The sequence below is a fragment of the Blennius ocellaris genome (genome assembly GCF_963422515.1).
Source record: "Blennius ocellaris genome assembly, chromosome: 20".
NCBI lineage: Eukaryota > Metazoa > Chordata > Actinopteri > Blenniiformes > Blenniidae > Blennius > Blennius ocellaris.
Genome location: NC_137669.1, coordinates 19,576,396 through 19,703,744, shown reverse-complemented (window position 1 = coordinate 19,703,744; position 127,349 = coordinate 19,576,396). Strand labels below are relative to the sequence as shown.

General features: G+C 41.9%; 8 protein-coding genes across 9 annotated transcripts; 5 read left to right on the top strand and 3 right to left on the bottom strand.

Moving 5' to 3' along the window:
- The first annotated feature begins 31,444 nt into the window (after positions 1-31,444).
- Positions 31,445-39,235, top strand: LOC308144595 (serine/threonine-protein kinase SBK1). The gene is made up of 5 exons (XM_080515751.1): positions 31,445-31,745; positions 36,025-36,169; positions 36,247-36,449; positions 36,547-36,708; positions 37,333-39,235. The coding sequence occupies exons 1-5, from the start codon at positions 31,740-31,742 to the stop codon at positions 37,945-37,947; spliced, it is 1,131 nt and encodes a 376-aa protein (XP_080371877.1). The 5' UTR covers positions 31,445-31,739; the 3' UTR covers positions 37,948-39,235.
- Positions 39,236-46,380: 7,145 nt separating this feature from the next.
- Positions 46,381-50,402, bottom strand: LOC308144671 (adaptin ear-binding coat-associated protein 1-like; the record flags this gene model as incomplete). Its single annotated transcript, XM_080515851.1, has 7 exons — positions 50,283-50,402; positions 48,865-48,965; positions 48,295-48,553; positions 47,857-47,965; positions 47,212-47,359; positions 46,650-46,743; positions 46,381-46,435 (listed from the first exon to the last, which is right to left on the bottom strand). Exons 1-7 carry the CDS (start codon positions 50,375-50,377, stop codon positions 46,381-46,383), a joined length of 861 nt encoding a protein of 286 aa, XP_080371977.1. The 5' UTR covers positions 50,378-50,402.
- A 1,724-nt stretch (positions 50,403-52,126) lies between these two features.
- On the top strand, positions 52,127-58,296 carry LOC308144670 (uncharacterized protein; the record flags this gene model as incomplete). Its single annotated transcript, XM_080515850.1, has 10 exons — positions 52,127-52,212; positions 52,499-52,606; positions 53,214-53,369; positions 53,985-54,113; positions 54,583-54,703; positions 54,818-54,993; positions 55,179-56,565; positions 56,806-56,952; positions 57,340-57,504; positions 58,142-58,296. Exons 2-10 carry the CDS (start codon positions 52,538-52,540, stop codon positions 58,294-58,296), a joined length of 2,505 nt encoding a protein of 834 aa, XP_080371976.1. The 5' UTR covers positions 52,127-52,212; positions 52,499-52,537.
- A 7,538-nt stretch (positions 58,297-65,834) lies between these two features.
- LOC308144594 (germ cell-specific gene 1-like protein) lies at positions 65,835-70,756 on the top strand (the record flags this gene model as incomplete). The annotated part of the gene is made up of 6 exons (XM_080515750.1): positions 65,835-66,030; positions 66,787-66,981; positions 68,063-68,122; positions 68,247-68,405; positions 68,967-69,078; positions 70,087-70,756. 6 exons carry the CDS (start codon positions 65,835-65,837, stop codon positions 70,754-70,756), a joined length of 1,392 nt encoding a protein of 463 aa, XP_080371876.1.
- A 4,877-nt stretch (positions 70,757-75,633) lies between these two features.
- LOC308144598 (recoverin-like) lies at positions 75,634-77,875 on the bottom strand (the record flags this gene model as incomplete). The annotated part of the gene is made up of 3 exons (XM_080515754.1): positions 75,634-75,719; positions 76,046-76,157; positions 77,498-77,875. The coding sequence occupies 3 exons, from the start codon at positions 77,873-77,875 to the stop codon at positions 75,634-75,636; spliced, it is 576 nt and encodes a 191-aa protein (XP_080371880.1).
- An 8,027-nt stretch (positions 77,876-85,902) lies between these two features.
- On the bottom strand, positions 85,903-87,694 carry tmem238a (transmembrane protein 238a). The gene is made up of 3 exons (XM_080515755.1): positions 87,657-87,694; positions 86,846-87,003; positions 85,903-86,174 (listed from the first exon to the last, which is right to left on the bottom strand). The coding sequence occupies exons 2-3, from the start codon at positions 86,994-86,996 to the stop codon at positions 86,011-86,013; spliced, it is 315 nt and encodes a 104-aa protein (XP_080371881.1). The 5' UTR covers positions 86,997-87,003; positions 87,657-87,694; the 3' UTR covers positions 85,903-86,010.
- Positions 87,695-88,633: 939 nt separating this feature from the next.
- LOC308144669 (coiled-coil domain-containing protein 106-like) lies at positions 88,634-92,298 on the top strand (the record flags this gene model as incomplete). Its single annotated transcript, XM_080515849.1, has 7 exons — positions 88,634-88,673; positions 89,686-89,874; positions 90,326-90,517; positions 90,604-90,741; positions 90,837-91,046; positions 91,315-91,475; positions 92,143-92,298. The coding sequence occupies 7 exons, from the start codon at positions 88,634-88,636 to the stop codon at positions 92,296-92,298; spliced, it is 1,086 nt and encodes a 361-aa protein (XP_080371975.1).
- A 2,654-nt stretch (positions 92,299-94,952) lies between these two features.
- On the top strand, positions 94,953-120,141 carry LOC308144589 (CCR4-NOT transcription complex subunit 3-like). 2 transcript variants are annotated; one of them, XM_080515742.1, is made up of 20 exons: positions 94,953-95,088; positions 98,701-98,763; positions 102,088-102,155; positions 103,392-103,466; positions 104,671-104,760; positions 106,026-106,154; positions 107,323-107,418; positions 110,168-110,296; positions 110,416-110,506; positions 110,667-110,800; positions 112,597-112,653; positions 112,930-113,935; positions 114,636-114,741; positions 114,885-115,032; positions 115,922-116,018; positions 116,291-116,492; positions 116,881-116,922; positions 118,556-118,688; positions 119,369-119,494; positions 120,004-120,141. In XM_080515742.1, exons 2-20 carry the CDS (start codon positions 98,739-98,741, stop codon positions 120,100-120,102), a joined length of 2,853 nt encoding a protein of 950 aa, XP_080371868.1. In that variant the 5' UTR covers positions 94,953-95,088; positions 98,701-98,738; the 3' UTR covers positions 120,103-120,141. The 2 variants fall into 2 exon arrangements, with proteins under 2 accessions (XP_080371868.1, XP_080371869.1); XM_080515743.1 differs by lacking the exon at positions 116,881-116,922.
- The last annotated feature ends 7,208 nt before the right edge of the window (positions 120,142-127,349 follow it).

Sequence of the window (127,349 nt, the reverse complement as noted above, 5' to 3'; positions counted from 1 at the left end):
CAGTGTTTCCTTTACCCAGTTCCACAAACATATGTTTTCGTTATATTGTGTTGTGTATTTGTGTATGCAGTGGCACAAATTCAATCCTACAATCTACAAATTACAACCAATTAACCAAATGAGCAGGTTTCTCTATAGACGCTGGCCGTCCTGAAAAAGACCTCCTGAGATTACAAGTCACTTCAATGCACAAGGTTTACATTATTGTGCAACGCTGTTAATGATGCATACCGATGCACAGTGCTGCAGTGAATACTGCAAAAAACATGGTGACGTTGGTCATCTTCCTGCAGTTGTCTCATATTTGTTTTTTATAGTTTGCTTCTATTCCAATCATGTTTCCCATCTTTGTGTTGAAACTGCAGAATTCCTCTCACTATGTGTTGTAGTGAATGAAAACAGTGAATAAGTGTTTCACATTAAATTGCAGGATGTATAAGAAGACATTTCCAACACCCAAAACTGAATGTTGGTGTTTTTCTTTTTCCTCTTTTTGTGGCTGTCACGTGGTTTAACACACCAGGAGACATTTTTTTTTATTGTATTTGCTTTCTTTTTCTCTTTTAATTTTTTTTTTTACCTTTGCTTGTGACGTTAAGACTCAGATATGCATGTGTGAAGACAGCTGCAGAACAATTGCAGTCAAATAGAATGTGCTTTGCAAATACAGGTTTTTCTAAAGATTGTTCCAGTTGTTTTGGGTTAAAAAAAAAACAAACAAAAAAATAAAATAAAATAAAAAACAAAATAGAAAAACCTTTCAAAACTGTTTTTTTTTTCATTTGTAGAACATGCTCAGGCTCGTTTCTTAGCTTTTCTGTGCGGAATTTACATTTCCCTTTGCACCTTTTGCATTTTTGCATTACCTGATATTCCCTGTAATAACATAACCATGTAATGTAATAACAATGTCAGCTGAAGTTTCCACCCTATCCATAAACATTTGAAGAAATGAGAATAAATATGGATGAAAAAAAATGACGTTTTTCTAACATCAGATTATTTAACCAGTTATGTACTCACAAATTAAAGATAATTTCTGGAAAGTAAAGTTGGAAATGATTATCCCAGAAACACACTGTGGTGACATTTCCATGTATGAGAATAAGAATAAGAATAAGGATAAGGATAAGAATAAGAATAAGGATAAGGATAAGGATAAGGATAAGGATAAGGATAAGGATAAGGATAAGAATGTTAAGAATAAACAAAACGGTTTGATCATTCCTGTTTGATTTTGCACTAAAACAAACAAACAAACAAAAACAAACAAACACCTGTCTTGTAAAAAGTGACTCTTACCCTTTATCGCTGATATCAGAGCGCTGAGGTGGACGGTTTCAGTCTCAGTGGTCAGAAGCGGACGTGAAGTTGCATCCTCTCTTGTTCCTCTGTGTTTCTGTTACTTCAGGCTGTTTTATGAAGAGTCGTGTGTGTCAGTGTCCCTCCTCTCTCTATCGCACACTTCCTCTCTCTCTTTGTGTCATGTGTCGGGCTCCGTCTTCCTTTCTGCAAAACCGCTTCTCCTTTTCTCACCCAGCAACATCCATATTCTTACTCTCACAAAACCAAACACACTGCGCAGATGTTTGTTTGTTGTTTTTCAATACATTTTTTTTAAATATTAGACTTCAAAGTTATTAATTTCCTCCTCATCCTCATCAGCCATCCAGCTTCTTCTTCTTCTTTTTCTTTTTTTTTTTTTACCAGAAGAGGCCGTTGACCTTGTGTTATCGCAGTAAAAAGCTTGATAAACCCACCGGGGACTGTACAAGGAAAACATGTTCGTCTGTGTTGAACAAAGCCAGTCTCATCCGTTTATTTTTCCCAGGAAACACAGGAAACACTTTGAACATTTTCTGAAGTCGCATTGTCTGTTTCATCATTTAGCACAGCATCACTGGTGTTTCAGTCAAACGGAATCTTCCGTGGTTCCAAATTAGAATCCAGGAATAGAAAGTAAAAACAAACAACAGCAAAAATCAGAACTGTGTCAGAGCTGTGGTGAAACACGCTCACTCTTCTGTAGATAAATAGTAAAGGTCTGTTAAAATTGTGTACGCCCATAAAAAAACAAACCAGTTTCATTATCACTATTTAAAGAGGAAGATCATTTTTGAACCATAAAACCATAAAATCTTCCACTTGTGAGCTACAATTGCACATTATTACCATATAGTCAGAGTGCAGCCAACAAAAAAACGGATGAATAGAATTTGATGGAAATTACTGAGTTTCAAAAGAAAACAAAAACAAAACAAAAACAAAAACAAAAGAGAAGAGAAGAGAAGAGAAGAGAAGAGAAGAGAAGAGAAGAGAATAAAATAAAATAAAATAAAATAAAATAAAATAAAATAAAATAAAATAAAACAAAACAAAACAAAACAAAACAAAACAAAACAAAACAAAACAAAAAAATAATAAAAAATAAATAAATAAAACACACAGGACCACAAAGAAAGAGTTGAGGAAAGACAACCATCCTTGATTTCTAATTTCTTAATTTAATAAGTCAATACATTGTGAGAATAGATATATCACCAAAGTTCACCCACATTCAGTCCAGTTTATTCTGATCTAAATAATCACCCATACAGTAGCTGAGCTAATTCACGTTTTATAGGTCATGAATTGTTGCTTCCGTCTTAATTTTTCTCATGGCCTTTAAGGAATGTTAGTGTCACTTCCTCATTTTTCTGCCCCCCTCGGGGTAATAAGGTCACTCCGAACACGGACGGTGATGTTGTAAAAGGTTAAATAGGAACGTAATCATCATGGAAAGTTGCTTAATTCATGACTGGTTCAGGCAAAGTTCATTTCTATGTTCATTTCTTCTTCACACACAAACTGGCGAGCACGTTCCGGTCGTGTTGATGAGTCAAAAGCGAGTATTAAGGTCACTATCCACTAAAGCACGTTTTAATGGTGATGAGAAATCAAATGTTTACACATGCAGACTGAACAGCCTCAACATGATTGCCACATTTAGGTTCTCGTATTCACTCTAAAAGCCTCGGTCAGCCTTCAACCTGCACTGGTTCCACTTTTTTCTGTCCACTTTTACGAGCGTACATGCAAACCTGCCTTTTGAAATATGTATGGAATTATTTTGTACTCTGCTGTACCTTGGAACTTTATCAAGAATCTAAAGGGAGTTTTCATGTCTACTCTGTAATTATTGTTATCGACTTTGCTTTCAGTCGGATCAAAGTACATTTTTACCTGAGGTGACAGCAGTTATTGAAAACAGGCGTTTCGCTCCGTTCCACCCTGATGAGGAAGTATTTGATCGAGGCACAGAAATCAAGCGAGGTGAGCAGGAATTCACAACGAAATGAGCCACGACATCCACCCCTGAAAATGTGTGCAAAAAGAACTGCAACTCACATTTGATGTGGACCTTTGAACTACGATCTCCAAAAATACATTTATTTAGTTTTTTATATGTTGTTTTTGTTTAATTGACCTTATTTGACCTTTTTTTTTTTTTTTTTACTGGGTAAGTTCATTGAGAACTGGTTCTCATCTTCTATAGCGACCTGGTGGAGGTAGAGGCACCAGACACTTGCACATGCTGCACATGCACCTTCAGGCCTTGTGACAGAGGATTTGGTCACAATCAATTTATTTAATCGAGGAGGCACTTTATCATTGATGACATATTGTTCTTGGTGATGTTGTAACGACCTTCACGACCTCAGCCAGACAACCAGAACATCAGCTGCTCTGTTTACCTCGCTCTGCCAAAAGGGGGCAGCACCAACCTGTGAGTAGCGACACGAGGCTGCTGGCCGTTATAATATTTTATGCCAAAGTTGGATTGAGTGGTCTCACTGGTTTTCAAATAAGCAAAATAAGATGAAAAAATAAATACATTGAGCCAGAAACAGTGAAGACAATTGAAAGAAACAAAAAGGTATATTGAGAAAAAAAATGGGATTCGTATTCATGAAACACTGTTTTCTTTATTGTTATTTTTCATTAAACACTGTGAATTTTGAACATAGAGTGTAATCTCACCCTTAGAATGGTGTTAGATTGAAGCAGCTACTCTTAAAGTCTTAAAGGCCAAAACGAACACTTTAGTGTGGTTGTCAACTGCTGCAAATTTATTTTGTAATTTCTATACATTTGGTTGTTTTTTTTAAATTCTTCTTCTTCTCATCTTCAGTGTAAAAACAAAGATTGATCACCTGTCGTGCTGATGAATGTGCCAGACAGTGAAACATAGTCTGTGAACACTCCACCTGTTGTAACACGACTCTTTGGGGTGAATTTGAGAGGATTTTCTCATACAAATGGATGTTTTGTTTTTTTGTTTTTTTTCAGTCCATGTTTGAAAACCTGAACTTGTTTTAACTTGGTGCTACAGGAAGTGAAGCGAGACTGCTCAGAATACTATTACTACTTATGAATATGTTTTCCTGGTTGGACCTGTGTCAGCAGATGCAAAAATATGAACACAACTCAGCTTTGTGGTCTGTACATTCTCATACATTAACAATATTTAAATATAATGATACATGTTGCATGATTCAGGAATCAAACCTTTGATATTTCCCCCTGAATATTAATCTCATTTACTTACACAAACAGTTTCAGTTCATTTCACAGGTTTCAAAGGTGTAAAAGTCTAATCCTGGAACAACACCTGTTTGTTTCAAGTGTCTCACTCATATAACATAACTTGATCTAAGCTGCTGATTGGAATCAAGTGTATCAGGATTCAAAATCAAACATTTTTCTGCCTGTTGGGTCTCAAGAGGGAGAAAAATGGAATGAATAGTCAGACTAAAGCATGAATTTGTGTTTGTAAACTTTGTGATGCGGACAGTCTCGTATATTTAACGGATCCTGATCTGTGAGCCGTTACACCTGGAACAGCTATTAGGTGGATATTTAGCACAATAACCACTAAAGGTGATTGCTGTGCCCTTCTGTTGTTAAAGTAAAAGCTCCAGTGATGAAAAACAGTCCTACACATGGTTGTTTCTCTAAATTCAGTGAGTTTAAAATAAAACTAAACAAAAGTTAGCTCTGAACTCCATCTGAGATGTTTTTGGGATGAAGTGGATGAGCTCTGAGCTGCATGTCATCATGTATATTTGACGTCTGCGCTTCACCAATGCTGCTCCTGTGGCATTTTGAGTTGAGATGCTCAGCAAACGCACATGGAAATCACATGTTTTGTTCATATATCCATGTGGGTATGCAGGATATTGAACTTTTGGCCTCTCGTCCAGCTTTTAGTTTATCTGTAGGTTTCAATTTGAACCATTTTCCCGTCGTCACAGTGAGCTGTTGGTGATATTTGTCGTCTAAGCCTGTGTCTCTGCAGGTCGACAACAGGTAGACTATAAAAGCCTTTCTTTTTAAATCCACAACCAAAAAATGTGGTCATGGGTGTCTAGACTAAAGTGTTGGGGACGTGCTGCAGGTCATGACTTGTGATTGAGAAACAGTCAATCTTCAGTCAATGTTGATTCATTTGTGGAAGAAATCCAGTGGAATTGATGATGATTCACCAATGCTGATAAAGGAGTCCACCGTATTACAGACACGCCTGCAGACTGCGTGTGACGCAATAAATTGAAGAAGACTGTTTAGGTCAGTGGAGTCAAACACAAACGGCCCAATTTCATCTGGAGTGGGACAGACTGAGATAATAGTGACATAATAACCTCAAAATGCTAACTACTGTACCTTTATACATGCCTGTAATAGACCAACAACGGCTTTAATTTCCCTTTATGTTTCCATGCAGTCGTCTCTGTCTGTGCACTGTGTAGTACTGCTGTTCTGTTATATTTTTACAGTATATAGAGCAGTGGTTAGCAGCCGCACCTCAAAAAAGTGAGCGAACTACTGTTTTATTCTGGGTCATGACCTTTCTGCGTGCGGCGTTCGTGTTCTTGTTCTGCGTGAGCCGCCTTTCCTGTTTTCTCTGCTTTGATTGATTGTTGACTCTATATTTGTCGTCAGATTGAGACTGACTGAGTGACTGTCTGTCTATGTGACAGACAAACAACCGGTACAGTTTGTACTTTGGTTTTCGTCCAGTAGCTGGGCGCCTGCTGCCCACGGCTCGCTGACGCTTTATAAGTTGTTTTCTCTGTTTTAGCCTGCATGTTATCACGCAGTATGTTATATGTGGACTGGTGCTTGTCCTGTACATGCTCACTGTATAAAAATACCAAAGAATCATCATATCATTGAACATATATAATCCATATCCCTTTTCTTAGTTTCCCTTTTTGTCTTTCATCTTCCATCATGAGGTTATTTCAGCCAGTGTCGAAAAGCGTGAAAAGAACTTGCTTCAACGACGCTTCTTTGTTTGGTTAAAAAGGTTTAATGTCGAATCAGGTGCCATCAAAAATCACAGACTGATGGTATGAAACAGGGTGAGAGACGCGGTGTCCAATGTGCAACTCTGACAAACAAAGAAAACTTAGCCTGAACATTTACCTAATCAGCATAATATAATAATGATTTCTGATGTCAGCATCTGGTCTTAATTAGCGCCTCTTTCAATCTTCAGCCTCTTCTGGGCAGGATATGCTGTGACCTATCCCATGACCCTTTGGAGCCAGCTTGCATACCACAAAGCAGAATGATATGATAGCAAAATAAGGAATAAACATATATGAGAAGATATAAGAAAATACACTTAAATAACTACCATGTATTTATGAGAAGCTCTGCAATTTTATCTTTATCGTCAGTTTTCGACGCCGTTCACTGCTCTGCCAAATACAGAAACTCTCCTTTGTATTTCTTCTCCCATGAGGCTGAAGGTAAGAAGATGCTATTTCTCTCTCCCATCATAAACCTAAAGGCTGCTGGACAACAGTCAACATGGAAAATGAGCCAAATACAGACAATCTGATAAGGTGCTTGACATCCTCAACACGTAACAACACAGTCATGGTCCCGTCTCACATCTTCATGTATTTCTTCAACTGCCGGAAATCAGGCTGATTTATACGGAATTTGTTCTCAAGTATCAAGTTCATGTTTCATAGCCACATTTAAAAATATGTGATGAATATACTGCACATGCTCCGTGAATGATAAGCGAGACGAGCAGTTTTCTTAAGAAAGAGTGTTTTTCTAGGAAAGGATCTCTTGCAGGAAACAAGATAAGAAACACAAGAACGTTAAAACATAACGTGGGCGGAAGGATTCATATTCAGCTTAGATCCGTGATGTGCTGTGCGCATTTCATTTTATATGACAGCAAACTGGAGGTGGTCTGATGTGAAGTTTTGTTGTCATAAAACAAAATGGTGTTTTCAAGCTTATTCTTCTTTCCCTTTTTGATGAAATGAGAGAAACGCTCTGAGTAAGTAACCAGATGGTGGCTTTGCTCCAGAGTTCGAAACCGTTATTTTCCTTTTTGTTTATGCCGTCTTGTTTCATGCATCACTGGGCAGATTTCAACAATGGTCGCATGTCACTGAGATAGAAGCACCAGAATGCATCCCTTCTCCATACATGAAAAATATAGTAGAGTGACATGTAGATATAACTCCTGTGAAAGATGTTCAGAGTATAACAGTAATAAAAATGTCACTGTGAAATTCAGTTATATCTACACTGGAGATTGTCAAAAACATTTCCTTTTAAACATTTCCATTCCCTGTTGCTGTAGAAAATCACATTACTGGTACTGTGGAAGATCACAATAATATAGACGTATATCATTTATTTTGAACAAAATTGGCAAGAAAGTATTAATATTTTTAATAATTCAGTTCAGTGCTCATGATTTCACAGCATTCAAATTAAGTCCAAGTATATTGTCCCATTCAGCATTAATCGATAGTAACTATTTACTGAAGGCCTCATTGAAGCATTTTTATCAAACTTGTTGCTCAATCTATTCCTGATGAGGACAAGATTTGGTACGATTTTGCGGGCATTTATAAAAGTACTTTTATTTATAACTTTTCCCAGCAGGTTGAGCTGAACGGTCAATATGCCCACACTGACCTGAGGACTCTGCGGTGCAAAGGTCGACATTACTGGCCCACTGAGAGGAAGCAGGAAGGAAATGGCTGATTTTGACAGATTTCCATCTGGGTTTTTTTGTTTTTGATGTTCGGACAAGTTGAAACATGTCCGAACACATGCAAACCGGCTACGGTACATGTAACGACGTGAAACACTTTGGGGGGGGTCTTGTTTAAAACCTCTCTGAATGGTGTGCAGGGATTATAACCTGTTGCGAAGCAGATATCTATCTATCTATCTATCTATCTATCTATCTATCTATCTATCTATCTATCTATCTATCTATCTATCTATCTATCTATCTATCTATCTATCTATCTATCTATCTATCTATCTATCTATCTAGACCAACAGCATTTAAGTGTTGCTGCACAATTGCTTTTTGGAAAGTTGTTTTTCAGGAACATCTTTAGGTAATTTCCCCCTGAAACAGTCGTCAAGTTGCCGGAAGAAAAGCGTCCCAGGCACATGGCACACGGAGCCAGCAGCTTTGTTTCGGTTCACGCTACCAGAAAGATAAAGGGCTGACTCATTGCCGATCCATCGGTTCTCCAAAAGATCTGAGCGCGGATTCATTCATTGTGACACAAGAATCACCATCGCTTGCTGGAAGCAGTGGAATTACCCAAAGTTATTGAATTGAAAGCTTTATTCTGTGAGTCCCTGACGCAGTGCTTCAGGTGACCTTCCCCCGGAACCTTCACCAAGTTTCCGCTTTCCAACGCAGCGTCAGCCGATCGAGCCACTTCAAAACTGCTGCTACGCGCAAAACGTGTTGTCCTCATTCATTTTCTCTGAAATTAAAAGCAAAGAGTCATTTGACCTGCGAGGCGACAACAATTTGTATGGGAATTCATTGGTGAGCATGATGATTAGCGGAAAGTTTGAGACCCTGCGCAGCAGCCCGAGCGTTCACAAGCAGTCAGCACAAACGCTGCGGATGGATCACGAAGCCTTGGTGCACTGATTCATTTCAGCTGTTCCTGACCTACATGAAATGTGCAACTGATCAACTGATGTCAGGAAAACAGAACGATTAAGCTTGCACTTATGACCAATTCACAAGTACGACCTTTGAATATGCAGTGATGCACGATGAAAAGTATTTCTACGCTTGCAGAAAGTATCCCTAATGTTTTGGTGTCAAATTGCCTTGTGTGTGTGTTTGCAAACCCCCCCCCCAAAACAAAAAATATATATAGATCTTTAGGCCACGATACTTACACATTGTTGCAGGAATAAACCTAAAACACGTCTAGCCCATGCAAAGATTTGGCAAAAGAACATACATTGCGAAAAGAGGCAACAGATGAGCGAAATTTGTGACACGTTAAGATATATGTGGCAACACTTGGAACCAAACGCAAGACGCTTCACATCCGCAGGACCAAAAACAACAAGTTGCTTTTGGCAGCTGAAGCTGCGGTTTTATGGCTATTTTTCATACAAGGAAAGGAAGTTTCAGAAAAGCCACCTTTGTAACTTTCTGCAGAGGTTTTTAATTAAGCACAGATTTTGCAAAGTCAACGCAAAGCCAACACAACAAGTAACTTCCCCTTTCACCTGTTACCCGAGTTAGAAAACAGTGTGGAGGATGACACATTACAGTAATGTACTATAAAGCCACAACTTCCACAACTTTTACCAGTAATGCGCTACTAACTGATTACTGTTATAACATTAAAGATGCAGTTACAATTACTGAAGTTTCCGTAAGCCCATTATTGTACATGGAAACAGCTGTGGAGCAACATCTGCCTCTCTCTCGCGTTCTCTAAATAGCATCAGCATTATTGTTGCATTAGGCGCCTTACATAAAAGCTAAACTACCTTCTGAGCACTGTCGGCATGTTGGGAGTTGATTCAGCTGTATTGTTGCTGCTGTATTTTTCTTGTCTTTAGTTCAAAGATACGTTTCTTTTGACGAGAATCCAGATTATGGAGCATCTTCCTTCAACCGGGCAACATAACTCATACAGATAAACCTTGTGAGGGAATTAGTCAAAATCACCACTGACTGGACTAATGTATCACATAACATCACAATAATGGTGGAAGAGTTACTTCACAAAATAACTTTTTATTACTAAGAAGTGATTGTCTGCATGCCTCAAACAAAAGTTAATCTGTTTAGTCTGAGTCTGGGCTGTTTGGTGTTGCACAAGAGGCCCTTTAAAAAACAATCATTCTCATTTACCACCATTTTAGTACTTCACAGCATAAATGAACTTAAACGACAGCGAAACAACTGTGGGCGTTTCAGCGTTGATGCTTTACAGTAACAAAAGATAAAGAATGAAATCTGAATGGAATCCACAGTTGATGAGAGCTCTTCAATTGCATCAGTTTGAAGGGAAGCACTTGACATCTGGACCTGATGTTTCTTAATGTCAATTTTTTTTTAAACACGGAATGTTTTACTGGCTCCGTTATGTTGACATCAGGGTCTCGTGGGGGTCGTTTAACTCCCAACCATGCTGGATTCATCACTTGTGTCTAAAGATAGTTTTCCATGACTGCGATTCTTGGCTATTTTTGACCTGTTTGGTCAAATATGTTTATTCAACCGTTAAAATTCTTTAATAAGCAGAAGCAGAGAAGACAGACGAAGAGCTTTTGTACATTTTTGTGCTGTGAAACAGACTAAACATGAATGAAAATGTAACATACTTCATTCTAATCTGGAAAATGTAAACTGTGCACCATATGTGTTTCCCATGAGAGATTTTCGAAATAGACCTTAAAAATGAGATCAGAACATTTTTGGGGTTGCAGACTGGAAATCTTTTTTTTTTTTTTTTCAACCGATGCACAGACGTACTTGTTATTTGAATCATTGCTTTGATGTGAAACTTTAGAAATGGTCTATAGGAACATCGGGGTGTTGCCAGGTTGTCGTGCTAAATTCCTGCATAATGTAATAGTTTATATTTAGTTCTAGTTCACTTTGGGGGAAGAAACTGTTCTGGACAGTTTAAACCTGAAAATCTGTCAGTCGGTGCAACACGTTGGTGTTGGCGTCAGATCATTTTCCTAATGTGCAATAGTGATTCTAGAAATACATTTAATCTCAAAATGTTGGCGTGTTTTTGAAACTTTGTTTGTGGTCTTGTGAGGTTGACTTGGCCACGAAAAATAATTTGGGGGTAGTAATAGAAAATATGATTAACAAGGTTCACAGAATTGTATTAAAATGCTATGATGGGAGAAAGAGATAATTTATTAACTTACCCTGCCAAGCCTGGAATGATGAATTAATAAATTCCTGCTTTATCTCCAAGTTTACAAGTCAGTAAGTTTACAGAGTGCTTTGTGTCCAAATCAATCCGACAGGATGCGAAATAAACCAAATATGAACACTATCAGCACTGAATGTTTACTTTGAAATAAAAGAAAAAAATCTAAACAAATATTAATAAGGAGATAGGATGAATTCATCATTAACTGAACAAATATATATGATGATATCACCCGAAAACATGTTGATAAAAGTTCGATTTTAATACTTATTTAGAAGCTCTGAGTGATTCTGAAGAACTGGAAGTGGAGACATAGAACCATGAAGTCGTTCACTGTCAGGCCCAGGACTCAGCTTGTGTCTGAACATGTTTTGTTGTTGTTATAAGTAATGAATCCACCAGCACACCTCAAGTGTGTTTTCGCCGTGTGGTTTTGAGAGAGAAAGACCTGTCAGTGATTTGCATGCCGCCTCCCCCACTCGCCCGTTCACGGCTGCATTCCTCACATTCCTTCATTCAGCAGAGGTCACAAAGGAGCGAGAGAGAGAGAGCGAGAGAGCGAGAGAGAGAGAGAGGCGGGAGCTACAAAGTCGGAGATATCCGGAGCGTGGGTGGTTGGGGAAGTGATGAAACAAGAGGGCCTGACTGTGAAAACCGCTAATGTGGATTACCCCCCCCCCCCCTCCCCCCAATCCCAATAGAAACACACACACTGAAACACACCGCCCTGCAACTTCCCCATATGGCATTTTCTGTGATGACACAAAGAGAGAGACAGCGAGTCAGCCTGCAACCGTTATGACGAGCTTCCCTCGCTCTCCGTGCATCACTTTCACTGGCACCCAGTTCATCAGGTCAGCACTTGATGAAAAGCACCATCTGTAATCTGATGCAATAACATGTACAGTACATATCTTTGCAAGGCAAAAAAAAAAAAAAAAAGCAACAGGATTTCAGTACTCAAGTTTCTTTACTCTGCGATCAAATGTTCTGTGATGAGATTTAAGAATCGACTAAATTTCTGAGGAAGCAGGAAACATAGTGGCTTCTTGGAAGCTCTGCGTCGTCATTCTTCAGACATGGTCATGACGAGACAGTTTTGACATGAGCCAAAAGACGTTTTAATGAACAAACGTGCCAATAAGGCTTCCAATTCCTCCAAATTTGGGGTATTTCTGCTGACACTTTGTTCCACGATGACTTCACCTGAGTGAGTAAGTCATAATTTATTGAGCAGAAGTTTGACCAGCAGCCACTTTCCCATCCCCTGAATATTTCATTCTCAATACAACATGAAACCACTAATGCACGTGTTCATAAAATATAGAAAAACGCTATCAAATGTCACTGTATTCCTTATTTAATTATCCGTCATTGCGGATGAAGAATACATTGTGAAATATAATTAATTTAGCTAGATCAAGGATTATTTGATAACTTAATGTATTTTAGTGTTTCCTAAAGTCTAAATATTACAAATTAAACGTGCATTTGAGGTTGGCGACTCTTCACCCCCAGTCAGTTTGAGGTATGGTTAAATCACCAAATGATCATGATGAGGAGAAAAACATCTCTCTCATATAGCTGTGTTATCAACGTCATGGTCGCCGGGGCTGGAGAATACCCCAGCCAATGTTGACGTTAGCTTGGCGAGTCCGTGTTTGGCTAGAAGAAAACTCACCCAGTCCAAGTTTGAACATGCAAACTCTGCACAGAGGCCTGAGCCGGGATTCAAGAAAGTCTGGGCTTGTTCTTCTCACAGCGACGGTGAACTCTAATTGAAAAATCATAAAATCTGAAGGATGCACATCACAAGAGCGAAGTGGTGAGCGATTGGCTTGGTCTGGATCCAGTCGGCCTCAGCTCTACCTTCAGGGGAGTGAAGTGAACAAAAACCAAAAAGCCCCAGGATGTCTTGTTGATGCAGAGGAACTGAAAGCCCCGCTGAGCGAAACACGTAGGAAACTTGCACCACAGACACGTATTACAGAAATTGGTTTACTCCGTGTTCAGATATTGCAAAACTGTTTGTACAACCCGGGAAATGAACCCAAGAATTACAAGTGGGATGACGCAGAGTCGTCCACGTCATTATCAATGTCAGCAGACTTCATTTGATATGCAGAGTTAAGCCAGAGTTAAAAAACACACAGTGAGTCCATACGTCCATCTTCAAAACCACATTGCAAGGAGGCTCTGCTGCCTCCACGGACACAATATGGCGTCATCTGTGTACAACGTGTGTTTACAGTTTGACTGCTGTGATGAAAAATGGATTTGGTGAAATCAGTGCTTGTTTTTATGATTTGCATTATATTTCACCGCCACATTCAGGAGGAGCTCCACTTCTTTGTCGGTCTAAATAAACAAACCATGTGCCATTATCGCTGAACAGGAAATCACTGTCGTGATTGGTGACGTGTTTTTTTTCTTCCAGGATTTTAATTGGCAAGCACTGCTTCATGCTTCTCGTTACACTGCCCTCTACAGGTTTGGCATGCTCATGGCGGCTCTGAACCAGGTATTTATGTGGGGATGTGTAAATATATATATATTTTTTGCAAGCGATCAGGTGTAAATGAAGACTTTTTGGTAAACATAGAGGGGAAATACATTTTTTTTGTAAAAACCCGATACGTGTAAACGTGGCCTGGAAGCACTGGGAGGCAGATATCCAACGTGGCACAGACATAGGACATATGGGACCCGTTTACACCTGGCGTTAATGTTTCGGGTGATCAGATCAACAGTGTCCAGTCCTAAAAACAAGTGTTAAACAGGAACAAAAGCGCTTTCACTCAAACCACTTCCCGAGGTTGTCTGGAGCACATCGGCCCACAAAGGCTTTGTCGTGTGAACAGTCAGACGCTGTGGATGCGTCCTGGGCGTCGCAGTAGAACACGACATATGAAACGTCATCAGTGCGTGTCAAGTTTTATTTGACAACATCTGACGTAGCTCCAGAAACGTCTCTGTTGTTCTCAGCTCATGGAGATAAAACCCAAACCTGGCATTTGTCTGGAGACAGAACAACTTGCATCGCCGGCCCTCTGACCTTTAAGCAGAAGTGACGTTGAGGAGGTCTTGCCTCGATACAGTCAGGGCTCACCGCACGTGATCTGATCACCTGAAACGTTACCGCCAGATGGAAACGGTCCCACGGAGACAGACGGAGTTTCCACAACAAGACCCAGAATCATTCGCTATGAACACGAACCAAGAAACAAGAACCAGAACCACGGCAAACATGGCCTCACTGGAAACGCAGCAAACACAAGTTAAACGCACAGTAAACAACTCACTGAGTCACAGTCTAAAGCATAACACCAAGAAACTTTTCGGCTACAGTTAAACAAGAACTCTGGCGGATGTTTTTCGTCATGGCTCTGATGAACTGATTTCACCCTAAAGACGCGTCGCACAAAACTTCTGGGGATAGTAAACCACACGAGTGGAAATTAAAATTCAAAGAAAAGCACTTGCGTTTTTCCTCTTTCTCAGTTTCTTTTTCTTCCAGATTCAATGATACAAAGCAAAGTTGTTGAAAAGCATCAAAAGGAGAAGTGAGATTTCATTTTGTTTGATGTTTATTTTCTAACCTCAGTTTTCTAATTTGTGGTTTATGTATTATTTGTGTTCACTACTACTGTTGTCACTACATTTGCAGGGTTGCTGTTAACATCCCCCCCCCGTTACAACAGTTTTCTTTAAAAGGTGTTTTTCTGCACATATGGACACATGACCTACAGAAAATGTTGAGAAAAAGACACATTCGAAGATTCTTAGTGTCCAAAAGCTTATTTGCCATTTGATTCAGTTAAGTTTCCGCTCTTTTTGCTACTTTTCCCCTTGTTGACTTTTCATTTAAATCATCGAAATCCTGGCATCTCTCTTCAAGGGAGTTGTATTTGCTAAACAAACTTGGTGAAGCAAAGTGAGGTGATGGCATAAGACTGGAGAGGGAGGAGAGGAGAGGAGAGGAGAGGAGGAAGGAAGAAGGAAAATTGCATAATCTAGTATTTTCTAACACTTCTTTTTTATTATTTATGATTTCCTTCATGCAGATTCACCTCAACAAACAAAGACATTTCAAGCTTTTTCTTTTTCTTTCTTTTTTTTTCCAGATAAGGGGTGGGTTGAAGAGCAGGGTGGAGGGGTGAGGGGGGGGGGGGGGGGGGGGGGTACGGCTGGGCAGCGTGGGCGTTGATGCTTGAATGGCGACGATGGCTGATGACTCAGGTGATGTGTCATACGCTGAGTTATAAAAGGGAACTTTTACATTTTGTCCACACAAACACAATCACACACACGGCGTGGACTCGGTAGGAGGTTTGTTTACTACGGCAGCAGCAGAACGATGAAATGTAAGTTTGTTTGTGCTTCTTTTTTTACAAGTAGATGGGAGATGTGTGTGTGTGTGTATGAGTGTATGTGTGTGAGTGTATGTGTGTGTGTGTGTGTTGGGGGGGCGTGTTTGTGTATGTGGAGGAGGGGGACTTAACTCCACGTGCTCCTTATTTTTACTTTTAGCCTGAGAGAGTAAGTGAGTGAATGAATGAATGAATGAATGAATGAATGAGTCACAAATTTCAAACTTGGTGTTTGTAACAGTTTATCCATCTTTTCCAAAATTTCTATAAGTAGCACAGTGCTTGGTCCTGAGTTGCGTTGAGTGGTGATTGGCTGGTTTTGTGTGTGTGTGTGTGTGTGTGTGTGTGTGTGTGTGTGTGTGTGTGTGTGTGTGTGTGTGTGTGTGTGTGTGTGTGTGTGTGTGTGTGTGTGTGTGTGTGTGTGTGTGTGTGTGTGTGTGTGTGTGCACGTGGTCGGGGTTTCCCCGGGTAGTTTAAAGTAGAAGAACAATGAAAGTAGCACTTTAATGTAAAAAAAAAAAAAAAAGGAAAGAAAAAAATGCTCTTGTATTTGTCAAAGTATAAAACCATTTTTGTGCAACTTAAAATATGTCAAAAAGATTTTGTGTGAAACAGTCTTTTGTGTTGGATAGCTTTAAAGTTTTTAGTTGAACACTTTTAACTGCTGTCATTAAACTGCTTTCCATACGATAAAGTTTAACATGTAAGGATGATGCTCCCAATAAGAGAAAGAAGGTGAGAGCAAGAGAGCCATAAACTGCAACGCTAACCTCTGATTATTGACAGTTTCTGTTAATAATTGCAGAAAGGCAAACAACAAATGTAATAGAGTAGTAGTATGAGGTTGCATCATTGAATCATTCTCAGCTTTTAAGAACTGCTGTATAACCTCTGCCTGGCATCCGATATCCCGCTTGTATCAACATCTTGCGCTACTTGAGTTATTGTGTCTTTTGTGGAATTTTCTAAGTAATGGTCATGTAAATGTGGGCACGTACAAGCTCTGGCGTGCGGATCTCACTGCTCCTGTTAGTCACTGTGTCATTTAGAGGTCGGAAAGTCATAGATTCTTGGTTGTTTCCTGGCTGATAGTCAGCGGCAGACTGAACGTTACACTTCCTTCCTCCACTTGACCGCACACGGCAGTGAATGGTTGCGTTAGCACTGCGCGCTTTTTATGAATGAACCTGTGAGGCTGGCTACTGAAGGTGGGCTCTTCATCCACGCAGCTGGCAAATGTGTGGAGGAAAAGCCCACCTTCATAGTTTATAGTTGTGTAGTAACGGGATGAAAACGTCACAACAGAGTTAAAACATTGAATTCAGCTTCACGTTCTTGTGACTGACGATCACTTTCAGACATTAATGGGGGGGGCGGGGGGGGGGGGGTGTTCCTGTGCAGATCACATTAGATAATTAATCACTAATACAACAAGAGATGAGTCGTAAGAAAAAGGACGAGTCATAAACAACCAGGTGTGTGTTTGCCTGAGGTGAAATATGCCGGTCGGATCAGCAGACGGCGATGCCGTCATATCACATCACCACTTACTGCGCTTACTGTAATGTGATCTGCACACTCACTGTATGAGGACACGTCAGTGATGTATTGGGAGATGGAGCGAGTCAGCAATCATGTCATTCTCATCCAGCGGCCAAATACGGCATTGCACTGTATTTTCATCATCTAAAAAGCAATTTCACCTTATTATCAGTGAACGTCCACAATTGGAGTTACAAACAAAATCCAGTATTAGTCATACTGCTGTAGCTGTGTAGGATTAACCCACGGTCGATTAATGTTTGCTGAAGATCCCCGGAGCCTTGAAAAATGAAGTGGGTCTGACGTCGTCTCAGTCCAGCATTGGGGCTCATGGAAGAAAACGTCTGACGTCGTGTTTAATTCCAGGGAATAAAGTGGAGGGAATGAGGCAACATCCCCCCCGGGGAAACGGCAACATGTGTAACTCCACACACTGCAACAGAACTTATCAGACAGACGCTACAGTTGATTAAACTTCAGCACGTCTTCTTTTCCTGATATTTTCACAGCCTCGAATCTGACAAGAAGAAGTTGTTGTCTCGAGGATAAACATGAGATTTGCTTTTGAATTATCTGATATCCTGCATGCGAGCTTTGTCTGGTGTCTTCTCACTGTCCAAAAGCATGTGTTGAGGTTAAATGGCGACAATGAGTGTCAGTGTGAATGAGCGTGATTGGCTTTCTGCGTGGGCTTGAGGAAGCTGGAGTAAAAGGTGAAAAAACAAACAGACAATGCAAACAAAATTAAAACAAGGAAACAAACTCAAGTCAATCTTTGTATCAGGCAACAGGGCAAACAACTAAATGCACATTCCAACAAGCCACAAATTATATCCGAGTGTCAGGATAAACCTCGTATTAACTTTCCAGGTATCTTCCATTGATCTGGCGCTCATTCACAACGAGGAAAATCCAACATTTATTTTCTTTTTGCTCCAGTTTTGGGTCTGCTGTGTCTCCTTGAGCTGTAAAGTTAACAAAAACACACTTTAGCTGTAAAACAGTGAATTTTAAAGGGATTTAAAGTGTCTTACAGTTGAGGTTGTATAATGACGCGATCATGTGCTTGAGGTTTCTCGCTCTTGCCGTCGCCTCACACTTGGCACATCATCGTTTGTTTGCGGTCAATATAATATTTATGTAAGCCTGTAGTGATTCATACAGTTGAGCTTTTCTAGCATTCTGCGGGGAACAGAAGAATTACCAACAAAATAACCCAAATTAGACAATCCTGCAACAAGTACGTGGAAGTCGGACTTTACGCGTACGGTTCACCAAGTCCTCCAGACTTCACATTTTCTTGGTTTTCTTGGAGGATTTTGGAGCAGGATGACAGAGCCGCTTGATGCCGGACAGACTTCGCACCTGCTCAGTTCACTTGAAGTTCCTTCGGAGTTAAAGTCGGCGGCGCAGGGGGAATAAGGCGCTCACTGTGTCAGAGGCAAAACACAGGAAACTCCAGCGTTTGTTTGCTTGGCTCAGCTAAAAAGGGCCACGAACTCCCAACGGAAACTGTGGAAGTGTGTGATTATGTGAGACCTTGCCCATGTGTGTGTGTGTGTGTGTGTGTGTGTGTGTGTGTGTGTGTGTGTGTGTGTGTGTGTGTGTGTGTGTGTGTGTGTGTGTGTGCGTGTGTGTGTGTGTGTGTGGTGTTTCAACGAACGCGTGCTGACAAAATGAGCTGCTAAATACATCAAAGAAGGCCCATTCACTCTGCTTCTTAAGCAACTTTGTTCCGAGCCATAACGCTGTCACAGCTGTTTACTCAGCCAAATACATGACTGTACGCTTCACTGCTGGAGCGTATTTTTTTGGGCTTTGACAGAAGATTTTCGCTGATGTCTCCTTTAGTAAATTTCCAGCTGCCAAATGAAGCTCCTCCAAAGTTTCCAGCTTGTGTCCTCACTTGACTGAAAGGCAGTCCGGTATGAATGGTGTGTGAGACCACGATGCAGCAGCTGATAACAGCGTGCTGGGAATGTTGTTGTTGTTTTTTTGGTTTTTTTTAACGAGCCACTTTTGAAATGAGCTGTCAGTGGACATCTGTTTGCTGTCATTTGAAAATTGCTCCATGTTTAATGCAGTAAGCACTTTCTTGGTGCAGAAAAAACAACAGTTTTTATGTTATCTGGCCAGAAATCAGGAGAGGTGGTGGATTTCACTTCAAGATGTCACTGCTCCAAAGCTGAGCCCAACCCAGCTGTCTGCCCCCTTGGAATAACTCCATCAGACAGACTTCTGTCTGGAAGTCAGTGTGTGACCAGACACAGCAATAGCTGACATTTCTTTCTATAAGGGAATCTTTGACTCAAACAACACTCGCAGCTGTTCTGTCTTTCCTGTCTCCCTTCACAGTTTGTGTTTTGGGGCACTTCCTCTAGTCTTCAGCGCAGAATACAACATATAATATACGATCACAAGCTGACAAGTCTTTCGCAGACAATTAGATTCAAAAGGCTTCATGTGACAGCTTGTCAGTAAAAAGTACCTCACACTGAGAGCTATGCACTGCGATAATTCAACTTCCTGTTTATAAAGGAATCCTCGATTCATGCAATAATACCCCCAATAGGACCTGGACTGGCAATACGTTGGTGTAAAGTGACATGGTACAGTACTTTCACTATGTTTTCATTGTACATGAAAACAGCTCTGCTCTGCTCAGGAACACTACGATGAAACTGACTTGTATTAACCCAGTTGTCACACATGACCGAGGTCTGATCGAGTGATACAATCAAAAGTAATACAAATAGTTAGACAGATATATATATATTTATTCTGTCAGTTCCCATTTTTAGAAAAAGAGAAATATGCATATTGCTTCACACCAGAACGTTTGAGTGATGAGTGAGTTCAACCCCTGCCGGCTCAGATGTTTAACAAGGAGCCCCCCCTGTGTTCTGGGTCTATTAACACCTACATTATTTTATTGCGCGCAACATGTAGGACTTGCACTCAGTAGTTTCCTGATGGTGAGCGATCATAGCGAAAAGCATGTGGCACATTCTTGACCAAAACACTGTAACTGTTCCTACAAAACTAATGTTAGAAATGAACTCCAGTGTTACATGACAGGACTGCAAACGACACTATCAAAGACGCGTAAATAATACATTAATAAATGTCATGATAAATGTTGGAATTAAAGAGCCTTAATGTAGTTCTGCAATATTTGTGGAAAATACATTAGAGTAACCACATTTAAGAGTGTATGATGCGCACGGTAAGTTGCTTCCTTGTATTGAGAGTGACCGTTAAACTCCAAACCTGAATCAAGTTTGAGAAAATATAATTAAAAAAAATCAGCCTTTTACTTTACTATTAAATGCTGAGTCACTGCTGAGTCACTGCTCAATTATCCACAACAGCTATTCTGGCAGGCAATCGTCTCCCGGACATGAAACCTGATACGAAACCGGACTCCTGGTGGGGTGACCGCATCCCTTCAAGTCACTGATAAACCAGGCCAAGGTTGAAACTTTTTTAAGTGGCAATGAATGTATGAATGGAAAGAAGCACGTCACTACACAGTCGCATAGTCAAAGATGCAACCGTTTTGAATGCAATATGAATGAGGGTTCATTTAAGAAAAAGGTATAGTTTAAAATGGTTTTCATGAGATGTCATCTGATCGAAACTCTGACCTTGTCCTTGAAAACGAGAAGAAAAAAAAAGCCTTTTTTTTTAACATTAACTTATTAAATGCTTCGTCACAGTTCAGCGGACTTTCCCGGCCTGTTGTCTTCCGGATACGAAACCTGAAAGGAAACCTGACACACGCTGCAGCTTACTGAAAAACTCGGCTGAAACGAGGTTGAAACTTAAGATGATGGCTTATTTTGGTGGCAACAATGTGAAAGCGTTCCAGCAGCTCCTTGTATTTCAATAAGACAAACTGTATCAAGATATGTAAATACCAAGAACATTTCTGTGATTTTGTCATTCTTTCAAAGGCATGTTTGGAAAGCCGATTAAACACAATGTAATTGAAAAATAATAGGTGTTTTCATGTAATTTGTCATAACTAAAACTGCTTCAAGTGTCTTCGCTTCAGATATTGAACCTGCATTTCACCATTCCTTGACCCTCACCGTTTAAAATTCCATAAAGTATGCAGCCGTTATTGTCTGAGTGGCAGTAAAAGTGATTTAGGCGCCGGCTCTCGGGACAAAGTGGATGTTTTCTCTGTCTCTCTGTCTGCCTCTGATGTCACCACAAAGAGATTAATCTGAGTCAGAGCGCTCCTCCACCAGATCCCCATCCACCCCAGGAGGCTCAAAGCTGGCGGGGGGTGGGGGGGTGGGTGGGTAAAACCCACAGCAGCATACCTCTCATTCCTTATCGCTGATCTAACACTAACGGACAGTTCATTTCTTTGTTGCTCTGGGTTATGGGATTTTTGGAGTTGCATAAACTCGCAGTCAATTTACAGGCATGAAGTAATCTTGATTGAAGTGTTGTTTCCTTGAACAGAGATCAGTAGTGATTTAGGAAGCTTAAGAGACCAAGACCAAACACCGTGGGGAGGATCTGGGGGAATTATTTAAAGTGTTTTGGATCAGAAACACAAACAAAAGACAGCTGGATGATCCTTCTTTGTGTGGTTACACTCAACTTGATTTTGCATCCTCACACTTTTTTTTTTCTTCTTCTTTGACGAACAAAAAGTCAAATGTTCATACCCAAACAGGGGCATAAAAGTCAAATGAATGTTTAAATAGTGAACCTGTGAAGGTTTTTTTATGACTTCCACTCACAGAAGCAACAAACCCACAAGGAATGATAATTAAACTCTGTAGTTCCCCTCAGTTTTATGGAGCTTTCAGCGTATTGTTTGGGTTTTACAGCCCACAGGTTCTGCTTCATTAACCTCATTCCAGTCAGTGAAAAAAAACAAAAAAACAGAGATTAACCGCTGTACACAACATGAACATGCACGGAAGGCTAACAGCTAATCGGTGAGCATCCTATATGAAAAATCCTCCCTGAAGATTTCATACAATTCGAGTTAATATTTTTTGCAAAAAGTTGGTAATATACATACATACATACATACATACATACATACATACATACAAACCAATAAATAAATACACAGACAAAAACCGAATCTCTCTTTCGTTGGCAAAGTTAAAAAGTACCAAAACTTCAGCACTTGTATCGGTGATATTAGTTTCATTATTGCTGTTCATGATGTTTGTGCTGAATTCAACTTCTGCTGCTTTTTTTATCTATTGGTTCTCAAACTTTTATGAAGTTTGTCTGATCACGACAGACAAAGGCACTCTTGTTCTTGATGTGAGGAGGTCACCATCATGTTTCGAGAGCAGATGCGCGCAGTAGCGTGTACAAGTCAGCTGTTTATCGTTTGTTTCTGCAGCTGTCATCGGGCCAGTGCAGAGGTTGTGTTGTTAGTGTTGTCTCAACTGTTTATCCCGCTGCCCCGAGGTGCTCGACAACGCAAACAGTGTGTCTAAGCCTGTTTAGATCTCGGTGAATCAATGATGAGTGTTCAGGCCCGACAGGACTGAGCTGGGTGGCAGTCTGCTCTCACACCAGGAAGGTTTGCAGTTCCAGTCCAGGTTGTGCTTCTGGGTGTTTTTGTTTGGAGTTTGTATGCTTTCCCTGTGCATGCATGGCCGCTCTCTGGATTCCGCCCAGAGTCTAAAAACATGTGTTTGAGGTTAAATGGTGACTGTGAACTGCCCCGCGGTGAGAGTGTCCGTCTGTGTTTGCCCTTTGATGGCGACCCGAAGAGATTGTGATCGATTCGCGTGCAACGTGAACCTGAGTAAGGACACAGAGGCGTAAAATTGGGCGAACCGATCGGAGCTACGACAGGTCACAAACCGAAGTACACCCTAGATGTCACTAAACTTTTACTAGACCGACATGGCTACCACTTCAGTTAACAAGCCAACCATTAAACCTTTAAGCAGAGAATATCATCTATGGGAAGAACATGCAAACCCCACACAGTAAAACCCGGCCTCACATTCAAAACTTGGCAAAACTGCTCAGCACTATTCCACCAGCAGCTGATGGCACTGAAATTAAAGGCCCACAATTCCACATGTGTAGACACGGAGAACAATGTGTAAGAAATTCTTCATTTTGACAGATTAAAAGGAGTAAAAACAATCTAAATAGACAAAAAAAACAAAAACTTGTGCCACACATTTAGTATTCACCATCGATTCCGATATGGCATCCTCAGACAGCTGGTGTCCAGACGCTGAGAGAACCGGAGGTACATTTGAGTTTCATGAAATAACATAACGATAACCAGCTCAGTGATACCGACACAGTCTGTGTTGCACGGTATAATCTGCCCCGTTAAACTTGCCTTCACGTTTCCCAGAAATGCAGAAATGTGTCTGCTTGTTTCTTCCTCTCAGACGCCCACGCTCATCCAGTTGCTAAAAATGCGAACAGTAAATCAGGCCTCTGACCTATTTGGTGTCTGAACCTTTCTTCCACACCAAAGACCGTCTTTACTTTCACATCTGCAGATCAGCTCTTATCGGATTTTTTTTAAATGTTCATGTCTGGGTCACAGGATGTAACTTATGTCTATCTGATGTCTGTTTTAACAGAGCGAATCTTGTAATGTGTGCACAGCAGCGTTAATGTAAAGCTTTTGAAACTCACTTGCGAGTGCTTGGATGAATGATGGTATCTTCCCAAATACACAAATTAGGGTTTTTTGTGTTTCTTTGATGCAGGTGTTAATCTGTTGTTTTGTGTAAATGCATCACTGGCACAGGCACCACCAATTATGTCAATTAGTTCAGATAACTGGTTTCCTTTTACTGTCGTGACAAACACAGACCGAAGCATTCGCTGCGTCAAAATACAGCTGCCTCAGGATTAATCTCCCGGCTCATGTGCTTTAGATTTGGGTTGGAAATGAAAACAACTTTTCTTGCACTCTTGTGGTTTTCTGTCTGATCTAAGTGTGTGTGTGTGTGTGTGTGTGTGTGAGTGTGCAGCTCAGTTTCTCAGCTGCATCGTTAATTTTGTAATAATGTGGATCTGAAGCCGCAACCGAAATACCAGGCATTTTTCCATGTATTTATTTGGATTTTCACCACAAGAACACAGCCAATCGAAAGGATTGTGAGTGAACATTTGGCCCTTCTGTCTTTACAGTAATTCACGAGTCCACCTCCTGTCTTCTCCACCTGCTGCTGTTGGCCGAGCTGTTTGTTCAATCTTCATCTCGTCCCACCCTCAGCCCCCCCCTCTGCAGCACATTCGGATCAATGATCCATCACGTGGACACGCTGATGAACTCATCCAAAAAAATCCACGACTTGGTGAGACTCACGTCATACCTCCTCCACTGACTTCCTCAAAACAACCATAACTCTTAACATGTATTGACATCAGACCACTGAAACTTAGAAACTTAAAATGCTTAGTTTGCCTGAGCATAGGCTGCAATTGAAAACAAATTTCAGTTTATTTCAGGTAATTAATCAAGATCAGCTTTGTAATACCAGCGTTTTTAAAATTTGATGAATTCAGATATATAATACAGTTTCTCAATCTGAATTCAGCTCCGCTTCACATGATTACATGCAGACATTTCTACAATACAGGCACGTCTAAAGTAATTAAACTTTAATTAAAGTGCCCATTAGCTTCAGGAAGATTACCCAAACGTCTTAAAGAGAACTTCAATAAACAGGATTGAAACGATTTGAATGAATAACATTTAACTTCAGTTGTAACTGTTGAATCATCCCAGCTGAAAGTTATTACCTGAAAACTCACAGATCAGTAAGTATTGTAGTAAAAATGTCCAGGTAAACTAATTACTAAACTGTATTTACAATTTAAATTGACTTTAGCGATACTCAATGTGCTCTAATCACATTCCCTGCTCGCGCTAACAGGAGTAAGCTTTGGATTGAAAAACAGTCCACTTCAGAGATTTATATTTAAATTGAAGGATTCAACCACGCAGGATTCCTACTCTATAGAAACACAAAACAGTTCATATGGATTATGTAATTAATATATGTAGTTCAAGGGAACTGAAGCTGTACAGAATAAGGTGTTTTTATATTTCTATTTGTCTGATTGTCCTCTGACCTTCATCTCTCATCATGTTTCCACCAGACAGAAGATGAAGTGGAAAACTTTGACACCATCGATCACAGGCTGGACACTCTTCCTCACATACATCACAACTTCGCTCACATCAGGTCACAGCAGGTAAACACCCATTTTGAGAGTCTGGGTCGTGACTGGGGTTTTTTCCCCAGAAGCACCGTGCTCAGTGACATCATCAGTCAGTAATTCGGTGTGTCTGATTTCCCTGCAGGTAAACAAGTCGCTGTCTCAGCTGTACGCAGACACCCAGTCCTTCAAGCTGCACATGGACTGGCTGAAAACTGCCAAAGAAAACGTCAGTGTTTCCTCCGAGTCAGTGGAGGGCGCCAGCAATCACCTCCAGAGGCTGTCCAACCTCCTCAAAGCGTCACTTCAGCAGGTGAGACAAGAATGAAGCTGAGACACAAAACCTTGTTATTCATTCACAATTGCTGAAATTATGATTTTAATTGCATACAAAATATGTAAAAAAACAAAATCTGCAAATTGTGATTATTCTTCCTCTCACGGAATAAAATAAACAAGTGAGAGAAAAGATGAGTTTCAGTAAAGAATAAGTTCTTGTGATTATGTGTCATGTATGAAAACTCCAAACAGTAGAGATTAAGTTCAGGTGTGAATTTCACCAGTCATACGAACCACATGTGCAAATCAGTCCGTCATAGTTCTCAATAGTGCGTCATTGAACAACCAGTCACCAGTAAATAAGTTACTTGTGCATCCTCATGACTCACAGTCGTCTTGTTTGTCTTCAGATGGATGAGGAGGTGCCTCAGGTCCCGCCTCCCTCCCTCCCCGCCGTCTCCACAGCCTTCGACGCGCTCCTGTTTTCTGTGGAAATGTCGGACCGGCTACACGTCTTCTGTAACTGGTCCAAACGAGTCTTGCGGCATCTCCAGAGACAGTCCTGCAGTCGCAGACATTAAGCCGTCAGGAGGAGGAGCTCACGCAAGCCTTCAAAACCACTGCTAACATGAATATTTTTGTAATTTTGGAGCAAAGATTGGAGCACAGGACAGTCAGTCAGTCTACAACTTTCCAACTATTGGAGTGATGACCGTTAGAATGAAGACCGAAGCCCCGAGGACACACCTGCTGCTCTTCCTGTGGCACCACCTGTAGGTCAACTTGACCTGGAATCATTTTGGTTGCCTTAACGCACTGAAACACGCGAGGTTTTGCGAGTAATATCTCACAAACTGTGGGTTGATTTGCTTTGAAATTTAATGCATTTGAGTCACTCCAACAACGTTCAGTCATAAGATGTTCAGTTTGTCCACAACTATATTTATGTTCCAATAGCTGCACGACTGACATTTCTTTTTTAAAGGATTAACCGTTGAACTTATCGGGATAATCAGCCAGTGTTAACATGCTAAAACAAGACAGTGAAGTCTGTCACAGCTTAAATTATTATTGTTGGCATTTGTAGCGTCATTGTTGATGCAGCAGGTTCAGTCTATTGAAGCGTATCGATGATGTGCAGTCTGATCTGACACACGCAGCGTCAAGAACAAACAGATCTGATTAAAAGGAAGAAATCAACAGATGAGTAATCGTGTCGACGCAGAGTTGATGCATTATATGAGCACTTTGGTGCTTTGTTTACACAATATTTCTCTCTGCCCAGGTTGCATTACTGACATCTGCATAGCAGACATGCTAGAATGTAAGTTTCTCCCTCATGTGTTTAAGAAATGACGCCACATTAACGTGTAGCCTTTTAAAATGCTTTGTGGTACTAACGCACTGTGCTGAGGGGCTCATGCCGTCACCGGTGACCTTCGCTCCTCTCAGACTGTTTACACTCACAGTGCCTGCTAAACGTTGAACTGAATCACAAGAAAACATTGTGGGATGATTCATATTTTTTTATTCTATTTGTAATTTTTTCCCCTTCTATATTTAGGATGCTATTTATTAGCTTTTTTTTTTTTACATTATGTATTTAACAGTGTTTAGTTTGAGATGCAGGCATCTCACTTTTTCATTGTTTATCGTATTGTATGTAATATTTAATAATGTATTTTAAGGTATTGTCATCCTATAGTGACAGTTACTGTACTATTTATATATTTTGTACATTTTGTTTGTTTTACATGTTTTAAATACTTATTAAACTTTTCCATTAAAACAGAAATGTGACTGCTGTGCACTTTGGAGTAATGAGGCCACATTTGGTGTAACAAGTTAGTGGTGAATTATGATTTCACTGTTTCTGCTTGATAAGAGGTGTAGGCCTGCTGTCTCTCACTGCTCTGCTCAGCGAGCCGACTAAAAGTTTAAACATCAACATCATCCAAAGCTGTTGTGTAATAAATAGCAGCTCTGTGACTGTTACAGGTAACTCCTGTTTTCTGGATATTTGCCTCATTAGTTCTGAACAAACCAAGCAACACAAAATATTATCACTGAAATTAGCATTAGCGTGCTTCAAATTTGCATCATTAAATGTTAGTTTAATGTAAAATTCAAATTCATCCATCTCAAGCAGCCTGTTTGTTCGTAGTTTTATCAGCTGTTTTGTTTTTGCTTTCTCTTGTTGTATATCAATCATAAATACATTTACTTCATGACCCGCCAACGTCCAGAATGAAGAGAATCTTCCTCCAATGAGACCGTTATAACTTCAGTTGGACTTTATTAATGTCTCAGAAGTTAGTGTGAATAAATCATATATAACATGGCCAAACCATGACCAGGTTTATTGTCTTGTTCACACTAACTATGGGAGTTACATACTTTTCCTTGAAAATTAATTCCAATGTATAAAATGCCTGAAGTTTCTTATTAAAAAAAGATTTCTCTGTAGAAGAGGGGACATTAAGGTATTTACACACTTCTTAGAGTCCATCTGTGCATTAAAACACACATTTCCCAGAAAGCAACCCCACCAGAGAGAGGTGAGCGATATTGCAACTAATTCATCCTCAAGCCTCTACATAGGAAGAATATGTCAGTAAATGATCTCGTTTGAACTAAATGCAACTTTTTCTTAATGTTTTCTTTGAAGAAAGTCATGCAACTTTACAACTTAATGTTTCACTTCGAATTAAGCAACGGAGTCATGAACGGAAAAATATTTGTCACAGTCCGTGTGTGGGGGTTAGGTGGACTCAATGGATGCCAGACATTGGCGTGGAATGAAAAACTCTTATTTAAACAAACTAAAAGCACAGAAAAACTCAAAAATCCTGCATTCAGGGAAGCAAAAGCCAAAGGCACGGGGAGGCTGAAGCTCGAGGGAGACGACCACAAAGACATGAAAGCTGCAGCACATGAGGGCAAAGACGCAGCAACACAGGAGCTCTCACACACAAAAACAGATGAACCCACAACCCGAGCACACAAGGCAAGTTCCTTATATACTAAAAGCACCAGGTGCAGCTAATCACACTCAGGTGAGAGACATCAGGGCGGGGAACAGCAATCAGAGGTGAGGGGAAACCAAGGAGTTAGACATGCACAAAAACACCAGAACAAACATGAACCATGACAATATTTCTGCTACTACTAATGTTTCAAGTTTGTTTTTGTTTTTTAAACTTGGGTCACATTTATGCATCAAGGAACTTTGACCGATACGAATTCCATGCTGTTGTGGCTGGTTGCAACTTAGAAAAGGATAATAAAGTAGTTTTATGTTCACTTTTACTGCAAATGCAGTTGGCTAAATGACAGCCTGCATCATCGTAATAGGAAGTTTTCAGTTTGACAAGAGGGAGTTACAAAAACAAGGAATCAGTAAAACAGAGTGTAGTTTCCATATTCATGATACTACTGTTGAACTAGCTGAACTAATGACCATATATCTGCTTTCAAACGCTTCCAAATCAGTCTTCCAATAACATGTTTGTCATTCTCCGTCCAAATGAATAATTTTCCTTCCAGACATGCTGTAATCCGGAGGCCCGGCCTCCTTTGAAGCACACTGACATGCTCTGTGTCAAAATGTTGCTGCATAAATAAACTCTCAGTAATACTGAAACTCCACATCTGTCACTGAAATCCAAACACTCGTAAAGTGCTGAGGATAAAAGTGTCCCCAGAAGGCTGGCTGACACATCAGGGGAATGTACAGACCGCTGCTGTTCAGCCACAGACTGGCACAAGTAAACCGGAGCGACACAGAGCGGCTTGCATAATGTCAGCGCGTTGACGCGTTGCCACGGACGGATCACCTCACACACAGACAGACTTCGCTGTAAGCTAGCGCTGGCCTTCAGGGTACAACTACGGCTGTACAGTATGTGTGGACTGCGGTCACCGGGAGCAGCTGAGAGCGGGATTTGCAAATCACAGGGGGTCTCGGTGTTAGAAGAAAGTCCTCTGACAGGAATCAGAATGAGAGGAAAAAAGACGTGTGTGTGTATGCAAGAGAGAGAGAGAGAGACAGAGAGAGAGAGAGAGAGAAAGAAGGAAAGAGAGGTAGAGAACGTGTCAAATCATAATTTATTGACGGGGGGATCAACGCCTTAATGCTGTCTGGAGGTCACAACAGGACAGAGAGATCAACATTTTTCAGGCTGTTTCGCTGGGACCCAAACAACCCGTCATGCAATCCAATGTATTCAGTTTCATTTTTCAATTCTCCCCTCGACTTACAAGTAGCGGGTTGCTGCAGGCGGTTCTATCGTCTATCTCGCCTGTTCCATATGCTAAAGTGTCCTTGAGTAAGCTGAGCTTGAGTTAAGCTGTTCACAGCAGTTTCCAGTAAGACAACAGCAAAGTTAGTGCAAATTCTCAAAACAGGAAAAAGAAAATGACTCTTTTTTTTTAACGGCGTACGTTCGTGTCTCTGCCCGGAGGGCTCGCGCTGAGAGAAGGACACTCATGTACACTCATATCTTCAAACAATTCACCTTAGCATTTATTTGGATTGTGGATGGACGCCAGAGTGCTTGAAGAAAACAAAGGCATACGCAAGAAAAACATTCAAATTCAAAATCCACTAAAGTGCCGTCCACTAAACCACAGCACAGCCACCGCTTAAACATGTGGGCGAAGGTTTTTGCAGCAGGAGCAGTTTTACAGCAGTTTCTATTATTGTCAGATGTCATAATGTCTGAAGACACAAATCCTCATGAAATGCACATGTTTTGAACAGTTTTCATCATTCAAACATACCAATACCATCACAGTGATTGATTCTCACTTTGTGGTCTAACGATTCACACGGGAAAATTGTGGTTTCTAACCTTTATGTCATATTGAGGAAAATACCTGCTGTGTTGCTTATAATCTTGGTTTTAGTACTTTCTCTTCACAAACCAGGAGAGTTTATATTGCTGAAGTCCATTATATGTATGATATTGTGAAAACAGAAGTGGATGGTTGTTGACCATGGGCGTTTGTTGATGTTTGTGGACGGTGTCGTTGTTAATAAAGTCGAGCTGATTAGTGAATATTTGTCTTGTCAGAGCTTTACTATACTGAGAATCTGGGTGGCACGGTGGTGCAGGGGTTCGCTTGTCACAATCTAGAGCTGACATTTGTATGAGGAATTGGAACTTTCTTCATGTGCTTCCTTGTTTTCCCTGCATGTTTTGGCTTTGTCCCATTTTCCATATTGCTGACTCTAAGTTGGCAGTCGGTCTTAAAACCAACTGGTTGTGTCTCTGTTAGCCCTGTGACGGTGACCTTTCGTGCCTTTTCCCCCACAATCCAAAGACTGGCTTTGCACGGTTCTATTGATTGTGTGATTTATGTGATGATTTCATTGGTTCCAGCTTCTGCAGATTGGACACTTCACTGGAAAATCAGAATACTGTGCGGCAGTATTTTGAATAACACTCACTTGTTCTGATTTAAATCTTATAATTCCACTTCAAAATACAAACATTCTGAATATTTAGGATGTTTTGTGGTTTTGGACAAATATTTTATTTCCCATTCCAATTATTTCTAATATAATTCATGAACATTATCATGCTGGTATTCATTGGAATACTTAAATGTGTGCATTTTAAGATAAAACGGCAACTGAAAACCTATCGAGTGGGACCATTTTCATCAAAACCATTTAGTCGGACTGAATCCAAATGCACAGGCTGCAACACACATACTCTCTTGTACACAGACACAGACATGCATGACACTTCTCAGGATCCTCCCTGCAGTGCAGCAGCAGCAGCAGAGGGAGGTGGGGGGGAGGAGGGGTGGAGGTGAAGACAGATCACTTTGGGATAAAAGTTGCAGCAGCAGCAGCAACAGAAGCTGGATGACACTGAATGAGCCTACAGATCAGTTTAAAATGCTTTTCTAACAACCAGACCTCGTCTGCAGCAGAGCGAGTCGCCCACGGTCCAGAGCTGTAGGTGGAGACGGGTTTCAGAGCGGAGGATTTCCTGACAGGTGCACCTGCCAGACGGAGACGAAGACATAAATTCATCTGGAACGAGTTTTTAACTGGGGATCAACTGCTGTTGAACCGAACCAGAGCAGCAGAATGACAGTAAGTTAAGTTGGTGCAGGATTTGCTTCATAACTAATATGAGCCATTTCATGGGGGAAAATAACATAGAGCTTGTTGAATTGATCGTGCATGAAGTATATTTTCACTCACATTAATTGAATAAATGTCATCTTCTAAAAATAGTGTCCTTCATAAAATCTAATCAAAGTGGATTCAGTGGATGAATAGTGCAATAGAAAATGTCAGACAAATGTATGCATCACCAAATAAAAACCACCAATATGCAAAGACACTTGAAATACATGATGCATAATACTGCTCTTTCCGTGCAAATCCAATCCTATCAGCATTTCATCAACTGTCAATAAAGAATATCTGACTATATACATCCAAGACAAATGTGATGAACTGTGTGGTGCAGCAGCAGCAGCTGCAGGTTATCTATCAAGTAACTGTGTTCAGTTGTTTTGCAGCATTGTGCTTATTCCCTATTAATTTAGCATGACTGCTCATCAACGACTCACGATTACTGTCACTATTAACGTGAATGATTTAAAGTGTGCTAGAAAAGAATGAATGTGCACAGCATTGTGAGATGGTGATTGACATGCTGACACTGAGATTCTGTTGGAGTTGTTTCGTCTGAACCAAGCATGTCAGCAATGTTACTCTCTGAATGTCTTCTTAATCCTTAATCCTGTAAAAATGTGAATGGCTTTGTATTACATTCCCTCTGCTGGCAAACTCTGGATATTTCCACTGAACATGGAATAGGTACTTTCACAATAGAACTGTTCAATCTGCTAAATCAAACAATAAGCATGAATCAGCCTTATTAATGTCTGCTTTGTGCTCCCCCCCCCCCCCCCCCCCCCCATCTCCATTTACTATTAACTTAACACTTAAATCAGCCGTATAAGCCTCCACATGTATTCATGGCTCTTTGTCATTATTGTCTCCAGTATAGTTAACTTGGATCATCTTTTTAACCAAGCAAAATCTAATTTATTGGTACTTTTTATGTATGAAGCAGCTCCTGTATATCCATATCGAACTGTTACTTATTTAGTCTTCTTTATTATTAGTATTAATATCAATTAATGAGCACTGTCAATGTAAATTAATGAAATAAAAGTATATTAAACAAAGTTGATTTAGGCAAGACATATTTATAATTTGGTTGCAAAAAGAAATTAATTATCAGAAATTAGTTTAAATTGTTGGCAAATTCTGACTTCACGAACTCAGTTTGTGTTAGGCTCCTCAGAATGACAGTGTTTCAGTAATAATATAATTATAACAGTTTGAAATACTACTGAGATGTTTGGAGGTCATTTTGCTCTCAGGCTACTTGCTCTAAATTTGTATTCACACATGATTGTGGAGGATTAGTGTGTCACCCATATTGCATAACGAAGTGTTCCTCGATCCTCGTCCTGGAGGACGTCTGCCCTGTCATCAGGCTCTGCAGAAGAACCATAACAAGTCATTTGTTTCAGTGGAATGTGCTGGTGCAAGGAAACATCTGAAACATGCAGCACAGATGATGAGAGGTGAGAAAGTCCTGGACCAGGATTAAGAAACGCTGATTTAAAAGACTTCAGCACTGCTGGAAACATTACATTTTCTTATTAAATTAGTGGAACAAGATTAAACTACATGTAGTAAACATTGTATTTGTATACTATGAGGTTAATAATATAAACTCACTATATTGTAACATCCAGTTGTTTGAGTCAAATGAACTTCCAGCCCATTAACGTTTCAGTCAACACACACATCACACAGCAAGCTCCTCTAAACAGTGTACAATTTCACATGATATCATGTCTATTAATATTTGAAAAGATATTTTACCAAGATTATCCAGTAATCCCTTTGGGGAAATACAATCTTGGAAAACAAGATGGATTTTAACTACCAGAATAATCTGCAGGGTTCATCATAAAATCTGTCCTCTTTAGTGAGTCATTTTCTTCTTGGGTGTCCGCGTGAACAAAGCTTCGGAGCTCCAAAGTGTCTGTGTGTGGCGCATTCACGGCGCCAAACGGTTTACTAATGAGCTGTAATGAGCTGCCCCGCATTTGGATCTATAGAGTGACACTAAATCCCAGTCTGGGCCATGAGGGTGCCAGCTGCAGTGGAAACATCCACGCTGCCCCAGACAAAACACAAATCTGTGTGTGTGTGTGTGTGTGTGTGTGTGTGTGTGTGTGTGTGTGTGTGTGTGTGTGTGTGTGTGTGTGTGTGTGTGTGTGTGTGTGTGTGTGTGTGTGTGTGTACACACTACATTCCTATCTTTATGAGAACCCTAGACAGGTTTTTTCAAAACGTTTTTCATACATTTAGACAACGTAGAAACAAAGGTCCCCGCAAAGAACTGTCAAAACATTGTCCCCACAAACCCTATAAACCTGTATGTGTGTATTTGTCTGCGCGTGAATCCCCTTTTATTTCCCCTTTTAGTTTCTCATAGTGCAGTCTGACACCTGTGAAAACTAAAATGTTTTATCCTCTCAGGATTGTACATGTTTTTTAGATTTCAATATGGGATTTTAAGGCCGAAGGTTAGAATGACCTACAATATGTTCAGGTTTAGAGTGAAGTTTGAGATGGTGAAAGGCAGCATTTGTGTGTCTGTACACTTGTTTTCCTCTTCCTGGGGAATTTATAATGTGAGAGTGCGGATGGGATGAGAGCACACTCCACTTGTGGAGCCCCGACCCACGTTGTTGGAGCTGAAATGTTGGATCCAGTGGTGTCGGGCAAAGCATCGTGCCAGTCACTCAGCACATGTTACGCTGTCGAAAAGTGTGTGTATGCGCGTGTGTGTGGATTTCATGAGGCTATTAACAGACATGTTTATAGCTGTAACTCAGTGTTGTCAGCATCACCATAACAACAATCATCACAGCTATGGTTGTGTTATATTTCAAAGGGCTTTAAGGGATTTATTTCAGAAAACACAGCCTTAATCAATGCATGTGATATCAGCAACCCGGGTTTGAGTCTTGTGACTATTCTGTGGACACATGAAACACGAGGAGCCTGTTTACAGAAATATCTGCATGGAGGATATCTACTTCATACCTTTTTGAATAATTGAGGTGCACATTCTTATTGATCTGTATGGAAAGGAGATGTGAGCACTAATCCATTTGCTTTTCATAAAATACTTCGAAACAGCGTGACTACTGTGCACCGACGTGCAGAGAAAAAGTTCATACACAAACCATGACATGAGAGCTTGGCATGAACTATATTGTAAACTAAAAAAGGATTCAAGCTAAAGCTGTCTGCTAAGTTTAGATTTGGAGGTTACATTTGATCCACTGTCTACAAAAACATGATATGAAATCTGGACCCATACCAATCACAGCTAATAATTTATTTTGAGTGACATCCAGATGCAACATTATCTTGCCCAATAGTTTTAAAATGTATTTGATTCCATCGTGGTAATAAATAACTATGTGTTACTTTCAGAGATACATTTATTTGCGTTCAAAATAGCTGGTAAACGTAGAAGCATTGATTGAATTCCTCCATTAACCTTTTATAGAGCACTCGTCAAAATACTCAAAAATTATTCAGGGAGTTCAGAGATAGTGTAAACATGTACGTATGAGTAGATGACGTGGTACTTACAAGTAATAAAATCGAAGATCAAAATCCACATTTCACCACTTCAAGATGAAACTACTCACGGAATTTCTGTTATTGAATGTCTATACACTATTGAGCTCTACTGCCAGACCATACGATGTAATATCAACAAATACTGTAACTACAGCATAAAAAAGGGCCTATATATCCAAGAAAAGTCATATTGTGATATTCATAATTCTGGAACTAATAATAAATTCTAAATAACCGGGGAGAAGGGGTCAATTACCAAAGCAAGGGATAAACCATCACAGTTTCACCTATATCCTTAAATGTATAATATTCTATTCTTACGAATTTAAAGTCAACACTTGTACTGAAAGAAACAATAACAAAGTGAGAACTTGCCAAATGCAGTTAAATTTTAAATAAAGGGTTACTTAATGGACAGTCGCTCAAAAATATTCCTAAACATAAAGTAATAGTAGTCATCTTTAATGGACACTTGTAAAGTTGTCTCTTTCTTGAGGAAACACCTTCACATGTTTCTCTGAGTGTAGGGAAACGTGTCACTCATCATTTGTGTGGACGGGATGATTGTGACGGAGCGGGCAAAAGCATCTTAAGACTGCCGGAGCATTAAAGACGCCCTGCAAACAAGAAGTACAGTATATTTACCATTCACTGCAGTCATCTGTGACTGTGTGTGCAGGCTGCCATAAAGCTTCTGGATGAAATGTGCCATCTGACGGCCCAGTCTCTGATACCAATGGACACATCAGAGCACTTCAAGGTTTTAAAACTTCTGGGTGAAGGCTCGTATGGGAAGGTCATGTTGGCTTTACACAGAAAGCGAGGTGAGTGATCGTTATTGCTGCAAGTCATCAAAAACACAGATCTACTGTACATCGACGCTTTCCCTCTGATTCTGCAGGCATGCCGATGGCGCTGAAGTTTTTCCCTCGTGAGTCCACGTCTCTTTTCTCCTTCCTGAGAGAGTATAACCTATCTCTGTCATTCTGCACACACCCGTGCCTGACAAGAGCTCTGGGAATCGCCTACTCCACGCCGTCACACTACGTGTTTGCTCAACAGGCCAGCCTCTTTGGCGATCTCTACGACGTGATCCTGCCTGAGGTACATTGACATATCTCCTGAGTAACACAACACATATTGAACCCACTGAATATGTCTTGGTAAGAATCAATCATCCCCTCTCTGGTGTGCTCTCCAGGTGGGTGTGGAGGAGGCCTGCTGTCAGCGGGTGGTGGCGCAGCTTTGCGGCGCGCTGTCCCACCTGCACTCGCTCGGTTTTGTCCACAGAGATGTCAAGCCGGAAAACGTCTTCCTCTGCGATTCTGCCTGCCGTTGGGTCAAACTGGGAGACTTTGGCATGGTCAGTACGAGATATTAGCAGGTTGAAAAGACACAGCCGCTCTTGCTTTGTTAGTGCAGCTTAGATATGCACTAATCCAAGTGACCAGCAGGACCTGAGGAGCGCAGTGTCCCTCCTGATGAACTAGAGATGCTCATGACAAGTAAAGCAGCATAGATTGTTGAGGGTAAGGGGTAAATTATTGTCTGCTATTAATTTAACAAGTGTATGTCAGTCCTTACTGAATCAGTGACTTCCAGTCTGTTGATATCCAAGTTTATTAGGATTCACTTGTGGTATTGTGGTAAGTATTACTGCATGCTGACATGGGCTTTTCTGCGTGTCGTTTGAATCTTCTTCCTGTAGCTGTATGTGTTTCATGTAACTGATGACTAAATTGAGAGTATGAGGTGTGCATTTGTCACCTCAAATTCAAATTTAGTTAGTTAGTTATTTTCATTGTACAGCCAACAGTTTTTGACATTAATTGAAATACATTAGTTTAATGGTGAAAGAAATAGTAATGTGAATGCAAATCTTAAATTGAGAAGATTAATCTACTCAAACAATTCCATTTGTGCCACATTAAAATATGTTGAGCACACGACGCCAATCAAGTGTCAATTCAGTGTTTATTTCCTCCAGGTCAAGGCAACAGGGACCAGAGTCCCGGAGGTGTGGTACAGCTCTCCTTACTGCTCCCCGGAGGCTGAGATTGCTCGAGGAAACCAGGACAGCTGGAGCAGCACAAATGACGAGGACGGAGGCTTTAAGAAGAATGACGAAAAGAAGAAGGCCAGAGCCTGGGGGTCCGTGGAGCCCAGCACAGACAGCTGGGCACTGGGCATCCTGACGTATGCCATGCTGACCGGCAGCCACCCTTGGGCTGAAACGGCAAGCAACTGCCGAGCATACCTGAAATACAATGAGTGGTTTGACAGATGTAAAGGCGCCGACGATGAACTCGACATGTGGGAAGAGCCAGAAGCCGATTCAAACCAAGCAAGACCGAATCAGAAGGAGCGCCTCCCCGCAGCGCCACAGTTTGCATGTTTCACTCCGCTGGCTTGTTCCTTCTTCCAGTCGCTGCTCGACCCGAGGCCCACGCTACGCAGGCGACCCGAGGACGCGATGCGTTTCCTCGGAGGGGATTGGATAATAGAGAACGAGAGGCTGAGGCTGGAGCAGGAGAGGAAGAAAGGTAGAGTGAAAGGTGCCATCAGAAATATGAGAGACATGGAAGGAAGAGGACAGCGATAAGTAAATACAACATAAAAGGAGAAAAAAAAGTGGTGGATCAACTATGTTTAAATATTGATATTCTTTTATTTTTGCAAACATTATAGAAGTTCAGATTTGTAGTTTGCTGAGGAAACCTGAAATATTAGTAAGACTGGAGCAAGCCTTTATTTCTATATTCTATGCCATTATAATTGAGCTATATTGTCATTTAGGGGCAGTGGGCATGATAACAAGACATCGGAGTCGTAATTTAAATGTCACTGTTTTCACCTGAAAGTGGTAAACCTTTACATGCCCACTATGAGTGGATCATCAACAATAATAATGGTGGATTGAATGCAGCACTTGTAAATTTAACAGTTCTTATTGAAAGAAATGTCAATTTTGTTGCCATGATTCTTTATAACATCAAACATGAGTTTGACATCAGGGTTTACCCAATAATACTAAGTTGTATCTCGAATGAACAAAGATTTAGAAGAGAAATAAAGCAGTGATGGCAGGTGGTGGATGGAGGGGAATAAAAAAGTCACGTCCCACATGTTTAACCTCTTCAAACATTAGGAAAACAGCTTTGTGAAAAAAATCCCCCTTGTTAAATGGAAACGACACGGTTTATGGGAAATCGGTCTTTTGGGAAACTCTTGTGCTGTGGGAGGTCAGGAGCTGCTCCGGTTTCTTAAAACAAAATGAAAGTGTTTACAAAACAAATCCTTAATATCAGATTAAAATGAACTTGGGGAAAAGGTGGATCAGCAGCTGTGGTGTTGGTGATTATCAGTGTTGAGCGCTGCAGTGCTGGCGTGTCCTTGTAAAAGATACTGTCTTGAGCACACGGTCTCTAAATTTGGCTCTACGCTCTACAGTGCATAATACGTAATCGCGGGCTATGAACTGGATATAGACTGCAGTAGTGCCTCGTCATAAACCTGTCTGAGGTCAAGTTTAAAAAGACCACACTGGGGGTTTTCTGACTTAGCTTTAAAGGGGAAAGAAAATCCTATGTAAAGTGGTTTTTTAAAGCCTTTTGGTCTCAGTCTGCATCTACAAATTAAAGACGTTTAAGTAACACGTATGCTTTACTGAGGTAGAAGGAATGAGCATGTCAGTTTTATCAGATGTGATGAATTACAAATGTTAACTTTTTCTATCCAACTACAAACTACATATTATTTTGTATTGTTTGTTTCTTATAAGCAATAAAACCTTTAAGACTTACTTTGGTATGTATGAAGCCGTATCAATTGCACTGATATTTCATGCATCCGAAGTAAACTTTTAATATAATAAAATAACTTTTTGTCTGGATTGTCTGTTTTTCATGAATGATTCGGTGGAAAACAACCTCAGCGAAACATGTTCTGTTTGAATCTCCTGTTAGTCACATCCTTGTAAGGCCATACACCAATGTAAATAGATTAGACACGCGCACAGACACACCGAGGGCAGACCATTTGGAATGCATTGCCAGGTGTTTTCAAAAATAGACTTCTTGTCATATATTTGATTCTACAACCTTTCAGCACCAGGTGTGTGCCACCAGTCAAGCCTCATCTTCACTGCCCCGCCAAGTCACACTCCGAGTACATTTACTCCAGCACGTACTGGAGGCCGAGGGACATTTGTTACACTTTTCACATTTCTGGATCAATATCTTAAACCTCTTTTAAGCTCTTGACGACAAATTTGATACCGAAAAGTTACATGTTTCTGCTATTAAATGTCCGAGCTGTTGTCGCTGCAACACAAGTAAGATAAATGGAAGGAAGCGAGCATTATCTGTGTGTCTTGTGTGTGAAGTAAGGGCTGAGGAGGTTCACAGGTGAACTTGTTCAGAGATATACAACAGTTTCCAGCCTCGCCCACAGTGGATACTCGGTGACTCATCTCACAATTCATCTCACTGGCACTGAACATCAATCAATAACTGACGCTGCCTGACAAACTTCAAAAAAAGCTGCTTCACTGGTCGCATTATATCTGCTATGGGATAATCCATCCACCTTCAATGGCTCCTTCATCTGCACATTTTCATTCCAGCACCAGAAGACACTCTCTCAATATACGCGGTACATATTTATTTCATTTGCAGGCCTCCTGTTCAGGTTCCTTCATTCATACTTTAGTTTCTGGTCTCTGTTTCTCAGACTGAGAGGGTTTGAGAGCTGGCTACTGTATGGCTTGTTTGCCAATAAGTATTTGATCTCTGACACTTCCGTGGAAAAGGGAAAGTCAGCAGCATTTAAAGGGTGAGAGGGAGGTGAAGTCAGAGAGAGAGCAGGAGCTGCGGTCGACCACAGAGAGCTGAACCACTGCCCAGGCTAATAAAAACTGCAGTCGTAAATAACAGGTAGAGGTGAAAACAAAAACAAAAACAGAAAAAAGCTGCTGCAGGTTAGGTTTAGACTATCTAGGTATGAAAAAAAACAACTTCTGAACTCAGATCATTTTTTTCTTGGACTTGTCCGGGACATACCCGATCTTTCACCCAGCGTCGGTCCAAACTTCAATAATATCTGTAAACAGGAGGGATGGATGGACTTTCAGTGTATGACAAAAAGGCAAACATGTGTTTAGCAAGTGCAAAATAAATTAATAAAAAATATTATATTATCTGTAAAGTGTAAGAAACATTTATAAATATTTAGCATTGCATAGCAAAAAAGAAATACAAAGTCACTAATCAGTGATGGATGGCTGGATAAGCCTGACTGAAAGTTTATTGTATGGAAAGTGATATTTTATGTTTTAAAGAATAAATCTACTAATGAATAGCTAGAATTCTGCAGCTAGAATAGAAAATTAACTGTTGAAAGATGAGGACTTGTTTATGCCAGTTGTTCCTCTTCCTGAGGCCTCACTGGCCACTCTGCATATTTATTCTACTCACACCTATTCTGTTTCATCAAATGATATCCTATAAATCCATTTTTAGTCACTAATCTGACAGTGGTTTGCTTGTGAAATCCTTTCCCAGTCACCTGGGGTAACGCATGTCTGTAAAAGCTAAAAGCAGAGCTGGTTTCCTCAGTTCCTGGAAAGCAGGCATAATGAAATATATAATATATATCAATGTGTGTTCTGTATTGGCTGGCAGGAGGGGAGATGCAGGTTTGACAGAAAACTACTGGCATATTTACACAATTTCCAACTGGTACACACACTAACCCACTACCTTATAAAGTAACTCCTCTAAGACTCTCCTTAACATTTCACCTAAAAAAAAAGTTGATGTTTAGTCATTATAACCTTTGACCTTTTGCCTCTCTGTCACCTCACCAGCTCTTAAATTATCTTAACATCCAGTGACATGTTAATCTAGTGTCTACCAATATCCACTTTATGCACAAATAAAGATTGTTAGTCAGACAAAGAGTTCGTCTTTGTGAGGATGAGCACCTTCGAGGCATCTCAGGAATCCTCTTTGTGCCAAAACCAATGAATTAACAAGCTCGTTAGAAGGGAGACAGTTTGATTAGAGTTTCACACTTGCGAAGTCCGAGGGGCTTGAGGACTCTGGCCGGTGGTCTGTAAACTATTTCCCATCCAAGCGTCTCTCATGACATTTCACCTGATATCCTGCACTAAAGCTATGTGTCTTCAGTATGCTCGGATTGTGCAACACCGAGTGTCACCATGTATATTTGGCTGACAAGCTAACAAATGGGTGCTTCACAAATGTTTCATGTAATCCAGAGGAAGTAATTAAAAAAAAAAAAAATTGAAACAGATTCCAGTAAAATCTGGTGATCAAATTGGTGATAAAATGTTCCACAAATTAAAATAGATTATAGCTGTTATTGCAAGTATAGTGCTGCTGCCTTCAAGGTGCCTGGAAATGCTGGAAATTGATTTTACAATGTATTTAATAGCCAAATCTTGATGAGACACCCAACTGAGGTATTTCTTCTATATTTTAACTTGTGTTATAAACACCATAAGATGCAAATCGTATCAAAGGCAGATTGCTTAGTTGTTGCTGTTTTTACATACTAAAAAACCTGTGAGCAGAAGTGAATCACATAATCATAATATACATACATTTTATTTTCTGTCATCTAGGGTAAATTCCCTTCAATTATTTTGTTGTTTCAGAAATTGTTTGTATCTTAGTTATTAGACAATAACAAGACCTAAATTGTTCCACCTGGATTTCTTGGTTTCTTTCTTGTCTCTTTCTGTAACATTCAAATAACTACAAGTTGAATTGTTGTCTTTCGTCCTGAACATTGATCATTTGATTGATTAGAATTCGATTCTCAGACTTTTCAATCTATATATTTGCAAAAGCAGGACTGGAGGTGGTGGAGATTCACAGCCAGTAAGTTTGTGGATGAGCAAATCCCAAATATTTGTAATAATTGATGCAACTCGTGGAATGATTGAACAGCTGGCAGATCAAAGTCCAAATAACATGCCGGGAATTTTTTTTAAATACATTGGCGAGAAGCGTCATCACAGCAAAACTGTGTTTGCTGTGTGAAGGTTGCATGTTCTCCCTGTGCATGCATTGATTCTCTCTCTGCGTTTCCTTTTCCAGCCTGAATCTATGCTTGATGAGCCGACCGGCTGACCAGCTCACTTTCATGTCTGTGTGTGGCGGCAAAGTAAATCACTGCGGTAGTATTCTGCGGATTACTTGGCAGGAACTCTGCTGGCTGGGAAGCTTGGTTTGGATGTGAAGGAGGCAAACAGATCCCCTGTTATTGCTGCATGTTGTTGTCTGACTGCGACGCCGCCTCCTGGGGAGCAGTTTTGAATTCTTGCCAGGACAATCCCCGAGCCAAGCACAAAACAACTTACATGTCAATTTATTTTATGAAGTGCTGATGTGCGGAGCTTTGAAGGTGATGCCGGGCTAAGATTAGACGTACGTGACCTGAGTTAGGTTTTTGGCCAGCTGGCCTGTCAGGCGGTCTTTTCTACTGACCCATCCAGTGCAGGTCAGTGTCTCACTGGCTTTACAAATATAATGCAATCAATTTGAAGCAATGGCGGCAGATTTACCTGTCGGTCATTTGGCGTGCCACTCAGGCATGACATTGTGACTTTTCGCTCTTCCTCTCTCAAACACTGAAGAGATGGACTCCACGGGACTCCAGATTCCCGGTAGACGGACTGCAATGACTTTGACTTTTGCTTTGCGCAGCAGGGGGTCGACGATTATAGGACCAACTGCCACGGAGACATAATTAATGCAACACCAGGTGAGGCATCACATTCATGAGCATTGCCATAAATTATGACCCAACGCTTCTATTGACATTTAAATACGTCACATATCTTTTGAACAAAGACTCTCGTTTTATATCGAGGCATTTAGCGGTGGGTGTATTGTGGAAGTTGTATGTGTGTGAGTTAGAGAGAGCTTTGAATTCGATCCCTCATTACTGAGCTGCTGATAGATGGAAAGCTCTCTGGGAAGGGAAATCGAATCTTCAGCTTGAAGGCAGGGATATCAAGGGTATTAAAAGTCCAGTATTTCCCTGTAGTTTAAATCGAGTCCGTTAAGACGAACACATGCGGTGGTGTGTTGGCGGGAACAGTGGAGCAGCTGATGCACATCAAGAAGCTGAAAACCTTTATTAACCCTTTACCAGGCATACGACCACTTCTGGTAAGTTTCAGCATTTCTTCTTTTCAACAGAAAGTGGAAGTTTGTCCTCTTTCAAACATTTCCGTGTGGTTTTGAATGTTCTCCCAATAAATGTGTGGATTTTTTTTTTTTGTAGGTACTCCGGTTTCTTCCCACAAACATGTGTTTGAGTCTAAAAGTTAATCGGTGTCTCTAAACTGTCCATAGGTTTGGTTGATGTGTATCTGATCTGTTTTTTCCCCTCGTGGCCTGTACGGGAAGCTGCCTTCACTCAGGGTGCTGGAATCGGCCGCTGTGACAGGAAGTAAGACGACATTATACAGATAATGAAAAGAGCTCATTTGGCGTTTAAAGATCATGATTCCAAGCTTCATCCATAATGCACTAGAATGAAATAACAAAGCAAAGACAATTTAATGTGATCCAATTTTTCATTTGTGACGTGTATTGAAAATGACAACAGGACCTCATCCATCCTTGGAAAGGATTTATTGCCTCTTTCTCATTGAGTTGGTTATAAATCAAAAGTGTTAGTCTGGTGACTTTACAGCCAAGGTGGTATAGATGAGAAATGGGAGACTTTATTTAGTTTTTCTTAGATTTTAGCCAGCGATACAAGCGGTGTAAACACAACACACATGTTAACATGTATCAATAAGCCCTATATTTTATGCCAAGTTAAATACACTCAATGTGATTTGATCACAGCAAATCTTAAACAACAAAAAATAAACCTGGGCAGACAAAATAAATCAAAATAAAACAAACAAAAAACATAAAATATGTGCATGACAAGTCGTCTGCCAAAATCCTGTAAACAATTTCACAATCGGCCCAAAAGCCTGTTCAGCATAAACATTCACATTTCATTTGCTGCCAGAAGGACATTCATTAGACATTCAGCTTGTTTTTGTTTACCGTCACTCCTTCGACCGGTGAGTCCAGACAACATCACTATAAGAGCATTTTGTTTTGTTCTTCTCCAGAGACCACGGGGGGGGGGGGGGATCACCCCGACCGCTTCGCTTCTGATAGTTATCTAATTTTTCCAAGTCTTCAAAGAAACACTTTGACCTTTTTGGAAAATATAAAAATGACGCATGTGAACGACATTGTTCTCAAACCATGACAACTGAGAAGCGTGATAATCACAATTAACAATTATCAAACAATTAGTTTAATCCAAATGTGGTCCCCTTTGAAACGCTGTCATCTGCACCCTGTGGTCACTTCTTAAATCATCATTTCAACACAGCAGCTTCAAGTCTGAGGATTATGAATTCACTTTTTTTTTTTCCCCCCAGGTAAACTACACTGACCACTTGTTCTAATCGCATCTCTTCATCGCACAACCGCATGTGCAATATGTGGCAAATCTCTGTCCATGAAGTTCATTCATGAAAAACTCCATCTGTACGACAAATGTCCATGTCATCATTTTTCTAATAAGAGCAACTCATTATAAATTGTTACTACTAATATCAGCTATAAACCTCTTATTAACCGTACTGCATGTTTATCACATAAAGTGAAGCTTTGATAAGGAAGAGCTTTTTTTTTTTTTAAAGGAAGAATTTGAGGACAAAATGTTACTTTTTAATAGTAACTTAGAATGAGCAGGAAATCACTGCATGTTTTTAGAGAAAATAAAAAAACCTCAAGATGTGTAAAAAAAAGAAAAGGTTAACTGAACTACCTTATTACTACTTTTTTAAAAGCAGTAATACATGGAACGTAAACTTTGCAGTAAAGAAAGCGAGTCTGCATTTTTTTTCCCCAATTACAGTGTTGGAACAAAATTGGTTGATAAGCACCCAGCAGTAAGATTTTCTATTGTAAACAATCATTTTAATACACATCAAAACATTATGCGGATGCACCTCAAGTACACCTATGAAACTTCAGCTTTTAACAAACTCACTGATAAACACAGTAACGGCTGTTCATTAGTTCAGTTCTCTCTCCTATGGAGTGATAAAGGTGATTTAACGTTTTTAACTGCATTTGACAGATTTCCAGCTTATTTTGTTGCCACAAGTTAGGATATACATCCATAAGGCAACTCACATAATTTTTGTTTAACTCAAACTCCACAGTGGAACAAATAAGAAAACGCAATGCTTTTAATTATTTTCACTGATTGTATCCAGTGAAACACAAGGCTGTTATACTCAAATTCACATTGCAAGAATTGAAATGAGCAATTTTTAAGGCGAACTTCAATCAATGTGTGTCAGAGTTGTTTTGTCTTAGATTGCAATTTTAAATCTCAAATCTATGATGTCATATGGCTTTCCAACAACAACAACAACAACAACAAGATGCCAATTTTACAACTCTGTAGAAATACTGTCTCTCTTCGGTTAATGCATTGCACCTTAAGCAGACTTCACTTGCTTTGCAGCTGATTGCAGGATTCACATGAAGCACTGGTGTCTCTCCTTGAGAAGTAGTACTCTGCACTGCCTGCAGGGGGAGCGCGTACCAAAAAAGAGAACTAAAGCTCTGTTCATAGCGCCATCTACTGGGGGAGGAGATGCAGACACACTAAAGAGGAACACCTGCTACTCAGGCTGTAGCGCATAGCCCTTAGATATAATTGGAAATGGCTCATATCACGTGATGGCTTTTAGTTAGTAGTGCTTCATTTCTTAAGAGGGGTATCTGAAAGATATGTGATTTTTTTTTTCTTTTTTTTCTGAATGAAATTAGTTCAACCGCTCTGTGGTGATTCGGGTCTCTGCTTTGGGATCAGTGAGTTGGGAGTTACTCTCAGTGTGACGCACATAAAGCTACAGACACGGATACAGATGAGATGGAAACAGAACAAAACAAAAAAAATCACAGCCGACGACTCAGAACTGGATCCAGTTCGTGGTGTTCTGTGGTCGCGATGGAGGTGGAACAGAGCTGAAAACATCAACGAGTTATTATCATCTCCAGGTATGTCAGTTAAAAAAAAAAAGTTGCATTTGAAGGAAACAAAAAAGTAAATCATGAAAACACTGAGAACAACTCTGTGCAATACCTTGAATAAAAATAGAAAGCTGCGTATGTTTTGTTTTTACATCAAAAATTCTTGCCTACAACTGAAACATGTATGTAACAGGATGTCTGCGCTCACCTTGTCGGAGCAGTAAAGTCTCCCCAAAGATCCGAACCCACATTGGACTGAACCACTGTGTTGGAGTTGCTGCTGTCCAGCTCCAACAGGCAGCCTGTCAGCAAGAGACACAGCTCACAGCTCATAAAGCACAGCTTTCACACTGACACACATTTTCTTAATTTTTTTTGCAGCCTGAAGCCGAAAGTAATTTGACAGCTCCTAATTAACAAGGTGTTTGGAAAAAATGTTAAAAAAAAAAAAAAAAAAAAAAAAAATAGGTCGCTTCAGTGGGTTGCAGCTGCACAAGTGGCAGGAAATATAAATGTTGGTGCTTGAAACGTCGAGCGAGGCCAAACTGAGCTGGGCGGCCGTCGTATTGGTTCGGATATAAAGGCAGGTTTTGTTCCCCTCAGGAAATAGGTCTGGAAACGTGGGGCCGTCTTATATTTGCGGTCTAATACGGAGTTCCACGGAGATTTGAGTGAGCTGGCAGAATGTCAGGCCTGGGCAACGAACAAGTGATGGAGGATATAAGACTGAATTTAAACCAGGAAACATCGGAGAAATTCAGCAGATCTACCTGTAGCTGTGCTTCCGGTCTGCGGCTCGATGTTGTGATTGGACGAGCCTGATGAAGGAGGCGGGGCTATCTTGCCTCCAGGTGGTGGTGGGAGGAGTCCAAATCCACCTGAGCTCTGTGGGCGGGGCTTATCTCTTTTTTTACCTTGCTGCAGGTGGAGAGAAAAGTGAGGATGACTCAATAAAGGTGCATTTATCTAATCATATCTGAATTTTAAACATTTTTTAATGAATATTCAATTTAATTTGCTTGTAAAAAAGTAGTACAATAGCATATAGACTAATCTGCCACATTATTAGGGACACTTGTCCAGTATAATGTAATGCAATTCAACATCTCATAAAGAATTCTGCCTTTTCACTTTCACAGCACTTTCAAGAACAGCAATGATCATAAAAAAAAACTAATTACCAGTTGAAAAGTTCAGTCTTCCTTGTCAGAAACTTTCTTTTCTACATGAGATTCTACAGACGTGAAACATTTTTTGATTTCTGAAATGATATTTCTTTCAGTTTGGAAGTTAAGTACATTCCTACTTCAAGAACTGTGAATACATTACCATGCTTTTTATCAGTAGTCCCACTAAAGTCGATTACTGCCCGATGCAGCGATAGCCCCACGAGGAAACAAGCATCTGCCACTCACCCCGATGTTGAGCGTGATGGTCTGTCCCTCCTTAAAGCCCAAGTCAAGCTTTGGCCCCGAATCCCCGAGTTGAGCACTTTTACTGAACTCATTCTCCTGCTTCACCCATCTGAAGACACAAACACACGATCAGCATCTGACGCAAGAGGAAACGACCTCAGCAGTGTTCAGGACGACTGCGGCGAGCAGCTTTCTGCAAACGCAAGTCAAACACTCCAGACAGACGGTGCTGCGACAAGTTAAAAAAAAACAAAAAACAAAACTGTGCATGCCAAATGTTGGGGTTTATTTTAATGTTAAGCATTGGAAGATGTTCCGTAATGTGGATGATGTGAAGAGTGGAGATTCATCAATTTTATTTTTGTGTTTTCTGCCAAAAGTATAGGCCTCATTATAACAGACTACATCATGATGGTGATTGCACTCAGTCCTTCTCACTTGAAATGGTCCTGTAAAGCTACGTTGAAGTCAAAGGCGTCCCCTCGGTCCCCAAAACCAACTCCTATAAAAGCACTGCGACCTGCAGGCAAGAGGAGACGATGAAAGACACAAAAGAACATCACAAAGTATTTCAGAAGTATCAGATCAATACCATTATCGTCCTGTATCCGCAAAACAAAGTATCTGCTGGAGTCGCTGACAGTTTCCACGGTAACGCCGGGATACTCCTTCACTGGCGCCTGAGCAAACAGCTCCCCTGGAGGACAGAGGACACATTGCTCCATGGACAAATCAGTCAACACATCGTTTAATCCTGACGAACACAACCACAATTTACAAAAGGGGTGGTGGTGTCCATGGTTTATTGTTTTAATGTTTAAAGTCTGGACGAGTAGAAGCCTGAGCAGCACAGACGAGGGAATTTTCTCAGTGGACACGTCGACTCAAGCTGTACTATGACATTACAAGGACTGTGAGTCAGCGTCATGATAAAAGAAGGAGGAAAAAATAGAAAGAGAAAAGCATCCCTTCGTGGAGCTCTCATTGTAAAACGAATGGCGTTCGTACCTGACACTCTGTCCTCCAGTTTGATAAACGCCACTTTGCCCTTGGCTGTGATCCTCATTCGACCAGACCAGTCGGGAGCGTCCAGCTTCCAGTCAGCCGCCCTGCACAGTCGTTTTCTCTTCAGTATCACTCAAATATCAAAAAACAATTCCACTTCCATAAAGGTTGGGACAATGTGTGGAATTACAGAATAGCGTCCATTAAAGAATCTCCAAAACACATAGGTTATATAGAATCTAATATAAACAAATGAATGTTGAATTAATGTTAAAATCAGCACCTTGTAAATAAAGAGGACTTCCAACAGGCCCCACAATAGCATTGATCATGCCCTTGGAATTCATTAAATTACCCTTACTTATAAAAATAAGTGGCTTTTGCGTTTGATTCAAATTAATCATATTTTCACCCCCCTATTCTTTGCACTCTCTACTTTGATATCTTTACCATCCACAGTAGTGCCTAGAGAAGTGGCTATACTCGCAGGTCTTCCCTTCTTTTAAAAGCAGGACACAAACACTTTTTTTTTTTTTTAAGAAACAAGCATGCAAGTCGATCCTATTTATTGAAAATACATCCATTGTATTTTCTCATTGCCACATAATTTCTTCCGCGTGATCTCTACTATCTTCACAGCCCGATTTTGAGCATTGGACAAAACATGTTTTAATTCTCTGGCCAGATGCTTGAATGTTAAAGTTCATCCATTCTCTTGAGAGTGATGCACCATCGTCCTTGGTCAAAGAGATGGTGCACATCAGGGGAGATTTAGAATTGCGTGTACATGATGTTGACTGAAAACTGAGCAAGTATACCTGCGTCGACCCTGGACTACACCGCTGCCATCCACCCAATGACCTGGTTACATATGAATTTGTCCAATAAATATGTGACCAAACACTGGAAGAAACTGACACAAGTGGCAGGTGGGGGGCTTGGATGGTGCCCAACAACAAATCACTGCCCTCAAGACCCCTCTGGAGTTTATTCCAGCCCTGTAAAAGAGGTCCTCTGAACTTTCCTTTGGTTTAGAATAAAGGATCTAAAGCAGATGTGCACGTTTGAAAAAAAAACAAACAAAAAAAACTAGCTGGAATGTGTGATTAAAGACATCCAGCTGCGGTGCGGCGGACAGCGACTTACACCTGTGACAGCTCAACCACAACACAGACTCACGCACACTACATTTAATGTCTTTCCAGGCTTTCCCAAACAGCTGACATGTTTCTGTTCGTCCCCGCTGCTTCACATAAAGCCAGCAGTGTCTCTCTCTCTCTCTCTCCCTCTGCTCCCATCGGAGGTCTCCCAGCAAACACACACTGACAGGCGGGCGGCTGAAGTGAGAAAAAAACGGCTGCCCGGCAGCCCCTCAAACCGCGTTTCTCCGCACCGGCACGGAGCCGCCGGTGTCCCCCTACCTGTAGGCGCGGTTTGAAGCTCTGGGCGGGATGCGGTAGACGTTGACTTCGGGTTTAACGCACAGGATCGACTCGTACTCCCCCTCGGCCGCCATCTTGGTCCAGTGTGTTATGGATGTGGGAGTTGTTGCTGCTTGTGACTCATTTATTCAGCGTCCCTCTTCGTTTTTCAGAGTCTCTGTGACACACGAGCGTTAACGTAAACATGTAGAATATAAATACATGAATACACATGTTTTGTAAAGACAACTAACTTGATTCTCTATCTGATACTCAGATTTATCAGGGATTTTTTAACCATATTGCCTCCTATCTCTGATGTTGCTTTAATTTTCAACAGCTACAAAATATGAGATACATTCCAGACTTGCTCATATTGTTTTCACATAATTGTTAGTTGTTAGATCCGAATATAATAATAAAGAATAACCGTCCTTCTACTTTGAAATAACTTGTAAGTCTTTATATAGTCTGCAACTATTGTAACGGTTACAGTTTCTTTAAAAATAAAGTTGTTTTACACTTTGTTTTGGAGACTCACAATGTTGTCTGTATCAAAACAAATTATGTTTAAACTAATTAATTTAAATATTGAAGGTTTCCCCTCATCTCTCGTGAGTCATCCTCCTGACCACCAGATAATTTCTGCACCCACCTGAATTAAAAACAAAAAAAAAAACAACAACAACAAAAAAAACAACCTCTGTAATAAATTATTCTCTGTATCACATTTTTGTAATGTTTGGTTTTTTCCATAAGCTTTATTGGTTTTAGATACCGACATGGATGGATGGATATATTAATCAGCATTTTTTATCCATACTATATTTTCACTGGCCAAACGAAACAGGAAAATTATTACCACATCTAGAAATCAGCTTAACAGTTGATATATTTTATATAAGAATATATGATTGATGAAAACCTCATGTATTTAGGGTAATAGTTGAACATTACTTTAAATTAATGTGTTTTCATGGAAGAAAAAACAACAACATAACATTGGTGAAATGTTTCAAGGGCAACTAAATATTCGTTTAAAGTAATGGGATTTATTTTTGAAAAAAAAACTTGATTGGACGGGGCGTGGACCGAATAATACATTTTTAGAAATGCGTTTTTTTTTTTTTTTATGTTATTGATAAGTGATTGGAGGGGGGCGTGGTCTAACAGGTGCGGAAGCGGAAGTCCGTACGTCGTGTCGTCTGTCCTCGAAGGCTCCTGAATATCTGCCAGTGGTTAGTGCTTCATCTTTTTCCCCTTAAATAAGCGTATGTATCTCATCCCGACACGTGCAATAAATGGTTGAGGTTTCGTAGAAGGCTCGGCGGCGGCTTTGTGAAGCATCACCGAGCATTCTCACCGTTAATGCTGATATCTGATGCGGATTCTTGCTGGCTTTGACAGCAGCGCCTGGACGTTAGCCATATTGACGGCTGCTGTCTCTTTCGTCGCTGTCCGTGGTGCTGAAACCACGAAGCCTGTCCTCCGATAGAGTCGCGGCTCGCACGTAAACACACCATCTCCCGCTATGTGCCACGAGGATCACGCTGCGCCTCTATTTAAGAGGCTTTCGCCTGCGTTTTCTCACTCCAGCCTCCCGAAGCTGGTTGCTAGCTAGCCTTTAGCTTAGCCGAGCTAACTTGGTGAGAATCTGTCGGATTATGCGACGAAGCGACGGATGAAACATGTCACTTAGAGCATGTTTAGCGTTGATTTTTAGTTGTTGTTTTTTTTCCATATCGTTATCGTTCGTCTCAGTCCTCCCCCTCTCTTATCGTTATGCGGTTGTAGGATCTTGTTTCTGACGTCCGGACACGAACCAATGCAGCGAGGAGGACGAGAGGCCAGCAGGATGAACTGAGGCAGCCACTGCACCCTGACAGACAGACAACTCGACCCATACAACAGCAGGTCAATCTTCCATAAGGTATTTGCACGTTCTGTTATATTTGTGTGAGCATATCCGGTCTGTACTGGTGGTGCCAACTATGTATGAGTACATTCAGTAAATTCGTGAACTTGAGTAGCCTATTCATGGTTTACATTTAACTGTAGCTACCAATGTTGTTGAAAGAAGGCATTTCTATACTTTTTTTTTTTAACCTTCACTTTAGAAATGGATTCAATAACAATACGTGGTAAACTTGAAGAAATGTCACCACTTGAGTCAATAATGTTCGTGCCTTTTCAATTTCTTGCTTTGTTTGAATCAGATTCCAGTGGTTTGATTCCCCGGCTCCTCTCCAGGCACCATGACGTCCTCTATGCTCCGCCGGCAACTGAAGAACCTGGTCCAGAACTATTCTGAGGCTGAGGTCAAGGTAAGCAAAACTACATCCTGGTCTTCAGGTTAATGTAATGCTCCCAGTTTGCCTGTTTCATATGACCTTATATACGTAGATGATTGAATATAACATTGCCGTAATTGGTGGTTTGTCTCAAGGTAGCATTTCAAATGAGTTTCGGAGTATTTATCTTAATCTTATGACATTAGAGGCAACCAAGACCCCTGCCCAACTGTATACACACAAATGTGTGACAGTTTTAGCAACAACATTTTCTTGATGACGCAAAACATACAGTTGAGATGTTAAACACACTGATGTTGAAACAGGCAAATTATGTGTCACATTTTTTTGAAGTACAAGTACATCCCTCAGATAGAATTTCATGTATTATGACCTTAAATCATCTTATATTGGAAAGATACAGGGAATTCCTTAATAAAGTGCCGATTTCATGAGTCATTATCAATAATATCATCCCAGTAAAAATGATTACTAACCATTTTCACCAGGTGGAGGACGGAGAAAGGATTTTTTTTTTTTCATGAGCTGGTATCTGTGACTTCAGGCTGCCATCCAAGCATCTTTTCTGCACACTCTTCGTTTCAGGGCCTCACTGTTCTCCCTTTGCATCCTCCTGCAGGTGAGAGAGGCGACCTCCAATGACCCATGGGGCCCATCCAGCACTCAGATGGCTGACCTCTCAGACCTCACCTACAATGTTGTGGCCTGCAATGAAATCATGACGATGCTCTGGAAACGACTGAAAGACGACAAGAACTGGAGACACATCCACAAGGTTTAGAAAGACCTCTTTGTCTAGTGGAACACAAACAGGATGCAACGGCACCGGTTAATCTAACTGGCTAAAATGTTCTCACTGCTCTCTTTTTATTGGTAACATTCACCTGAATCACCTGTGACATATCTCAACTTTTTGAAACTTGTTGCTGCTATTAAATCCTGAAAAGTAAAACATTTTCTTCTTCATTAAATACTACTACTACTACTACTACTACTTAAAAAATGTGACAAGTGATGGGATTTAGTCCACATTGCATTGGGCCACTCAGTGCTCTTACAAGAAGGCCATGGATGCAGAATCCAGGCCGATTGGTTTTCTCCAGGTACTCGGGTCCGGTTTGGGTTTGTTCTATTATGGAACAAGATTTTTGTTGAGATAAAAGTATACTCGAAGTACACCATGACATTTGATACAAGTCATAATACATGTTACAGCAGCTTTGCCTCGTTTCCTCCACCACTGCTCTTTGGGTCCATCCATACAGTTAGAAAGAAAACAAATTGTAAAGGTGAAATAATTCACACAGAAAAAAATATTTTTAGGTTGATATGGAGCAAGTTTATAGACTTGTTTTTATGAAGTTAATGTTTATGTGCTTTTCTCTCTAAGTCTTTGACGCTGCTGGAATACCTCCTGAAGACCGGGGATGATCGAGTGCTTCTGAAAATGAAGGACAACATCTACATCGTTAAAGCACTGACGGAGTACCGCTTCATCGAAAAAGATGGCAAAGATCAGGTGATACACGTGTCGTCTTAATGTACATGGATGTTTTTAGTTTCTACTACACATTGTGCAATTAGGTGTGCCATTGAGACACTGGAATATTTGCGCCATCATATGTCTATCTCCAGGTCCCCTGTAAGCTTTACATCCAGGAACCTTTCTAAAAGTTAGAATAGAGACTTCATGATCACACAAGACTGGTCTTCAAGCTAATTATAAGCAATGCCCTGTTTTGAAAGAAAATAAAAAGATTTTTCTTCCCTTCTTTAATAAAATTAGTGATCTCGGCTAATACTGGGTACAAATATTGAAGGCTGAATCAGTTCTCTCATTCAGATTCAGTGTTGTATGCAAAACCTGCAATACTTGATTCTGTTTCCAGTGAAGGCCATGCTTTTTGATAATATTGCTTGGGTGGTTAGTACCACGTAAGAATCTAATGTTGTGTGTGTATGTATGTATGTGTGTGTGTGTGTTCTAGGGTGGGAATGTAAGAGAGAAGGCCAAGGTTGTCCTTGTTCTCATGGAGGATGATGAAAAACTCAAGGAGGAGAGAGACTTTGCTGTCAAAACCAGAGAGAAGACCTCCAAAGGTGCTGCAGGTGAGCTCATCTTTCTCAAACTCCTTGATGTCAGATGTGTTGACAATTTTCAATATTTTGACATTCCTGTACACACAAGGACAATTAAAATGACCTCACTTCCTGTTCAAACAGCCTCGTCTGTAGACGCTATCAAAGATCCTAGCTACAAGCCGTGCTATGTTGCCGGGGCCGCGGGACTTCCATCGTTGGATAATATACCCTCAGTGGCCGACTTGACCGCATCGTTTGCTGCACGTAAAGAAGAGCGTCTTCGACAGGAAGTTGAAAAGAAAGAAACAGAGAGACGGGTGAGTGTATATCAAATAGGTCGTAATGGAGTCACTTCACCAATACTGTTCCATCAAATACGATGCCACTTACAAATGAGAATTCTCACAGAGTACTTAGAAGCAATCCCTATGGGATTGATAGAGTAATTTTGTATAATGGTTACTTCTTGAAATCTTAGCGATGTGCAATTTCACCATTCTAGGCCAAGTTGACAGATGACGAGTTACAATGGGAAGATGCAGGGAAATCTAGTGGCCGTAAAGATACTGCTTGGGGAAGAGACCAACCAGAGAAGGAAGATAAATCAGACCTTAAAGAACCCAAAGAGGCGACGGGTCCATGGGGAACGGCGGCAGGACCGGACTCTACGGACACTGCAGCAAGCAGCGACGCGTGGGGGGCTCCAAGTAAAATGGAGAAAGACTCATTTGCAGCAGATAAAACGGAGGAAGACACATTTGCAGCACCAAAGAAGGCAGAGGATCCTTTCAATGCCCCTACAAACAGTTCAGATCCCTTCAATGCACCCAGAGAGGATCCATTCACTGCTCCAAAAGATAAGCCAGATCCATTCAGTTCTTCTGACGGTGGTTCATTTAATACACCAAAAGACGATCCCTTCAACGCTCCAAAAGACGATCCCTTCAACGCTCTAAAAGACGATCCCTTCAACGCTCCAAAAGACGATCCCTTCAACGCTCCAAAAGACGATCCCTTCAACGCCCCAAAAGACGATCCCTTCAATGCTCCAAAAGACGATCCCTTCAATGCCCCAAAAGACGATCCCTTCAATGCTCCAAAAGACGATCCCTTCAATGCCCCAAAAGACGATCCCTTCAACGCCCCAAAAGACGATCCCTTCAACGCCCCAAAAGACGATCCCTTCAACGCCCCAAAAGACGATCCCTTCAACGCTCCAAAAGACGATCCCTTCAACGCCCCAAAAGACGATCCCTTCAATGCTCCAAAAGACGATCCCTTCCAAGCTCCAAAAGACGATCCCTTCAACGCCCCAAAAGACGATCCCTTCAACGCCCCAAAAGACGATCCCTTCAGTGCTCCTACAGATGTTGCCTTCACTCCACCAGCATCAACACCTCCTAAAGAAGACCCATTTGCAGAACCGACGTTGCCGAAAGACGACCCCTTCGCAGCCCCTACATCACCGCCTAAAGAGGATCCTTTCTCTGCACCAACCAAACTTCCTCAAGATGATCCTTTTACGGCACCGACCTCACCGCCTAAAGAGGATCCGTTTTCTTCACCGCCGAAGCCAACAAGAGACGACCCCTTCACTGCACCTACAACACCACCTAAAGACGACCCATTCGCGGCGCCGTCGACTCCACCGAAGGGCGATGCGTCAGATCCCTTCAACGCGCCTCCAGCGGGCTCACCGCAGGACAACAAAGATGCATGGACGGCTCCTGCCGGTTCCCCACCGGCCAGCAGCGCAGATCCTTGGGATGTCCCAGCTGCTCCCGGTGAAGATGCCTGGGGCAACGGGGCAAGCGCCACATCACCCATGGATAATTCTGATCCATTCGGAGATGCGTCCCAAACAGACAATGACCCATGGGGGGCACCAGGTAAGAAACAACTTTAAATAGCTTGAGTTAAGTCAACTTTGAAAATCTCGAAAAGAAAAGTTGTGTTTCCTGTTTGTATGTTCAGCGTTCACCATGAGCCTGCTTTCTAACTTCTCAGCTGAGCATAACTACGTCTCTTTTATTGTAAGAATGCATATATATATCAAAAAGAAGGTTATGTCGCATGTTTGTATAATTTTTATCTCTATATTCTTGTCGTTGTTTAATTTTTTGCTGTAGCCCCAGCTCCAGTCAGCACAGATGATGCGTGGGGTGCACCTGCTCCACCCACAGACTCTTCTCCGTCCGCTGATCCCTTCGGAGATGGAGCCTCTAAAAGCAGCGATCCCTGGGGCGCGCCGAGTAACACAAACGGCAACAACACAGGTAAAACGAATTCACATGTCTGTCATCCAGTCAGTATTCATGTCGGCAAAACATCATTGTGTGTTTTCAGTAATTCACTAAAAGACTTTTTTTTTTTTTATCTAAAAAACTAAAACATGTGTGTTTGTTCGAGAAGTACAACTGAAAACTGCCTGAAATTCCCGACTCTGAATTCTCAATGCATTTTCTATTAATTACCATTTAAGTTTTTCTGCCTCAATAGCCCTTTTGCACGTTTCATCATCTTCTCCATTTCACCTCTATCAATGCCGCTACTAAAACTGACTCGATTAACCTCCTCTTCCGCTTTGCTCTCTCTTCCTCCCTCGACCCGCTTCCAAAAGAAAACACCTTTTAGAGTAGAGTTGGACCTTTATTTTATTTCAGCAGAGCGGACGGTGCAGGACGAGGAAACGTACAGAAAGACTGCTTCATTCCTGGGCTCGGCGGCGGGGGCGTCGCTGGTCGACTTGGACGATCTGTTTTGCTCTCGCCCCGAACCCAAACGGCGCTCGCTCATCACCGCGCCTGCCACCCAGACCCGAGCCATCGGTAAGGACGGAAGCAAAACACTGCGTTGGGGGATGAGCGTCGACCTGTTTGACGGAGGCGTCGTGGTGGATTTAACTGTGGTACGCGTGACTCAACCGGATGCATGATCCACCCCAAAGACCATTAAACATTAAGTCCTTCATGTCGGTGTTTCAAACGCATTCCAGTGCTGACGAGCTGAGATTTCAGCACGGAGACCAGGAGGGAGGGAGGGAGGGAGGGAGGGAGGGGTGGAGACCAATAGATATTTATCGGAAGGTTTATTGTGATCGTGTACTTTGCCCTTCCCATCCAACCCCAATGGTCTTGCTGTAGTGTATAGATGTTATTTATGTGTGTGTGCGTGTGTGTGTGAGCATTGAAGTTGCTCTGTATAGAGACGACTGTATATTAGCCAGCAGGTGTGTAACTCCTCTCACCCCTTTCTCTGCTCTGGTGCATCTTTTCTCTTTGCTGGAATATTTCAAACTGTATACTCCTCCCTCACTCCCTCCCTCCCTCCCTCCTTCGCTTCATCCGTCCTGCTGTCGCTCACTCATTTCCCAGGCGCGCTCAAAGCTCGCGGCATGGCGTCCGCCCCCACGGTAAGGCCGGGAGCTTTTGCCGAGGCGTCGGCCCCGCGCTGCAATCCTTTCAGTTCCACGGCAGCACCTCCACATGGCGCCGTTCCTTCTGCTCTCGGCGCCGCCGCCTCTCCCCTCCCCTTTCCGCTGCCACCCCACACCCCGGGAGTGTCTCACTCTGCGGCCGGTGTGCTTCAGGCAGCGCCACGACCTGACGGGGGGAGTCTGAACGTGAACCCCCAGCGTGCAGCAGTGGGAACGGTTCAGTCTTCATTTCCCGATTCCATTTTCTGGGATCCAGGAGCGGCGCGTCGGGAAAGGGGGGGTGACTTCATGAGCAGGAGGCGGGGCGAGGCAGACGGCAAAAACACCAATCCCTTCCTGTTCTGACAGCGCGGCAGGCAATGTGGCTTTCAAAAACAAATGTACACATCTGATAGTTACCCCGCCATATGAGAAGGTTTAGCATGTTTTAGCCCTCTTGTGCTTTGCAGAAATGATGTTCCAACCCCAAAAGCCCCCTCTTGGGTCGGCTACCAGTGGTTTTCTGGATCACTTTTGTAATTTGGCAGATTTGAAACATTTGCATCAGTGAGAATTTTCCAAATATTCAACACTGTGGACAAAAATTCAAAATGTGCCACATTGGATTAGAACAGTCATTTTTATGCACAGACAAGTTTAAGAGCAAAAATACGCAAAAACCTTTTGGTGATTCTTTAATCTCGCCCTTTAGTTTGCGCCCGCCTATTAACCCAATAAACAAAACCTAAACGGTTCAATATAGAAACGGAAACACATTCGATATTTTCAAAACTGTCCACTTTGATTTGGGAGTTTTTTTGATATTTGACTTTCGTGCACAAATCCAAGAAAAAGAGCAATTGTACCGTTTGTGTGGAAAAGATTTACTGTATTTGAGTGTTGTATGATGATGTGACGGGGACGTGTAAGACAAACTTTTCATTCAGTGTGTGTGTGTGAGTGTGTGTGTGTGTGTGTGTGTGTGTGTGTGTGTGTGTGTGTGTGTGTGTGTGTGTGTGTGTGTGTGTGTGTGTGACACACCTTGAGACCCTTCTCAGTATATATTGTGCCGATGTAAATAGTGGAAGTAACTACAGAAAAAAAAACCTGGAAATATACTGTATATCAGAGTGTTGCAATCACAAGTAGCTATTTATTGATCTATTTATCCATGAATCTATTGCTTGAATATTTATAACAGCCGAGTCCTCGCTTCCGAGGCACTTTCAGGTGAACTCTCGTTAGTGTCATGATCGGGCCGTCGGTCAGACGTGACGCAAAATGCAACCGGACATTCAGATGCTGGCTTATGGCAACAAATAGTGGCTTTATTCTTCCCGTCTGTGCTCATACTGGATTCATGGATGAATTCAACGCGTCTTCTCTGTACGCCACCGGTGAAAACGCGAAGTGTTATCGTACGACTGTGGCGTAGCGAAGCTGAAGCCACGTTCTGTCACGTGCATGCTGTCTGAGTGCTTCATTCTCTCTCGTGAGCGTGTGTCTGCCTCCTGTATTTGGTGTGTGAGCGACCAGTGAAACTTTCACATTCACACGCGTATGAAAGATACATAAAAAAGCTGCACCTTTTCAAGACGTAGCACAGGAGTGGTGTTAAACCTTGATTTACGGAGAGTCAAAGCCAGCCGGAGGACGAGGTCACATAGTTTTGAATTATTAGCGTTATTTGTGTTGTTCTGGCCCGGTCGTGTCCTAAATGTGAATGTCGGCGGGGGAAATCGACATTCAACTGTTTGGCTACACTGAAGAGGGATCAGAATGAAGACTAGTACGTATGACTTGATTATTATTTTTCAGATTTAATTTTGTATGAAATGGGTTTATTTGACTGTGTATTTAAATTTGAAGTTGTGTTGTAAACTGTGGCAGTATACAGTACATTTGAAAAATAAAATAACACAAGAAATCGAACACGTCATTGTCCTTTATTTAATTTTTTTATTTTTTTGTGCCAAAATTAGCTTTTTTTTTCATTTTCAATACCAAAACCAATTCAGGCCTAACATCTAGTCTAACTATTCCAAATAAATTGATAACAATAAAAGAACTGGTAAGAATATAATAAAGACAATTCTTCTGATAATGAAAATGAATTAAAAAAAATAACTTGTGTGATTGATTATTTAAATTATGGCATTTCTATCTTTTTTTTAACAAAATGTTTCACAAAATGTATAAAATCAGATGTGGCTAAAAGAAGAATGATTTTAAAAGAGGGGCAACAGAAAATCGTGAGTAGACGTATTACAAGTATATGAATGAACCCATTTTTAAAATGTATATCATAGTTTAAGAACAGAACTTTGTTCAGTGAGGTTAAGTCAAACTTACTTTTCTGTACTTGCTACATTTCCAATTACAATATATTTAACCATCATCATACTTTGTTCTTTGATTTTCTGGATCAAACACATGTTTTCACAGTATTTAAAAAAAAAAAAAGTGTTGAATTGCTTCATTGGTCTCTTAATTTCGAGGCTTTAGTTGAGTGGAGCCACGTGAGGCCATTAGTAAATTTGTGGAGAAGAGCAGGAAATGTGGGCGGCTGAGCCGGATCTGAGCCTCTTCATTCATGGAACGAGGGGCTTAGTGTCTAAAAACAGAAGATGGGCTGGATTGGGAATTTGACAGCCAGTCAGATTGTGTAACTTTAGGACACGATGGTCAGTTTGAGTCTTTGCGTTGCCTTTTTTGACACCAGTAATCAGATTATATATCATCCGAACCCCGAAAACCAATGGACTTCCTTTTAATGGCCAAGTACTTGCAGAATAGTCACCGGTTGAAGTGCGTCCTTCCTGCCCATCACACAACATTTGACTGATTAAACCTTCGTCAGCCTGCACTGAATCAAAAGTTGAATTATTTTTTTTTTCCTCCAATGAGGATTTAAGTGTCGCTTATTACTCAGCCTGTCATCATTACTTCAATGTGAGTCGTAATATTCACTGCCAAAACTCTCATCAGAGGAGATGCATCTGATGAAGTGTTGGAAGTGATGATGCAGCTTTTGAGGCCAAGAGGGGAAGAGCGGTTTGTTTGGTGAGGAGATGTTGAAATGAAGCAGAGTGGCTGTAAATGGAAGCACTCGGGGACTGTGTGTCAAGAAATGCAGTAAAAACTCACAAAGAAGGCTTTTCAATAAAGACCGTGATGATTTCTTGGCTGTTTTTATATTTCAATAGGGAAATCGTCAAACTCATGCAGTGTCACGTTGACTGTGATTTCTTTACAATGTGTATGTATAATCTTTATTATAAATGCTTAAAATACTCTGATTTTTTTTTTTTTACAATGGTCTAATATCTATTATGAGTCCTAACCAATTCAATTATCTTCACTGTGATTGTTTTACAGTCATATGTTTTAATATTCATATTACTGTAGAACGTCAATATTCTCACCAAATGTTTTACAGCTTGTTGCTGTTTATTGGGATTTTTGCAGTGAATTTTGTATTAATTTATACAATTTCATTATTTCCACCGTTATTTTATACAGAACTGAGATGTTTACCATGAGATGATGGCCACTGTGAATCTTACGTTGGTCTCATTTGTTTTAATACAAATGCTTTATTTTCAGTGTATTTTTTACAGTGATGCAATCTGTATTCTGATTTTATTTTCAACCTCTGAACGGTTGAATCAGTTAATTTTTTCCCCCATTTGAACAGATAAATAAAGTAGAATAAAAGTAAAAAGAAACTAGTTAAAAAGTGGACTTCAATAATGATGTGTTTTTGTTCCACAAAAACATTAAGTTTTTTGCAAAATTTCATAAGAACCTTTGAGAAACATGCTTCATTTTCTCTAAAGTAAGTTCATTCGCATGATGTTTACTGCAGATTTTTAGATTTATTGGAACAGCATGAACTTGCAAACTGCAACAGAAATCTAAAATGACCAAAAAGAAACGTGCAAAAGCTCACGCATCCGTCTGAACCTTCGCCTATATGAGTTATGTGGAGGTACAATTAGCATTTAGGTTCAACCAAATGTGTTTATTCTCATTCCCTTTCTTTTTCTTTTTTCTTTCAATGAAGGTGATATTTAATCAACAATGAAACTTGTCATGCGCGGAAAAAGAAAAGAAGGCCACTCCTGAAGATCAACAGTTGCGACGCTCCGGTTTCAGTCGTTTTTTTCCAATCACGGATCCCAGCGGGAATCTTTCCCGTCATTAAACGCGGCTTCTGTACATCCAGCTGCACCGTTTAGTGTTAATGCGGGTCAAAGTTTAAGGAACAGCGCGTACCGTGAGATTGCAACGCTATCATGCCTCATCTCAACCCCCACAAGCTGCTCTATAGCATGCTGTCAAATTAATCAGTATAGGGAGGAGAGGTCGGGGAGGTTACGAGTGAGAAGGGGAGGGAAGAGATGACGAAGACGAGCCGGGGGGGGGGGGGGGGGGGGGGGTGGAGGGGCTGACACAGTATAGGGAGCAAAGGGGAGGGAAAGTAACAGATGGACTTGGGAGGATTAGAGGGAAATCTGGGTGGGTTTCTGATGGAAACTCACCCAAGACGGTGGAGGGAGTGACGAGTGGAGCGCAGAGGGAAAGGTGAAGGAAACGGTGTGAGCAGGAGGAGAGAGGTGAGGGCGACAGGAAGCCATTCGAGGTCGAGAAGATGGTGAGTGGACTTGCTTTTGGGGTTGTTTTTTTTATATACAGTATCTGTTGTGTGTGTGTGTGTGTGTGTGTGTGTGTGTGTGTGTGTGTGTGTGTGTGTGTGTAAGCTGATCACAAGTTGAGCGTGAACAGCAGCGGATGGATTTACCAATCACATGCATGAGGGAAAGATTTCTGCGTGTCATAATGGGATGAAGCTGTGGGGGTCACACAGGGAAAACTGTAAAGCAGATCTCCGGCTTGCACAATAAATTGTACATATTTCGACTAAACTCTTGTCAAACGTCAAACTACGGTTAACAACTGGGAAGAGTGTATCCTGCATTGGTTTTGTCACAGAGTTGTGGGGAAACCATACATGCACACATGTGCAGCAACAATAAGTCAAGCAGAATCAGTGTATTTAAGGGATTAGACTCTAACCACGGGATGATTAAAGTAAAACCTTCGGTCTGCTCAGTCTGGACATGAGAAGTCGTGTGGTCGAAAATGTAAAGAACCAACCGAGTTAATGCATTTTAAACTTTCAGAATTCGTTTGAAAATTTCCGACCCACAAAACAGAGAAAAGGTTCAGTTCTCCAAAATATGTGGCAGAAGTAACAGACGATTTATGTATTTGTTATTGTGAGGAACTGATCTGTAAGTGTTCTGATGAAAACTAGTTTTTGACAAAACGAAAATATTTGAATAAGGAAAAAAATGTTTTTAACATTTTCAGTCATTTGAATATAAAGAAACCAATTGCATCATAGAAAAGAGTAAATAAACAATTTCTTTTAGCCCTAGTTTGTTGAGCTTTAATTTTTTTCAGGCAGTTTATTCTGTCTTTTAAAAAAAAAACAATAACACACAGCTTTTCCGGCTACAGGGTGTTTTTTTGTGGCCACAAACAAAGACCTTTCCCGTGCCTGCAGAGCAGATGTGGGTCAGATGAAGCTGCAGCATCTTGCAACCTAATTTGAGCGTTTGATTTCTTCTGATACGATTACAGAGGCTTAGAGCGGAGGGCGAGATAAACGATCTGGGTGTAATGATGTCAAAATGTTTTACAACGAAAAACGAGGAAAGAGAAAGATTACTTTCCTGGTTGGCGTGCACATTGTGGCGCACGTTACACTCTTCTACTGTGCATTCCCTTATGCTGTGTGTTTTTACGTTATCTTGTCTGTGAGGTAGTTTTTATTTAGGTTATTTGTTGATTACATTATCCTCTTCTAGTTTTAAACTATTGTATGTGTCAAATGATGTCACTTTATGTTTTGTGTCATCTAATATCATTTGGTCTGTTATATGACACGTTGCATTATAAGTTGCATCTATCACGTCATGTTGTGATACTCAAACTTATGTTGTTTAGTAATTTGTTACATTACATTTCGTTACATCGCAACTTGGTGTGTGGCACTGCCATGACTGAAAGGGGGATGTTGTGCATCAGTTCATGTCATGTTATGTTCTGTATTATGTTACGAGTTGTGCGTTGCAATATCATAGTGCATAGCCACGTCACGTCACGCCACGTCACGCCACGTCACGCCACGCCACGCCACGCCACACCTCGTCACGCCACGTCACGTCACGCCACGTCACGCCACGCCACGTCACGCCACGCCACGCCACGCCACGCCACGTCACGTCACGTCACGTCACGTCACGTCACGTCACGTCACGTCACGCCACGCCACGCCACGTCACGTCACGTCACGTCACGCCACGCCACGCCACGCCTCGTCACGCCACGTCACGTCACGCCACGTCACGCCACGTCACGCCACGCCACGCCACGCCACGCCACGCCACGCCACGCCACGCCACGTCACGTCACGTCACGTCACGTCACGTCACGTCACGCCACGCCACGCCACGTCACGTCACGTCACGTCACGCCACGCCACGCCACGCCACACCTCGTCACGTCACGCCACGTCACGCCACGCCACGCCACGCCACGCCACGCCACGCCACGCCACGTCACGTCACGTCACGTCACGTCACGCCACGCCACGCCACGCCACGTCACGCCACGTCACGCCACGTCACGTCATTGCCACATTGTTTTTATTTAAATTTTCATTATTCTCAAGTAAGGAGCAGCTAATATAAGAAATCCCTTCCAGTCATGCAGGTGTTTATCTGATATTTTAGGCTGTACTGTTGTATAATAATAATTTTTTTCTTTTTTTTTCCCTTTCATGAAAATGACAAAATTGAATCAATGAATGAATTGAATGTCTATTATTGATATGATGAGCCGAAATCATGCTCGGTATGACTGTCACGTCGTGTCATGTTGTGTTTTTGGCACAAATAAAAAGCAGCACATATCACTTAAACATATAAATATACTCCAGCTCTTTCTCTCCTGATCCAGATGTTCACCTCTGTGTTCTGCTTTTCCCATCTCTCACGGTGGCCACGCAGACGGACACAGCGCGAGACTCGCTGGGAATTAATCTCATCCAAGTAACCCTGCAAGATTAACACTGATTACCGGGCCCAGAGGTGGGCCTGTAATCAGTCCTCGTCCAGCTCAGTCCGGCCCTGGGGGCTGATGGGAACAGGTTGAAGGAGGGGATGTGCTCCAAGACTGCAGACGATTAGTCGCTCGATCTGCACGACAAGCGAGAGGCGTTCATCACCGTCTCAGAGGGAAGAATCGACGCCGGGATGACACCTGAGTGTGGACGACGGAGGAGACGTGGGCTAATGTGACCAGTGAAAGCTCTCGCTTTCTCGCGAGCGGTCACTAAATTGCGACGCGACATCTTCCTCCCCCTCCGACCTCATCCACCGTTCTTCCTCTTTCGACCTTTGCTCCACTTCTCAAACAATCCTAATCCCCTCTCCTCGCTTTCTCCCCCCCGTTCGCGTCATCCTCCGTGAATCAATCTCCATCGCAGCCGCTCAGCAACTCGCTCACGAGTCGCCCGCCGCGGCGTCACGGAGAGCCCTTCGCTCGGCTGATCCTCCTCTTCCACCGAGTCGCCAGAAGCCCCCCCCCCCCCCCGCAGGCTCTTGCGGCCATCTTCGAACGAGGGTCGCTCTCCAAGCCGGGGGCCGCCACTGGCCTCCTCCGGCCGCCGCCATGCTGGAGAAAATGTCCAGACGTAACCGCTCGCTGCTGTCGCTGGGCCTCACCTCCCTGGCCCTCACGCTGTCCGTCTCAGCCTTCTGCACCTCCTACTGGTGCGAGGGGACGCACAAGGTGGTGAAGCCGCTCTGCCTCTCGCCGGTCAAGATGAAAAACTGCGGGCAGAACAACAGCCAGCCGTACACCACAGGTGAGGACAGGAAGCACCAGCAAAGCAAAGGTCAACCTCGGCATTTTAGATGTAAATTACATTCTTTCAAACATAGAGTGTGTATTGTTTTAGTTAAATATGCTGTCGGAGAGAATATATCAGTCACTTCTTTAGATGTAGCTTATGAACATGGTATATCAGGAAAAAAAAATCGCTACGATGCAACTTCACCGATATTTTAGTTTCCGGTTAATCTCTTAGAGCTTTGAGTGTAAATGTGATTATAATTGTCACTATTGTGACTTGCTTTGTTATGAAGGTGGTTGACAGCTTTAAAGTAAAACTTTAAGTAAACTTTAAAGTAAAAACATATATATTATTTCATGTAGTATTTTTATTTCATTGCAGTATTTTGACCATGACTGACAAAGATTCACGTAATTCCTGCTTTACTGCTTGTGTCCCAGCATTAGCTCAATCCTTTAGCCATATCCATTGTTTTAGTGTTAAACCCATAGTTATTATAGAACAGTCCATTTTCTTACTACATGGAAATCCATAGAAACTATGTTTGAGAAATGAATTAAATTTCTGCTGTGACCCGGAAGAAACTCCTTTCAGGATTTATTCAAACTCTGATTCGCTTAATTCTCTTTATCGCTACGATATGAACACTTTTCTCAGGTGGAGTCTTATAAAATAGAATAGAATAGAAGCAAATTCTATTGATTCATGTACTGAAACGTGGGATTTTCTGTTTTTTTGCATCATCTCCATCACTTCTCCTTCATCCAGAGGCCCCGACCCCTGACCCCAGGAACCCCACCCCCAACGTGACCCTGTCTCCACAGCAGAAGGAGGAGCTGGCCAGGATCAAGAGGAAGCAGCTGGCCAACGCCGTCCAGTACATCTGGGAGACGGGCGAGGACAAGTACATGCTGAGATACTTCCACACCGGCTTCTGGCTCTCCTGTGAGAAACACAACGAAGGTGACACATTGTCTTTTATTCATCACGACCCTGAATGGTCTGAATAATCAGAATAATCAGCATGTTTTATAGCATTTCGTATGTCGTTATTAAAAAATAAACACAGCAAAAGCGGAAAATTTCACTTTATTAGAAAAATATTTCACACGTTTTCATAAATAAATATGTTTACAATGGAAATGGAAAACTTCAGCAAATTCAAACCAACATTCTCAGATTTATACCTGAAAAAGTAGGAAATTGCCGACTTCTTCAAAGCAATGTAGTTGAAAAATGGACCTTACATGATGATTTAATGTTCTCATTTATTTATTCGTCTGTTTTGTGATTTCATGTTGAATTAATCAAATAACACGAGCAGACAGGTTTATTTTCCACTAATGTTTAACGTTAATTGCTCATTTGGAAAAACAACGGAAGGGCAGAAGTTAAAACAAGGTCACAGCTTGAAATGTAGTTTAATCCAAAATTTGTATTTGATATTTTGAATATAGTGCCAGCAACATATTTAAAGAAACTTTCTGTAAAGACGAGGCAGAAATTACTCTGATTTCTGAACAAACATAAATGTTATTGTTGTAAAATTAGCAGCTAAATTTGATTAACGTTGAATTGAAGGCGCACCAAACGTGAAGAGGCTGAACATGGTGGATGAGGCAGAAACACGGGAACCTGTTCTGTGCTGTTTTCCCCCCTGGTTGTGATTTAATGTTTTTACTGGTCAAATCCAGGTAAAAGAGTAAAGTGGCACGCACATCCTGAGGCTTGCACTGTGATTAAACAGCCTGCAAACGTAACAAGTAATCAGTGGATTGTATCGTAACACATTGTGAGTGAGATTGCTTGGTGAATTGAAATTCCTTCCCGCTCTGGAGGACGAGCCACTGAGCTTAAAGCGACTCTTTCCATGAGGTTTTCCAGGATTTATACCGACTATGAGTTTGCGGCAGATCGATTTTCTGATCCTCCTAAAAAAAGGTGGACAGATGATACAGTTCAAAGATTAAGCGTCTCAGCTCCCTGTGGCCTCAGGAGTGTGATCGTTTTTGCTTTTCCTTTGCCGGGATCGTTTCATCCACAGGCGAAGATCAAGAGGAAAAGTGCCGCAGCTTCATCGAGCTGACGCCGGGAGAGACCCAAGGTTGGTGCAACACCAAAGCTTCACTCCACAAACCAGTAAATATTTCCACTCCCACGTCCCGAAGGCATGTTTTTCACGGAAGGCCTCTGAACGGATCGAATGTCCTGAACCTTCCCGCCTGCAGGTGTGCTGTGGCTCTCCGTCATCAGCGAGTTCATGTACATCGGGCTGCTGGCCATGGGCTTCCTGCTCATGTGCGTGGAGGTGCTGTGTCTCTGCGCCAAGCGGGAAATGAACGCGCTCAAGATCAACGCCTTCGCCGCCATGTGCACCGTCCTCTCAGGTGTTCTAAACTTTCTGCTCGTTGGGGGAAAACGAAACACACTCTGCAGTGCAGTGGAGCCGGGGCAAATAGACGTTTGTCCATTTCAGTCAGATCACTGCAACAAGAAAACTTCATCTTCCAAGATAGTCACGTGTCGGATTCAATGAGGTTGCAGCCCAGAACAAAGAATATTTATATTCCTGTTTTAACCAAGCTACTGAAAATATTGATCGTTAAATAAGAAAATAAGAAATAAGAAATATCTTCTTATAAAAAACTGAGTTGATATTTTTAATGAAACTTTAAAGGTTTAATTATTTCCCTGTTTGAAGATACCACAGATCCCAGACTTTATTCTGGTGAAGGGTTGGTTTATTATAGCGGCATCTGTTGAAGTGTTTTTTTCTAACTGCAGAGTTGGAAGTGTGTGTGTAATTAGCTTGTTAAGGCCTTAATGACTCATTCCTATCTTTCTTTTTTCTTCTCACATGTTTTTTCAGTATTTCTTTTTCAAATATTACAACATTCATTTTCAGTCCCTCTTGTGTTTCTGAAGCTGTGCTTTGTTTCTTCTCGCAGGTATGATGGGGATGGTCGCTCACATGATGTACACCACAGTGTTTCAGATGACTGTGAGCATCGGACCAAAAGACTGGAGACCTCAGACGTGGGACTACGGCTGGTCTTTTGCGTAAGTTTTGTTTGTCCCGCATAAAACCAAGAGTTGTTGCAGTATTTGATCCCGCACTCGTTCACATCAGGTGCCTTGTAGCAGGGAGACGTCTGAAAAAGCCGGGTCGGTTCCCAGAGGGGGGAAATGTTCAAACATGCTTTTATTTTGGTGGAAAAACATGTTAAAATATGGAAATATTGTTGCTTTACAATGTTTACAACTCTTGTAATACTCAATAATGAGATCACATAGAGTTTTCCACCAGCGTTTGATTTCACTTTTTTGGCAAAACAGGAAGTAGTGTGGTTTTTAGAAGCAAGGAAGTTACAAAGGGGGTAGGAAAATGGGAATTAAGTGTTTAGTTGACATTTTTCTCTTGATCAATGAGAGAGAATGTTATTGTAGCAGTAGTGCATGCCACCACCGTTTATTTATTAAATAAACCAAACTCAAACTCCCAGACACCACTGCCTCTTTCAGGCTCTTCTGCCCGCCTGTCACTCCTCGTGTCTGGGCGGCTCGTCTTTTATGGGCGGAGCGGTGAGGCAGCACACCTGATCCACATCAGGGGCTTAATCACCTCCCTGCCACAGTTGTCGTTTTCAATCTGCTCTTATCTGGTTCACCTTCCTTGTCCTTTCATATTTAAGATTTTTTGTTTCTGTTGTTTTTTTTGTTACTCTCTGCACAATAGAGGATTAAAAAAAAAAAAAAAAGTACATTGTCTTTTATGTGAATGTCCAATGAAATTTGATTGAAATAATGCTGATATTTAGAAACTATGCTTAAAATAAAAGTATTTCCAAATGTAATCTGAAATTTCTACTCAACTTTCAGATGCCTACTTAGATTAGCCAAACAAAATTACAAAACAGAGGTGATTGTGGAGAGAGAGAAAAAATGAAATGTGTCTTTTGGTCAGACCGACTTCATTGCATCTCTTCCTGGTTTGATAAGAACTAAAAAACAAAACTACTACAGGTTCTCTGACGCCGAGTTCAACCTCTCTCGTCTTCCCCCCTCCAGAATGGCGTGGCTCTCGTTCAGCTGCTGCATGGCGGCCGCTGTGGCGACACTCAACTCCTACACCAAGACCCTCATCGAGATGAAGCACCGCGCCCGGGTCCGACTGGAGGAGGCCCGAGCCGCGACCAGCGCCCCGTCGTACGAGGAGGTGGTTCAAGCTGGGGGGGTGGGGGTTTATTCAGTCAGCCAGCTGATCCAGCTCGCCCAGCAGGGGGCGCTCATGGACCCGATGTGGCCCAGAGGGGTGAGCCCTGCTGTGGGGCCTCTGCTGTGCAGCGCAGGGGGGGCCCTGCTGGTCGGAGGAGGAGGAATCGGAGTCGGGGGCATGGGACCCGTTGGCGTCGGGATGGGGATGGGGGCAGCCGGAGTCGGAGGCATTCCAAACATGGCGGGGATGGCGGGAATGGCCGCCATGGGAGGAGTTGGAGGAATCGGGATCGGGGGGAACGGAGTCGGGATGGGGGGCGTTGGAGTCGGGGCAATGGGCGTTGGGGGAATGGGGACAATGGGAGCAGTGGGTGGAGGTGGGGTGGGAGGGGGGAGATTGATGGACCCCCATGACGTGGTGGTGGTGGAGGGCTGCTGCGCTGAAGGATGTGAGGACTGCGAGCGAGAGATGGACGAAATAGACTACGCTCTGCAGGAGGAGAGAGAGGACTCGCTCTGCTGAGGACTTTGAATAAACCTCGTCAGGACTGACTTCATCATGAGACGACACCTGGACTCACACGCTCATGGGTCTCCGCGGTCTCATTGTTTATTGTATATATGTTGGGTTTTATATCAGAACACACTTGAGGCAGTCACGTCGATATTTGACCATGTCGTCTGGATTTGCACAGCAGCAGGATAAAGTGGAAAGAGTATAATACCTCAGACTTTGAGCAGTGAAGGTAGAGCAGCAAACTCAAAAAGATTAAAAGCTGCTGCAGAGTTGGCAGTTAGATTCCCACTATTAGCTCCACACACATACCCCAATAAACTGAACTAAACATTATTATTTTGGGGTATTGCAGTATTTTCATGGAGGTGTTTGTAAAGAAAGGGGGAAAAAAATAATCTGTTTTAGTACAATTCCATAAACACATTGTAAATACTACATATCAAGACATTTTTGGCTTTTCCAGGCTGAAAGAACACTAGGAGATAAACAACATTTAGTTTCCAAACTATTTACAGTGATAATTATACAGTATTTTGTCTTTTTATTTTTGGGGGATTTTTTCTAGGATTATTCTACAAAGTGAGATTGTGCTCCACACTCATTTGTTTTCCTTGCAACAGGAAAAGAGAAAACCTTTCTCAGCTCCAATGAATCCAGCCTTACAGTGTCTTCTTCAGGGATTATACACTCATGGTTCACATCCACAAGATCCGTCAATTTCCTGCGTCCCATTCCCAGTCTGTGTGAAACGCACTGCGGTGCATGCTGGGTGTGTTGCGACGTATTTTGTGCTGCGTTGTGTTGCGCCGCCCCTCGTAGCCGTGCTACGTGCTACGTGCTAAAGAGTTTCGAGGCTCACCCAGTGTCACAAGTGTGACTGGTACACTCTTGAACAGTGAGTTGGTGCAGGTGGCATCACACGGCAGTACATAGGTAGACGTTACGCACTGCCCCGTCGTGTACAAAAGTGTTGCTTTTGAAGAAAAATCTATTTTTTATCTCGACACCGCCTGGTGGCCCACAAGTGACACGCCTGCCGTGTGTGCAATTTTCAGATATGGTGCATTTCCATGCGTTTAAAAAAAAAAAAAGCTCCCAATGTACTGGTACCAGAGCCGCCTCACGTACTTGCAACATATACGGGTGCATAGGACCCAATGGACCTGAGGAGTCTCAAAGTAACAGTAATCATTTATGCTGAACTTACTGGGTCCTCTCACTTTTTTATTTGAGTGTTAAAATGAAATGTATTGCCAGGTTCAGCTAGCATTAAGCTAGTCACTACTTTCCACTTGTATTTATTTCAGTATGCTTATGTGTTTCTATTGTGTACACTGGTTGATGATTGTGTGGAAAAAGTGTGAGAAATGCAAATACAATACAAATCGTAACTTTATTTTTCTGAAGTTTGTTTTGCCGTTTTACTGCGTTTCCTCAGTAAATTGACCCAAAAATCACCTTCTGATTTCTGGATAATTATTGGAGAGACTGCTCAGTTGTCTGCCAATCTAGAAATCAGATCTACGTCACAGTGAAGGCAGATCATTTACTTTGTGTAAACAAACCAGCATTTATGTTTGTCAGTTTTTCTACTGGGTTGAAAATATGTCAAACTATTGTGTATCTCAAGTCCTTGCTTTTTATTTTGTGGTGGACGTTTGTTCATTTATGGCACATTTGCACTTCTGCTTGCATTTTGCTGATTCCGAAAGCAAAAGCCATTAAACAGGACGACTGGTTCACAAAACGTCTGCTGTCGTACTCTATTACTTTTCAACAAGCTCCGATCAAACAAATCAGGCGCCTGGGCCTAGACTGTCTTTACACATACAGTATGCATACATGAATGTGTATGTGACTCCACCACCACCATAAAAAAGGTTCAAGCTAATTTACTTTTCATCTGTCATGCAGTCATTTTAGGTTATAAAAACCATTTAAACCATCACATATGATCCTCGAATGTGAATAATGAATGTCTTTCTCTCCGTCCTGTGAGGGACTGCTGACCTGTCCACTGTGTTCCCTGCTTTAATTAGCTGCAATTGACTCAGGCTCCACTAAGTTGATAATCCCGACGAACAAAAGATGGATGGATATCTATGAAGTCAACCTTTTCAACTGTGTAAGCACTCTCTGGCCTCGGGTTCACTCTATCTTTTGATGGCATGAATGATCCGAGGTTCACAAACTCATATATCTATGAGAGATTTAAAAAAAGAAAAAAAAAACAGGGATCAAAGATTAAAGCAACAGAGAGATTGGGATGTTTAGACAGATGCTTTCAAATGCCGGACAGGAGATTATGTCAATAATCTCCCCAGTAAGGGAACGACAGAGAGAGAGAGAGAGAGAGAGAGAGAGATAAAGGCTCTCAGGTCACTGAACTGCACATGAATTTAATTCAATATCAAAATTAAAAAAAGAGGAATTACACAAGTATCCACAACTGTGTGCAGGTATTCTTAAAGTATTGTTGTTGTTTTTTTAAGAAAAAAAATTGTTAGTGAAAAAAAAACACAAGAAGAAAATTGAAATTTTTGTTTCGTGTCATTTCTCATTGCCAATGGCCTATCAACAGATTTGCCCTTTGCCAGAATTTTCCTGTTCGTTTATTCAGTCATTCATTAAAACTAATGTGACACTTTTTAAGCAGGTTTTTTTTTTCAGTATTTGCTCATTTGCTTATTTATTTTCCACTTTCTCACCTGATCTCTGGCTATATTCCCTGAGCACATTGCTAGGTGTCACTCTGTTGATCATGGACACTATTTTCTGAGCAAAGTTCCACGTTTCTACTCCTTATTTCTGTAAAAACAACTGTAAACCATGAAATGACTCACCTTTCCTTCTAAATGAAAACAGCCAAAAGCGTCTCACTGACATATTGTGATTAGTAAATGAAGTAAGTGAAGAAGAAACGTTTCTCTTTCTGCACCGTAACGACCCCTTATGGACTTAAAAACATAATAATCAGAATAAAATAACAGTGAGGAGAAATGTGCAGACCCGGTGATTTTAGATAAACTCATTCAAGATGAATCTACTTCTGCTCAGACGTTAACTTGACCGAGTAATGAAATACTGACATGTTGTGTAAGAAACCGAGACAGATGTCCCGCAGAAAGTGGAACGAGAAAGTAGAGCAGTTCTTGTCATTGTGAAACAATATTAACCTTTTAAAAGAGACTGGTGTTGTTTTGTCTAAAAGGAGCCGAAGAAAATTGCGAGACGGGACATCTGGAGTCGAGAATTGCTTTTATGAATTTATAAGGATGAGTTGAAGGGAAATTAAACATGTAGATAACGTTCCCAGATGTTCTCCTGTTGGATCTGGGCAGCTGTGTCGTGGCGACACATGAATACGATTAGACAGAAGAGAAACGTCTCTCCTGCAAGGTGAACGCTGCGGAAGCTGCAGCTCGGCACGGGACTCCATTAGGTGTGTCATTATCTTGGCAAGATTTAATTTAAGTTTCACAGCTGCACAACAGAGTCAAGCATCTGGCAAAACTTAAGTTTGCTGGAATTGGACACAGCGAGTTGGCAAATAGAAACATATAGCAGGGATGATTGCACACAATAGACCAGAGATCCATTGGTGCTGATGCCAGGTAGCTTTAATACCATGAAGGCATTAAGGAGCAGCTTGGACATTCCTGGAAGCCCATGTCACAGATGGTGCTGCTAAAGCCATGTAGAAAAGTTTGGTGAATTTTGATTTAATTCTAAAATAATAATAAAATATAAAGCTTTACAGACTATCAGTTTAGATTGTTGTTGATAGATTTAATTAAAAAAGGAATTAATGTACCTTTAACGTGCTGGATTTAAAGTGCAGCATAACTTGGAAAAACAGAACATGGTAAAAGTTAAATACTACTATGACTCTATGCCAAATTTAGAGTATACAGAGTTGAGACTAAATCACTTCTTGATCGATGGCGCTGTCGTCTTCACTTCCTCCTAATTACTTCATCATTGTCCTCAACATAAGCAACAACTTCACACACCACAAACCGTTATTACAATTTAATTGTTTTAATTTAAAGACAAGTCCAAGACCAACACTTAGTTTTACATGTTGTTGCACATGAACAAATCTATGCTCCGTATTCACCACCTAACTAGGACAAACACATGTAGGATTGCGTCACGGGGAGGTATTAAATCCTTTAAAGGACACAAAATAAGACAAGGATGATTGATACCCCATGCACTCACTGTAATAACACCACGAGCTTCATGCTGGCCAAGGGATTTAAAAAAAAAAAAGGAAACATCCCAGTGTGGAATATGGACAGACCAGCGTTTGACACCCAGTGGGGGGGGGGGGGAGAAAAACAAACAAAAGAAATCCTTACAAAACTAACCTGACATATCAAATATCAAAATGTGTGACTGACGTGCTAAAACATCTGGAAAGTGAACGAAAAACTAAACATTCAAAGTTTTACGAATACTGAATGTGCCTCGTCTCGGCGAAATGAAGAAGCTACCGCGAGCGGTAAAAGCAGAAAACGCATTTTTATATTTATTGAAACACGCGAAAGCGTCAGGTCAGTCACACATTGATTGGGGAACTTTAACGTCTACTTTATGACAGACGATGTTTTGGATAAAGCGATGAAGGGGGGTTGTTTTACACAGTAAAAAGGTCAGACAACACTCATGCACACGAAACAACAAGATGCTATAAAAAGCTCTGAAAGAGACTATCAAATTAGAAGTGGAGCCTTTGGGCCGTTATGGTCACGACTGCAATGCGTTTTTCATTTTCTGTAGGTGCTCCCGGGTGTGTTTGCATAGGCAGGACGGAGGGTAAAGTGAAAAAAAAGAAGAAAAAAAACCCAGATATGCAATAAATCTGCTTGACAGAGCAACTATTTCGCAGGCTGATACTGAATCAAACGAAGGGCCTCATCATTTTCCATTACTCCCTGGATGAACTCGCCTTCTGCCACTCGATCTGTCGGGAGAAACAGGCTTCGATTAGTTTACATATGTATGTTAATTTGAAAAATTAAGTCATAATGAATCTTTATAGACAGGCTGCAACCTTTGCAGCTGTTACACTTACTCATTGGCACCATTTACACCGCCGTATATTTAAAACTCTTTCACCTCTATTGAATTTATTGCATTTCATTTTACCAGGCCATCACTTTTTCAGTTTGGAACAGAGCATCTCCACAGATGATCTTGTGATGTTGTACAAGATTTAGATTTAGAACAATGTCAAACAGTGAGTTTCTTCACTGCGTAACATCACAACACAAACTCCATCAATCTCACCGTTATCGCCCTTCTCAAAGTATTTCCAGAGTTTGGTCGCCCTCTTCTCAGCTGTGTTTTCATCGTCTGGTAAATTAGCGACTTCATCTTTGGGAATCAGCTTGAAAATCGACTGTTCAGGGGGAAAACAAACAAAAAGTCATTAAATCAATTTGGTTAAAGAAAGAAATTGTCACAGGTTCAAGTTTTATTGAATTTGATTCCACTGTCCACATTATTTACTGAATTGGCAAAACACCATACCTTGAATTCCCTGCACTTTATTCTACAATAAACTGTGACTTCAGGACAGTATATGGGAGGGAAACTACGGCGCGGAAATCCTCCTTTAATCTCCACCGTTTTGTCACATCTATGAGCTGATCTTTGTCCTTTTGACAGAAACAACTGTGGCGCCGAGGATTAAAGCATGCAGGCGCTTCTGGCCTTTCTGTCTTTGTTCTATGATTATATGAGCTTTAATCTTGCAAATTGAAATGAGGTTGCTATAAATAGTTTGACAACGGGAGCAAAGACAAGTTTGGTTGGGTTTTTTTTCCAATATTTTGTCACTGTTATAGCTTCTGTGACACGAACACCGAAAGCTTTTCACTGAAATGGGACAATTCTAAGCACAATTATTTTTTAAAAGGGGAAAGACTCTTTTATTATATAAAATAAAATGATTCTATACTTTTCATTGTAGCTGTGGAGCTTAAAGATGCAAATCTAAACAATATGGGCAAGTTGGTGACATTTTGTCTTTTTTTAGAAGGATTCCACATTTACTTTTGTTTTTACAAACAAGTCCTTCCGAAACTACAAAAATAATTACGATTCTTCTGAGGACAATTGCAATTTAACACAAGAGAACTAAACTAAACTTTCATCTGTATTATATTTGCTAATAACATCATAAATACCTTCTAATAAATATTAAGCCTCTCCCCGCCACCAGTGTAATAGAGAACATATTTATCAAGTATCCAGGATGGCAGTAAACATCTAATTCAAACAATGCCATCTTTCCATATATTTTCTCTTATCCTCCCGCTGACGTGCTCCTTTTCACGAAAGTCTTAATTCACTCTAAACCTTAATCGAAGCCTAATCCCGTGGTTATAAAATGTTATCTAACGAGGCGAGGCCATGACTTGTGCAGTATCCTTTAATGCTGCGGCTAAATGTGGAAACGGACCCGTGACGAGGCCAAACAAACGAAAGTTTTCCAAAATAGACAAAAGTTACCACAAACTTCATCGACGAATATTCTTCTACGTAAATTCTTTAATTTCAAAAGTTGGCGTATTTACTCACCCACCCATTTAAAAGTCCCTTCAACATATCTTTTGAGGTCACAGATAAACTCCCTCTTTCATTTAACCCTTTGTTGACATTTGAAAGACAAATCCCAGAACATCATCAGGAGTCGGACGGATCGCGGCGTTGTTCGCTGCTGGACCAGAGACTCACCGCGCAGATCTCGGTGACCTCCGCCTTGGTGATGTATCCGTTCTTGTCGACGTCGAACAGCGAGAAGGCCCATTCCAATTTCCGGGTGGTCTTGCCCGTCGACGTCATGTGGAGGGCAATGATGTACTCCTTGAAGTCCAGCGTGCCGTCGTCGTTCGTGTCGAAGGAGCGGAAGACATGCAGGGCGTACGTGTTGGCGTCGCTGTCCGGAAAGAACTTCTTGTAGATGGACTGAAACTCCTCTTTCGTGATGCGGCCTGTGGGACACTGCTTCTTGAAGTTTTCGTACCACTGGACAATCTCGACCTCGGAGAACTTGGTGTTGAGCTTCAGGTCCTCCAGGATCTCCTTGGACACAGCTCCGCTCTTGTTTCCCATTGCCGCGGGTGTTGGGGGTGGTTAGTTGATCGGCGTGTGACTCTGTGGCCCCTTGGCTTTGTGAGGACGAGTATCACGCCTGAGGTACGTCCTCCTTGATCCCGGTTCCCAACCTGCAATTCAACGCGCACAAAGCAAACGCTGGGAAAAGAGCAGAAGCGGCTGGGTAAGCTCATTAGGCCGATCAACCGTCAGTATTACCGGCAGTCACGGACCAAGTTCACCTCGGGTCAAGGCTCACCTGCTTGTTTACTTGTGTTTAAAGTGTGACGCTGCTTTAAAATTGAAGAAGAAAAAAAGATACTGGTACACGGTCTGCTTGTAAGAGGAAAGAAATCATTTCAAGAATAACTCAAATGTTCATGTTTTATGCCTGATTAGTGCAAATACATCGAAGAAGATATTGTTTACAGACTGGAGTCCATGCATTTTCAATGACAGTCACTCTAATTAGTTTTTTGTAGTTTTCAAGCTTGAATGCAAGCTCTTCTAGTTAGACAAAGAAAATGTAATGGTTTAGCTTGAAAAGTTACATTAATCCATTGTCAAATAACTGACAGGATATAACCATAATTGCAGCTTCAAACCCTACAAACATCAAAATTGCATCTCGTAATACACGCTGAAATGTAAAGAGACATTTGGTTGTTCTTTTTTAACTAATACTTTTACAACTTGGGTAGAAAATGACCAAAATGCTTAAAAAAAAAAATTAGAAGAACAGACCAGGAAGTGTACCAGCACGGTTGTTCGCCTGGACTGGAACTAACATCTTCATCTTCACAAAACAGCACAATAATATCAAAATTGAAATAGTTGAATGTAACTGAATCTTCAGTGAGAAACTACTCCACCCCCCCAAAAAAAAAATAAAAAATACATCAACTCGTCCCTAAAATAGACTAGCTTTCCTGATGGTTTCAAGTTTAGAATAATTAAAACTACATAGTTTAAACTGAGCTGAATTATCAGGATCAACCATGTGAGTAAATGGTGATAAATATAATCAAGGTTCTCCAGTATTTACCAGCATCGATAATAAATCCTGTTAAGAAATTAGGTGAATAATAACAACAGTATAATGAGCTGAGTTTTTTTTTCATATTAAATTCATCAGTTCAGACAAATGCAACAAGTTTTCCCCTTTTAACGGTAGATGTGGTTTTTGGCTCCACGTATGCCTGTTTCAGGTTTTTATAAACAAGACTACACAGGTTCCTCTTTGAATTAGTTGAACTCACTACCTCTGACTCCAGGTGTCTGCAGAGTGGCCGAGTGTGTGATGCTGCAGGGCTCTGCTGTGTGTCCTACCTGTGTGATCAGTCGAGGTCCAGGACAAACTGATGCTCTGACGGGTGAGCAGCCCGGGAAATCTGCCTCCACCTGCTGAGATAAGTCAATTAATCCCAGAGGCGGAGCAACAACAACCTCCATGTGAACCCCCCCCTCCCCGAGATGCTATTTTCTTTGCCAACGTAGTGAAGTGATCCAAACGTTCACATGCATTTATAAATGTGCGGCTTGAGTTGGGCCCTTCGCAGACGAAAACACTGCTTGGATTCAACCGTCTTCTTCAATTCAAGGAAAGGAAATAAATCATTAAAACGATCAAGCAGAAAACAATGGTTCACTGATTTGCTTGTGTGTTTCAGAACTGGGTTTAATGACCTTTCAATTGTGTCTGTGTTAACACCACTGCTCCATATACAACGCATTTTCTTGGTTTTTGCAGTTTCAGAGTTGTAAAGAAGTTGAATGAAACAATACAGACGAGCGCCGTTTGAATTTCAGCATGTCTGGTTTTGATGGAGACTTTTTTCACCCAAAACTACCTTAAATGTACAAAAAAATAAAGACTGTCAATCATTTATTATTAGTTCTGTGAGAAAATGTGATTTTATTGGACTCAAAGTGAAAGAGATGAAGAAAGCTGCTCTACTGTGAAATGAAACATTAAAATCCTGCGAATATTTCCTATTGAAGGGAAGTTTGACGTAGAGCTGACTGAAAGATCTTTAATGCAAGAAAATGTGTAAGCGGATGCCTCAACGAATTAATTACACTGCGTTTTAATATTCATCGTGTTTGTGGGTTGTTGTTTTTTTTTTACACAAAAAGACGGTTTCTAAGAATAATTAGATCTGAGGGGGAAGGCTCATGATGGACGAGGTGTGTGTGTGTGTGTGTGTGTGTGTGTGTGTGTGTGTGTGTGTGTGTGTGTGTGTGTGTGTGTGTGTGTGTGTGTGTGTGTGTGTGTGTGTGTGTGTGTGTGTGTGTGTGTGTGTGTGTGTGTGTGTGTGTCAGTGCTGTGAAAGGTAAACAACAGGGAGCATCCATACAGAAACGTCTTAAATGAGACAGAAACAGTGAATCGATACATTTCCCTCAGATGTTTCGGCACACGGCTGCGTGACGTCGTGATTCCCTGAGCAGGTTGGACGTGTGACACGGGGTGAAAAGTCAGTGTAAATCTCTGAACTCCCGGGATTCCCTGCGGCTCCCGAGACAAGTCAGCTTTTATCTGCAGTAAAAATAAACCAGGTGAAGTGACAAAGGAAATCCGAGTTGTTTCCCAAACTACCTCGGACCTCCGGGTCCGCCGGCCAAGACTTAGCCGCAATGGACCCGGCGAGCGTTGGTCGGGAGGAGGGCGGCTCTCCTGCGGGATCCAAATGTGCTTAAAGGAGCGCCGGCCGCTGATCCACCACCTGCTGTGAACCCATCTGTACTGAAACGCTCCCAAACGTCCACCGCGGCGCGCCTGCACTCGAGGGGGTGGGTGGGAGGGGGACACCGGGAGGAAGTTCCCTCGCTGTGTGAGCTCAGAGGTCACGACCTCAGTGCCAGACGATCTGTAGCCACCCTGCCTCCTTCCCCTCCTTCCCCTCCCCTCCCGGCCCTCGCTGTGGATTTCACATCCGCTGGCTGGATAGAAAGGAATGAAATTGCACTAAATCAAGCTGAACGAAACGTCAATTAAAGGCAAAGTAGAGAAAATTAGCAGCAAAATCTTGGGAGAATGTTTAATTATTGACAGTGAAGCGATGCTGCATATGGTACTTGCTAAACTGTTCAAACTACTGAGACGGGAGGGAAATCTAAACAATGGTGTGGTAAATTATAAATATTTTAAGAAAACAAAATGTAAATAGTGAGGGAGTCTCAATCTATTCCTCGTGGTAACGTCCAAATATGCTTTGTTTCAGCTGCAGCTGTTGACACGATGTGGCATGACGGAGAAAATTCCGAAATAATACTCTGAAGAAAGAGTATTAATGTTTTAATCCCCAGCTGGAAAAAGACAATGAGGTTTTCCATTTTTTTTGTATAAAAGAATTAACATTACGGTCACTGTGGCGTAGTGGTTTACTCCCTCCTCCCCTCACAGTGAGAAACTCCCCGGTTCGAGTCTGGCGACTGGGAACCTCTATGTGTGGAGTTGTCCGAACCATTGGTGTCAATGTTTGTGGCAAAGATCGACCAGCTGCATGTGTGAATTTACCTCATAAACAAAGTGTAGAATTAGTAGTAGCATCTGCACTCATCCTGATTATGCTGACATAAGTACCGTCGTCTCCGACCTGCTGCTTCGACGTGAGACGGAGCTGCGTGGACGAGTTTAGATCCACGACGGCGGTAAGCTGATCTCCCTCCTCCTATTAAATAAAACAACTTAATTCCCGATACACGTGCCGAGTTCCTAACTTCGGCATGGCGCCGCCCTCTTGGCACCCCGTACCGTACCCTCCACAGGTGATTGGGATTTCGCCATCTGGCCGCTGAGAGCTTTGCAGGACACTGGCGGGGAGGCCGCTGAGGACACACGGCGCCAATGTCACCTTTTAAGAAAAATAACCTCTTCAACTGCTGTACTCATGCAGAGGAAAACACGTCCAGTGCTGATCACTTAATCTGGCTTTTAATGCTGCAGCTCGCCTTAATGGAGGAAGATGTTGCCTGAATAGAGGTAAAAAACCCACAAATAAAAAAAAAAACCACAAAAAAACAAGGTCTGCAACCTCTGGAGCCACATGTGGCTTTACAGCCTCCCTTTGGTGTAATTAAACATTGTTCTCATAGTTTGATTCTGTTGCACAGATAACAATGTTTGAAAAAGATTCTTATCTGACAATTCAAAGTAACACTTACGTTAGATTGTTTATTAAATTGTGTTTTTAGTTACCTGCAGGTGATGAATGTTGTTTCTAACTGCAGGAGAGCTAACCCTGAACAATTCCCCCCCAAAAAAGAAATGCCACAGAGGAGGTTAAATTGATCTCCTTTGATTTAACTGTCAACAGGTTATGAGATGAAGAGCGAATATGGCGACAAAATGCACAAAATGCGACTTCCTTGTCCATTATCACTTCATATCAATCGGTTTGAAAAAAACAACTAGAAAGTTGGAAATGATCCATTATGGCCATTTAATTGACTTTTCCATCAAAGAAAACTTGTGATTTATTAGATTAAATAACAGCGTGGAAATCTGTGGGTTTCTCTGAGGTCTTCTTCTGTATGCAGATCTCATGAAACGCCGGGAAAGATTTCTTTCTGTCAGCAGACAGGAGTTTTACCCGAGTTAACCTCATACATTGAGGTCTGAGTCAAACCAAGAGGATTAGCTGTGGGCTTGAGAATTATTCTCTGCTGCACTCATATGACCCAGGTGTGGACTGAACTTCGCTTCCAGGTCATTAAGCACGTTAAAAGTGATGAAAGTTCGAAGGTGGTGTCGGTACGTGCAGAAAAACCCTCCACCCATGCCACCTCTAGAGCTCTGTTATAGACTCAGGGCCCGAGGGGCTTCCCCCCCTTGCAGACAGTGTTTGTACAAGTAATTGGATTATGAAGACAGTGTGCATGTTTACATTGACTTGGTTAGTTGTCTGACCAGGCATCTATTGCAGCACAGAGACCTTAAGATACCTTCAGGCAGTGGCTCGTCTAATAATAATAATAAGGATATATTCATGAACATCAGTGTAAAGCAGTTTAAAGTAAATGTCAGATCATGTGAAATGTCATCAGATTGAACCCAAACATATTTGAGCAAAGAGAAATTCTCTCACATTCTGATATTTAAAAAAAAGAAAAATTACTGTCGCTGGCTTTGCAAAACAAAGTTTTACTGTCATTACCAGTCAATATACACTCTGTATTTATAAAGTAGCGTTTAACTTGATCACTTTTGTAATTTCCTGCAGCAAATTAATCAAATTAATCAGATAAAGCAGCACAAACGACACTGCAGTGATAAAAAAAGAAAGAAAAAAAAAAGAGCTGCAAGGTCCTGGAGACTATCTGGTGATTTTATCCTTTCAATGCAACTCTGATTTCAACCTCATAGAGGTTGAAGCAAGGAAGATTATCAAAGAAAGTATGAATTAACTACACTTTTACTTCCTTTTGGTTTAAGATGGAGGTTAAAAATGTATACAAATAATGGAAAAAATCTACCAAAGTGCAGCCATGGAATAAACTATTATTTGCCACATTTGCTTTTCAATAAGAAAACATTTTTTTCAAATGTATATAGAATAAATAAAATGACAATACTGTACTCTTACAGACCATTTAACTTCATGTACATCATAACAAATGTTATTGACTGATGCGACTCTGCTCCTTCGTCTCCCACAAGCAGAGTCCAGTGAAACTTCTGCCTCCATTAAAGCTTGTTTTTCTGGGAATAATTCCCCGCAGGTTGGGCCAAAAGCTCTCGCACTGTGAACACCGAGTCGCCGTTCCCTGTAGCGACTCCCTCTCTGCATGGAGCTGCCAAATCCTCCTTACGCTGCCTCACATCAACCACCTCCGCTGTGTCTCCGTCTCTATCACCTTCTGTTCCTCCATCTTAATCCTCTCCTCCTCTTTCAATCAAAGGGATTCTCCTTCCAGGAACTCAATCTGAACCAGGTTGGGGGTTAAAGGTGACTTTTTGAGAGGGAAAGGTTCACCTCAAAAGCTGGAGGACTTGAACTACTAATCCAATAAATCCAGACTATTTAGTATCTGTAGCCTGGAGGGAAAATCCTCCTTCCAAAAGAGGAAGGGATGACAGACAGATGAGGTGCGGTGTTGTCAGAACCAAACGGGAGCGTTACTCTTCAGCACAAAAGTGTTCAGGTAACGAAGAGAAAGAACACACTTCATTCCCAACGGGAAATGTTGCGCTTTATGAGAAACTCTAGTGCGGGTTGCCAGGTCTGAGAGACGAAACCAGGCAACGTCAAAACCCAAACCACCACCAGATCACGTTCCAATAGAACCGTGTTTATAATTAATCAAAACTGCACGTACGAGAAGCAGTGAGCTGCCGACCCCCTGAAACCAGAGAACCTGCTGGGGGTCAAAGGTCACCATGATCGATCAGTAGAGACCTTCAAACATGTCAAGGACTGAAAATGGTCTATTTTTCAGTGAATTTCATCCCAGACTTTTCCCATTTACAGAAGCCTTGTTTGAAAAATCAGCGTGAACGTGAGTGCTCTGTTTGCTTTTCACATTTAAATCCAGTTTTTATTCAGCCAACAATGAAATGAGACTAAAAATGTGTGAAGCCGCAAGATATTTGTCCTAAGCGGGTAAAGAACTTGTTATCGTCATTGCCGACATTATCAACATGTATTTTTTCGCGAAGATGAGATGTTTACGAGAAAGGTGAGCCGTTACATCACCTCACAAATTCAGTAACTTACTCACCTGTCTGGTCTCATTTTGACCTGCTGCTGATCCTGTTTAAGGAGGTGACATGGATCTAATCATTCTTTTTGTGGCATGAAAAAGTATGTCAGAGTCCCACTTTAGGTCTGATCACAAACTACTTTATTACTCCACTGCTGATGGCATGCTACCTCACATTATTTTGGAGTTTTAATTAAACGGAAAGGAAGGTTTCTTCCTTGAAGAGAGTTAATCTAGTCAGGGCTTGATGTGCTGCTTTGCTTTTTATAGAAGCTGTAATCGTGAGTTCAGATGGAGTTCATTAGTCAGCTTGTGCAGAGAAGCAGTGAAGGAGGTACTGAGTTTGTAAAACGTAATGATTTCTATTTTCGTGTGAAGTTTTTGGCATTTAAAAACCAAAACTTTTTTTTATTTTTCTACACGTTGTATTGATGTTGTTGTAGTTCCCACTACTCACCAGCAGAGGTCACCAGTTACCATTAAAACTGGATAGTACAAGAGTACAACTCAACTTGTTCAACTTTGGAACAACTGTGAATCTTCTCAGTAATCTTTCGTAAGCAGTCTGCGGCGTGTTTTTGATCTGATGATGGTGCAACATGCCAGATCTCCTTAAAGTTGTAAATTCTTCTCGAATGGGATGGATATTTCAACTTCAAGTTTCTGTGATGGAGCTGTTTTGTTATGGTTCTTGATAATCAGTGGAGATATATATATATATATATATATATAAAATTTACTACAAATAATGTATCTGACGTACTGATATCTCTTCTAACATAACCGTTTAGAGAATATTTTGGGATTGAGTCATTCGTCTATCAGTAAAAGGTAAAATGTTCTGCTACGTTACATGTTTTTCCTTTATATTTCTTATGAAGGATCATTGTTTCCTGCTATGCAGTGAGCATGTAGTGATTCAGGCTACATGGATTCAAAACTGAAGTGAAATAAAAGTTTATTCTTCTTGCTGAAAACACTGGTGCAACCATCAAACACACCCCTTTCTCTGGAAAATGAGCAAAGTTTTTCTAATAGGAGATACATTCAATAGCAGACGAGTGTAGTTTTGCCGTCTCTTGATATTGTTAGTTAGTAAAGCAGCAGGAAACACATTAAGTTTAACATAATTGGCAGAAGCTCTAAATGCATTTTTTCTTTTTAAACCACTGGCGCCACCCGCAGGTTGAACAGTCACATCTCAGCCATTTCATATACAGTGTAAAAGAAATATTTTTATTGAAATGCAACATGTAACCACTGCTACACTGAAATAACCCTTAATAAAACATTGAGAGTAAATAAAATAGTACCAACAAAAAACTCTTTTGTAACAGAACAATAAGCTGAAATGTTTCCGACACTCTCATGAACACTTTTTTGAAGTAACACTGACGACTGCAGGCAGATCTTTGGAGTGCGACAGACCCTCGGACCCCCGCCGGCAGTCAGAAGTGGTTCCTGTAGGTGTGGATCTTGCGGCTGAGGTTGCGGGCGAGTCGGTCGACCGCGGTGCCGATGTGTCCCAGCTCTTTCTTGGAGGTCAGACCTTCGATGTTTCCACTGTACCACAGCACCCAGCCGGCCAGAGACGCCACCACGAACACAGCCCCTGAACACAATTCGACACCGTCAGCACTCGCTCATCACGGCTTGGACGGTCGAAAACACCGAAAATGAAGCGGTTGAACATGATATTAAGATTGGAGACAATTAAATCATTAATTTAATTGGATTTTTCTTTTGTAAAGCATGTGTAGCTGTTTTTTTAATCCTAATTTTACCTTGGGTGTTGGCTGTAAAGCACTTTGGAATGTATTGACCTGTATTTATTTATATTTAAATTTGTGGTAAAGTGTCTGATATTGTCCGACTCATTGATTTTGTGGTCATTTTGTCGCTTTTGTTTCTTATTTTATCTCCTATGAATACTTCTGTGTCTTAAGGGCCACTGTGCGGTAATTAATGGAAAGTTTCCTGCTAAATGTTTATTCCCGTTTCATTGCAATGTGTTACCTGTAAATTCATTTAGTTTGATGTCATTCTTGTTTTGATTTTAGACTATATTCAAATTACATTTATTTATGTATCCTTTCAAAATCAGTTGACACATATTCATTGACTGTAATGAAAGAAAAGCTACATACACAATTCATTATTACTGTAAATAATACAAAAGGTTTCCACAAGTCCAATTTATACAAACCTATAAATAACCTTTAATTCCTCCAAGGGGCCAGTTCTTTTTCCAGTTCTGACTACAAATTGAGGCGTCAATCTCACCTGTATAGACCAGCAGGTCTCCATAGTCCTGTCCTTTAGTCTCCAGGCGAGCGAACACCCCCACCAGCAGAGCGGTTCCTCCCACCAGGTCCATCACCACCGCGAAAACCAGCGCCAGCTTACAGTGAGACAGGCCGTCACACAGGCCCATGGTGCAGCTGAGAGGAGGGAGTGGAGGCCAAACCATTAGTATCACACCATCGACCAGCTGTAAATCTGGTATTTGAGCACAAATGCAAAGGCACATTTCAAATTGTGCAAGTTCAGTTACAAAACCAATACACAAATCAATGTATTCCTGACTTTTTGTCTCATTACTTCATATGTCTCGCTTGGTGAGTGAAGGTAAAACAATAGTGAACAACGTTTTATTTGTGTTTCTCTGTGTTACATGATCTGCAGTATGTGCAACAAAAAGTTCTGTATTGTTTTTGTTCGATTTACCATTGTATTGTTCCAACTTCACATTTATTCATGTCTTGAACATTTAAAATAAGTTATAACTTTTTGATTCTGCTCCTGTTCCGCTATAAAACAGTTTGGCGGATGTAAACAGTTTAAAACCGGTATGTAACGATGGTCCGTGGCACTTATTAGTGTTTGTGGTCACATTTGGTCTGAAATGTGCTTGAAACAAGATCTCATCATGTTCAGACTGCAGCTTCTCAAAGACGTGGATTACTTCATTCTGCTCTTATTTACATTTGGAGGCAGACAATAAGTCCGTCACAGCTCGAGCCATCAAGAAATATTTACGTTGTAAATTTCATCGTAAAACTTTCACGCATTTAACAAACACTTGTTGACTCACCTGCTCTTACCGCCCGTCCCGGAGCAGAACACTTCAGATCGAAAGCTTTTCTGAACCTTTTTTTTTATCTACTTTTTCTTCAGTTCCGTCTTTACCTGCACGATGTCCCGCCCCTCAACACCCACCTGATGACGTATTTCCACTTCAGGTTTCATACTTCTACCACTACCACTACTATAACTACTGCAACTAATAATAATAATAATAATAATAATAATAATAATAATAATAATAATAATGAGTGGACTGAGGATTAAAACATTTTTTCAGTGTCTTTTCTAAATACTTGAAATACAATTTAAGAATAATAAAAATTAACACTGGCAAACTGGTAATTGATTTTGAAAAAGCTGATAAATAAATAAGTACATTTCACTGACTAAATAAATATATTGTGCCTATTTTAGATGACTTTTCTATTCTAGTTTGCTTTTACTTCCATTGATTTCCATTGCATTCTTTACCATTTATGTTTTTAACACCAAGAGGCCCTGGGAACATATTTTTGTACCAGGACATGTGAAAACTTGTAATGAAATGACAATAAAAATATTTGCTATACCACTGAATGTCAAATAAACTGATCGGATATTGAAATCTTGCGTTAGTTGTAGATATACTATTCTACTACCTATGTTAATTTTTTTTATGCCGTTTAGTTATTATATAGTATATGTATACTTATTTGTGTTTTTTCAGTTCTTATTTGTGTCTTCCTGAGCCTGGGTCCGTCTGAAGATCAGGTGAGCGATGTGCTCCGTAGTGCGCATGCGCACGCGGTCACCACACACCCTCTGCACCTGTGGAAGACCTTATAATCAGGTAATTGCTGCAGAGTGTGTGTGCCGTGCTGTGCGAGGGGCAGCTGCGGGTCGTTTCAGGCTGTATTACTGAAGTATAACCGCGCAAGGAACCGTGCGGGACAAATAATAACCGTTTTATCCAAACTATCCTGGTATTAGCGAGGTTTCTGAGTCATGAATCCCCCCGGCAACAGAGAAGAATCAAACCCTGCAGGTAACAGAAACGCTCGAACGTTGCAACACTCGTGTGCAACAAACTCCACAAAACCACTCAGACCTCTGCACAAATGGCCTTTAAAAGTTTGTTTGCAAGAGCTGGTGAATTGAATTCGTCGACAAAACAAATTGGGGGAAAAAAAACGAACGACCAAAGAAAAGGGGACAAATATGTGTAGTTTGGTTTTGTTTGTCGCTTTGAATGATAGAAAAATACACCACTGTCACATTTTCCGCTTTCACGCTTTCCTGTTACTCTTTGTTGGCAGGTTAATCGATTTTAATAGACATTTTCAAGCTATGTCTTTGTATAATACCGTGTTTTTAGGGTTCAGTGTTATGACTATTTTACTCATGGTCTTTTTTTTTTTTAGTTTTTAATGTTTTAGTTTTCTGTAAATAATCGTGGGTTTGAGCTGAACGCAAACTCCTGTCAGCAGTAATTAACCAATACATATAAATTGTTTCAGGTTATTCAATTATCACGCCCAACTGGCATCAACGTAGATTTAAAATGTTAGTACCAACATGGCACGTGACATTTGAATGCATCGATAAGTACTTAAATTACCTGTTTAATTTCATGTTTTCAGCTTAATGTTGTTTGCATTTGTTCATTTATAAATTATTGATTAACCGTTTTTTTTCTACAAAGAGATGTAGAGTGAATTTTATTTAAATTTATGTAATTATTTCATTTTAGTTTTTTGCGAACATTATTGCGAAACAAAAGAGAAATGTTTGTAATTACAACTCAGATATTTTACCCAGTGTGCATATTTTTTAAAACATTTAAATGTGTCTTTTGTTGAAGTTTTAATAAACTAAATAAACTAACAAAAAATAATAATGATTAACAATTGGATCATGTGGAAATATTTACATTTTGAATCACACACAATATCTTTTATACACATTAAACACTTTTGCTTGGAAATGAATAACAAATTGATCATATTGGTTATGTTTGTTAATTGGCTTGCATTGTTGCTCCTCTTTTGTTGTCTCAGAGCACTACATGCCCCCACCAGCCTCTTCATCATCCTCATCCTCAGTTGAGGCTCCAGCTGCAGGAGGAGGTGGAGGAGGAGGAGGAGGAGGTTTATACCTGGACGCCTACGAGGTGGCGTTCCCGCTGGGGGAGAATGTGGAGCGACCGACTCCGTACCACATGAGCCAAGGCCACCACATGATGGAGGGTACGCCACATCTACAACACATGACCCTACATCACGTGTCACTCGTTTTTATTGCACCGCAGCGCGGTGAAGATATTACCAACAACAAAACGGTCACTGGTGTTTTGGATTTTCAGTGGGATTTGAGGTCAAAGGTCAACACTGAGTCACAGCCCTGAACTGCCGCAGTGCTTCTCTTGGCATCACTTCCACGCTGTGTGGGAATGTTTGTGAACCCATGCATGCTAAAGGCTGCAGAAATCCTGGGTTGTGAGAAAACGGCATTTTTCTCCATATTAGTCTAAAGAGAAACACATTTTCAGGATGTAGTTCCACTCCTCGGGGCTAAAAACTGAGGGCTAAAGCTGGAGTCTTCTTGCTGTTCCTCAAAGTTTGAAGTTTTCGAAAGGTCTCTGGCTTTCTGCTGTTCTTCGTCACCTCTTCTGTCCTCCTCTTCCTCGTGCTCCTGCAGAGCCGATGGTCCAGGAGCTCCCCCACTCTCAGTACAGCCCGTTCATCCTGGTGTCTAACCTCCGGGCCCACCTCTTCGTCTCTCTGGAGAAGAACGCCTGGCTGCAGAAGCGCATCGAGGAGCTGGAGGAGGAGCGGAACTTCCTGCGCTGCCAGCTGGACCGCTTCATCGTGAGCTTGAGGACTCCCGAGGGTGAGGCCTCCGGAGCGTCCCCCCGTCGTTTCTGCATCCTGTCATCGTCAGTAACATTTGATTGAACTCGTGGTGATCTCACGCAGAGTGGAGCGGAGACCCTCAGCGAGGCGTGAAGGTTCAGCCGGCCAGCGCCCCCTCCCCCCCCTCACCAATGACCACCAGGTCAGGAATGACCCTCAAACGCAGCCAAGGCCGAGCTCGCTGCAGCACCGCCATCCCCGGTGAGGCAATCCTATTCTTCCTCCTCCTCCTCCTCCTCCTCCTCGTCCTCCTCCTGGTGTCGGGTGAATAAAATACTGTGTTTTCTTGGTCAAAGTCAAACAGGAATTCCATCTGGAAGAAGACAACTACTACACCGAGGATGAGTATGTGGAAGAAGAGGAGGAGGACGACGAAGAGGAGGACGAAGAGGACTCTGCGGTGGAGAAAGGGTCTAAGAAGAAGGCCCGGGGGAAGGCCACCAGGGAGCCGAGGATGAAGATGAGGAGGATCTTCAGGATCACTCACGGGAGGGAGAGACAAAGAGGTGAAGGGCAGCAGGAGGAACGTCTCTGATACACTGAAACGAAACACATTTAAATGGTTTGAGAACGACATCCAGCAAATCCAATAAAAATACATTATTTAATCTGTCATACTCACAATTATCCTCTGTGTATCCAAAGCCTGGTTTAATATCTCCCTGTGTGACACAGAACTATTAGAATCATCCCACTGACGCACAAGAAAACCAGAATCTTGTCCACAGTAACAAACCGCACAGTTTTCTCCTGACCGCCCGACCTCCTCCTCAGTGAAAGACCCAGATGGTGTTTTGATCCGCTACAAGAAGATCCTGACCACCTACCAGCGTGTGCGGAGCATGTCCCGAGCCTTCCAGATCCACGGGGTCGACCGGAACACCATGGCCTCCACCTCGCCCATCGCTGAGCTGCTGCTGGTGGCGCCGGACAAGGTACACGCTCTACGTTTGTGTTCCTGGTGTGGGAGGTGCCACGGCGGGGTGGTGGGGTGGCGGGGTGGCTCTCGTCCTGCAGCCTTCAGGGGTCAGAGCGTTCGCGTGGAGTTAAATGGCGAAAATGTTGAATATTGGGATGGAAATTAAAGGGAGAAAACCCACAAGTCTCACAGCGGGGGGTGAAGTCGCTCTATTTAGTGTAATGTGGAGCAAAAACATTCAAAAATGTTTATTAGTTTTGTTTTGAAATCAAACGAAGTTGAGAAATATGACTCAAAAAAATTGAACTCGGGGGAATCATTCAGGTTTTCTTATTTTATGTATTTATTTTTTTGAGGCTTTTGCTAATTCGCCTATTATTTTTTTCTTCTTTTTAAATTATTAGTTTTTTTCTCCATTTTTTTTTTTTTGCTTTTGATTTCCGATGTTTTTTTGGGGGGGGGGGCTTATTTTTTATAGGTACAATCAGAGATCAATTAGAACCATGAAAGGTATTTATCAATGAAACAGTGAAATGCTCTCCTGTCGGGTATTTGTTCCCCATCTGCTCGAAACAAAAGGCCACATTTTTAATCAAAGTATTCCAGAAGTGTCTGGATTACGTCTGAGTGTTCGGTCTTTCCAGTATGAAACTTCAATTGTTTCCCTGATGATGTTCCTGCAGGTGACTGAAGTCGGAGAGTTTGAGGCGTCCAAGGAGAAGCTGTTGGATTACGCCCGGCGCTGCTACAAGACCATGGACGAAGACACGCACACCAAAGTTCAGACCATGAAGAAGACCCACAAGCTGCTGCCCATTTCCTACAGATTCAGAAACTGAGCAACAGCAGGAAGACGAGATGGAGAAGAAAAAGAATCAATGTCAGTTGACAGGAATTAGTTTGATTTGATCCTTTATTTAATTTTTTACATGCCATTTTTGTTCACGTGTTTTTGTTGTATCAGCTGCCTGGATTTTGTTTTTCTCTTTTGATCAGAAACTGTCTGATGGTCCACATTAATGAGAAGATGTGTGAATATTATTTCTGTTGGTTTCTTTTCATTTCAAAGAGCACTGATTGAATTTTCAATGCTGACACCAGTTGTATTCAGCAAGTATCAGATTATTATGTTATAGAGTAAAAGTTAGAATAAACTTAGTTTATTAGTGTCATTGCTGGGATGATTGTTTTCATTTCAATGAGATAATTTTTTCCATTTGCACTTTGAGAAGTGAAACAGAACATGTGTTATTTAATAATACTTTTATTTAATACAGTCGTCTTTTCAAGTTGTGTTTGAGTTGATTAAATTCAAATAGTATTTGTTGAAATCTCTAACATCTTTGAATCAAAATTGATCAAAGGTCATTTTGTAAAAATGGCTCTAAATAAAATATTGTTTCAGAAGGTTCTGTGTGTTTTTGTGGTTTATATGTTGGCAGTGCAAATGTTACTGAAATATACCTATAGCATTTTATTATTACATTTATTTGAGATTATAAAAAGTTTTTATATAATTGTTATGATTGGTTGTACACTGCCAGAAATGTCTGATAGTTTACAGTTTTTCATTTGGAAATAATTGATTTATTATAATAACAGATTTCCAGGCTGATTATCTAAATCTGCAACTCCAGAAACAGAACATGACGAGAAACCTTTTTTTTTCTTCTAAAAACAAGATTTTTTTTTTTTTTTTTTACAGGTCAAGACACTTCTTCATATCGCCAAAGTTTGTGCTCGCTGTTATTTTATATTTCGTGCTGTATTTTATACTGCAGCGCCATCCACTGGTGAAACTCAGTATTGCACCATAACGGTTGTGATTCGTTGTCCATTCTGACATAAAAGAAAACTCCCCTTCTTCAACGTTATTATCACATTCCTGGCAACACCACAGTGAAAACTTCTCGCTACGGTAGAAAAAGAACGTGCTTAAAATTTATTATTTGGTTCTTTTTCTCAGGTTTTCCGGGTGTTGGAGTAGAGCGCTGACATCAGATGAACTCAAGTGAAGGCAGATTACACTGTGGACAGTCCATTAAAGGCCACAGATAAATACATTTGCACCTATGGACAATTTGGAGTCAGTTTTGGTGTGAAATATGACTAGAAATTAATATAAATATATACATATTTAAAAGATCAACACACAAAGGAAAATGTACTGTGACTCTGGACAATGTGGAACTTTGTGACCTTGATAAGAGCAAAACAGCAGTTTCCCATCAACTTCTAAATAACCTCTGTGATATATCAGCAGGACACACACAAGAATGCAGAATGGTGTGGAGATTATGAACTGCAGAGAGCAAAGAGGGGTCAGCAGAGCGGAGCCAATCAATAACTGGCCATTTTCATGAATCACAATAACATCCACCGGGCAGCCGGAGCATCCAGGTCAGCTATAAAGCACGGGTTATATTAATCATAATAAGTACTACACACTCTGGGGAAAAGATTTGGTTCTGACTCTCTTCTGAAGCAGAATGTGTGGATTATGGCAGTGACCTGACAGGAAGTAGAAATCTTAGCATGTTTTCCTCTGGTAAGCTTGATTTAAAATCTGGATTTGTTAAGTTAAGACAATGCTTTATGCAATCTCGCTCAATAGGAATAACAATTAAACTCCAATCTAACAAAAGTAATACTGCAACAAAGTGTGATTATGTTTAACAACAAGATATCAAAGGAAAAATTAAAAGATTATGCCTTTATTTTTATGAAAAGCCTAAAGAATCCAGAAAATATTCATGTTTATGATTTCCCTCAGGAAATTAAAAAAATATATAGATTGAATGGACAGTAGATTCTGATTAGAAAGTTTCTCTGTGGAATTGATGGTTTCATCTGTGTCATTTCATCCTCGGGATTCAATAATCACTTTACCATGATTATGTGTCCTATTTAAAGACTATTGGAAAGGTTTCAGTTTATCAAGATAAAATAAGATCTGGGCAAAATCAGTCATCTGAATTTATTAATTCTTTTACATGGTTGCTTTACACAGAATAGAAAGTAATAAATAGTAAACAACATCAAAATATCAAATAGCACAGCATTTAAAAAAAAAAAAAATCAAATGTTAATATGTACAAAAGTTTGAAGAATAGATGAAGAATGGAAGAGTCATGTGGCTCACAGTTTATCAATAAAAAATAAATCAATCGAATCAATAAATCAATAGAACAAATAAAAACTACTGTTTTTACATGCCTGGTTTTACGCTATAAATACTACATTTCCCAGGATGCCGTGCAGTCAGTTGCGGAGGGAGGGCGTGGCGAGAGAACCCTCTTTGCCCTTTGGCCTTTGCCGGCGGTCCAATCAAAACGGGAATTGTGCGGGAAGTTGTAAAACCAGACGGTACTGACTGACAGCTGCTCTCAACCAATGAGAATGCGGGAGTAGCTGCGGTGGACCAATCAAAGCCTATATAGGCGGGCCTCCCATCCAGCAGGGCATCGGAGGAGGAGGTGTTCCTGGTAGCCATCTTGGATGTGCGGAGTGATTGTTTAGCGAGAAGAATTGACATTTTTTTTTTAGATTATTGAAATTTGTAGTGTTTTACTGAAGATTGACTGGAGCGTGGCGACCGACGAAAGCAATAGTGACTCGGAAGAATCCAGGTAAGTTGGTTGCAGAGTGGGAAGTGATGTGTTTATGTGGCTTCTCCCCCCCCCCCTCCTTTCTCTCTCTCTCTTTGCCTCTCTCCTTTCCAAATTGTGTCTTCCACATTAAATAGCGCAGCCGGTGGGAAGCTGCCTCTGTACCACACTGACAACAACTTGTAGTCGGTGTGTTCACAACTTGTCCCGCGGAGTCGCGGAGTGTGCGCTGAGCCGGACTTTGTTTTGAAGTGGATCTCTCTCTCGGATGTTGGTGACCACGGAGGCTGCTGCTGCCACTAATGATGCCCGCATTGTTTGTAAACATCGCGGGCAAACAAACACTTCCCGGCCTTCAGACGCTCGTCGGTTGCTTGCTTGTGTTCTTCCCACCCCGTCGCTGTATAACTGGCTAAAGAATTAAAGTTAGTGTCCTCAGATGGTCTGAACTCCACTGGTCAGTGAGGATGCGTGTTTAGCAGGACGGTGGGGGTGGGGGCTGGCTGGCTCCAGATGTGTGCAGCTGTCTGGAAAAAGTCAAACAAGAGCTGCTTTAACAGGGTTTGTTTCTTCAAGCCCTCTTTGTCAGTCTGGCGTGCAGGTGCAAACCCGGATAATGTGCACATGAGGCAGGCTGTTAAACTTGGGTGTCCAGTGTGCAGCACATGGACGACCACAAAGCCCCAAAGTGATTTGATGTGAAAGAACACGACGCGTTTCCATAATCGAGTTGGTTTGAAGTGACTTTGGGAGTAGACATTACTTTATAACCCCCATCATTTGCGTTAAAATCCAGTGTATATCATTATCTGACAATGATCAAGTGTCAGCGATCAGTAAAAAAAAAAAAAAAAAAATGGCTGCCAGCCTTTTAAGATATCCGCAAATGTCTCATACTCTGCATAGGATACCTGTAAAATTGCACATGGGTTTGGATGTGAGCATGCGTGACTGTCTCTCTGTACTTTATATGTTCAGGGTGTATTTTGCCTTTACCCACAGTTGGGGTCGACTCAAGCCTCGGTGTTTAAGATGACTTTAAAAGATCCTCCCTTAAACACGTCCAACATGACTAAAGACGTATACATATCTTGTGAATTTCTCTTGGAGATCATTAAAGTATTTATCTATCTATCTATCATATACTCAAGATAAATGTGGTTTTGCTTTGTCCTGCTGCTTATTGGTCAATATTGCAGCCTCACTTTTATATTCATGCGAAAGTATTCCAAAGTTAACAAGTTCAGTGCTTCGACTCGCACATTTTGTACCGACATCGAGGTGTTTTAGTAGTTTAACCTGCATGCTGAGCTGTGATCATCTACTTGACTATTTAAAAGAACACAAGAAAATGTAGTTATCACAGCACCTCTACATTGCATAGAAAATGTAAAAAGGTATATTCAAGAGAAATCATATTGGAAGGATTACAAATGCTTGAAAAGAAAATTGGACAGTAATTAATAACTTGCAATAAAAACATGTCAGAATTGACAACATTATGAATGAATTTGTCAACACTTGAATAACTCGCCTCTGTATTAAAATTCTATTTCTGCCACACATTTAGAAACTAATGTTTCTCCTGAGTCCAGCTGAAGTTGCGTTACTGCTCACTGTATTGTAATGGTGGTGTTTGTAGTAAACGGACCAAATGAAATTTTACACACACACACACACACACGAGTGGAAGCAGTTTATTCGTTCTCAGCTTTACTCTGCATTACGCGTCCAAACGGCATCATAATCGCAGCGTTTTGCCGCGTCGTCACACACGTCTTGTTTAATGGCCCGTGTCCAGACTTGATCGCTGCTGACCTGCTGTTAGTTTATTCCTTATTGCTGACATGGCATAATTTCCTCAACCCAGACCGCATTAAAAAACATGTCTGTGCTCCTGTTTTTTTTTCTTTTTTCCCCCCCTGAGCAGACCTGCTCCACGTGTGAGTCTATTTAACATAGTTTTCTGGTCAAAGAGTGTTGCCTTTTATAAATTAAAAGCTGTCAAATTAATTCAGTGAGCAGAACTCATGTCTGTGAAATGATGAGTTAAACCTCCGGTTGGTAGTTTATTTGCGTGTTGACGGAACCCTTTGAGATGAGGTTTGTGTTTACATGGTACCTGTTGGGAAAGGTGATATTGGAGGCTTTACTTTAGGCACTTTAATCGATCAACTGTAACATTAAATAAAACCGATACTGCCTCTGTTGGCTCATCATATTCTCATGGCGTGTCCTGGTGTTTTCTATTCCTCAGGTAACACACACACACACACACACACCTGGCCATCCACGTGACCGACGAGAACGCCTGAATCGGGCCACCTTTTGTCATTGCTCTGTGGTTGACTTCTGTTAATGTTCCCGCTGCCGGTGCGTTCCGCGGCGTCGAGCAGCCAAGAAACCCGCAACTGTTCCCACACGTTTAACTCGCTGCGTCGCCAACGGCAAGACCACGTAGTTTATTTTTAGGTCTGAGGATGACTGATTAAATGCCACGAATGACACCGATGTGGGTTCAAGTGCAGGATGCAAACTTTCAGTTGTGACAGATTGTGTTTGAAACCTGCCATGTGAGGATTTAAGGAGGCAGAGGCTGAGTCAGCGGCGTCCCGACTGATTGTGACCTGCTCGGGATGAAATGAAGTACTGCTCTGCGACTCGCTGTCAGGATGAAGAAACTAGTCAAATTTTTCTAGTAAAACCACGTAGCTGCCTTCATAGTGATACTTTGCACTGAGATGGAAGTGTCATTCGGCACATTACGTACTTTCTCCCGGGAGAAAAACCGTCATCACACAGAGAGAATATGCAAACTCCGCAAAGTGAAGCTCAGCTGGACTGAAACTGGCTCCTGTCACGTCGCATTAAGAAAACTAAAACACAGGGTCAATTGTGCTGGATGACATGATGCAGGCTTTCACTAAATAATCTGAGTAGGTTGTTTTTTTTTTTTGTTTTTTTTTTAAACCTCATTGTGGTTCAGTTTTGTTATTGTCGTGAAGGGAAGTTGTCATTGCTGCTCTTTGTTGTAGCTGCAGAACCCAAAGTGAAACAAAACATGTGCACACAAAGCAAACCAGTTGCGTAACTGCCCAATTTTGAAATGAGGGCGAGGTGAAGTACCTGTCCATCTCAGCCTGGGAAACATTGTTTTAAAAGTGGTTCCAAATATATAACGGGGTGTCCTTCAGAGTTTGTGGAGTTGGTGCATGAAAGTCAGGTGATTTCACTTTTGCGGCTGAAGCGGGTCACTAGTAGAAATAGAAGTTGCCCGATGTTACGGTTCACAGTACTCTCTGGATAATGTTTTATTGTGAATCACAGAATGTTGATGCCAGTGGTTTGGATGTATTGATGCTCGTGACGGGAAAAACTATTCTGCGATGGAAGATCGTTCTTGACATCCATAATATCAAAGTCTTTAGATCTCATTAGATTTGACATTTTAACAACACGAGATTCTTGGCCTTGTGTCCTCCCTCCATCTTTCCTTCAATCTGTTATAAGTGTTTCATTCTTAGTCCTCTATCTGGTGCTTCCAGAGGAAAAAAATCTCATCTACTGCTCTGATTATTAATGTTCTCTGTGTAAATAAACACTATTTTCTGTTTATTTTTTTTGTCCCTGTAGTGAAAGAAGGCATGAAGACATCATCCTAGTCATCAGTCATGGCCGATAAAAGGAAACTTCAAGGTGAGTGTGTGTTTTTACACACCTAAGTTCTATTAAGTCATTTTAGAATGATTTTTATCGTGATTGAAGCGTCCCGCCGTGGCAGGTTTGTGGTGATTTGGAGTAAACAAAGTGCGTACAGCTAATATCAAACATTGGTGTGTGTGTGTGTGGTCACACCACAGCGACCTGCTACCCAACGATTAGGGATTTTGTTTTTTGACTTTGGTGTGTTTTTGTAATGACTTTCACACTGAGTGGTTTATAAAAAAACAAAAAAAAAGAGGCAGAGCTTATAAACATCAGTCACGTGTTATTATTTACTGATGTGTGTACACGGTTCACCTGCCAGTTTGGAGGTTTTTAGCAGGAAAATCTGGTTTTAGTTCCCGAAGCTTCAGAGCAAAGGGTGATGCGTTTGCCTCGTATGACCTTTGCTTCTTTTTTATCTGTTTGTTCACAAGTAAGAGTAAACAAAGAAGCACTGAAATAAGCTGCGTGTTGTTATGTGCCTCTGACTGTTGCTATGATTAGTTGAACAAACAAATAAACCCTGTCCTGGACAGTTTGTGTGCCGTAACGTGGGTTTACAGCAGAAAGTGGCCTCGTGTTTAAGCACATTTAAACTGTGGGAACTGAACATGTGACTGCTTTTTATTTTATCAGAGTATTAATTTAACTTTTTCCATTACTAATAATTGAATTTTCTTCATACTTCCCACAATTGTAATGTAGTAAATTAGATTTTCTGAATGGATTTAATTGAATAGTTATTATTTTAGTGGGTTGTGGTAATAGTATTTCTACTGAACAGAAAAGGGTGGAAAACCTTTTATTTTAAGATTATTAAAATAATTCTGAATTATTAGCGATTAACTTTCTATCAAGGCGGAAGAAAATGGTCAATTAGTACTTTATGACATTAATCCTCATTTTATGGAATATTTTGATTGACTTAATTGGTATGCTACAATATTTTCTCTTTATTTACCCTTGACTCGCAGAGTGAAATTTTTAAGAAATTCAGGAGCACTTCCACAAATTAGTAGATGGTGATCTCCGAAACCGATTCAACAACAATTTCCTCAGTTGTTGTATTAAAATATATAATAAGAAGCTTTGTGTCTGTGGTTAACCGTTTGTTTAATTCACTTTCGCTCACACTGCCTGTATTTGATGATGTTTCAGCCCTCACACACACACACACACACACACACACACACTTCATCTCTTACTGGTTCAGTTCTGGTATCAGTGTGCTCCTCCCAGGGCCGTCACTTTGACGTGATTTTTTTTCCCCCCCAACATGTTCATCTCATGTTTGCCACCGCGGGCTGAAAACACAGTTTCTGACACTTTTCGGTGTCGCTCATCCTTCCCTCGTAGCTCCTGCGACTTCTCTTCCTGTCACTTCACAAACAAAGCGCCGGCACACACGCACGCGTCGCCCCTAAAACATCTTCACGAAGATCAAGCACCAGCCGTACCCTGGCTCTGTCAGATTGTAATGTATTATTACAGAGGAGGTAGACTTTCATCTAAAAATAACACGCCCTCAGCAGCATCGTAACATTGAGGCTCTTTAAGGCCAGACTTCAACGGGTTGTTCAGACGAATTAGTCTGAAGCTGAAGTCACTTCATGTTTCACTGTTTTCTTATTGTCGCCTGAGCAGTTGCTCAAATGTGGCGATGGAGCATCGAGGGCTTGATTGGATTTGTTATATTTTTGTGAATCTCTGTGTTGTGGTGTTATTCGATGGGGAAAAATGACATGAATTTACTCTTCATGAACCATCTTGTTTGATTGTTCATGTTTAGAATTTGTGTTGTCGTGCTTTAATACTCTAACTGTTCAAACTCCTGTCAACTTTTGCAAGCTAAACTTTTTAGTGAAAACTCTTACCTGTTACTTTGCTTTGTTGATTAATTAATAGTGGGGGAAATATTGAAAGACTGCAAAGTCGCATGGTTGGGATTTTGTGTATATTCTTTATGGCAGTACTTTCCTGTCAGAAAGTAACAAATGAAGGAATCCATGCATTCAGTCATTCTACACATTAAGAATAACCTTTTATCGTATCGGTAAATTAATGTAAAGTTCTTTATCTTACAAATCTTCTAAAATTACACAGATTCTCATGTCTTTGTCTATCGACTGTGTGGGGAAGCTAAAGGTGGGTTTTATTCATCCTTTAAAACTTTTCCTTCTTACTCTTCCAGGAGTCTTATTCCTTCAGCTTCCCGAAGACTCAAAATCATTACTGACTCCGTTTTTGATGTCACACCTCCTTTATATTCTCCTGAATTGTACCATCACATTTTAATTTTTCAGTTCTTAATGTGATGAAATTCAGTAATTGTGTGCGTTTGTTTCATAAAACTGACTATTGTGCAGTCAAACGGCAGAAAATTCAAATTCCGAGTCAAAACATAGCGTATTAGGAAGAACTGACATCCCAATAAATTAAAACGTAGGCATGCAGACATGGAAAAAGTGCTGGAGGTGATGTGAGTCAGGTCAGAACGGCAAAAAATAGCCCGAAATTGTTGTTTTTTTTCCCTGTTTACATTTCCTAGCAGAGCGGCTAATCTGTGTCACACGGTGAGAGGACCCCGTAAATCTGGGGCACGCCAGTGATAACAAAGCCTAAATCTAGACATGTTTGACTCCCCCCTAATCTGTTTTGACTCCCCTGCCATCCACCAACCCGCTGTTTACGGAGCTGCACATGCAAGATTTTAAGCGACTGTATCTGGCCTTTATGCTCCCAAACACATTTTTGTGTACGTGTATGCATGTCCCCTCTCGCTTACAAGCATAATGTGCCTTTTACGCTCTGCATATTTCATGAGACGTCAGCAGCGATTTGCAAGAGCCCCGCTGTGGTAACCGCTGTTCGTTGTGTTTTCTGTGGGTCTGATACAAAAACCGAGCACTCCAGTGGCCTGTTTTTGTTTAATAAAAAAAAAAAAGAAGAGCACTTTGCTGAGAAAAGCCTCTCCAACCTGGAGTTTGAAATCTAACAAAGGCCGGTGATATTGAGTTTTAATTTGGTGATATTCATGGAAACACAAGGATCAACAATATTCCTGCCGAGTGTTACCGAATTTCTATTCAATGTTGATCATGACGAATCACACGTGTTTGAATACAACGCTGTTAACAATGAATTGTTGTGCAATGCGGAGTACACTGGTTGATTCAGATGTGACGCTTCTATTTTTCATATCGAATCAATTGAGACGTGTCACAAATGATTCCTTCCACTTGATCCACTGCGGTTATTCTTTCAGGCTTAAACGCCCCATTTGTTTATTTTCCATTTACACGTTTTGTGCTCCAGGTGAAATAGATCGATGTCTGAAAAAAGTAGCGGAAGGAGTGGAGCAGTTTGAAGACATCTGGCAAAAGGTAAGGCGTCAAAGCGTCCGGCGATTTCACCAGTAACTGGGGAAGTATTTACTTCTAAATGGGGGGGGAAAGTAAACCAGAGCTTGTAGAATTTGGAAAGTTGTTATTTCCAAGAACGGTATTTCTTAGTCAAGGTACTTTTTTATTTTGGCGGGAAAACCCAACGACAAACTTTTCGATTCAAAACTTTTTTATACTTTTATATATTTTTCCCCCTACGATGGGGCATCTCCTGATCCGACACTGAGAGTTTCTTCTGGTGACACTGGCATGTATGTGAGGCTGGACTATAATGTGGAGACAGCAGGACTTTCCAGAGATCCAATAGCTTTAAAAAAAAGAAAAGTCGCATGGTTATTTGGTCACATGACTCGCACTTCGGACGTATGTGAAGTATTTGGTCTGCAGTTTACTTTGGCACAGTCGCACTGAGACCATAAACTCTGTTTTTAATTATAGATGTATCAATTTATTGATTATAATCCATTAAAAACACACAATACAGGTCTCAAGATGTTTTGTTTCTAATCAATGCCTAAAAACACAATGAATCCTGATTTTTGAAGTACTTTAATGTTTTTAGTTATAAAATGACTCCTCGCTATTTGATTCAATGCCTCCTACATCATCCTTTTCCTTTTGTTTGATTTATTTTTCACTCCTTGTTGCGAAGAGGGAATAAATACAAAAAAATGAAGGATGAACGTTGGGCTCACTTCTGATAAAAACGTGGTATTTATGGACCCGGGGTGTCTTTAACCCGCTGCCTTCATTGTAGTTCAATAACTGCTATCAACACCACAAACAAAATGCTCAAGATGCTCATAATAACAGTGAGTGGAAGTTAAAGCAGCCCTGAGCGAACGGCGGCTCAGAGGCCCAGAGAGCAGATCACTTCTGCTAATAAAGAGACAGAAAGTCATTAGTGGTTTAGTTAGCCAGCATCCCAGTCGTCCTCTTTCCCTTCATTACATCCTGTATTTAATGTGTCTTTTTGGCCGCTGCTGCGCTTCCATCACACTTTCCCAGGGCTTGTTTCCCCACTTTAAATACTGTTACTCTGCTCCAGGTGCCTTCACATTCTGTGTCTCTTGGTTTGTTTCAAAACCAGTTCAGCTCCCATGTTTACGTTTTCCTATGCGCGCTATATATAATTTGTGGAGGTGTTGTTAATGAATGTCCAGTAGTGTATTATTATATTAATTTAGCTTTTTTTTTAAATTCTTTTCTCCACAGCTTCACAATGCAGCCAACGCCAACCAGAAGGAGAAATATGAAGCAGACCTCAAGAAAGAGATTAAAAAGCTACAGGTGAGGACGAGATGATTCAGGCCGATTAAATTCCATCTTCAATCCTTTTTGAGCGACAAAACCTTTTTTTAAAGGTCTGAATCTTGTTTTATTTTCAATGGTCCCACGTGAAGCCGGTGGTTTTGTTTAGAAGGAGCGGTGGAGTTTCAGGCCACATCTCGGTGGATGTTTGTGCCCCTCGACACTTTGACTAAACAGTTGACCCAGTTTCAACACTCCAGCTGAGGCCTCGAATGCTGACTCGTTTCTCCAGGGGGGGGGGGAGAAAAGAAAAAAAAAAAAAACACGTAGTCATGGGAGCATTTGAAGCCCATTTACTGTGTCAGTAAACCTGCCCACTTACTTGAAATACACCAGTTCAGTCAATCAGTAAATGAGGACACTGGGGAAATCGCCCAGAAACATTAAAGCTGTGAAGGACATGTGGAGGCAACGTCGTAATATTCATACATTTTTTTTTCATTCTCTCATTATCATGGCATCATTGATGAATTATTCTTTAACAACCGATTGGTAGCGGTGTGAGAGGAGGATTGCTGTCAAACCACAAAAGCAAGAAGGTTGTCTGGCATGAAGATTCAGTATTTAAGGCGGCGGTTTCCAACAGCGGATTTCTTTCTTTTATTTTTTTTATGCTGCTTTGTGTGTTGATGCTTCAAAAATCAGCAAGTATTTGGGAATCCAGCTCATAAACGGATATAAATGTTTGCTTTCAGCTCCAGATTGCTTCTACACCTCCCCGAAATGTGGTAATAGTGTTACCTTCCCCACGTCCCGCCTGGTTGACCTGATGGCACGCTGATTGAAGTGTGTTCTGTGTGATTTTTACACGTTGCTGAACGCTGCAGATCGGCTGTAACGCCACAAACAGGGTCTAACTTGTTGCCAGTGTGCAGCAGGCCGGTGGGACAGAAACTGCTGGAGTTGGCTTAAAGTGATGTTTCTGGAAATTGGATGACGAGGCCGGTTTGCCGGTGCCCGTAGGTAAAGGTGTGCGTTTCCACGCCTGCGTGCGGCGTGTTGAATATCGCCTCGCTCAGCCCGAGCAGCGTGGACCGAACTCCAAGCCAAGCTTGTTCACCATCCATGACTGCCGGAGATGAGTCTCTGCATGTATCCGGAGGTTCTCCCTCCCCGCTTTGCTCACTTTTTTGTTTCTTTCCCTCCTCCTCTTCTTCTTCTTCTCCTTCTTCTGGTCCTGCAGCGTCTTCGAGACCAGATCAAGACGTGGGTGGCGTCCAACGAGATCAAAGACAAAAGGCAGCTAGTAGAAAACCGCAAACTCATAGAAACGGTGAGTAGCGTGCGGCGTTTGCATGTTCGCTCTCTGCGCGTGTGACCTTTCCCAAAAAGAGAAACGTATTTGACGTTAACTGGCTGTATAGATTCTGCCCAGGACTCCATGTTCACTTGTACTCTGCTGGAATTGGCCTCGGCATCACAGGAACCCAAGTTTATAGAAAATGGATGTTGGATTATATATTCTCGTGTTGATCGGAATAATCTGCCCTTTTCTTTAGAGGGTACAGATGTGGCAGTGACGGAGTGTTCACCAAGCCAGATCAGTCAATATGAGCGACGGTGACGAATGCCAGCACAGCCTCCAGTGCTGATCCAGTAGTTGCGCTGAAAAGCCGCACTCGGGATTTACTGATTACAGAGCTGAAATCGGCGGGAGTCGGTTCGACGTGGAACACCTGCTCTTTAGCCTCGCCGCTCCGCCCGTCAGCCTCCAGAGCCGCGTGAGCCTTTGATGAGGCCCATTGAGATGGCCTGAAAGCGAGCCACCTGCCTGCACAATGAGACAAGAGCGACTCGGCAGAGCTCCCTCTGATCTCAAACACTTTCTTTTGATTTTTTTTTTTTTTTTTCCCTGATCCTCGAGCTGCTCTCTCCACAAGTTTTCACGCGTTTCGGTTGGCTGACCTGAATTTACTCATCCGGTCCCACAGGAAACGGCAACCAGGCTCATTTACAACATCTTAGCTTCACAATAAAAGACGGTTCATGACCGGGGAGACTGTACTTTTGTGGGTGAATACTCAAACTTTCAGCATAAAGTCTGACTGAATGTGGGGAGATTCTCACTGGGAGGATGTTAATGATCTCATATTCATGTACCACTGTTTTGTCTTTAGTGACTCATCACTAACTTGGCTTTCAGATTATACAGTTATTTGCATTTCTTTACTCCAGTTTTTCCCTTATTTATTTTTCTAGATTTCCTTTATTCCATTGTCTTATAACAAGTATATTTATGTGAATATTTATTTTGGGTTTTTTAGTTTTACCCTGCCTTTGTCATTTTAATAATTGTTGATTTTCATTACATGTAATCTTGAGAAATGAAGCAGAAAGGGCTAAATGGTTATTGTTCTTGTCAGTAGTTTGATCTCACCAGGACCTTGTTGTCGTCCATCTTTGTGGCACAAAATACCAATAGATCTTTGAAATATCGGCAAAAAACTGAGCTTTAAAGGCTCAATGTATGCTTGAGGGCTTCTATTCTTGTTGGAAGTCACAATAAAGTACATATGCTTTGGATGTTTGTGCTTGCAGCAAATGGAGCGGTTCAAGATCGTGGAAAGAGAAACGAAGACGAAGGCGTACTCTAAAGAAGGGCTGGGTCTGGCCCAGAAGGTGGACCCGGCGCAGCGGGAGAAGGAGGAGGTCGGCACGTGGCTAACGGTGAGTTTAAAACGACACGGTATGCCACATTATTTTGCAAGTTACAAAACAAAAAACATCATTCCGAAGCTGCATTTCCTCTTTTTTTATTTTTCCCTGTTTTGTTGTAGATTAAGAAAACCTCAACCTCTTTTAAGTAGTGTGAAATAATACTGTCGAAACTCGTCAATATATCAATGTAGAATTGGCTGCAAGTGAGTTTGAAGGCGCCTCTCTGCTCCAGTACGCCAGATTCAGATGAGCGGCGGTAACGGAGTTCAGCTGAAGCCTCATAACGAGCCGTCTGTCTAAACGAGGTGTATTGGAGAACTTTTGAAACACTCAGAATTGAGGGAAACTTTCTGTATCAGACGAGCAGTGAACAGCTCACACACAAGTACATTTACTGCTACGATTGTTTAACTTTTGTCTTTGGTGAAACCTGAAAACTAGAAGACTTGACTGCGGTCAAAGAAAAAAAAAAAAAAAAACTTAAATCGCTTGAAGCCACTTCTGCTCCAATATGTAATTAAGGCAGCGCTTCTACTCCTTTTACAGTCCTGAACTTGAAATAAGAGAGGAGCGTTTGTCTGGTTTACGCCGCATTCGTACTGACATTTCTAACATCAGACGAGAGGCTGGAGAGTTGTTGTTGTTGTTGCAATACATCACACGTTGGATCATCACAGTCAGATTTTCGTCGGCTCAGAAATCACCGACGGCTGCGGGAATCCCTCTTTCGTACACATCCTTGAGAATCTGCTGTGAGAATAGCGAGCTTCTGAAGCCTGTCGCATTGTAAGCTTTAGTCCTTCCGGCATTCAAACTCTTCCTTTATCGCGCATTTAACCACACGAGAGTTTGTGTGGAGTGGATTCAAACGGACTCCGTTCGCTTGCTTGATTCGCTCCAGTGTGGGGATGGCACTTTACTCTCTCACAAACAACCACAGCAGGGTTCATATTGAGGATGACCTTTAACCTTTCCCCTTCAGCCTGAGCGCTCCAGCATCGAATCTGAAACATGGGGATGTATGAACTGAGCAAGTTGATTTATTAAGCAAACTAAAAGGATTTTACTTCACAACAAGTCATTGGTTGAATTTAACGGGCAGGAAAGAACCAGTTATTTCAATTCATACAGCATCTGTAAGCTTTTTTTTTTCTTTTTTTTTTCCTCCTCCTTCCAGAATACGATAGACACGTTAAACATGCAGGTGGACCAGTTCGAGAGTGAAGTGGAGTCTCTATCAGTCCAGACGAAGAAAAAGAAAGGAGACAAGGAGGTTGGTGATCTGATTCATTCATTATTCTCCTCCCCTCTCACTCCTGTCAAGTGTCTTTCTTCTACTCCTCTCTCTCTCTCTCTCTCTCTCTCTCTCTCTCTCTGCCTCTCTCCCGTTCGCCGCTGACGCAGGCCTTTTATCTCTCCTCTCCTCTGTGGCGCAGAGGTCAGATAACATGTCCTCCATTCATCTTCCGTCTCAGCCCTGACGAGAATAACCTTGCTGACCACTTCTCTCACTCTCTCTCGGACGTTCCCTCCACGGGCCTCATTTAGAGAAAAATCTCTCATCGACACGCTGCAGACACTTTCAAAGAGCCGGGACTTGACCGTCCCGGGTTTGACATTGGTTCCTCAAACCTACAATCTCAGACTTCTTATGTTGCAAAAAGTGGCTGCAGCTGACGTCCGTAGGGGGGGAAAGAAAAAAAAAAAAAAAAGAGTCCCTGTGGGGTTTTACTCACCATTTCTTGTGCAGCTGCCAGAAGCGTGAGCCCGTCGCTCTTCAGCAGATGCATTCAGTGAAATGTTGCATTGTTGTGTTGAGACGCGTCTCTGGTCTCGAGTGCTGAAGTGACCCTGATGTGAAGAGCAGGAGAAGGAGAAGCGGCTCCGAACACGCTGACATGAGTTCACTGACACGCAGCAGAGGAGAGTACGTTTTTAGAACAGCTCACAGACGTTGGGCTCATCTAGGCATAAAACTGAAATGTCTTTTAGTTATGGTAATATTACTTCAGTAGCACCTTTTTCCACATTTAAGTCTATATACACATGCATATAAAGGGTTTAATGAGTAATGATGGGACGATTGAATAATAATTTCCAGCTTTGTGTTACACGATTTTAACATATTTAACACTGGATTCTTACTGAATTTTTGCACAATTATAAAAAAATTTGTTCATGGAGCTACTAGACACAAACATGAATAGCAAAATCATACCAACTGAACAGTCTGCAAATAAATTATATGACATGGGAGACACTGTTCTAATTTATTCGGCTGCTTTCACGTGAGTGGAAAAAAACAAAATCAGCATCAGTAAATCACATCTGCCTGTGACGGTGGGTTTGCTGGTCCGGTCCTCCGAGGCGTCTCGTTTCAACTCTACACGTTTCCCAGTTGATATTCGTATTAAAGGAGTTGTCGTCTGCAGCTTTAAAAGAAAGTAATGGTTGCTTCTCTTTACCATCTGGACGCTCACCGTTCAGTTCTCTCTTGATGATCCCCGTGTTTATTCACAGGAAATGCTTAAATATGCACACGCACATTTAAATTGGTTTTTCCCACAAATCAAAGGGTTGCGTTTAGATGCAATTTCACAGGGTTTCAACCAACGGTTTGAAAAAGCATCAAGTTGTTTTATAAATGAGGGGAAGAGGTTTTCCCCCCCCTATGTTTCAGACTGTGCTAATATGTAGATTGCTATTTTCTCAGCATGTGATGTGTTGAGCAAAAACACCATTAGCTGGAGTCGGGAGCTCATATTCTGGGTACGAAATATAAACGCTTGTTAAATTTGGTGACAACAGTGTCTGAACTGGTGCATCCAGTTCAAGCGAACATTATTAAATAAATGTAGCAGTTTAAAAAAAACCAAAACAAGTTCTCTGTTGAATTACACGACTTGCAAGCTACATACTGATTACATTTCTTTTTCAATCATATTGAAATCATTGCACTTATTACAAACGATGCACCGGCAGCTATATATTTCCATTATATTTCATGATTTTGGCCGGATCTTTTATTATGTTACAGCTTGAATCAGTCAATACGTGGAAACAAATTGAAAAAGTTGACTCGTAGAGCAGAACAACCTTTCATTCTTTATTTGGCCGACTATTTATCCTTTCTTCTCCCGCTTCCTGCTGCACTGGGCAGACTAAAGTGACTGGCGCTGTGTGCTCACATGATGTATTGTACCAAGTGAAATGAAAACGTAAAAATAAAATAAAGACGGTGCGCTCGAAAAAGCCTGTTAAGTGAATACACCTTAAGTTCTGTACGGAGAAACGTTCATGTGCTGGTGCAGCATTAATGTGCGCCGAGCTGAAACGCATTAACGGCTTCCACTCTGCTGCCTTCGCTTAACGCAGCTGAACAACGTATATATCCATAAGTGTTCGGGCTTTGTGTTTTTAACAGCTGCTTCCCGCCGTTTTATTTTTCTTTTAGCAATAATCACATCAGTCCAGGCTGCGATCTGGAGCGACACGCCAACGTTTTCCTGCCTGCGTTGTGTTCATTTTTATTCTAATGACCCCCCCCACAGCACCTTTTGGATAAATACAGGGTGTGATATACGACATCTAAAGTGCTCAAGACTGTGTGAAATCGCCGTTGAAGATTAAATATTAAAATCAGAAGTAGTGCTTTCGTTGCTATATGATCCATTAAGCCCTAAAGTGCACATGCAGCAGCGGCTCGTTCTGCACGCTCGTGTAATTCTCGTGTTTCTCTCTGACTTATTTTACTTAAAGTTTAACACATTTTTCCTTCCAGTTACTCATTACTTGTTGTTCTTTCTAAATGCAGTTTTGTTTCCCATTTTCCCCCCCAATAAATATTTGATTGAAGTTTATGTTGTGCATTGTACTGAAATGCTGCCCGCGCTTGGATTTAAAGAAAAAGAAAAAGTTTCAACTCGAAAAGGATGTTTCACAGAAAAAGAAAATTCTATTTTCTTGAGATAATTATTGGTACTTTTCCACACGGCCCTCTGTTCCAAACTTTCCTCACACAGAAGCAGGACCGGATCGAGGAGCTGAAGAAGTTCATCGAGAAGCATCGGCACCACATCCTGATGCTGGAGACGATCCTGAGGATGCTGGACAATGACTCTGTGCAGGTGGACGCCGTCAAGAAGATCAAGGTTGGTTGTTCATCTCACACTTTGTTTGTTTCTTCATCATTTCCACCCTCGTGGATCCCGGCAGCTGCAAATTCAAAAGAAGTTCCTGTTTGTTTGAACTTTCTCTGTTGTTTTTCTAGGACGACGTGGAGTACTATCTGGACTCGTCGCAGGATCCGGACTTTGAGGAGAATGAGTTCCTTTATGACGACCTGGATCTGGAGGACATTCGTAAGTAGAAAATATGATGTTGAAACCTTTTGTATGTCTGACCTGTGCTGATTTGTGGTTAAAAAAAAAAAAAACAACAGCAACCCGACATCGGGTTGTTGTCCGTGGTCTTCACGAGGTCCGTGGAGTTGATCCTCCCTCCCTCCCTCCCTCCCTGCAGCTCAGTCGCTGGTCGCCACCTCCCCGCCAGGCCTCTCACACTTGGAGGACGAGATCTTCCAGAACTCCAGCAGCACACCCACCTCCACCACCTCGTCCTCGCCCATCCCCCCGTCGCCTGCCACTTGCACTACAGTAAGAAACTTCACACTCGACTTTCCCTGCCCTCGATGGGCTCCCTTAACTGAAACATTTGAGGAAAGATTGCAAACGCTGTATAAAGTCACCTTTTTTGGTACTTTTCAGTAATGAGGAGTAAATTGGGCTTTGCTTTATTTATTTTTTTCTTTTCACAAGTGGCAAAAGTTTCCTGCATAATATTAGCATGTGTTTTCTCCACAATCTTTCTCTCTATTGACTAATCTAAAAAGATTTTTTTTTTTTTTTTTTATTCGTGTGGATTTAAAAAACATTGACTTGCCTGCAGCTTCAGCAGCAGAAATAATCGCGTTATTATTTCTACATGACCTCTGCACTTGTCACTGTGGGTCCCTGTGACGTAACGGAGGGAAATTAAGTCGATTGTTAACACTCACCTGGAGTCAAGTCGGGTCAGGATGTGAAATAAAAAATGTAAGATAATTGCCTTTGTGTAGCTATTGTAGCGCCCTGCCATCTGCTCTTATTGTTCGCCTGTATTGCCTTAACATCGTCTGTTCTTCCTCTTCGCCCACACGCAGTATGGAGTGGGAGCCGTTATTATAGGGCCAACGTGTCTGAATAGAAGGCGTGGTAATGTTCACAGCAGCTGATGAGTTGAACTCTGGCATGAAAGGGAAATGTAAAGGATGTAGTGCACAGCGTGCTGCAGTGACTCCTGGGATACGGTGAAGTTTAACTCGGTTTAATGTTTCTGTGAAGACTTTCAGAAGTGGTTGGAACTCTGATGTTTTCTGATTGACAAGTAAATGAAGGACAAGAGCTCATAAGCCGAGAATTAAGTCAAGCAACATGCACATTTTTTTTTTATTATTATTTGCAGCACTATTAAACAGAACAAGTGAATCATTTAATGAACAATGTTTGAATATTCTCTGAACAAAGAGCTCATCAGACTGAAATCCGATACACATTTATCTCTCAACATCATAACTGAAATAAACGAGCATAAAACCTTCAAATAGACAGGAGATGCTCCTCGGCACCATCTTTAACTACCTTTCAAAGGTAAAAGCTCTGCTAGCATTTCATCAGAAAGGAAAGTTATATAGAATAAATATGCATCTGCCAAGCAAACACACTTTATATCATGGAATTTCCTGAGAAGATTGGAGTCGCATCACGAGTTCATCACAGGTTTGACTCCGACACCATCTATAACACACGTGCAGACACACAACCGCAGCCAAATTAAAATCACTTCGACCTACAAGCATGTCTTTAGAATCTGGAAGGAATCTACATTACCTGGAGGAAAAAAAAACGTGTGCAGACACGGAGAAAATTGAAATCAATAACCTGCAAGATGTGAGGCAACGCTGCTGACTGTGCTGCCCCCAATAATACAACTCTTAATAGAAAGGCCAAGAAGATTCTTATTTTTTTCCATTTTTTTAAAACCACTAGCATTTTTTTCAATGGATCCAACCTGTATCAAACGACACAGCCATTTAAAGTACTTAAATATGTTCTCCACCTTGACCAATCCAATTGAGTTTTATTTATATAAATTAAATGGGTGATATACTAAGAGAGAGATCCACCAGCCCTACTAAAGCCATGAGAGGTGACAATGTGGCAAAATCTGCAGCAGAAGAACGACAAGAAGTGGAGAACATCTGCTACTATCGGTTCAATTTTATTAATCAATGACGGGGAAACGATCAACAAGTGATAGAAAAAGGGAACCGTTGATCCATCCTGCAAAACACACTGTGGTGCAGCTTTGAAACCCGAGGATCACATGACTTAAGGAGTGTCGTGTTTTTCAGGAGAACTCGGAAGATGACAAGAAGAGGGGACGTTCAACAGACAGTGAAGTTTGTCAGGTTGGTGTGAACATTCTGGAGCTTTACTTCTCGCAGTAAAACATTTCCAGTCACCACTGATTTGAGAACACTCAGTAAAATATTTCCTTAAAAAAAAAAAGAGTAGTCCGTAATATAAATAATTACTGTTGAAGTGGTTGAAGTGTATTGTTGCCAGTCAAACATGAAATCGGCTTTAATCTCAACAATGCAGAAAGATGTCAGTGCTGGCAAGCTGATATTTGTACCAGAGCATTTCAAATACAATCAATGTTTTTTTTTTTTCTTCTTTTACAGTCACCTGTGAAGAATGGAAACCCCTCCTTGTTATCCTCGTCCTCTTCCTCCTCTTCTTCCTCCGTCTCGGGACTGACCTCATCCTCGCTGGTCTCCATGGCGACCATTGCTGGGGGAGGAAGCAGCAGCAGCAGCAGCACCAGCAGCTCTGGGGGCAACAGTCATCACATCAACTCTGGAAGTTTCCTCTCCAACACTTCCGCCGGCAGCTACAGTAACGCCACCCAGCAGCAGCCGCACCCGTCGGCGCAGCAGCAGCAGCAGCAGCAGCAGCAGCAGCAGCAGCAGCAGGCCAAAAACTCAGCGATCTCCTCCTCCATTCCCATCTCCAACCCCAGCGCCTCCATCAACAGCCACCCGGCCTCCTCCGCCTCCTCGCCCCCCAACGCCAGCATGCAGGGGCTCACGTCAAACTGTCAGCTCCAGGCCCTGTCGGGGCTCACGCCGTCCTCCAACAGCCTGGGGCTCAGCCTCGGCCTCTCCCTGGGGAAAGGCGGCATGGCGGGCCCCATCGCCACCAGCTCCATGTCCGCGGGCCTCGGCCTCTCGGGGATGCCGGCATCCTTGAGCGGCATGGCGAGCCTGCTGTCCAGCTCCACACCGGCGCCTTACGCTCAGGCGGCCGCCTCAGGCACCATCGGCTCCGGCCTGCCGGGCTCCCTCGGAGGCGTCGCCACGTCGGCGGCCATCGGCGGCCTGGGCTCCATCGGCGGCGGGAACATGACGGTCGGCGGGCCGACGTCCTCCACGGGGGGCCTGCTGGGCGCGGCGCCGGGGCTGGGCGGCATCGGCTCTGGGATTCTGGGTTTGGGTTCCGGTCAGTCCGCGATGCAGGGCTCCTCCCTACTGTCTCCGACCCAGGTGGGCGGCTTGGCGCCAAGTAGCGGCGTCGGAGTCATAGGGAGCAACGGGGGCGGCTCTGGCTCGTCGGGGAGCGGAATGGCGGGAGGAAACTCGTCGCTCTCCATACGACCGCCAAGCCGACAGAAGCAGAACGGTAGCTCAAGTGAGTTTCTGACGAGCGCACAAGCAGCAGCACAAGGCTGCTATTGATCCAGATTGGACTTGAAGAGCAGAGCTTCATGCTTTTTGGGCAATTATTGATATTCTGGAGGAACGTGGGGAGGCTGGAAAATCATTAAAAATGTCCTTTTAGAGCAACATTTTTAATAGGAAAAAAAATGAGCGCAAATGTGTTGATCCTGATAATATAGTTCGGCCGTGAATATTTCATTCATAAATGGTTATGGAGAGAAAAGCATACGGCTGTGAACTGAAGTGACGCACATACGTTTTTCTTTTCTTTTTTTATTTGAACATTAAGTACCCCTGGCGTGTGGAGGAGAATAGAAGAGTGTTGGACATGCAAAGATGTATAGAAACACACCAGGTGTAATTCACTGCATGTGAAGGTCATTTCTTTGATTACATTACATTTAAGTAAATAATCACGTTGCTAAAAACGTGATCATGAATTGTTGCCTCCAAACCCAGAATGACATGAGAATTAATTTTAAATGCTGTGATCGTTTAACACTGGGCTCTGGTCACAAGTTGCTTACTTTATTTGTTTTTTTTTATGGTTTTCCTTTTACACATTGGGAGTTATGGTGCGCCTTCCTCTTGAATCCCCTCTGATCTGAAACCTGTTTGTCTCCGACTAGTTTTGCGTTTCTTCTAAACTTTTTTTCTTCTTCACGTCGCAGGTTACAGTGCTGTGGTAGCAGACAGCACAACAGACTCCGCCCTCAACAGTGCCAGCCAATCACAAAGCAGCCAATCTTCAAGTTTGACCTCCACAGCCAATCAGCCGTAAGTGTGACGTCGCGAAACTGCATTTTTCTGCCGTTTGAATGTTTCGTGGCAATAACTTTTAGAGATTTTGAATCCTGAACTGATTTGCGTCACCCTCTCGCCAATCCTCCTCTTCCTCCTCTTCTTCCTCCTCCTCCCAGTAAGGACATTGGTCCCAGTTTACTGGGCTCTGTGAGTTTGTCGTCCAGCTCGCCGTCACCAGCCTCCTACAGCGAGGCCAAAACGGTGAGCGGCAGCAGCCTGCTGAACGGGCCGCTGTCCTACTCACAGCCCTCCGACAGCATCAAGGTTAGTACACACACACACACACACACACACACACCTCACCTCCTTCACACGTCACATAACTTCAGGTGTGTTTAAAAATCCTTGGTTTTTTTTTCTGAGCGGGGGCTTTGAGGAGAGGATGTTGTTTACCGTTGCCACTTCATAAAGAAGTTAATCTCCCAAACACTCCGCAGGGTATTAATTTTCCTGTGAGTGCAGGAGGAGCAGCTTCACTTCCACTTTAATTAATTGTGCCAACAGACAAATCCGATGGGGGTGGTTACAGTCTCAATACTGCCGTTTGTACAGAAAACAAACTCCATCCGATATCAGGAAATGTCAACAAATTGGGAAAAATAGAAATAGATGACAGATAAAGGTTATTATGTAACTGACTCTAGCCTGTGTTTTGTCTTGGTTCATGTATTTTTTGAAGCTCGCCTTGATACGATGAATTTCTCTTTTAGATGTAAAATGTGAGTTCTGGTTTTCTACATGGAATAGAGATCTTATTCAGGTTTAATGCTTTTCACATATTAGATTAGAACTATATCAGTGTGTCCAGGTTTGCCTCATTTCTCGCCAATTCTTCACTACGTCATATTAAAGTGTGTTGCTTTAACCTTATTAATAATGAATGTCATCGATTTTAAGTTTGAAGATGTACTTCCGCCACAATCCGACCCCCAGAGGGAATCAATCATCACAGAGTACATATTAAAAAAAAAAAATAAAAAGTTTTCTAAAGAGAAAGCTGTCTGAAAATGTATTTATATTCTCATAAATATGACACTTTTAAGGCTGTGGATTTTTTTGGGGGGGGGGCAGGGCAGATGTAAACATTACCGGTGGTGTGGAGCTGGGGTTTCCTCCATGTTTTCCCATGAGCCTCCTTGTCTGACTTTATCAGCCCCAGGAGCCTCTGAGCAGCCTCAAGTCCATGGCCGAGCGAGCAGCACTCAGCTCAGGGATCGAGGGAGACGTGTCCTCCCTGCACCTCACCGCAGGTAACACACACACACACACACACACACACACACACACACAGGCCTTGATCAAAAGAGAGGGTTGCCACCGAGCAGAAATAGAAGAGCTGTGGTTTAATGGAACAAAATGTCATCTCACCTCCCACTCTCAGCCTCCTCTGAACAAGAACTGCTCATGATATTATCATCCCTGACTCAACTTCTCTCTCTTTGTCTCTCCATCACCCCCCACCTCGCCTTTCATTCCCCTCACTTTCCCGCTTCTGCTCCCCCCCCCCCTCACCTCTGCTCAGACATCTTCCCCAGCAGCACTACGGCCCCCTCGGGCCCCCCCTCAGCGCCTCAGCTCTCGCTGTCGGAGGTCAGCATCCCCCCGTCGTTGGGGGTCTGCCCGCTGGGGCCGGTTCCCCTGTCCAAAGACCAGCTCTACCAACAGGCCATGGAGGAGGCGGCGTGGACGCACATGCCACACCCGTCCGACTCCGAGAGGATCAGGTGGGGGGGATTTGTTTGCAAACTTAAAAAAAAAAAATTCCAGCATCTTGATTCATTTTTTTCCTCCCAAACGGGACACAAGTAATGAACTAACAATGGACACATCGCACGGCACTAGAGCAAAACGACAAATCAACACAGCTCAGACAGCAGCGTCATGACAGACGGCCACATACGACCTCCATGAACATCATGTAATGTTAATGCCTTACAGCTCACCTTTTCATTGACTCCACAATCAGACAATTTCACTTTGTGAAGTTCAGCAGAGCCGAGGTCCCCCCCCCCCCCCCACAAGCCTGACACTATCTTGATTACCACATTGTAAACTGTTAACTGATGCTTTCCTGCAGTACTTAGATTAGATATTCTTTTATTGATCCCACAGCGACCCAGAAGTGAAGTGGGATGGCACGCAAAAAGTACAGAGGTAAAGAAAAAGAGAATATGTGCACAATTTGAGATGCTATTCACACAATATGGGGTGACGAGTACACAAAACTGAAATGATATCGACTGTAGTACAAGATGCACGGCTCCTGTTTCTACACGATGAGGATGCGCACCAATGAAAACACTGCGTTCGGTGTTTACTTCACTTCATTCCAGTTGGTTTCTATTCATCCCTCCAATATTTCCTCATTCTCATCAGAGAGGGCTGCTCTTCTTTTTAATACAAAGCTACAGTGAGTTTGATGCTATTTTGCTGCAAATATTGATGCGAGAAAGGAAAAGTCCAAATTAAATTGGGTGAAAATCTCTTGTTAAATAGAACAACAGAGGCTCCGTGTTTGATCTGTCAAAAACCTTTTCCTTCTTATTTTGCAAAAGCTGCTGTGATACAAAGATTTAAAGGAGTTTAGCAGCTTCTGCATTAAAATCTAATCTGTCATCGATGCTGCATCAATCTGCACAGGTCAAACACACTCATTCACTCCTCCGACTGAGGTGGGGAATCGGGATCGTCTGAGAAAACTCAGAAACATGCAAACTGGCCACAGAAAGGACTTGAGCCAGGGAATCGTCCTGCCGTGAGGCGAAAACCCCTCCGTCACAATGTGGCTCTTCACGAGCGCAACTGTTTATTTAGGATTTCTCTGCTCTGTGCAATGATGAGACGCACACAATTACAGAGCAGATTATCCTGTACTGTACCTACGATGGATCCAGCCCACACAGCTCCAATTGACATTTAAAACCAAACACTCAAACCCTCTTGTCCCACAGTACCTGTTGTTTAACAGCCAAGAGAAAAGAACACACACACACACACACACACACACACACACACACTGAGTGAGCCTGCAGGGATTTATTCTATATTTAAAATGAGAGCCTGTCATTGACTCTTAAGTGAAATAAACACGTGGCATTTTTTTAATTTATAAATTTTCTTTCTGTTGACAAACACTAATTGCCGTCAGGGTTTCATAACGAGTGTTCATGTTAGTCTGATGCTGCTCCTTCTCCAAACTTTGTGTTTCAACTTCACGGGTGTTATTTATGGTGTTCACAGACCTGATGGAAACAAGGACACGCCGAGTTTGTCACTGGTCTAAAAATACTGGGTTTAAATGGAAAAAAAGTGCATCTGTTTGTGAGAGTGTGTGTGTGTGTGTTTGTGCGAGTGACCCAATACTGACTTTTCCTACTCTGACTGGATCCATCAACTCTCTGAAGATCCAAACATGTTAAAAACTGTGTGTCATCTTGTTCGGCCAGCCCACGTACGCTTGTCTGAAGCTTAAAACGTCAGGAAAAAGTCCTGATTCCATAGAAAGTCTTCACCTTTTTTTTAAAAAAAAAAGAAGAAATTGTTCACCAAGATAAGAAAATGTGAAAAGACATTTGATCATATGGTTAAAGAAAACCAAAAAAAAGAATCTTTTCTTCCACGATGAGGCAAAATGACACGGCTCACAGTTTGACCTTTTTCATTTGATGGCGTGTTTTCTGGTCACCGTCGGTCGTGAAGAACCAGAACGTTGTAGCGTACGAGTGTTTGTGTGTACCTGCGTGTCTGCGGAATCGTCTTGACTCTTCCCGTGTGTCCCACGTCACAGGCAGTACCTGATGAGGAACCCCTGCCCCACCCTGCCTTTCCACCACCAGGTGCCGCCGCCCCACTCGGACACTGTAGAGTTCTACCAGAGGCTTTCCACAGAAACCCTCTTCTTCATCTTTTACTACCTGGAGGTACCGTCCCTCACTCTGCCACTGCATGCTCTAACGTGATACCCGTTATTCCAAACAGCGGTGCGGCCCGTCTTGTCAACTAATTGCTTTCCTCACACGGCAGTACAGACAATAAAGCTGTAGTTTGTACCGTACAGATGATAATCCTGATGATCAAATAACTTTATACTGTGATGGAAAAACGCACACTTTTAAGTTGAGGTCACTAAATGTTATTGCCATCATATTAGATTAGCATCAAATCGTATCGACACCATTTCCGTGGAAATAAGAAAGTATTTAACACGAGACAAAGAAGCTTCGGCTTGATGAAGGAAATTCGAGACTTATTTTACTCTTTCATGATCTGACTGTTCAGCAGCTATCAGAAAGGCTGTGTACGGTGATTTTCATGAAATACATTCGATTTATTCCAGGTCTTATTATGTTGTTCTTTTACAAAATAGAACTCAAATGGGTAGAAAGACTCCTAGACCTTTCAGCTGAATTAAAAAAATTTTCCCCCTTGGTAACCCAGATTATAAATAATGCAATGTAATGTTACAGGAGACTTGTTTGACAAAGAAGAAACATTTAAAGTCCATGTCTATAAACAACTTTCATTCTGCTGCAAAAAGTGTATTTTCCCATTTGAACCATCGCTCCTCTTGTTTCTTTTTCCCGCCCTTTCCCCCCTGCAGGGCACTAAGGCCCAGTATCTGGCAGCCAAAGCCCTGAAGAAGCAGTCGTGGAGGTTCCACACTAAATACATGATGTGGTTTCAGAGGCACGAAGAGCCCAAGACCATCACTGATGAGTTTGAGCAGGTGAGCGTGACGCCTGCAGCCTCCGGTTCCCCGTTTGCAGCAGCAGCAACCCTCTTCAATACCACCCGTGTGTTATCGAAATCTCACAACTCGTCCCAGAAACGTTGTCAGTCGTGTCGTTAGACGTTCACCGTCACACTTCAATACGAGAATAATGTCATGAAAATAGTAGAGGTAAAGCTGCACATCAATATATTTGTTCTGTGTGACGGAAGAACAACCTCGGGGTGTCTGGGTAGATTATAAGTCCATCCTGGAAGCCTAAAATCTTAATAACTTAAACGTCTTTGCATTGTGTCAGAGTCCTGAGAGGAAACTGCAGCTTTAAAAAAAAATAAAAAAAATGCATATATCTCAAAACATTTGGTTTCAAAGTTTTGATAGAGTTTGTTTTTAAGTCAAAACGTTTCAGCACACTTGTAAAAATGTAGAAATTAAAGGAGTTCTTCACCTCAGACTAAAATGAAAGCGGCCTCGGACTCCCTAAAGTGGTCTCTTCTCGTTTTCAGGGAACATACATTTACTTCGACTACGAGAAGTGGGGCCAGCGGAAGAAGGAGGGTTTCACGTTCGAGTACCGGTACCTGGAAGACCGAGACCTGCAGTGACGGCGCCGGCGGGGAGACGGAGAAGGTTGATCCTCCTGCTGACATTCCTGGATCTGACCTCAACTCAGCTCGACGAGAGGGGGGGGAGGAAGCGTGGGGGAGTGGAGGGGGGGAGGGAGTCGCACAGACACACTTGAAACCTCCCTTCAACATCTGGCCATCCAACCTGCCTTACCATCCTCTCCTCCGCCCATCCTCCCATCACTTTTCATTTCCACCTACCACATGCACACACACACACCATCGGGTTTAAGTTCCTCACGGCTTTAAAAACAGTTTTTTGCTTTTATCGACACCAAAAGGACCAAAGATGATCGGTTGATCGCCGAGTGTCGACTCTGTTCCCGGGTGTCGACGCCTTTCACACTTCCGCCACCGCAGGAAACGGCTTCAAAATTCAACGAGTCCCGAAGCTGAAAACCTCCGACATTTAAAGAAAATTAAGGACGTTTACACCCGACATTCTGATTGGACGTTTCTCCGTCCCGAAGGCAGCGGTCGTTGGAAATGTCGCTAACCCTCCATGTAAATCGGGCTAATAAAGGTTTGTTTATTAAAGAAAACGTTTTAAAAAGTTCTCCAAAACATTCCCACATTCCCAGTGGGAACTTTCCAGTTTCTCAGTCTTCAAATGTTCGAGGTATTTCTTTTTTTGTTGTTTTACTCCTGAATGCACCGGCTGCCCTGCTTCACCCTGTTGGGAGCGATGACATCATCACCCGCACGAGCGGAATTGCAGCTTTTTAAGTGTAGCGAGCCGAAACGTTTGCCAAAGAATTCCACTTTACCAGCAGGAAATTCCCAGTTTGACGGTGGTTTGGAACACAAGTTGGAGAAACCGATCTCAGAGGGTTCAGTGCTCTTTACTTTTTTTTTTTTTTACTTCCTTTCATTCACGCGGCAGATTTTCCTTTGCAACATTTTCCTGCTCGTTTTACCTCGACTTTAATTCCTGGGGGGGATTTTTTTTGGTTTTGTTAATTTCATTTCATCCGATGACTCGTTTTAACGACGAATGGATTCTCCGAGCTTTTGTTTGAGTCTGCGCTGCCTTCGGGACGATGTCACAGAATTTTTGCTCGCCGCTGATGCGAGAGGCCACACTCCTCCGCCATTCGCCGGGTCTCTTCCCGTTTTTTGGTTGTATTCTTGTAAAAGCGTTACGAAGCAGCGGGTGTGATTCAGTGAATCTACCGAGAGTGTGTGTGTGTGTGTGTGTGTGTGTGTGTGTGTGTGTGTGTGTGTGTGTGTGTGTGTGTGTGTGTGTGTGTGTGTGTGTGTGTGTGTGTGTGTGTGTGTGTGTGTGTGTGTGTGTGTGTGTGTGTGTGTGTGTGTGTGTGTGTGTGTGTGTGTGTGTGTGTGTGTGTGTGTGTGTGTGTGTGTGTGTGTGTGTGTGTGTGTGTGAGTGACAGTCGGCGAGGTGTTGGTCGTAACCGGCGTCTTTAACCCAGTGTGCAGAGTCGCGTCAATCTTAAACTTTCAAACTTCATCGTCGTCCCCCAAAAAAAACAAACCGACCAAAAAGCCGTTTTCTCCTCTCGTCACTCAAAACTTTTTTTTTTTTTTAAATTGATTTTAACGTCACTTCATCCGAACACGGTCGGTGTGAGAGGAACACGGGAGGCTGAAGGTTCAGCTCGTCGCCCGCGGAGCTCGCTGTGGCATCTTTTCAGGAATTTTGTGTCTCGGGTTTTCTTTTGGAGGGTTTAATGTGTTGGAGTGTTGGGCGACGCCGCTGCAGCCTCAGACCGTTTAAAGATTCGCCCGTTCACGAGAAGACGAATGCTCAGGGTCACTGTGGAGTCTGCATGTTCTCTCCGTGCGTCCACCAGTTAGCGGTCCACCAGTTAGCGGTCCACGCCTGCAGGATGAATCAGAGGCTCTAAATTGTTGCCGGTCGTGTATTTTTCTCCTGGAGCCTGAAAACTGGAAGAATTCACCCTGGTTTTTTAATGGAGTTATATGGAAGTTGGAACACGAGTTGTGGAGGTACGAGGCGTCGCGTCAACAAGAAGTGCTGCAGCGAACACAAAGTAGATGTCGAGGATGAGCTAGAAGTTTGCATGTTCTCAAACACACACGGATGTGAGGTTAAATGTCTCGCGCCGTCGGCCCAGGCGATTTAAAAAAAAAAAAAAAAAAAAAAAAGTTGTGCTGAACGGGACTCCGTAGCAACCAGGGGTCGGCTGAACGGCTTCTTCAGCTCGTGTCGTGGGTGTCGGACGTTACCAGCAGCTGGATGGACAGTTTGTTAGTTCCTCCTCCTCCTCTTCCTCCTCTTCCTCCTCCTCTGTGCTGAAGAGCACAAACCGAGCAACACCAGCGCTGCTGCCCACATCTCGCCTCTGTCCTCCAGCTCTCTGCTCCGTGTTTACACACCCCAGAGCTCGACCGGGCCCACGATAAACACACACTCTCACACACACACATCATGCTTGCAGCTCTCCTTCACACCTTCCTTTCTCTCTTCTCTCTCTCGCTCTCCCCCCCCTCCCCTCTTCATGCCAGGTAGATATTTCCTTTGTTTCTCAGGAAGTATTTGATAAAAACCATTTTATGAGGAAATGTATCCGCCAGCAGCACAACAGCCAATCCGTACCACACTTTAATTTTTTTTTTTTTTTTTTTTTTGGAGTTGAGATTTTTCAGCTTGCGTTCCCCCGGCGGCCCTTTTCATTTCCTTTTTCACAAGAAAACTTTTGTTTTTGTTGTTTGTTTTTTTTTTCTAAGCAAATATCCTCCAATGTTTGGAGCAGCACCCGGAGCAGAGACCAGCTTTATATTTTCTATTTGTTGGATTATTTATGGAAGATTGTTTTTGGGGTTGTTTTTTTTGTGTGGGGTGGGCGGGGGCTCATTTTACAACCCAGCTGAGAACAAGGTGTTGTTTTAAAGGTCATTGAGGCGTTTTGGTTTTTTCTGTAATCACACACACACACATACAGACACACACACCTCCACTCTCGATTCACTTGACTGATAGTCCTGCTTTTAATCATTTGTGTTTACTTTATTTTTGACAAGCGGAAGAGACGAGAGATCAATCCGAGAGCCCAAATGTGAATCTCTCTCTCTTCTCCCTTGACAAGTGTTGTATAGACTCGTTCTTCAAACCTCTCCTTTACTTTTTTTTTTTTTTTTTTTTTTTTTTAACTTTTGTTTGTTGTCGTCAGGCAGCATGAAATAATGACACTTTCGAAAGTGGCGGTGAAAAAACGTAAATAATGACATAACCATGAATAAAGGATTGTAAGATATTAATAAAGAATTACTTTTCAGAAGTCTGTGCTCCTGTGCTGCTTTACGGTGGGACGTTTGTATCGTCGGCAAATAAAGAACTTCCAAAGGAGTTGGTGAGATGTGAAAATTGTTTAAAAAAAAAAAGCTTTTGCGTCAGCATAATTCACATTTATGACCGATGGGGAGGGAAAAGGGCAAAAAATAAATAAGTGGAACATTTCAATTTCATGTCAAACTTACCAGTAACTTAATTTGGGTCACATTAAATAAAGCTGATAAGGTAGTGATGATGATGTAAAAAAAAAAAAAGGTATAAAATCACAACTAATGGAGTGCTGCCCGTCTTTAATGAAGCCACAAGAAATCTTAAAGGTTCTTTCCAAGAAATGACAGTTTTCATATTTTCCAAGAACTTTTTAAATGAGGCCTTAATAGTGTAATGACTTATTAAATTACTTTATTGCCATTCTTGTATTTAAAATGGCCAGACATGGTTTACCAGTCTACAAGGACAGCTGCCAGTGTCCAACGGTGTTTCCTTTTATAAAAGTTATTTTTCATTGTTCTCTTCAGCATAAGCGGTGAGAATTGAGCTTCATGTCAACACTGATCACTGCTCCTGCGACCGAAAACTAAAATCTGTGAGTCCGTCCAGGATTAACGATGCATTCCTCTGGTCAACAGAAGTCTAATGAAACAATAACGGGTCAGTAATACGGCGACATTACTGCTCAAAGTTTCTGTGTGAACGTAACATTTTATAACGCCTCAGTCATCGCATGGTTAACGTCTTTTAGTGACGATGGTTGAAACGGACTGAACGGCTCGTACGTTCCATGGCAGAGAGCCAGGAGGAAGAGGAGGAGGAGGAGGAGGAGAGGCGTTGTGCTGTACCTTTTTACGAGTGTGACTGCATTATGTGGTGCTGTATGGAACAATAAAGCTTTTATGAAGCTGTAGTGGCGCGAGGCTGCAGGTTAGATTAAGGCTACGTACCACTTGTTCTCTGGCAAAAGCCATTAGTGCGAGCTGCGCTTCGTTCAAGGCTGATTTTAAAATCCTCCTATCTCCCGAGTTTCCTTTCTTGGTCCTCTGGACCGTCTGTTCGATTCGCATCTGTTTAAATAAGGAAACGCTGTCACTGCTAAAGTGAGTTAGATTGTCGTGAATCGGATTTCTCCATTTAAACTGCAATCAAGGTTTGATATTGGTTAAAAATCTGCAACGTAAACGTTTTGGAGAGTAAAAGTGACTCCTCTCTCTGTTAGAACTCCGTCAGTTAGATGGGTGAGATATTTGCAGTTCTTGAAAGAAACTGTATTTTTTGTTGTTTTTTTTGTGAGATTTGGTTTCAGGCTCCTTGACTTCCCCACCCGGTCTGATTGCTGCTCTTCGTCCTGATGTGTTTCGCCTATGCCTGTGTGTGTGATTGTCGTCACCTGGTTGCTCTGGTATGAGGTTTTTCTTGTGTGTTCTTGTCGTGCCAGACAACAGAGTCCATGAGTGAGACAAAGACAGACAGCAGCTCTAAAACTGTTTGCATAAATGACCAAAATGAAGGAGAAATTAGCCCTTTATCGATAAAACATCTTTTTTTTTTCTTCCTTGTTCTGTTCGGCAGCTGAAGCAAACAATCTAATAATCAGAATCCGGAAAAAAAAATGTTTCACTAATTGTGACGCAACTATCCGCCTCCCCCCGTTTAGATGCAACCGGAGAGTTTTTCCAAACCTCCACTGTGGAAAACATCAATTCGTAACACAGAAATGTTCAAATAAATCCATTTTCAAATTCTATGAATTAAATAAATTAGAAAATTTACAAAATTCATAAAATATCCATTTTAAAATTGTTGAAAATATCGACACAATCCTCGGTTTTATCGCGTTACAGCAGTAACGCATTTACTGGTAAACAAGCTCGTCTTTTTATTTGATGCACTGAAACTTGAGTAACGGCGTTACCAATTTCACTGGAGCGATCACTTTTCTACCACGCCGCTGCGTCGTTGCCGTTCACTTATACTCCAGACGCCGTGTTCAACCTCTGGACAGCCATCGCCCTACTTCCTCCCGCTTTCATGTGCGTAGCTCAGTTTGTTTACTCCTCACATGCTCCTTCGCCTCGCGTAAACCGCAGCTCGACATATGGGGATGTGCGGCGGCCATATGGCCGTGTTTTGCAGTTTTTCGCCGGCGTGACGGATGCAGGGCCGACTTGCTCTCGCCTGCTTTTCCTTGGATGACTGGCCGCGTGAACGCCACATCAAAACACGACTTAACCCAGGTCACCGCCTGCAGATGTGCTGTTTATCTTATTTTAAGATTATTCTTGTTTTTATTTTTTTATTTATTTTTTTAAGTGGTGAGGCCTGAAGCACGGATGTTATTTTTTTGTGTGAATGGGTTTGAGTGTCGAGAAGAAAGTGTGTGTGTGTGTGTGGGGGGGGGGGGGGGGGGGGGGGGGGACTGTGTGCATGGCTGCACTGGACTCAACCGAAGCACCTGAACATCATTACAGCGTTCCACAGATGCCTAACGTCGCTCATTATTACTGGGTCACCCATTACCGGGTGGTGCCGATTTCGCACTCTGGCAACAGTCAAAAATAATTTTTTTGTCCCTGAAGAGTCAAATAATGAAGAATCGACAACATTATTAATACTGGGAAACAGATTAAACTTGGTATCTTTTACATGTATCCGTATTGAAAGTACCCAAATTACAAAGTTCTCTTGATGAGACGGAGGATTGGACCCTCAACATTCAGCAGAACTGCAGGAAAACATCACGAGGTCTCAAATGAAAAAAAAAAAAAAAAAGTAATACAGCAAGTGAAAGAAAAGGTCCATCATGCTACGACGGACTGGATGGTTTGACAGGAGCAGTGTTGATAATAACACATAATAGTATAACAAAATACAGTAATATCACAACTGAGCTCCTTGTTAGCGTTTGTCCGGTTGCTTTGCTCAATGGCATCTATGTCACTGAACTCCTGTTTGCTGCAGGAGGACAGATTAATCCTGAACCAACTCTGATTTCCTCCCTCGTGACGGCCTGGTGGTAGAAATATCTCCTCGGCGACATCGATGTGTGTGGGTTCGTGATCGTGCGGGAAAAACCTAAATGCAGCCTCCGTAGCGGCGCGTCGTCGGAGCAGCATGTGGGACCGACTCCACACGTGGACGTCAGAACTCTGAGGGCTTGTAGAGTGGAAGGATAAAACATGGATTTGACCTTTTTCACACGGAGCTGGACTGACGTCCTCACATTTCTTTGATCAGGTCAAACGGGGGTTGAAGCGGTCGTTCGACGAGCCGACGTGTTGGACCGGCGTCGGTACTGTTGGACGTGACGCACTCTCTGCTGGCCAGAGGACACTTTGACTCATCCCTGTCTGTTGACTGTACGGTGGTCTGGCAGGCTGACCGCCCCCTGCACCCCCCCCTCCCCCAGCCACAACGGAAAAAGAGGAGAAAACAAGGGTAATGGAAACAAAGACATCGATTCACGCCGCATTTGTGTGTTTTGGCTTTTAGAGCGAAATCGGTGTTTCAATGGACTCCGGCGGCGAGTCGTTTCCTCCACTGAGCTTTAGAACAGATTTCATATCTAAATAACTAAAAAGCTTCTTCCCGAAAGGATAGACTCGCTCTCTCTATCTCTCTCTCTTTCTATCTCTCTATCTCTCTCTATCTCCCTTCCCAAACTTTAAAATCATTCCAATGCTTACTTTTGCAGCGTGAGCCGCCGCCATCTTTCCTCTGACCTACATTCAGCCATCTCAGCGCCCCGTACGCACGTTACTATAGAAACCAGCGTGAGGTGCAGAAGCAGACACTGTAAATGGCCCCCGAGAAAGTTTTCCCATCCCCGCCGCCGAGCCGTGAACCGCCGGCGGCGGCGGCCGAACAGCTGCACGCCGCAGAAAAAAAACAACAAAAAAAACCCAAAAAACGCCGCATCAGAAAGTCCCTCGGAAACATTTCAGTGCGTCAGACGGCG

Coding starts and splice junctions, on each gene's coding strand:
- LOC308144595 (XM_080515751.1), top strand. Junction 36,170..36,246: donor GGCTTTACACAGAAAGCGAG/GTGAGTGATCGT, acceptor CTGATTCTGCAG/GCATGCCGATGGCGCTGAAG. Junction 36,709..37,332: donor AACTGGGAGACTTTGGCATG/GTCAGTACGAGA, acceptor TATTTCCTCCAG/GTCAAGGCAACAGGGACCAG.
- tmem238a (XM_080515755.1), bottom strand. CDS start 86,996: ATGGGCCTGTGTGACGGCCTGTCTCACTGTAAGCTGGCGCTGGTTTTC. Junction 86,175..86,845: donor AGACCTGCTGGTCTATACAG/GTGAGATTGACG, acceptor AATTGTGTTCAG/GGGCTGTGTTCGTGGTGGCG.
- LOC308144589 (XM_080515742.1), top strand. CDS start 98,739: ATGGCCGATAAAAGGAAACTTCAAG. Junction 98,764..102,087: donor CGATAAAAGGAAACTTCAAG/GTGAGTGTGTGT, acceptor TTTGTGCTCCAG/GTGAAATAGATCGATGTCTG. Junction 115,033..115,921: donor AGCCCTCCGACAGCATCAAG/GTTAGTACACAC, acceptor TGACTTTATCAG/CCCCAGGAGCCTCTGAGCAG.